General features: G+C 61.9%; 4 protein-coding genes across 14 annotated transcripts; 2 read left to right on the top strand and 2 right to left on the bottom strand.

Moving 5' to 3' along the window:
• The first annotated feature begins 13,685 nt into the window (after positions 1 to 13,685).
• Positions 13,686 to 50,085, top strand: PCP2 (Purkinje cell protein 2). 3 transcript variants are annotated; one of them, XM_025183039.2, is made up of 5 exons: positions 13,686 to 13,738; positions 14,917 to 15,093; positions 33,031 to 33,151; positions 33,633 to 33,796; positions 49,686 to 50,085. In XM_025183039.2, the coding sequence occupies exons 1-5, from the start codon at positions 13,727 to 13,729 to the stop codon at positions 49,854 to 49,856; spliced, it is 645 nt and encodes a 214-aa protein (XP_025038824.2). In that variant the 5' UTR covers positions 13,686 to 13,726; the 3' UTR covers positions 49,857 to 50,085. The 3 variants fall into 3 exon arrangements, with proteins under 3 accessions (XP_025038824.2, XP_014427449.2, XP_025038825.2); XM_014571963.3 differs by lacking the exon at positions 49,686 to 50,085 and adding an exon at positions 39,085 to 39,201; XM_025183040.2 differs by lacking the exons at positions 13,686 to 13,738; positions 14,917 to 15,093 and adding an exon at positions 16,478 to 16,646.
• Positions 50,086 to 56,301: 6,216 nt separating this feature from the next.
• On the bottom strand, positions 56,302 to 60,723 carry PET100 (PET100 cytochrome c oxidase chaperone). 6 transcript variants are annotated; one of them, XM_006119948.4, is made up of 4 exons: positions 60,420 to 60,680; positions 58,442 to 58,528; positions 57,988 to 58,020; positions 56,302 to 57,329 (listed from the first exon to the last, which is right to left on the bottom strand). In XM_006119948.4, exons 1-4 carry the CDS (start codon positions 60,444 to 60,446, stop codon positions 57,252 to 57,254), a joined length of 225 nt encoding a protein of 74 aa, XP_006120010.1. In that variant the 5' UTR covers positions 60,447 to 60,680; the 3' UTR covers positions 56,302 to 57,251. The 6 variants fall into 6 exon arrangements, with proteins under 6 accessions (XP_006120010.1, XP_025038826.2, XP_006120009.1 ...); XM_025183041.2 differs by lacking the exon at positions 60,420 to 60,680 and adding an exon at positions 60,281 to 60,413; XM_006119947.4 differs by lacking the exon at positions 60,420 to 60,680 and adding an exon at positions 59,850 to 60,242.
• A 2-nt stretch (positions 60,724 to 60,725) lies between these two features.
• On the top strand, positions 60,726 to 75,936 carry XAB2 (XPA binding protein 2). Its single transcript, XM_075902172.1, has 19 exons — positions 60,726 to 60,857; positions 61,940 to 62,088; positions 62,498 to 62,621; positions 63,971 to 64,168; positions 64,774 to 64,908; positions 65,292 to 65,456; positions 67,206 to 67,350; positions 68,020 to 68,171; positions 70,019 to 70,138; positions 70,449 to 70,580; positions 70,968 to 71,099; positions 71,239 to 71,352; positions 71,589 to 71,751; positions 72,034 to 72,224; positions 72,954 to 73,076; positions 73,999 to 74,170; positions 74,258 to 74,384; positions 75,112 to 75,227; positions 75,320 to 75,936. The coding sequence occupies exons 1-19, from the start codon at positions 60,798 to 60,800 to the stop codon at positions 75,379 to 75,381; spliced, it is 2,580 nt and encodes an 859-aa protein (XP_075758287.1). The 5' UTR covers positions 60,726 to 60,797; the 3' UTR covers positions 75,382 to 75,936.
• A 414-nt stretch (positions 75,937 to 76,350) lies between these two features.
• Positions 76,351 to 111,906, bottom strand: CAMSAP3 (calmodulin regulated spectrin associated protein family member 3). 4 transcript variants are annotated; one of them, XM_075902168.1, is made up of 19 exons: positions 111,604 to 111,906; positions 95,612 to 95,877; positions 91,701 to 91,835; positions 91,320 to 91,418; positions 90,673 to 90,705; positions 89,181 to 89,228; positions 87,114 to 87,252; positions 85,865 to 86,004; positions 85,179 to 85,272; positions 84,658 to 84,709; positions 83,504 to 83,562; positions 82,907 to 82,982; positions 80,759 to 82,565; positions 79,960 to 80,096; positions 79,281 to 79,507; positions 79,039 to 79,135; positions 78,666 to 78,784; positions 77,470 to 77,588; positions 76,351 to 77,350 (listed from the first exon to the last, which is right to left on the bottom strand). In XM_075902168.1, exons 1-19 carry the CDS (start codon positions 111,749 to 111,751, stop codon positions 77,048 to 77,050), a joined length of 4,098 nt encoding a protein of 1,365 aa, XP_075758283.1. In that variant the 5' UTR covers positions 111,752 to 111,906; the 3' UTR covers positions 76,351 to 77,047. The 4 variants fall into 4 exon arrangements, with proteins under 4 accessions (XP_075758283.1, XP_075758285.1, XP_075758284.1 ...); XM_075902170.1 differs by lacking the exon at positions 89,181 to 89,228; XM_075902169.1 differs by lacking the exon at positions 90,673 to 90,705.
• Positions 111,907 to 114,793: the final 2,887 nt, after the last annotated feature.

Below are 114,793 nucleotides of genomic sequence, written 5' to 3'. Positions count from 1 at the left end.
GGACAGTAAAGGAAGGGAGGTGGGTTCTGGAGGGGCCTAGGCAGGGCATAGGGCATTTGCCTGGGAAGCACAGGGCTGGGGGCTCGATTCCTCCCCCCTCCGCCCATCCTGGGAGCGGCAGGACTGCCAACACCGGCTGCCCCAGGGACGGAGCTGGCTCCTGCGTTAGGGAAAGCAGGCTGAGGGAACCTACTGACGATAGGGAGGTGGAGGGCAGGACTCCAACCCACAGGGGAATGCCCTGCCCCCTACGCCGGGGTGGGGTGGGTTCTGGCGTGCCCATGGGGATAGGGCTGCCCCTCATCTACAGGCTCCACCCCACAGCCTCCACCAGCCAGTTCTCCATTCTTCATCATGGGAGCTGCAGGGGTGGTGTCCGCAGGCAAGGACGGCATGTGGAGACCCCTGCTCCGACTCTCTCGGGCTGCAGGGACCTGCCAGCACATCCAAGAGCACAAGTACCAGTCCACAGGGCCAGCCAGTCCAGCCATGGCCGTTTCAGCAGGTTCGAGCTGGCTGCTCAGAGAATTCCACGTGGGCCTGAGAGAGAAAGGAAAGTTCTGAAAGGCACCGAGCAGCCAAACCCCCAATAACCCACTTTGCGAGCAGTGAAAGTTGTAACAAGTCCCCCCGCCCTGCCCCGGCACGTGTTGGGTCAGGAGATGGGGGGGGGTGTCAGAGACGTGCATTGCCAAGCTCCCCCCACCCCCTTCCCTCTGGACAGGAGCGGGGGGATCAGGGACACCCTGACATCAGTGCCCCCCTTCTCATGGCGAGCAGGCGGCTCCCAAGGGGCAGCTCCAAGGCAAAGGGCAGGAGATGCGCAGCAGGAGGGGGAGGGGCAGCTGAAGTGCCAGCATTTGATAGTTTCCCAGCCCGGCCAGTCAGGACCCCGTCAGAGGCTCCAAGATGGACTGGTTGGTGCCCACTGCCCTAGACCCTCCTTCCTCCCAGAGCACAGCAGGGAGCCCAGTGCCGTTTGCCTCCCCTCTGCTGTGTCTGCCCATCTCCCCTGCTAGGACTCGCACTTGCTTCCGGCTGGGGAATGGGCCCTGGGGCAGGTCAGCGCCCCAGAGCCCGGCGGGCTGGTTTGCTCGGGGCCTCAGAGCCCAGCAGGCCTCTTTCCCCCGCCCTTGGCCAGCTCATCTCCCTGCTGGACAGACAAGGGCTGCCAGAGGCTGTGGCCGGGCTGAGGGACCTGCCCCAATCTGCTCGGCTGTGGGGTTTTCTGTCCCTGATCCCGGGAATTAGCATCCGCAATTAACAGCCATTTGGATAATTGCGGCCTGGCTGCCAGGCCGTGGGCGGCGGATTGGGGGCGCAGAATTAAAACGCTGCTGCAGACACGCCTGCCCGGCTGTGGGCTTGCCAGCTTCCCCCACAGCTGCCCCTGCAGCTGGGCTGCACCGTGAGCAAGGAGGACCCAGCCCCATGCCCTGTACCCCCACAGCCCTGCCCCCAGCCCCACATCCTGTATGCCCAGCCCTGCCCCCAGCCAGCATGAGGGGGGTGCAGGCCTGAGACAGCCAGGTGTGTCCAGCCAATGGGCCCAGTCTCCAGTCCTTCCTTGGGCACAGGCAGGATGTTGCCCTGGTGCTGCCGCACTCTGCCCCAGGCCCTGGTGCAGGTGGCAGGAGAGGGTTGCCTGGGAGAGTGGATCCAGGTGCTGGGTCCCAGCCCTGGGGCAGAGCCTGAGCTCAGGCCAGCCATGGGTGCAACAGTCCAGAAGAGGCTGCAGATCTGCTTTGCAGGGGGAAGCAAGCCCACTGGAGGGGAGTGTTTGGGGCAGAGCGGCATGATTTGGGGGGAGTTACAGCAGCTCTGGGGGAGGCAGGGGGGTAGCCAAGGGGGTACAATACAGAGTATGGAGTCTTTCGGGGGTGATCACGCCTGGGGAAGGTGCGGTGGGGGTGGGGGTGCTGCTTCCAACAGGCCCTAAAGCAAATATTGTCTAAAGATCGGAGTTAACCAAGCCCAGGCTAAACCAACCCCCCGCCTCCAGCCTGCCCATCCCACATGGGCATGGACTGCAACCCAGGGCCCCTGCCCTAGGCCTGGCCACGCTGGGGGCTGAGCTACCCCAGAATGATGCCTAGTGCACACCCAGGCAGGGACCCGGCCTCTCCTCCCCAGAGTCACCCCCCTCCCTCCAGGCCTGGCAGGGGGTCGGGAAGGCAACCGGCCTGAGCCAAGCTCACAATTATGCAACCAGCCCATGTGACGCTGCTTATCATCTTAGGGCGCAGCCCAAAGCCGGCTCACCCGCGACTTTAGTGGCATTTCTTTGCCCGCAATTAAACCTCATTTCCTAATTACTGGATGGGCTCCAGCGGCTGCGCGGGGCGGGGCTCTGGGAAGGGCCAGCCCAGGGCCATCAGCATCCGTTAGAGAGCCTGAAATCCCTGTCAGGGCCCAAGGCCCCGCACCACGCTGCACCCACCTGGCTCCTGAGCCATGCAAGGGCCCATCCAGCCTAGCGTCCCCTCCCCTCCCCTCCCCTCCTGGCGTGGGGCCAGCCTGAGGACCAACCCGAGCGGAGCTGCTTGGGGGTCCCTTGCTTGTGCTTAGAAATCTCGCTCTCTGTGAGGGCCGAGCCCCTCAGTGCGCCAGGGCCTTCTGGCCAGGCAGATTCCTTGCCTTCCCCCAGAGCTCAAACATGGAGCCAGCATTGCCCGGCTCCCCGACGTGAGGGCAGGAGCAGTCAGGGGAGCGCCCGGCTGTCACTCAGCTCGCTTTTTTTCCGTGACGGGCCCAGCACTCTGCACTAATCCGCACCTCTTGCCTGCTTGGGGAGTTACACAGGCCAGGGCCACACCTCAAGAGGAATCGCCCTCCATCCAGCCGCCTGTAACAAGGAGTTGCTCTGCCTGTGCGTGTGCACACCTAGCTGCTGGTGCCGGTGGTGCGCGGGATGGAACGTACTGTCAGCGTGGGGCATTGCAGGACAACGTCGGCCGATGAACGCCATGCAGGGCCTGTGCTGACGCTGTGCCAACCTAGCCACGTCGCCCTTGCCGCTGCGCCGCTAGGGAGGTAGGATGGGAAGTCGGCGAGCAGGCGAGTTACGGCAGCAGGGGCCGAAGTGTAGCGTAGGCATTCGCCACCGTGGATGGCATAAGCTGCCTTGCGAAATCGGCAGCATAGAGCAGGCCCGGGTGACAGCAGTTTACAAAGCAAACAGTCGCTCTCCTTTCCAGCACAGATCACCCTGCAAGCAGTTCCACAGGTTGAAACTCAGCACATGCTTCTCATCAGCTGTTGGAGCAGGGCTGACGGAGGAGCCAGGCTGGGGCCAGCTCTGCACTTGTCAGTCTGCCGTGTCACAGACCCCAGCTAACCCAACACCCCACCCTCTCTCTGACGTAACCAGTGGGGGTCGGCATTTCCCCCTCGCCCTGCCAGCAGGGGCCTTGTGCCCTTTTTCTAAATTCTGTCCTGACACCCTGGCCCCCCATCTTTGTCTGAATTCTCCCAACATCAAGGGCATCCAGTAGCAGTGAGTTCCCCAGGCTAACTGTAACTTCCCTTGCCTTTTGCTTGCACGGAGCCTCCCATTGATCTTGCAACTCTAGGCAAGTGAAGGGAGGCAAATAGCAGCTCTTCCCCCGCTTGTCCTATTCTGCACCTCTCTTGTAGAAAACATTTTGCTTCTTTCTAAACATTTCAGACTTTTGATGAGAAATTAAAAAAACCCTCCTGAAAGTTACCTTCCCTCCTCCCTTTCACTTCTCTTTGCCCTTTTCTAATCTGCCACTGGAAAGTGGATGGGAACCCCCCTACCACCACCACCACATGTTTGGCTTTAAAAAAACATGCCAGGGGTAAAAGCATACGGGGTTGTTTGTTTTTCCACCAAATTTCCCATGCAGCTCAATTGCGAGGCTCCTGCCACCTTGCTATTGCCAGGGTCAGCCCACGTCCTTTAGCGGCCAGCAGTGCCAATGCTCACCATGAAGAGCCCAGCTGTGGAGGGTGGATGCCTTGGCATCAGGGCAGTAACATGCCCAGTCTCAGCATGGGGGTCAGGGCCCAACCACACCAGAATGGAAACAGTGTGGACTAGCATCTAGTGCACAAGACTGGGGGCTGTTTCTGGCTTTGGGTGGCCTGGGGCAAGTCCCTTCCCCACCCCGTGCCTCAGTTTCCCCATGTGTACAGTGGCACTAATTGTGGAGTGTTGGGCTGGGCAGTGCCATGGAAGAGGAATTCTGGCCTGGCCAGGGGATGGGAGGGCGGAGTTCAAATCTGGGCCCTGGGGAACAGCATCTGACCGTGGGGGCTGGCTGTGGAGAGGGGCTCAGTCCAGTTCCTGTTGAGACAGGACCCACGTCTCTTGCTGGCTGTGGGGCTGGCACACAGTGCTGGACTCCCCTCCACAGGGCACACAGCACCCTGGGTCTGGATCCTGGCCCTGTGGAGCCCAGGCTCGTGGGGCTCCATGGCCTCTTTCCCGCTAAGGTGTAGCCAGGCCCTGGCATACTCCAGGCAGGGCAAACCACTCCCCTGGTGCCAGGGGCACAGGCAGCCCAGGGTCCTGAGGGTTCTCCACCCTTCCCCCACTCCATGGCGCCGGACACAGCTCTCCTCTTTCTGCAGCTCTTCCTCCAGCTCTTAGCTCTAACTCCCAGGGTAGGCAGGTGCCAAGGAAACCTGCTGCCAGCTGGGGAGCCACAGTTGGTAGCGGGGCCCCAGGCTCCCGCATGGCCCTGGCTAACGAGCCCCCTGGGAGGGCAGCGCTGCCCCTCACGGCCCCAGCGCCTGGCAGGAGCGGCCACAGAGTGCCAGCGGCAAGGCTGGTAGCGGCGGCTTCTCCAGTGCTCGGCGGACTGGGGGAGCTGGACTGAACTGGGGCCAGCGTCACGGCTGTGGGAGGCAGCAGCCAGGTAGGGGGGCAGCACAGGGAGTGGGTTTCCCACTGCCAGGCCCTTGGGGATTACTTGCTGAGGGTCCCTGTGCTGCAAGGCCTGGGGAGGGGGGTGCTGGGACCCCAGGGGAGGGATCTGCATTCAGGTCCCTTTTCCCCACAGACGGTTCTGACCCAGCATGGCCTGGATGTGAGCCCTTCGCCCACTGGCGCTGAATGCTGCCAGCCCCAGACATGGCGGGCCTGGGCCCCACAGCAGATCCCACTGCACCCCACCAGAAGGGGGGGCTCTTTGCCAGTCCTGGGCTGCCAGCTAATGCCCAGCACAGCATGGACCCAACCCTCAAACTGGGCTGAGCCCCCCAAACTGATGGCACACACAGGCCTGCTGGGCACCAGCACGGGGGGCAATCTCCTCCCTGCCAGGACTGCTGGGTGTGAGGATCTTAGTGGCAGAGACAGGACCTCCAGCCCCCCCCCCCCCAGCACAGCTCGTTACTGGCTGCCTCGTCAAGGCACAGAAAAGAAACCGTGAATGTAGGTGACCTATTGAGCGGCACGTAGTGCGACAGAGCGAGAAGGCTGGAACCAGCTGGCACAAGGGGCTTGGGGTATGGGGAGGGCTGGCTGGGGGGCACTGGCTGAGTCAAGGGGCTCCCACAGCCAGAGGAACCTCCTCCTCAGCTTAGCACCACCCCAAGGCCCCAATCTTTGGTGAGGACCCACCAGGGGACCCAGCAGCCCTGGTCACTCCCAGGACTAGAGTCACTGAGAGCATCCCCAGGGCTGACATGCAGCCACCTCTGGGGTGCTATGTGGGGGCTGTTTATACGGTGATCTTTTGCCCAGTATTGAGATGCAGCCACCTCTGGAGTGGGGCGCAGCAGCTCTTCAGCCACTACATGGCACAAGTGCTGAACCCCACATCTAGTTGCCCCACCTTGCACAGAGTGGAACGGGGGCTGGGCCAGGCACCAGGGTGGCACGGCACGGGGGCGCCTTAGTGACAAGCACTCAGCAGGTCAGATTTCAAACCTTGGAACTAGCACAATTTGACCAGTATGCTGGGGCAGCACCTGCAGGGGACAGCGCCCCCTACTGAGCCCCCGCCACAGCCTATGGAGCTGCAGTGTCTCTGAATACGCCCCTGCCAATGACCCGGCAGGGCCCAGGTACGTTCTATCCCTGCAGAATAAAGGGACTGGCACACTGAATTGCATGCCCAATAGCAAGGATTTCCGATGACTCTGTAAGGGTATGTCTACACTACCCCCTAGTTCGAACTAGGGAGGGTAATGTAGTCATACGGGGTTGCAAATGAAGCCCGGGATTTGAATTTCCCGGGCTTCATTTGCATAAAGCCGGCCGGCGCCATTTTTAAATGCCGGCTAGGTCGGACCCCGTGCCGCGCGGCTACACGCGGCACGGACTAGCACAGTGGCCAATTCTAGGTGCCCCAGAGGGAATCATCAAGTGATCCACTGTGTCACCCATTCCCAGATTCTGACCATCAGAGGTAGATATAATTAAGGGCAGAGATAGGGTCCAGAGTGACTTAGACAAATTGGAGGATTGGGCCACAAGAAATCTGATGAGGTTCAAAAAGGACAAGTGTAGAGTCCTGCACTTGGGACGGAAGAATCCCAAGTATAGTTACAGGCTGGGGACCAACCGGTTAAGTAGTAGTTCTGCAGAAATGGACCTGGGGGTTACAGTGGATGAGAAGCTGGATATGAGTCAACAGTGTGCCCTTGTAGCCAAGAAGGCTAATGGCATATTAGGTTGCATTAAGAGGAGCATTGCCAGCAGATCCAGAGATGTCATCATTCCCCTTTATTCGGCTTTGGTGAGGCCACATCTGGAGTATTGTGTCCAGTGCTGCCCCCCCCCCCCCCCCCACTACAAAAAGGATGTGGACGCATTGGAGAGGGTCCAGAGGAGGGCAACCAAAATGATTAGGGGGCTGGAGCATATGACTTATGAGGAGAGGCTGAGAGAGTTGGGTCTATTTAGTCTGCAGAAGCGAAGAGTGAGGGGGGATTTGATAGCAGCCTTCAACTTCCTGAAGGGAGGTTCCAAAGAGGATGGAGAGAGGCTGTTCTCAGTAGTGACAGATGGCAGAACGAGGAGCAATGGGCTGAAGTTGCAGTGGGGGAGGTCTAGGTTGGATATTTGGAAAAACTATTTCACTAGAGGGTAGTGAAGCACTTGAATGGGTTACCTAGGGAAGTAGTGGAGTCTCCATCCTTAGAGGTGTTTAAGTCTTGGCTTGACAAAGCCCTGGCTGGGTTGATTTAGTTGGGATTGGTCCTGCCTAGAGCAGGGGGCTGGACTTGATGACCTTCTGAGGTCTCTTCCAGCTCTATGGTTCTATGGTTCTAATATCTAAGACAACATTTCCTCTCCTTTTCCCCTGCCTATCCTTCCTGACTAAGCTGTACCCTTCTATACCAATATTCCACACGTATGTCCATATGTGCAACAATTTTTTGTGCACCGATATGGAGGTGACGTGTGACTCATCTCCATAATGGTGCACATAATAAATACAGTGTGCACATGGATAGTGTGTGGCAGAAGCAGGCTGAGGGGTTTGGAGAGTAGGAGGGGGCTCAGGGCTGGGACAGAGGGTATGGAGTGTTAGGACTCTGGGGTACAGGCTATAGGGTTGGGTAGGGGATAACATAAGAACTTAAGCTTCAGAGGGAGAGCCGAGTTAATCTGTAACTGGGAAAACTTAAAAAACAACGAATAGTCTAGTAGCACCTTAGAGACTAACAAAACAGATACATGGGATCATATGGGAATAACGCCACCGGATCACGAGTTGGCACTGTTTACTTTGAAAAAATTAGTTTTTCAAAGCAGGCTCATCACTTCAGTTAGGAATAATGGAATAGGACTCTAGTTCTATTGTGTTAGTTTTCAGAACTCGGGCCATGATTAAGAGGGATGGCTGGGGGCATTCGTATTGTGCTTCTAGAGTTGAAATCCTTGGACCAGCACAAGATAGACCAAAGAGAAAGCATTTACCAAGAATGTTTTCATTAATCAAGAATGAAAGTTGGAGGTTTGAAGACGATCAGATACCATTGTAGTTCTGACCATAAATGATGCTGACTCACAAGCTGGCAGCATTATTCCCACGTGATACCAACATGTTTTGTTAGTCTCTAAGGTACCGCAAGGCTATTTGTTGTTTTAAAAGAACTCAAGAATGGCCATACTGATTCAGACCAAAGGTCTGTGTAGCCAAGTATCCTGACTTCCAACAGTGGCCAATTCTAGGTGCCCCAGAGGGAATCATCAAGTGATCCACTGTGTCACCCATTCCCAGATTCTGACCATCAGAGGCTAGAAAAACCATTCCTGCCCATCCTAGCTAATAGCCATTGATGGATCTATCCTCCATGAGTTTATCTAGGATTTCTTTTATCCATTACATTCCTGGCCTTCACAACATCCTCTGGAAATGAGTTCCACAGATTGACTTTGCATTCTGTGAAAAAAGAGTTTTGCTTTAAACCTGCTACCTAGTCATTTCATTTGGTGACCACTAGTTCTTATGCTTTGGGCGCAAGTAAATAACTTTTCCTTATTCACTTTCTCCATGCCAGTCATGATTTTATAGACCTCTGTCATATGCCCCCTTAGTCTTCTCATTTCCAAGCTGAAAAGTCCCAGTCTTATTAATTTCTTCTCATATGGCAGCCTTTCTATACCCCTAATAATTTTTGTTGCCCTTCCTGAACTGTTTCTAATGCCGATATATCTTTTATGAGATGAGGTGTCCCCATCTGCATGCAGTATTCAAGATGTGGGCATACCGTGCTTTTATACAGAGGCATTAAGATATTGTCGTATTCTCTATCCTTTTTTTTAACGGTTCTTAACATTGTTTGCTTTTTTGACTGCTGCTTCACACTGAGTGGATGTTTTCAGAGAACTATCCACCATGACTCCAAGATCTCTCTCTTGAGTGATAATAGCTAATTTAGTCCCCATCATTTTATACATATAGGTGGGATTATTTTTTCTGATATGCATTACTTTGCATATATCAGCAGTAAATTTCATCTGCCATTTTGTTGCCCAGTCACCTAGTTTTGGGAGATCCTTTTGAAGCTCTTCACAGTCTGCTTTGGTTTTGTATCATCTGCACATTTTGCCACCTCACTGTTTACCCCAGTACGGACCCCTGCAGGACACCATAAACTGACCATTTATTCATACCCTTTGTTTTCGATCTTTTAACCAGTTATCAGTCCATGATAGGACCTTCCTTCTTACCCATGACTGGTTACTTTGCTAAAGAGCCTTTGGTGAGGGACCTTGTCAAATGCTTTCTGGAAATCTAAGTACAATATATCCTATGAATCCCCTTTGTCCGCATGCTTGTTGACCCCCTCAAAGAACTCTAGTAAATTAGTAAGCCGTGATTTCCCTTTACAGAATCCATGTTGACTTTTCCCCAACAAATTATGTACATCAATGTGTCTGACAATTCTGTTTTTTGCTATAGTTTCAACCAATTTGCCCAGTACAGAAGTTAGATTTATCAGTTAGTAATTGCCAGGATCTCCTCTAAAGGCCTTTTTAAAAACTGCATCACATTAGCTATCCTCCTGTCATTTGGTACAGAAAATGATTTAAAGGATAGGCTACAAACCATAATTAGTATTTCTGCAAGTTCCCATCTGAGTTCTTTCAGAACTCTTGGGTGAATGCCATCTGGTCCTGGTGACTTGTTACTGGTTAGTTTATCAATTTGTTCGAAAACCTCCTCTCCCCTGACTGTGGCAGGTCCATGCTGGGGAAGAGGCCTCATGGCATGGCTGCGCAGCTTAGGGAGAACTTAGGACCAGACTATCATACAAGAAGATCTGGATGAACTTAAAAACTGGAGTAAAAAAAGTGAAATAAAATTGAACAGTGTGAAATGCAAGGTCACTTAGGCCACCTCTTCACTATGTGGAAAATCGATGCTGCCGCAGTCGATCTTTCGAGGTTTGATTTAGTGGGTCTAGTAAAGACCCACTAAATCAAAGTCAGAGGCTGCCCCTGTCAGTGCCAGTACTCCTGCTCCTCATGCGGAGTAAGAGAAGCTGAGGGAGCATTTGCTCCAGTCAATCTCCTGCTGTGTGGACGCTGTAGAAATGCAATTTAAGATATGTTGACTCCAGCTACATAATTAACATAGCTGGAGTTGCATATCTTAATTCAACCTTCCACTCTAGCATAGACCAGGCCTTAGTGACTAATGACAAGAACTTTTGAAATAAGCTGATGATATATGAGGTGGAAGCGACAGAGGAGAAAGACCCAGGCATATTGACTGATCGCAGCAGGACCAGTAACTGCCAATGTGCTGTGACTGTGGAAAAGGCAAATTCAGTCCTAGGATGCATCCGGCGAGGTGTTTTCAGCAAAGACAGAGAGGGACGTGTCGCTGCCATTATACCAGGCATTGGGGAGAGCCCCTCTGGAATTGTGCGAGTGAGTCTGGCCTCCCAGGGGTAAGAAAGGTGCAGAGGAGGAGGATCCAGGGAATGGAAAACTACCTTGTGAGAGGAGCCCAAAGAGCCTGGCCGGTTCAGCCCAACCACGCGAAGGCGGAGGGGGGAGACGATTGCTCACTCGGGATAAATACATCCGAGGGCTAACAGCGGGGGAGGGGAGGGGCTATGTACATGAAGGGCCAATGCTGGCACAAGAACAAATGGCCATGAACTGCCCCTCAGCACCTTGTGGCTTGAAAGGAGACAAAGGTTTGGAACCATCAGAGGGTGAAGTTCTGGAGCCGCCTCTCATGGAGCCATGGGGGCAAAAACCCAACTGGCTGCAAGTCAGAGCTGGGCAGGTTTTGGGGTGGGGGGTGGCCCACGATGCACGGAGCCGACCTGCGACTGCTGGCAGCAAATGCCCCAGTGGCCGGTGACAGGACGCTAGATGGGGAGGGCTCTGGGTTGCTGCGGAGGATTATTTCCCAGGTGCCTGGCTGCTGGGCTGTGCCCATGTGCTCAGGGTCTCACTGATCACGGATTTGGGGCTGGGCAGGAATTTCCCCCAGGTCCGACTGGCAGAGACCCTGGGGGGGGGGGTTACCTTCCGCTGGCAGCTTTCAATTCGTGTCAACAGGTTCTCTGTAACTTTAAATCCGTACATGAGGGCCTCAGGGCCTCAGCCAGGGGATCTGTGCCTGCTACGGGGGGAACGACGACTGTGGCCTGCAGGTCAGAGTTCATGAGCAGGATGGTCCCTCGTGGCTCAAAGGCCTCAGCGGCGTAGCCGTGTTAGTCTGTAACTTTAAAAAAACAAGTGGTCCTGTAGCACTTTAGAGACTAACAAAAAATATAGTCTCATGTGTTCTCATGGGCATGCCCCACTTAGAATCCTAGAATCATAGAGCTGGAAGAAACCTCAGGAGGTCATCAAGTCCAGCTCCCTGCCCAAGGCAGGACCAACCCCAACTCAATCAACCCAGCCAGGGCTTTGTCAAGCTGGGTATGTCTACACTACCAGCCTAGTTCGAACTAGAGTGGTAATGTAGGCAACCGGAGTTGCAAATGAAGCCCGGGATTTGAATTTCCCGGGCTTCATTTACATGTTGTCGGGCGCCGCCATTTTTAAATGTCCGCTAGTTCGGACTCCGTGCCTGCAGCTGCACGTGGCACGGACTAGGTAGTTCGGATTAGGCTTCCTATTCCGAACTACCTGTACACCTCGTTCCACGTTCTACCTAGTTCGTGCTGCGTGCAGCCGTGGGCACGGAGTCCGAACTAGCAGACATTTAAAAATGGCGGCGCCCGGCAAGATGCAAATGAAGCTTGGGATATTTAAATCCCGGGCTTCATTTGCAACTCCGGTTGCCTACATTAACCACCCTAGTTCGAACTAGGGTGGTAGTGTAGACATACCCGCTGAGACTTAAAAAGCCCTTCCTCTGATAGGAGTGGAGAAAAAAGGGGGAACCTCCCAAACATAACTGAAAAAGAAGGGAGGGGGGAAAACACCTGTCAATTGTCATGCCGGTGCTAATGAGGCTACTTGAGTGGGCTGGAAGTGTCCCACACTTAGCTTTTGATGCCATTTGGGTGTTGATATAACAGCCCATCCAGTTCATGTCTCTGTTCAGGCCATGAGAGAGAGTGTCAAATTTGTATCTGAAGGCCAGTTCCGCAGTTTCTCTCTGTAGTTGGTTTTTGGAATTCCTTTGTCGAAGAATGGCAACTTTTAGACCCATGAACGAGTGCCCAGGCAGGTTAAAATGTGCCCCCACAGCTTTCTGTGTGTTGCCGCTTCTGATGTCGACTTGTGTCCATTTATCCTTTGTCGCAGAGACTGTCCGGTTTGGCCAAAGTACATGGCAGAGGGGCATTGCTGGCACTTGACAGCATAGATCACATTAGAGGATGTGCAGGTGGACGAGCCTCTGATGTGGTTGCTTATGTGGTTAGGTCTTGTGATGGTGTCGCTTGTGTAGATGTGTGGACAGAGTTGGCAAGAGAGTTTATTGCAGGGGTGGGTTCCTGGGTGAGTATGTTTGAGGTGTGCTGTGTGGCTGCTGGAAAGAATTTGTTTCAGGTTAGAGGTCTGTCTGTAGGTGAGGACTGGCCTGTCCCCCAAGGCCTGTGAGATGAGCAATCGTTTTCCAGGGTAGGTTGTAGATTGTTAATGGTGGGCTGGAGAGGTGTAAGTTGGGGGCTGTAGCTGATGTTCTGTTATTTTCCTTCGTGGGCCTGTCTTAAAGAAGCTGATGTCTGGGTGCTCGTCTGGCTCTGTCAGTCTGTTTTTTCACTTCCCCAGGTGGGTATTTAAGTTTTAAGAATGACTGATAGAAATCCTGTAGGTGTTTGTCTCTGTCCGTGGGATTAGAGCAAATCCAGTTGTCTCTTAGGGCCTGGCTGTAAACAACTGATCGTGTAATGTGGATGGAAACTTGAGGTATGCAGGTAAGAATACCCGTCAGTGGGTTTCTGGTATAAGGCGATAGCAATGTGGCCATCATTTAATTGTACTGTAGGGTCAAGGAAGTGGATCTCTCATGCGGACTGGTCCAGGCTGAGGTTGATGGTGGGGTGGAGGTTGGTGAAATCCCTGTGGAATTCTTCAAGGGTCTCCTTCCCATGGGTCCAAATGATGAAGGTGTCACCAGTGTAGCGCAAGTAGAGTGAGGAGGATAGGAGGTGAGAGCTGAGAGCTGTTCGAGGTCAGCCAGAAAGCTGTTGGCGTATTGTGGGGCCATGCGGGTGCCCATGGCTGTGCCGCTGACTTAAAGATACAAATTGTCCTCAAATTGGAAATAGTTGTGGGTGAGGACAAAGTCTCAGAGCTCAGCCACCAGGTGTGGATAGCAGTAACCCGTCCTCGTGTGGAATATTGGGTAAAGAGCATCTATGTCTGTGGTGGCCAGCACGGTGTTTTCAGGAGGATCACTGACGTTCTGTCGTGTCCTAGGAAGTCGGTGTGTCTCGACAGTAGCTAGGAGGGCTGGTGGCCTAGGGTCTGAGGAGAGAGTCCACATAACTGGATAATCCTGCTGTACATGTGCCCATGCCTGAGATGATGGGATGTGGGGGGTTTCCAGGTTTGGCACCTCCCCTGGGGGCATTACCAAGGGAGCACCCCAGTGCCAGAGAACTGGGTTCTAGATTCCTCTCTGCCCCAGCTGCTCATTCAGGGCCCTGTTGTGCCAGGCCTTGCACAGCTCCCCCAGTGAGTGACAGCCTCTGGTCCCAAATAGCCAGAGGGACGGTGGGAGGGATGGGAAGAGGGCGTCTGTCAGCAGGGCCAGGCAGTTCCTAGCTGTGTTCCTCTCACTCCAGGTTTGTGGCACCATCCCCCTCGTGACACCGCAAGACTATGTCTGCCCAGGTAGGAGCAGTGTGGGGCTGAGCCGCTGGGGGAAACTGAGGTGGGCAGAAATGCCGGGTAAGGCACTGAGCTGAGAGGGCACAGATGGGGAGGAAGCTGGGGCAATGGGACACGGGGTACTGGGGTAAGTGGAGGCAGCAAGGGGCAGAGTCATGAGAGAAGGGACTAGGTGCAGTGTCAGAGTGGGCTGGAGCCAGGGTCATGGGCTGAGGGGGCAGAGCGGGGGTGCAGGTTGGGGCACGGTCACAGGGTGGAGGTTAGTGCGCTGCCAGGTGGGAGCTGGGGGCAGGGTGACATTGTGGGGGGGGCAGTGGGGTGCCAGGTGGGAGCTGGGGGCAGGGTGACATTGTGGGGGGGGCAGTGGGGTGCCAGGTGGGAGCTGGGGGCAGGGTGACATTGTGGGGGGGCAGTGGGGTGCCAGGTGGGAGCTGGGGGCAGGGTGACATTGTGGGGGGGGGCAGTGGGGTGCCAGGTGGGAGCTGGGGGCAGGGTGACATTGTGGGGGGGCAGTGGGGTGCTAGGTGGGAGCTGGGGGCAGGGTGACATTGTGGGGGGGCAGTGGGGTGCCAGGTGGGAGCTGGGGGCAGGGTGACATTGTGGGGGGGGCAGTGGGGTGCCAGGTGGGAGCTGGGGGCAGGGTGACATTGTGGGGGGGGCAGTGGGGTGCCAGGTGGGAGCTGGGGGCAGGGTGACATTGTGGGGGGGGGCAGTGGGGTGCCAGGTGGGAGCTGGGGGCAGGGTGACATTGTGGGGGGGGGCAGTGGGGTGCCAGGTGGGAGCTGGGGGCAGGGTGACATTGTGGGGGGGCAGTGGGGTGCCAGGTGGGAGCTGGGGGCAGGGTGACATTGTGGGGGGGGGCAGTGGGGTGCCAGGTGGGAGCTGGGGGCAGGGTGACATTGTGGGGGGGGCAGTGGGGTGCCAGGTGGGAGCTGGGGGCAGGGTGACATTGTGGGGGGGGGCAGTGGGGTGCCAGGTGGGAGCTGGGGGCAGGGTGACATTGTGGGGGGGGGCAGTGGGGTGCTAGGTGGGAGCTGGGGGCAGGGTGACATTGTGGGGGGGCAGTGGGGTGCCAGGTGGGAGCTGGGAGTGGGGAATGGACTGTTCTTCTCAACCCTGTGCCCAGGTGACCCTCTCTCAGTCTTGGTCCCCCGACCTCCCTCTTCTGTTTCCCTGCTCAGGTGCTAAAGAGGAGCCGGCCAGGGGGGCCGCGGCGCCCACGTGGGCAACTCCTGTGCTCACTCCGCGCCCTCACCTTGACAGGCCAGCGGTACCAGAGCCTGCCCACCGCCTTCCTGGACGACCAGGATGCCAGCGCCCGGTACGCCAAAGCCAGCCCCATCCGGGCACCCCTCCAGGTGTGTGACCCCCCCAGCGGGTGGGCGTCTCTCTGCCAAGGCGACCACGCCCCCCGCCGGCTCCCTCCCTTAAGCGTTCAAGGGGGAAGAAGGAGACGATACTCTCACATTTCTACCCCCACAACCCTCAACAGCAGGGAAAGCTGCCCCTGTGATCCCCTCACCCCACCCCGTCAACAGCCAGAGTCCTGGCTTCCCACCCCACCTCCCACTATACCCCCCTCCCCTTTCACAGGTCTCTGCCACTGAGCCATGGGGGCGGAGGGGAGTAGGGGGTGGGGTAGGTCTCTGCCACTGAGCCATGGGGTGGGTGGGGGGTCTTCTCAGTGCAGCTGTTTGTACCCTCAACCACCCCCTCCTGCCCCGGCTACCCCCGGCGCTGCTGCCCTGCTCTGTTACAGGCCAATCCTCAGCTCCCCTCATCACCCGCTTCCTTTCACCTCTGCCTCAGGGCTGCTGCCCCCCACGACCAGTTGTGCCCAGCCGCGGGGCCGGGGTGGGCGCCCTGCGTGCCCTGGCAGGAGGGAGTCCTCCCTGCTCCTCTGGAGCCAGGCCAGGGGCTGAGAGCAGCAGGCTCCGAGCAGGGCAGGCCTGGGCCCACCGTGGTCTCTCACTCGGAGCCGGCACCAGAGGCCTTGCACAGCAGGTCCCGTGTCGGCTCCCTCTCCCATGCAGCGGGTGGGCGTCAGACCCGAGCAATGGGCCTGGCGCTGGGGCAGAGCCGTGGGTGCTGGCTCTCAGGGCTGGGGCCTGGCACTGGAGGGGGAGGCCTGGTTCTGAATGGAGAGTCTGGGCCATGGGCTGGCCAAGAGCAGGAGGGACCTGGGGCCTAAGCCAGGTCACTGTGAGGCGGGGGGGCTGGTTCTGGGGCCTGGGCTGGGTCAGTGTGGGGGGGGGAGATTGGTTTTGGGGCCTGGGCCAGGTCACTGTGAAGCCGTGGGGCGGGGGGCTGGTTCTGGGGCAGGCACTGGATGAGGGTCACAGGGTGGGTAGGGGAAATGGGGTGCAGGGTGGGAGCTGGGTGAGAGTGAGGGTATGAGCTTGGGGCACTGACCTGGCCAGCTGCCCCAGCTGCTGGCTCGCACGCGTGCACGCACCCCCCGCACACTCACGCACGCTCATGCGGGTGGCTTTTCTGAGACAATTATCCGGGATAATCTTTATGCAGATTACGAAGATCTGATGGACGAGCAGATTGGACGCCTGTTTATTAAAATATGGATTTGGATCCGGGTGGGCAGAGCAAGGCTGCGGGGGGAGGGAGGCAGGGGGTGGCCCGGGCGGGGAGAGGGCGGGGAGCACTAGCTCTCTATAAATTGCTAACACCGACTGGCACCTGGGGCTTTCACGGTGGGAACAGGCGGGGCAGGGCACCACACCCGGAGGGCTCTGGACACTTGCCTTGGGGTGAGCAGCGGCCGTGGGCAGAGGAGCCGTCAGGGCAGTTTGTGGTCCTGGTTGGCAGCACCAGGCTCAGGATGGCCACAGTGGAAGGCAAAGCCGAGGAGGAGGAGAAAAAGGAGCCATCGCCGGCCTCCAACCCATCCAGTGGGGTGAGTGAGGGACCATGGACGCCAGACCCCTGTGCACTTTAGGAGGCACCCAGCTGCCCCGGGCCTCTGGGGGCTCTGAACGCTCCAGAACCCCCTGGCCTGGGGTTCCAGGGACTGGGTTGGTCAGCAGAGGAGTCCCCAAAGGGTCAGGCCTGATCACGTGAGTCCAGGAGAACGGGCTGCCTGGGATCAGGGAACGGGGTCAAGGGAGGATTGTTGGGGGCATTTGAGAGATTTACAAAGAGAAAATGTTTACACTGTATGGGCTGTGTTGCTATGCTGGCCCCATGCCCACCTCTGCCTGCGCCGTGCCCACCTCTGTGCCATGCCCACCTCTGCCTGCGCCATGCCCACCTCTGCCTGCGCCATGCCCACCTCTGTGCCATGCCCACCTCTGCCTGCGCCATGCCCACCTCTGCCTGCGCCATGCCCACCTCTGCCTGCGCCGTGCCCACCTCAGCCTGCGCCGTGCCCACCTCTGCCTGCGCCGTGCCCACCTCTGTGCCATGCCCACCTCTGCCTGCGCCGTGCCCACCTCTGCCTGCGCCATGCCCACCTCTGTGCCATGCCCACCTCTGCCCACGCCATGCCCACCTCTGCCTGCGCCGTGCCCACCTCTACCCGTGCCATGCCCATCTCGGCCTGCACCGTGCCCACCTCTGTGCCATGCCCACCTCTGCCTGCGCCGTGCCCACCTCTGCCTGCGCCATGCCCACCTCTGTGCCATGCCCACCTCTGCCCACGCCATGCCCACCTCTGCCTGCGCCGTGCCCACCTCTACCCGTGCCATGCCCATCTCGGCCTGCACCGTGCCCACCTCTGTGCCATGCCCACCTCTGCCTGCGCCGTGCCCACCTCTGCCTGCGCCGTGCCCACCTCTGCCTGCGCCATGCCCACCTCTGCCTGCGCCATGCCCACCTCTGCCTGCGCCGTGCCCACCTCTGCCTGCGCCGTGCCCACCTCTGTGCCATGCCCACCTCTGCCTGCGCCATGCCCACCTCTGCCTGCGCCGTGCCCACCTCTGCCTGCGCCGTGCCCACCTCTGTGCCATGCCCACCTCTGCCTGCGCCATGCCCACCTCTGCCTGCGCCATGCCCACCTCTGCCTGCGCCGTGCCCACCTCAGCCTGCGCCGTGCCCACCTCTGTGCCATGCCCACCTCTGCGCCGTGCCCACCTCTGCCTGCGCCATGCCCACCTCTGCCTGCACCGTGCCCACCTCTGCCTGCGCCGTGCCCACCTCAGCCTGCGCCGTGCCCACCTCTGTGCCATGCCCACCTCTGCGCCGTGCCCACCTCTGCCTGCGCCATGCCCACCTCTGCCTGCGCCATGCCCACCTCTGTGCCATGCCCACCTCTGCCTGCACCGTGCCCACCTCTGCCTGTGCAGTGCCCACCTCTGTGCCATGCCCACCTCTGCCTCTGCCGTGCCCACCTCTGCCTGCGCCGTGCCCACCTCTGCCTGCGCCATGCCCACCTCTGTGCCATGCCCACCTCTGCCTGCGCCGTGCCCACCGCTGTGCCATGCCCACCTCTGCCTGTGCCGTGCCCACCTCTGCCTGCGCCATGCCCACCTCTGCCTGCGCCGTGCCCACCTCTGTGCCATGCCCACCTCTGCCTGCGCCGTGCCCACCTCTGTGCCATGCCCACCTCTGCCTGCGCCATGCCCATGTCGGCCTGCGCCGTGCCCACCTCGGCCTGCGCCGTGCCCACCTCTGCTTGCGCCATGCCCATCTCGGCCTGCGCCGTGCCCACCTCTGCTTGCGCCATGCCCACCTCTACACGCGCCGTGCCCACCTCTGCCCGTGCCATGCCCACCTCTGCCTGCGCCGTGCCCACCTCTGCCCGTGCCATGCCCACCTCTGCCCGCGCCGTGCCCACCTCTGCCCGTGCCATGCCCACCTCTGCCCGCGCCGTGCCCACCTCTGCCTGCGCCGTGCCCACCTCTGTGCCATGCCCACCTCTGCCTGCGCCATGCCCACCTCTGCCTGCGCCGTGCCCACCTCAGCCTGCGCCGTGCCCACCTCTGTGCCATGCCCACCTCTGCGCCGTGCCCACCTCTGCCTGCGCCATGCCCACCTCTGCCTGCACCGTGCCCACCTCTGCCTGCGCCGTGCCCACCTCAGCCTGCGCCGTGCCCACCTCTGTGCCATGCCCACCTCTGCGCCGTGCCCACCTCTGCCTGCGCCATGCCCACCTCTGCCTGCACCATGCCCACCTCTGTGCCATGCCCACCTCTGCCTGCACCGTGCCCACCTCTGCCTGTGCAGTGCCCACCTCTGTGCCATGCCCACCTCTGCCTCTGCCGTGCCCACCTCTGCCTGCGCCGTGCCCACCTCTGCCTGCGCCATGCCCACCTCTGTGCCATGCCCACCTCTGCCTGCGCCGTGCCCACCGCTGTGCCATGCCCACCTCTGCCTGTGCCGTGCCCACCTCTGCCTGCGCCATGCCCACCTCTGCCTGCGCCGTGCCCACCTCTGTGCCATGCCCACCTCTGCCTGCGCCATGCCCACCTCTGTGCCATGCCCACCTCTGCCTGCGCCGTGCCCACCTCTGTGCCATGCCCACCTCTGCCTGCGCCGTGCCCACCTCTGTGCCATGCCCACCTCTGCCTGCGCCATGCCCATGTCGGCCTGCGCCGTGCCCACCTCGGCCTGCGCCGTGCCCACCTCTGCTTGCGCCATGCCCATCTCGGCCTGCGCCGTGCCCACCTCTGCTTGCGCCATGCCCACCTCTACACGCGCCGTGCCCACCTCTGCCCGTGCCATGCCCACCTCTGCCTGCGCCGTGCCCACCTCTGCCCGTGCCATGCCCACCTCTGCCCGCGCCGTGCCCACCTCTGCCCGAGCCGTGCCCACCTCTGCCTGCGCCGTGCCCACCTCTGCCCGTGCCATGCCCACCTCTGCCCGCGCCATGCCCACCTCTGCCCGAGCCGTGCCCACCTCTGCCCGCGCCGTGCCCACCTCTGCCCGTGCCGTGCCCACCTCTGCCTGCGCAGTGCCCACCTCTGCCCGTGCCCACCTCTGCCTGCGCCATGCCCACCTCTGTGCCATGCCCACCTCTGTGCCTTGCCCACCTCTGTGCCGTGCCCACCTCTGCCTGCGCCGTGCCCACCTCTGCCTGCGCCATGCCCACCTCTGCCCGCGCCATGCCCACCTCTGCCTGCGCCGTGCCCACCTCTGCCCGCGCCATGCCCACCTCTGCCTGCGCCATGCCCACCTCTGCCCGCGCCATACCCACCTCTGCCTGCGCCGTGCCCACATCTGCCCGCGCCGTGCCCACCTCTGCCTGCGCCGTGGCCACCTCTACCCGCGCCGTGCCCACCTCGGCCTGCGCCATGCCCACCTCTGCCTGCGCCATGCCAACCTCTGCCTGCGCCGTGCCCACCTCGGCCTGCGCCGTGCCCACCTCTGTGCCATGCCCACCTCTGCGCCGTGCCCACCTCTGCCTGCGCCATGCCCACCTCTGCCTGCGCCATGCCCACCTCTGTGCCATGCCCACCTCTGCCTGCACCGTGCCCACCTCTGCCTGTGCAGTGCCCACCTCTGTGCCATGCCCACCTCTGCCTCTGCCGTGCCCACCTCTGCCTGCGCCGTGCCCACCTCTGCCTGCGCCATGCCCACCTCTGTGCCATGCCCACCTCTGCCTGTGCCGTGCCCACCTCTGCCTGCGCCATGCCCACCTCTGCCTGCGCCGTGCCCACCTCTGTGCCATGCCCACCTCTGCCTGCGCCATGCCCACCTCTGTGCCATGCCCACCTCTGCTTGCGCCGTGCCCACCTCTGTGCCATGCCCACCTCTGCCTGCGCCATGCCCATGTCGGCCTGCGCCGTGCCCACCTCGGCCTGCGCCGTGCCCACCTCTGCTTGCGCCGTGCCCATCTCGGCCTGCGCCGTGCCCACCTCTGCTTGCGCCATGCCCACCTCTACACGCGCCGTGCCCACCTCTGCCCGTGCCATGCCCACCTCTGCCTGCGCCGTGCCCACCTCTGCCCGAGCCATGCCCACCTCTGCCCGTGCCATGCCCACCTCTGCCCGCGCCGTGCCCACCTCTGCCCGAGCCATGCCCACCTCTGCCCGCGCCGTGCCCACCTCTGCCCGAGCCGTGCCCACCTCTGCCTGCGCCGTGCCCACCTCTGCCCGTGCCATGCCCACCTCTGCCCGCGCCGTGCCCACCTCTACCCGAGCCGTGCCCACCTCTGCCCGCGCCGTGCCCACCTCTGCCCGTGCCGTGCCCACCTCTGCCTGCGCAGTGCCCACCTCTGCCCGTGCCGTGCCCACCTCTGCCTGCGCCATGCCCACCTCTGTGCCATGCCCACCTCTGTGCCTTGCCCACCTCTGTGCCGTGCCCACCTCGGCCTGCACCATGCCCACCTCTGCCTGCGCCATGCCCACCTCTGTGCCATGCCCACCTCTGTGCCATGCCCACCTCTGCCTGCGCCGTGCCCACCCCTGTGCCGTGCCCACCTCTGCCTGCGCCATGCCCACCCCTGCGCCATGCCCACCTCTGCCCGCGCCATGCCCACCTCTGCCTGCGCCGTGCCCACCTCTGCCCGCGCCATGCCCACCTCTGCCTGCGCCATGCCCACCTCTGCCCGCGCCATACCCACCTCTGCCTGCGCCGTGCCCACATCTGCCCGCGCCGTGCCCACCTCTGCCTGCGCCGTGCCCACCTCTACCCGCGCCGTGCCCACCTCTGCCCGTGCCGTGCCCACCTCTGCCCGTGCCGTGCCCACCTCGGCCTGCGCCGTGCCCACCTCTGCCTGCGCCATGCCCACCTCTGTGCCGTGCCCACCTCGGCCTGCACCATGCCCACCTCTGTGCCGTGCCCACCTCGGCCTGCACCATGCCCACCTCGGCCTGCGCCATGCCCACCTCTGTGCCATGCCCACCTCTGCCTGCGCCGTGCCCACCCCTGTGCCGTGCCCACCTCTGCCTGCACCATGCCCACCCCTGCGCCATGCCCACCTCTGCCTGCGCCTTGCCCACCTCTGCCTGCGCCATGCCCACCTCTGCCCGTGCCATGTCCACCTCTGCCTGCGCCATGCCCACCTCTGCCCGTGCCGTGTCCACCTCTGCCTGCGCCATGCCCACCTCTGCCCGCGCCATGCCCACCTCTGCCCGCGCCGTGCCCACTTCTGCCTGCGCTGTGCCCACCTCTTCCCGCGCCATGCCCACCTCTGCCTGTGCCGTGCCCACCCCTGCGCCGTGCCCACCTCTGCCTGCGCCATGCCCACCTCTGCCCGCGCCGTGCCCACTTCTGCCTGCGCTGTGCCCACCTCTGCCTGCGCCATGCCCACCTCTGTGCCATGCCCACCTCTGTGCTTTGCCCACGTCGGCCTGCACCATGCCCACGTCTGCCTGCGCCATGCCCACCTCTGTGCCATGCCCACCTCTGTGCCATGCCCACCTCTGCCTGCGCCATGCCCACCCCTGCGCCATGCCCACCTCTGCCCGCGCCGTGCCCACTTCTGCCCGCGCCGTGCCCACCTCTGCCTGCGCAGTGCCCACCTCTGCCCGTGCCGTGCCCACCTCTGCCCGTGCCGTGCCCACCTCTGCCTGCGCCGTGCCCACCTCTGCCTGTGCCGTGCCCACCTCTGCCCGTGCCGTGCCCACCTCGTCCTGCGCCGTGCCCACCTCTGTGCCATGCCCACCTCTGTGCCATGCCCACCTCTGCCCGTGCCGTGCCCACCTCTGCCTGCGCCATGCCCACCTCTGCCTGCGCCGTGCCCACCTCTGCCCGCGCCATGCCCACCTCTGCCCGCGCCGTGCCCACCTCTGCCTGCGCCATGCCCACATCTGCCCGCGCCGTGCCCACCTCTGCCTGCGCCGTGCCCACCTCTGCCCGCGCCGTGCCCACCTCTGCCCGTGCCGTGCCCACCTCTGCCTGCGCCATGCCCACCTCTGTGCCATGCCCACCTCTGCCTGCGCCATGCCCACCTCTGTGCCGTGCCCACCTCGGCCTGCACCATGCCCACCTCTGCCTGCGCCATGCCCACCTCTGTGCCATGCCCACCTCTGCCTTCGCCGTGCCCACCCCTGTGCCGTGCCCACCTCTGCCTGCGCCATGCCCACCCCTGCGCCATGCCCACCTCTGCCCGCGCCGTGCCCACCCCTGTGCCGTGCCCACCTCTGCCTGCGCCATGCCCACCCCTGCGCCATGCCCACCTCTGCCTGCGCCGTGCCCACCCCTGTGCCGTGCCCACCTCTGCCTGCGCCATGCCCACCTCTGCCTGCGCCATGCCCACCTCTGCCCGTGCCATGCCCACCTCTGCCCGCACCGTGCCCACCTCTGCCCGTGCCATGCCCACCTCTGCCTGCGCCGTGCCCACCTCTGCCCGCGCCATGCCCACCTCTGCCTGCGCCGTGCCCACCTCTGCCCGTGCCATGCCCACCTCTGCCCACGCCGTGCCCACCTCTGCCCGTGCCGTGCCCACCTCTGCCCGCGCCATGCCCACCTCTGCCCGCGCCGTGCCCACATCTGCCTGCGCTGTGCCCACCTCTTCCCGCGCCATGCCCACCTCTGCCTGTGCCGTGCCCACCCCTGCGCCATGCCCACCTCTGCCTGCGCCATGCCCACCTCTGCCTGTGCCGTGCCCACCTCTGCCCGTGCCGTGCCCACCTCGGCCTGCGCCGTGCCCACCCCTGTGCTCTGCCCACCTTGGCCTGCCCACTCTTTCCCTGTTTCTAGGGCTGCAGACAAAAGGTGTCTCCCTTACCCATCCCCGTTCTTAGCCCTTGTCTATTAACAGTCACCAGCCCAGGAGGCCCACGCTGAGCACACGGTGCCCCCACTGCCCATGAGGCAGACGAGCTTTTCCTGTGTCCCGGCAGGGCCAGGGCGTGTGGGGACTCCAGCTGCTGCAGGGCAGGGCTGGCGGGGGTGGGAGGTGGCAGCTCAGAGCCTGGGGCTGTGTCCTGGAGCTGGCTCCCAAGAACTTCCTTTAGGAGCCCAGTTTATATAGTGACACCTGGGCCCTGCTTAGCTCCACCGGACCAAGCGTCTCACTGATGTCACCAAACCGCTCCGGGCCCCGCCAGCCCAGCGCCGCCTGCTGCAAATCTGGCCGCGTTGGTTATCAAACAGTGAGCGACCCGACCGAGACCGTCCAACCACGGAGCCATGGGGCCGTGGGGTAAAGCAGTCACGGAGCCGAGATGTCACAGCCGCTGCAGTCAAAGCACCGTCCCTTTTAACATCGGAGATCGGTTCCGTGGCCGGGTGGCGGTGGGGCTGCGAGGACGGGGGGCCACAGAGAGTGGGGCTGCGACTGTGCGTCTTGGCTCATGGCGGCTGCTCCTAATGTGGCTGCAACAAAAGGCCTCAGGCCTTACAGTGCTGGCTGTTCCCAGCTCTGCCTGCACCAGGCCCAGCTCTTGTGGCCCTGACTTCTGCCCATCTCATGCCCGTCTCTGCCCATGCCATGCCCAGCTGTGCCGGCTCCATGCCCGTCTCTGCCCATGCCATGCCCAGCTGTGCCAGCCCCATGCCCGGCCCCATGCCCATCTCTGCCCATGCCGTGCCCAGCTGTGCCGGCCCCATGCCCGGCCCCATGCCCGTCTCTGCCCATGCCGTGCCCAGCTGTGCCGGCCCCATGCCCGTCTCTGCCCATGCCATGCCCAGCTGTGCCAGCCCCATGCCCACCTCTGCCCATGCCGTGCCCAGCTGTGCCGGCCCCATGCCCGTCTCTGCCCATGCCGTGCCCAGCTGTGCCGGCCCCATGCCCGGCCCCATGCCCATCTCTGCCCATGCCGTGCCCAGCTGTGCCGGCCCCATGCCCGGCCCCATGCCCGTCTCTGCCCATGCCGTGCCCAGCTGTGCCGGCCCCATGCCCGTCTCTGCCCATGCCGTGCCCAGCTGTGCCGGCCCCATGCCCGTCTCTGCCCATGCCGTGCCCAGCTGTGCCGGCCCCATGCCCGTCTCTGCCCATGCCGTGCCCAGCTGTGCCGGCCCCATGCCCGTCTCTGCCCATGCCGTGCCCAGCTGTGCCGGCCCCATGCCCGTCTCTGCCCATGCCGTGCCCAGCTGTGCCGGCCCCATGCCCGTCTCTGCCCATGCCGTGCCCAGCTGTGCCGGCCCCATGCCCGTCTCTGCCCATGCCGTGCCCAACTGTGCCGGCCCCATGCCCGTCTCTGCCCATGCCGTGCCCAGCTGTGCCGGCCCCATGCCCGTCTCTGCCCATGCCGTGCCCAGCTGTGCCGGCCCCACACCACTTCCACCCCCCCCATGTCCAAGCTGCTCCATGTTGCGCTATGGGAGTCCATTCTGCCACACGGTTCTGGCTGACTCAAGGGCCGGGAATGTGTCACGGGGCCTTTCCCCTCTAGGGGGTCGCACAGAACCCACCACATCTTAAACCCTGCGACCTCCTTCCTGGCCACTTTGCAGCCAGCCTCTGCCTGGTCCGGTTCCCACTGGAGGATGCTGAGCAGCCCAGGCCCCTGGTGTGCCGGACACTGCCCAAACCCCAGCTGAAATCGGGGCCCGCTCCCCACCTTCAGCAGGAGAGAGTCTCCCGTGTTCTTAGCGGGGGAGGAGGGCAGCTTGGTGACCCCACCAACCCACGTGTGCTGTGCCAGCCCCAGCCTGGCCTGGCAGGTTCATAGCAGGAGCACCCCAGGGCCCAAGGCTTTGTCTAGAGGGGCCGTTGGTCTGTGAGGGGGGGTGCTGGGCTAGAGGGGCCCTTGGTCTGTGGGGGGGGTGCTGGGGTAGAGGGGCCGTTGGTCTGTGACAGGGGGTGCTGGGCTAGAGGGGCCGTTGGTCTGTGAGGGGGGGCGCTGGGCTAGAGGGGCCGTTGGTCTGTGACGGGGGGTGCTGGGGTAGAGGGGCCGTTGGTCTGTGACGGGGGGTGCTGGGCTAGAGGGGCCCTTGGTCTGTGAGGGGGGGTGCTGGGGTAGAGGGGCCGTTGGCCTGTGACGGGGGGCGCTAGGGTAGAGGGGCCGTTGGTCTGTGACGGGGGGTGCTGGGCTAGAGGGGCCGTTGGTCTGTGATGGGGGGCGCTGGGGTAGAGGGGCCGTTGGCCTGTGACGGGGGGCGCTGGGGTAGAGGGGCCGTTGGCCTGTGACGGGGGGCGCTGGGGTAGAGGGGCCGTTGGCCTGTGACGGGGGGCGCTGGGGTAGAGGGGCCGTTGGCCTGTGACGGGGGGCGCTGGGCTAGAGGGGCCGTTGGCCTGTGAGGGGGGGTGCTGGGCTAGAGGGGCCGTTGGCCTGTGAGGGGGGGTGCTGGGCTAGAGGGGCCGTTGGCCTGTGAGGGGGGTGCTGGGCTAGAGGGGCCGTTGGCCTGTGACGGGGGGTGCTGGGCTAGAGGGGCCGTTGGCCTGTGAGGGGGGGTGCTGGGCTAGAGGGGCCGTTGGCCTGTGACGGGGGGTGCTGGGCTAGAGGGGCCGTTGGCCTGTGACGGGGGGTGCTGGGCTAGAGGGGCCGTTGGCCTGTGAGGGGGGGTGCTGGGCTAGAGGGGCCGTTGGCCTGTGACGGGGGGCGCTGGGCTAGAGGGGCCGTTGGCCTGTGAGGGGGGGTGCTGGGCTAGAGGGGCCGTTGGCCTGTGACGGGGGGCGCTGGGCTAGAGGGGCCGTTGGCCTGTGAGGGGGGGTGCTGGGCTAGAGGGGCCGTTGGCCTGTGAGGGGGGGTGCTGGGCTAGAGGGGCCGTTGGCCTGTGACGGGGGGCGCTGGGCTAGAGGGGCCGTTGGCCTGTGAGGGGGGTGCTGGGCTAGAGGGGCCGTTGGCCTGTGAGGGGGGGTGCTGGGCTAGAGGGGCCGTTGGCCTGTGACGGGGGGCGCTGGGCTAGAGGGGCCGTTGGCCTGTGACGGGGGGCGCTGGGCTAGAGGGGCCGTTGGCCTGTGAGGGGGGGTGCTGGGCTAGAGGGGCCGTTGGTCTGTGATGGGGGGTGCTGGGCTAGAGGGGCCGTTGGCCTGTGACGGGGGGCGCTGGGCTAGAGGGGCCGTTGGCCTGTGACGGGGGGCGCTGGGCTAGAGGGGCCGTTGGCCTGTGAGGGGGGGTGCTGGGCTAGAGGGGCCGTTGGTCTGTGATGGGGGGTGCTGGGCTAGAGGGGCCGTTGGCCTGCGACGGGGCAGAGCTCAGCACTGTGAGCAGAGGGGCGGTGGTTCCAGGGCAGTTGTTATGACCTGGCCTGTTACGATAGGCACATTGGTCTTGGGCCTCTCAGCCCCTGCAGGGCATCTGAGCCCCCCTCCAGCTGGGTGCGGGTGGGGCCGGGGCTGGGTTCTCATGCAGGGATCTCTGGTGCTGGAGCACAGCTGGGGGTCCCCGGGGCTGTTGGTCCCAGCTCTCGGCACAGGGCAATTTGCACTAAGGCCCCATCACTTAGCAGGGCTGAGCACCGGGCGAGGGAGGTGCAGGGCTCTGACCCTGTGGGCAACATGCCTGGGGTCAGGGGGTCCATGAGTCTGACAAGGCGGCGCCAAGACTCTGGCAGGCCCTCGAGACAGAAGAGGGTCTCACAGGCCTGGCTGCCAAGGGGGCTGTGGGCCCCCGGCTCCTGTTTGGGGCAAAGCCGTCCCCATGGAGGCAGCGGGTGATTCGGGCAGTGGGTGGCACCGGGATCCTGGTGCCCAGCCTGTGCCCAGGGCAGCGCCATGGGGATCGGTGTGATGGCTAGTAGCAGGCCTGGGGCATGGTGGGGCTGCACGGAGCCAGTGCCGGGCAGGGGCTCACTTCCAGGCGGTGCAATTCCTGCCCCTCCCTCGCTCAAGCAGCCCTGGTAGGCTGCATCAGTCCCCAGGCTGGGCTGTCGCGCTTTCCCACGGGGCAGCGCCCAGGGTCCCGTCACTTCACTGCTGCAGCACCGGAGCTCGGGGAGCCGAGTGCCATGGCAAAGGGCAGGGGCAAGCGGGCAGGAGGCGTGTGGCTCTGCCAGCCCCTCAGGGTGCACTGCCCAGCTCTCAGCCCCCCGGGGACAGCTCAGCCATGGGGCACGTCAGGATCAGAGTGAGGCACTTCCAACTGCATGGCAGCCCCCAACCCTGGCTCTAGGCAGGGCTCCCGGTTCTAGCCCCGCCAGCTGGGAGCGAGGCTGCCCACCAGTGGCAGGGGCACATCGCCCCAAGGATGTGATCAGCCACCTACCATGCTGGCACTGCCCAGCTGGGGCCCAGATCCCATGGGGGTCTCTCCCCCTGCAGCGAAATTTGCCCCGCTGTCCCACCACAGCCTGGGCTGGGCCCTCAGCACCTGTGAGCTCCTGCCCTGAGCCCCCGGCAGGGCCACCAAGTATCCTGCAAATCAGTCCAGCCGGGAGACCGAGGGGCCGGGCTGGTACCTGCGGGAATGAGCGGGGCTGTGCTGGCACGTCCCACAGGGGGTCTGAATTCAGGGGCCCTCTGACTGAGCTGGGGGGTCCTGGCCATGTGGACCTCCTGAGGGCTCTCCCAGCCCTGGGATTCCATGGGCCACTTCGAAGCGCAGAGAAATGGCCCGTCCCCCTGCTCCCTGCGGGATGAATAGCTTGGGCCAGGCCCCGCCCGTGTACATCAGCCTGGCTCCACTGGGGTCAGTGGGGCCCGATCCCCCGGTCTGGAGTGGTGCTGTGAGCCCTCAGCCCCCTGGCCGGTGCACGCTGGCTCCCAGGCCTGTGGGCTGAGCCTCCCGGTGGCACCATCACCCAGCCCTCCTGCCGTGGCTGCTCCGCCATTCGCCGCTCCCCCCCAGCCACCTCCCCCCCAACAGATCCCACTGGCTGCTCCGCCATTCGCCGCTCCCCCCCAGCCCTCCCCACAGATCCCACTGGCTGTTCCGCCATTCGCCGCTCCCCCCAGCCACCTCCCTCCCCCCCCCAACAGATCCCACTGGCTGCTCCGCCATTCGCCGCTCCCCCTGGCCACCTCCCTCCCCCCAGATCCCACTGGCTGCTCCACTATTCGCCGCTCCCCCCCGGCCCTCCCCCCAGATCCCACTGGCTGTTCCGCCATTCGCTGCTCCCCAGCCGTCACTCCCCCTCTGCCCACAGATTGGCTGGGCCTTGAACTCATGGTGCCCAGCCTGAGTGGCCTTGGACATTGGGCTGCCGGAGAGCCTGTGCTCTTTGCCCCCATCCGTCTGGCTGGGCCACCTCCCACCCCACGCTCTGTGGAGATGGAAGAGGCTGGTCCACCGTGAACCCCTCTCCCAGCCACAATCCACCAGGGCTTGGAGCAGAGCTGACCCTCCCTGCCCCCTGCTCGCCGCGCATTCCTTGGCCCTTCCCGGTCTGAGGCCGAGAGCCAGGACAGGAACATCCCACCATGCGCATCCTCATTGCTGGGCGCCGGGGGTCAGACGCCTGCTGCTGCCAGGCCACCCGCCAGGCCAGCCACTCCCACTGAGAGCAGGGAGGTGGGACTCGCTGGCTCATGCGCCCACCCCCTCAGGGCACTGGAGACGTCCCAGGGGCTTTGCAATAAGGTGGGCCTGCGCAGTGATGGCAGAAGCAGGCACGGGGCACAGCCCAGGTGCGGAGGGCACCAGGACATGCTCGCCGCGGGCCTGGCTCGGCGCAAGGCAGTGCTGCCTTTGGCTTGCTGGAGTGGGAGGCCCCTGGGCCCGATGTGCCAAGGGATTTAGGCGCCTCTTTGAAATCAATAGGCCTTGGCGGCCTAAGTCTGGCCCCTGGGCCTTTCTGTGTTCTGAGAAATATGCAAACAACTAGATCCCTAGGGTGGAGATTTCCCAGGTGGTGCAAACTCTGCTGTGCCAGGGCCGGCCACCGTCCAGCTGCCATGGAGCAGTCTGGCCCAGGGAACAGAGCAGTTGCCTGGGACTCCGGATTCTAATCCCAGCCGGGCTACTGACATCCTGGGCCAGTCACAGTGCTGTTCCATTCCTCAGTTTCCCCATCTGTAAAGGCGAGCAATGCTATTGGCCTCCTTTGTTAAACCCGTCCTGGGCTGCCCGGCCATCTCTCCCATGCAGGCCTGCGCTGGATTATTTGCATTTGTAATATCCTAACACAGCGCAGCCCTTCTCAAATGGATTAAAACCTCCCTGCTCGGTCCCAGCCAGTGATTGCGAATGGGGCACAGTGTCGCCTGGCGGGGCTCTGGGCTCAGCCCTTGCTCCTCAGTCTCTCTGGCTGGAGCTGGGAGGAAATGTGAGACCCAGGCCAGTGACTCTGCAGCTGAGCAGGCTGCGGGGTGGAGACACGGCGGAGGCCAGGTTGGTCTCCCAGTGCTCCGGTGCTGCTCCGTAAGCTGGGCTTGTGACCGATATGTCTTTTAATACAGCCGGTGCAAGGTCATGCATCTCGGAGAGGGAATGTAGGTCACAATTCAAGGCTGGGGAAGCAGACAGGATGGAAGGGTCATGGAGGGAGCCAGCTGCCTAGGAGCCGTGGTGAGAGGGCTAATGCCATCCTGCTGCGGATAAGCGGGGGGATCTCAGTAGCGGAGGGGGGAGGATACGGCACTGGTGTGACCATCACTGGCCCCGGGGGGCAAGGCAGCCGTGCTGGCATTGGGCTGCGCTGGCATTGGGCTGCGCTGGCGTTGGGCTTTAAGGACAGGTGAGCTCTCCAGCAGCACAGGGAACCCGCCTCCCACCCCGAGGGCAGACATGCACAGACGCTCCCTCAGACGTAGCATTGGGTACACGGGCTTCGGCCGGTCTTGCCACGTTGCCCGGAGGGAGGAGAGGGGATTTACAACCTGGAGCAGCATCGTTACCTGACGTGGGTCTGCAGTGTAGACCCGGCCTCAGGCCGCACGGCCAAAGGAGGGGGGCGAACGGGCAAGGGCTCAGCCTTGGGAATGCCTGGGAGCCGGCCCTGGTGCGGATGGTTATGGAACCAGGCCATTCCGTTTCTCCAAGAGAAGGCTCAGAGGCGACCAGCCCCCAGGCTCCAGGCCCCTCGAGGGAGAGGAGCATGAGGGCAGCCCCGGGCCCTGCAATCTGGCAGGAAAAGGTGGAACATGATTTGAAGCTAGAGGCTGAAGCAAACCAGCAGGCCATGGTGCCGGGAAAGAGCCAGGGGAGCAGCTGGCCCAGGGATTCTCCTTCACCTCGAGACTGGGCCATTTGCAAACCTCCACTGCTCTCCAGCAGAAGCTCTGGGCTCGGTGCAGCAATCCCTGAGCCAGGCTCTGGCCTGTGGGATGCTGAAGGTCCAGCTGGACGGGGAGACTGAAGAAAGAGAAACCTCCGCAAATGCTGCTTGACCCACCGGCTGTCACTGTTCTCCGGGCTTTGTCGCGAGTCTTGGGATGTTCAGTGCAGCTCTGGAGCAGGGAGCGTATCAGAGCCCGAGCTTTCATTCACAAATGATAAAGGCAGTGTCTTGAAAAAGAGCCTTGAAGAGCTCAAAGCCCAGCAGGAAAGAAACCTGAACCCACCAGCGGTTCTTTGGAAGCCCTTGTGGCGCCCAATTGTCACCGATTCCAAGGCCAGGAGAAACCACTGCGTAGTCTGCCTCTGGGCACAGCACCGGCCCTGGGACCTGCCTGCCCACCAGAACACACCGTGGCCGTCTCTCACTCGCACTGTTACCAAATGGTGCCTTGTTTTGCATCTCAGCTCGTCTGTTTCTGTGAGCCCAGGGCTGGCCATCTCTAGCGGTGGGCGAGCACAGCTGGATACTAAAATCCCAGTCCGACGGTGACGCCCACTTACCGCTCCTGAAAGGAACCCGGAGATGGCTCCGGCTCCAGGCCATGTGCCAAAGCGAATCCCGGCGTTGGGAAATGCACAGCAGCCGACTCACATGTCCAGCTCTGGAGCATCTACACTAGGGATGTAATAGTGTAGTCCATTAACCGATGAACTGATGAGCACAAGCATGTAGGTTAATGCTACAGACTGCATGCATTCCCTCCGTCCACTCGTCAGTACATTAGTTAGCAGACTGGCCAGCACCCCAGCTCAGTCCAGGCTTGCAACGGGTCCAGGACCAACCCTCCCACCCCCTCCGCCCCGTGTCAGAGAATCTGCCCCGAGGTTCCAGCCATCACAGAGGAAGGCACTGCTAGCTAGTGGTTAGAGCAGGCAGGTTCCAGCTGCAAGTCACTGCCTGGCTCGCCCGGTTACTTCCCTGATCTCTTCCAGCAGTTGCCACATATCTAGGCGTGACTAAGGCATCTGGCCCCCAGGATTAGGTGCCACGGATGCGCCATGCAGAGGGCAGAGCAAAGCGATGTGCTGGGACCCCTCCCTGCTGCCAGGGTAGAGCCGAGCAGGGATGTAACCCGTTGCCTGCCGGAGCCCTTCCTCCAAAGGGGGTTCTCTGAGATCCTTTTGCTTTAAGCTGCTCTCCCCTCACAGCCACTGCTGGCCCCAGGGCCCCGTGCAGGCGGCTGGAGGAGCTGCCGTTGGCATGAGCCATCCCACCAGGGCCCTTTGCCCGCCCAGCAATTATGGCTCCACATATGCTGCCAGGAAACCGCCTGGCCCCTGCTCTCCTGGGCTACCCTCCGCACACCCTGCAGTTACACTGGGAGCTGCTCCCCTCCCCCCTACTCCCCCGTCTAGCGCTGCGCAGGGGATGGGGGTGGTAGGAAGAGAGCAGGAGCCACATCTGGCCACGTCCGAGTACAGGCGCTCACCAGCCCGTAGCCAAGCACTGGCCTTTGGGATGCTAAGGTCCCTGGCAGGGGCTGGGCATCACTGTGAAGTCTTGGTAGCTAGTCAGGGTCACCCGCGGTCCAGCCAGACACCTAGACATCCCAGGCCATGAGCCCAGCAGGTAGGGACGTGGGCGTGGCCTGTGGCCTGGCCCCGTGAGACCTGCTGGGCCCAAGCCACAGTTCAGTGAGGCCTGGTCCTCCTCAGCAGCCGGGGGTCGGCAGTGCTATAGGGCAGGGCACTGGCTGGGCAGAGGCTGGATTAGCCACCCACACACACCACTGAGTGCTGATGGGGAGGGGTCTGTGCCCAGCTGAGGCCTTCACCCTGTGCCAGGGAAAGGGCACAGAGCCTGCTTGCTTTGCCCTGGGAGGCAGGGGCAGGGTGCTGGGAAGAGGCCGAGCTCTGGGGTGGGATGGGGGGACCTGCAGCTGCTGTCCAGGCTTTGAGATGAGGCCCACGAGGCTGTGACCCCACAACTCGGGGCAGGCTGGGGGGCTCCCAGCTGGGCTGTCGGGGATTGCGCTGGTGGCTGAGGTTTGGGCCAGGGGAGGGAGATCAGAGGCCCTGAGGATCTGAAGCCTTGTGGGAGGGGTGGGGCGAGTTGCTGCTAGGAGGGGTCAAGCCCCCCATCAGGCCTTGGGCTGGTCCCTGCTGGAGTCCCATGTGGGCCTGTGAGTGCCCCCTAGTGCAGAGGGGCAGGCCGCACTGGAGCGGAAGGTAGGGCCTGGCTCCAGGGAGTGCTGCAGAAGAGACATTACCAGGGGAGGGGCAGGGCCCACAGCAGGAAGGTTCAGGGGTGTATCTCCCCCACACTCCATCTCACACACACCCCTTCCCTTGCAGTCGGTGTCCCCGGAGCAGGAAGGCTTCTTCAACCTGCTGACCCACGTGCAGGGCGGGCGCATGGACGAGCAGCGCTGCAACGTCCAGATTGTGCACAAAAGCAGCGCTGACCCGGAGAAGCGTGAGTCCTGGGGGCGGGCAGCTCTTGGGTTTAGCGCCACGGGTCCCATCCCCACGCCTACCCACGCAGGGGGTGGGAAAGTGGCCTCAGCAAGGATGGCTCATCACTAGGCGGTGGGTAGCAGCGGAGGCAGCCTGTGGAACTCCCTGCTGCCAGAAAGTGAGAAGTCCAGTCCTGAGGCTGGATTGGAGCTCGGAAGCTTTATCCCACAAAGAGTGTTTGTGGTTCTGCCAGGCTGGGGCTGGGCTTGCAGGCAGGCAAGGAGCTGCCAGCCCCGTGAGCACCGTGGCGGAAGGGCCAGGTGCATTCTGGGAGGTTTACAGTCCCTCTGTGGGTGGGACTGGAGGGGCATGGTCAGTGCTGTTGTGGGGGTAGGTGGGATGCAGGAAGGGAGGGGGCCATGGCCCTCCAGGGAAGGGTCAAGGCCTCCTGTGGGAGTGGCCCGGCCTTTGGCTCATGCCTGCGTTTGTGGTGCCTGCAGAAGACAGCCCGAGCCCCCCGCCGGAGATGGACAATTTCCTGGACATGCTGGCGCAGACGCAGAGCCGGCGGATGGACGACCAGCGCGTCAGCTTCAGCTACCTCCCTGGCTTCCAGAACACCGACCGCCACGCCGCCAGCAAGCCAGCCTCCGGGCCAGCCAAGGTGAGGCCCTGCGGCTCTCGCTGTGCTCTGTGGCCAGGTGCCGGAGCGTGCGCCCGGCCAGCGTAGCCATGAGCGGGGCGGAGGGGCTCAGGGCATTGCCGTTGGGTGTGGCCGTGTGAGGAACTCCCTGGGGGCGACATCTGACGAGCGCAGTCCCAGGGGCGTCCAGGAGAGGGCAGTGGCGGGTGTTGGAGTGAGAAGGCGGGGGGGGCACATGGCGAGGGTGGGGCAGCCTCGTGGAGCAGGGGGAGGCCCTGCAGAACTGAACTGAGGCTTCACTACTCACGACTAAGGCCCCCATCGCCTGTGGGGCTAGCCCCTGGGCCAGGCCACCTAGAGAACCAGGCTCTGCTGCTCACCAGTGCCGGGAGCCCACCCAGGCTGGGAGAGCCCGTCACTCCTCCTACCCCCATCTGTGCACCCCCAGCACAAGGGCTCCCCTCCGCCCCATTCGGCAATGCAGTGACAGAAAGGACCCAGCGCCCTGGCAGTGGGGCCGGATCCAAAGCCCGGCAGAGGGGAGGCAGTGGCATAGGGCCCATGGGCACCATCGGGGAAAGTAGCTGGCAGATGCCCCCCCCATTCCAACTCACTCCCCCCTCAGCGCCCCCCACGTGGGCTGCCTGTGTCTCTCCGCCTCCCTCCCCCCACTCACCCAATTAGAAACCAGCCCAGGTACCGCAGCAGCCATTAGCAGCCCACCAATGACTAACCCTCAAAGCTGATTGGCTGATGTGGCGCACACAAAGGGCTCCTGGCACAGCCGCAGGTGTGTGTGTCGGGGGCTCCTTCACCAGCAGCGCAATTGGCTGAATCCCCCTGGAGCGGCCACACCCCAGGCCCCCTCCCGAGTGACAGGCAACCCCTGCAAGATGGGCAGATACTGGCCCATAGTGCCCCTCCCCAGGTCTCCATGTTCACTCAGGCCCATTTGGTGCCCCAGGGCTGCTGTGTGCCCACAATGAGCCGGAGCTTTGCAGCCCCTCTGCTGGAGAAGCCCCCGCCCAAGGCCGTCTGCGCTGTCTGTTAGCCAGCTTGCCCACTGGCCGGCTGCCAGGGGCGCTAGCTCCACTTTGCAGATGGGGAAACTGAGTCACGGAGAGCAACAGGATCTGGCTGAAAGTCAGAGTGATTCAGTAAGTCAGCCAGGGCTAGACCCCAGCGGTCCTGGCTCCCAGCCCCCCTGCTGTAACCCAACCCCTCCCAGAGCTGGGGTTAGAGCCCAGGATACCTGCCCCCTTCCCAGGCCCTGCTGCAGCTGGTCCACTCAGAGGGAGCGGGGCTGGTCAGTGGCTGCGAAGGGAGGGGGGAGTTGATGCCAGCATGGGGGCAGAGAGCCCGTCCCCTGGCATTTCAGTCAGTGTCTGGCGCCAGCTGGTGGTGACTGGCTGCAGTGAGATGCCTCAGGGCAGCAGCTGGCTGTGACATTCCCGGAGGGACAGAGGACAGAACCTGCCTCTCAGCGCCTCCCCCGTCCCTTCCTTAACCCCTGGCCTGGCTCAGCGCGAGGGGCCCAGGCTGCAGTGAGTCTGGCAGGCCAAACATGGGAACCCCCCGTCAGGGATCTGCCCCTTGGCCAGCTGGCAAACCCGCCCCCTCCCCTGGCTGTCTTGTGGCTTCTGTACCAGCCCTTTGCCCCATGTCCTGAGAGAGTCACTCTCCATCCCTGTTCTCTGCCCAGGTCATGGCCCTGTGTCCGGCTTGTGACTAATAGCTGACCCCCCCCCCCCCCCCCGCACCCCTTGTCCGTGTCAGGATGTGAATTAACACAACTAACACTCTCTCTCTCTCTCTCTCTCTGGTTCTCTCTCATGTGCCTGGCTGGAGTTTCATCGGGGGTGGGGGGGCTTGCTGGCTGCGCTGGGGGGGTGCTGGCTGCGCTGGGGGGGTGCTGGCTGCACTGGGGGGTGCTGGCTGCGCTGGTGAGGGAGTACTGACTGAGCCCATCTCTGCCATGTATCCACATGAGGCTTCTCCAGAATGCACAAGCTGGTGCAGTGCCCAGGGATGGGCTTAGACCATGAGGTCACCAGGAACTGGGGTCACTGGTGGCCACTGCACACTGAAGAAGTAGAGGGCAGTAGCCATGCTCTCTGGCGGAGGGGGTGGGAGCTGCACTCACATGTTTGGTGGCAAGAGCACCCCTGGGCTGGGGGAGAGCGTGGGGTACGGGAAGGAGGGGCTGTAAGAGGAGCAGTCGAGCAAGACAAGGAAAGCAGGTGTCCACACTGCAGCTGGCCTGGGGCTCCATCTGCAGAGCCTGAGGGGAGCTCTAGACTAGCAGTCCAGCCAGTGGGGTCTGGCCCAGCAGCTGCGGTGTCCCTAGTAAGAGAACCTCCCCAGGGCAGACGCGCTCCAATCCCAATGCCGGGGGGCGAGGGACTGGGGCTGCCCCCAAACTGCTTGACCCGCGTGCGCTGGACCCTGGGCAGCCGGGAGTGCCGGCGGGAGACCTCTCCACAGGGGCAGCTGCACACATCACACATGGAGGGACTGAGGCTTTATTGACAGACGTGGGGACTCTGCCCTGGGAAGCTGGGACCCTGGGAAAGATTTGGGGAGGGTGAATGAACATGAACCCCCAGTGTGGCCCATAGAGCTAATGGGAGCCTGGGCTGGGCCAACAGGGGACGCTCATGCAGGAGCGGAGAGGTTATTTTACCACTGGTGCCACCGTGGCTGGAATCCTGGGTCCAGTGCTGGGGCCCACAGGTGAGGAGGCCAAGAGCCCCGCGGACAATGGCTGGGTTAGAAACCTGCCTCCTAGTGACAGACTCCCAGGTGGACGGGTCACTTGACGACTGTCTGCAGGGCTGAGCGGCACTGCACGGTTAGGTGAACGCGGGGACACTAACTCTATCAGTGTCCACACTATGGCCAGAAACCGACCTCCACCTCCACGGGAGGCTTATGTCAGGGTAGTTCCAGCCACGCAGGGGCTGTGTCCCCGTGGTGTTACTGCGGGGCTGACGGCTGCCTTGGCACTCTCACAGCTCCTGCTGCTGTGAAACTGGCAAGAAAACTGGGCTGCCAGAGCCAGGCTGCCTCCCGGCAAGGAGGGGGCGGGAGCTGCATGGAGCTCCCGGTTCTCATCCCCCCACGCTGCCCCTCTTCAGCTGGTGGTAGCGCTCTGGGTGAGGATGCACTCTCAGGGAGAGCAGTGCGGCCACCAGCCACCGCACAGCAGTCGGCTTAGGGCCAACACACCCTAAGTACCTGCCTGGGGAACCCTGTTTAACCCCGGGCTCTTCACTCTGCAGAGAAATGTCTAACACCACCCCGCGGATGGGACACATTCAGAAATACGGCATCCGTCTGTCCCAGGGAGGGGGAGGAACCACTGGAACAATCTCCCAGGATTCCCTAGCAGTGCATGGGCCATTTTTCAATCAAGACCAAATGTTTTTCATGCAGGAAGGCACATAGTGCAGTCCCAGGCAGGCAGTGCAGTGCCAGGGTCACGCAGGAAGGCAGGCAGTGCAGTGGCAGGGTCACACAGGAAGGCACAAAGTGCAGTGCCAGGATCACACAGGAAGGCAGGCAGTGCAGTGGCAGGGTCACACAGGAAGGCACACAGTGCAGTGCCAGGGTCACACAGGAAGGCACACAGTGCAGTGGCAGGGTTACGCAGGAAGGCACACAGTGCAGTGCCAGGGTCACACAGGAAGGCAGGCAGTGCAGTGGCAGGGTCACACAGGAAGGCACACAGTGCAGTGCCAGGGTCACACAGGAAGGCAGGCAGTGCAGTGGCAGGGTCACGCAGGAAGGCAGGCAGTGCAGTGGCAGGGTCACACAGGAAGGCACACAGTGCAGTGCCAGGGTCACACAGGAAGGCAGGCAGTGCAGTGCCAGGCATGCAGTGCAGTGGCAGGGTCACACAGGAAGGCACACAGTGCAGTGCCAGGGTCACACAGGAAGGCAGGCAGTGCAGTGCCAGGGTCACACAGGAAGGCAGGCAGTGCAGTGGCAGGGTCACACAGGAAGGCACACAGTGCAGTGGCAGGGTCACACAGGAAGGCAGGCAGTGCAGTGGCAGGGTCACACAGGAAGGCACACAGTGCAGTGGCAGGGTCACACAGGAAGGCAGGCAGTGCAGTGGCAGGGTCACACAGGAAGGCACACAGTGCAGTGCCAGGGTCACACAGGAAGGCAGGCAGTGCAGTGCCAGGGTCACGCAGGAAGGCAGGCAGTGCAGTGGCAGGGTCACACAGGAAGGCAGGCAGTGCAGTGGCAGGGTCACACAGGAAGGCACACAGTGCAGTGGCAGGGTCACACAGGAAGGCAGGCAGTGCAGTGGCAGGGTCACACAGGAAGGCACACAGTGCAGTGCCAGGGTCACACAGGAAGGCAGGCAGTGCAGTGCCAGGGTCACGCAGGAAGGCAGGCAGTGCAGTGGCAGGGTCACACAGGAAGGCATACAGTGCAGTGCCAGGGTCACACAGGAAGGCAGGCAGTGCAGTGGCAGGGTCACGCAGGAAGGCATACAGTGCAGTGCCAGGGTCACACAGGAAGGCAGGCAGTGCAGTGGCAGGGTCACACAGGAAGGCACACAGTGCAGTGCCAGGGTCACACAGGAAGGCAGGCAGTGCAGTGCCAGGGTCACACAGGAAGGCAGGCAGTGCAGTGGCAGGGTCACACAGGAAGGCACACAGTGCAGTGGCAGGGTCACACAGGAAGGCAGGCAGTGCAGTGGCAGGGTCACACAGGAAGGCACACAGTGCAGTGCCAGGGTCACACAGGAAGGCAGGCAGTGCAGTGCCAGGGTCACACAGGAAGGCAGGCAGTGCAGTGCCAGGGTCACACAGGAAGGCACACAGTGCAGTGGCAGGGTCACACAGGAAGGCACACAGTGCAGTGGCAGGGTCACACAGGAAGGCAGGCAGTGCAGTGGCAGGGTCACACAGGAAGGCACACAGTGCAGTGCCAGGGTCACACAGGAAGGCACACAGTGCAGTGCCAGGCACACAGTGCAGTGCCAGGGTCACACAGGAAGGCACACAGTGCAGTGCCAGACACACAGTGCAGTGGCAGGGTCACACTGGCCCTTCTGGCCTTAGAGCTCACAGATCCTAGCGGGGGCAGATGCCCTGTCTGTGAACAGATGCGACCTGGGGGGATGTATCAGAGGGGGATATGCTCAGCGGGGGAGGGCACTCAGTGCTGATCCAGTGCCTGTCTCTGGGAAGAAGCTCCACACGCGCGTGTCCTGGAGAGCTTGGGCAGCTCCCGGGAGCTCGACAGGGCCCGTCCTCGCCCCGCCTCCCAACGCCGTCTCTTCCTCTTTGCAGAAGTGAGCGCCCCGTGGTGGGGGGAGGAGCCGACGTGCCTGACGGCCGCACAAGCACCCATGCCCTGCAGCACCTGCCCTGCCCTCTGTACAGCCCCAGCGCCCCAATAAAGGCCTGGTTGGTTTCCCACTAGTCTGTGTCCGTTTCGGGGCGCCCGAGGACCACTGTGTGCTGCAGCAGGGCCAGGAAGCCTGGGGGAGGGGGAGGAACAGGACTCAGCAAGGCCATGCCTGGGGGTCGTGGCGCTGGCGGGAAACAGGGCCCGAGTGCAGGAGGGAGCAGACAGTGCTGGACGCGCCCAGTGAGCCATGGGCAGGGGATCCTGGCCTAGCACCAGAGGCATGGGCTGGAATCCTATCCACGTGCACACCCGGGAGCACATGCCCAGGGCACACACACGGGAATCGGTGCAGTGGACTCGCACACACTCAGGAGGCATCAGTGCGCGCACACACACACGTGAGGAACATGCTCAGGGCGCACACACAGGAGGTATCAATGCAGTGGGCTCTTGCACACAAGGCACACCGGAGGTATCAATGCACACACACACATGTGAGGTACACACACTGTGCATACACATGCACATGAGGAACACACACAGAGGAGATATCAGTGCGCACACGTGAGGTATCAGTGCAGTGGGCTCTCCCACATGGGCACACACGTGAGGAACACACACAGAGGAGATACCAGTGCACACACGTGAGGTATCAGTGCAGTCGGCTCTCCCACAGGCACACACACGTGAGGTACACACACAGAGGAGATATCAGTGCACACACGTGAGGTATCAGTGCAGTCGGCTCTCCCACATGGGCACACACGTGAGGAACACACACAGAGGAGATACCAGTGCACACACGTGAGGTATCAGTGCAGTCGGCTCTCCCACAGGCACACACACGTGAGGTACACACACAGAGGAGATATCAGTGCACACGTGAGGTATCAGTGCAGAGGGCTCTCCCACATGCGCACACGTGAGGTACACACACAGAGGAGATATCAGTGCACACATGTGAGGTATCAGTGCAGTGGGCTCTCCCACATGGGCACACACGTGAGGTACACACACAGAGGAGATATCAGTGCACACATGTGAGGTATCAGTGCAGTGGGCTCTCCCACAGGCACGCACACGTGAGGTACACACACAGAGGAGATATCAGTGCACACGTGAGGTATCAGTGCAGAGGGCTCTCCCACATGGGCACACACGTGAGGTACACACACAGAGGAGATATCAGTGCACACGTGAGGTATCAGTGCAGTCGGCTCTCCCACATGGGCACACACGTGAGGTACACACACAGAGGAGATATCAGTGCACACACGTGACGTATCAGTGCAGAGGGCTCTCCCACATGGGCACACACGTGAGGTACACACACAGAGGAGATATCAGTGCACACATGTGAGGTATCAGTGCAGTCGGCTCTTCCACATGGGCACACACGTGAGGTACACACACAGAGGAGATATCAGTGCACACACGTGAGGTATCAGTACAGTGGGCTCTCCCACATGGGCACACACGTGAGGTACACACACAGAGGAGATATCAGTGCACACACGTGAGGTATCAGTGCAGAGGGCTCTCCCACATGGGCACACACGTGAGGTACACACACAGAGGAGATATCAGTGCACACACGTGAGGTATCAGTGCAGTCGGCTCTCCCACATGGGCACACACGTGAGGTACACACACAGAAGAGATATCAGTGCACACACGTGAGGTATCAGTGCAGTCGGCTCTCCCACATGGGCACACACGTGAGGTACACACACAGAGGAGATATCAGTGCACACACGTGAGGTATCAGTGCAGTCAGCTCTCCCACATGGGCACACACGTGACGTACACACACAGAGGAGATATCAGTGCACACACGTGAGGTATCAGTACAGTGGGCTCTCCCACATGGGCACACACGTGAGGTACACACACAGAGGAGATATCAGTGCACACGTGAGGTATCAGTGCAGTGGGCTCTCCCACATGGGCACACACATGAGGTACACACACAGAGGAGATATCAGTGCACACACGTGAGGTATCAGTGCAGTGGGCTCTCCCACATGGGCACACACATGAGGTACACACACAGAGGAGATATCAGTGCACACACGTGAGGTATCAGTGCAGTCGGCTCTTCCACATGGGCACACACATGAGGTACACACACAGAGGAGATATCAGTGCACACACGTGAGGTATCAGTGCAGTCGGCTCTCCCACATGGGCACACACGTGAGGTACACACACAGAGGAGATATCAGTGCACACACGTGAGGTATCAGTGCAGTCGGCTCTCCCACATGGGCACACACGTGAGGTACACACACAGAGGAGATATCAGTGCACACACGTGAGGTATCAGTGCAGTCGGCTCTTCCACATGGGCACACACGTGAGGTACACACACAGAGGAGATATCAGTGCACACACGTGAGGTATCAGTACAGTGGGCTCTCCCACATGGGCACACACGTGAGGTACACACACAGAGGAGATATCAGTGCACACGTGAGGTATCAGTGCAGTGGGCTCTCCCACATGGGCACACACGTGAGGTACACACACAGAGGAGATATCAGTGCACACACGTGAGGTATCAGTGCAGTGGGCTCTCCCACATGGGCACACACATGAGGTACACACACAAAGGAGATATCAGTGCACACACGTGAGGTATCAGTGCAGTCGGCTCTTCCACATGGGCACACACGTGAGGTACACACACAGAGGAGATATCAGTGCACACACGTGAGGTATCAGTGCAGTCGGCTCTCCCACATGGGCACACACGTGAGGTACACACACAGAGGAGATATCAGTGCACACACGTGAGGTATCAGTGCAGTCGGCTCTCCCACATGGGCACACACGTGAGGTACACACACAGGTCTCGCCCCCAGAGGGGAATCACTGCAGGGAGATAACGCGCATGGATGTTATTAGCGCAGGGGGAGCAAACCAAAACACACGTCCAGGGAGATCACATCGGAGGGCGCATGCGCTCCATGTGGTGTTAGCACAGGGGGATCCTACACACGCGTGGGGTCTCACACCCCAGCAGTAAGGGCACGGGGGTCAGGCTCAGCACTGTGACGTGCCCCCCGGGGGAACCAGGGGTCCGAGGGACTCCCGCACCGTGAGGGAGCCTGGCTGGGTTTGCTCGGTTCCACCAGCCTCAGGCGCCCCGTGCACGGCCCTCCCAGGCCTCGCTCCTCCTGTCCCGGTAGCAGCAGGCATCGTGCTCCGCAGGGACCAGCTGGGCTCAGGCTGGGCGCAGAGCCCTGCACCAGGGCAAACCACAGCGGGGTCACAGGGAGCGGGGACTGCAGGACGCTGGGGAAGCTGTTGGAACAAAGGGTTCAAGTAAGAGCCATCTAGTGCCAGCAGGTGACTGATGAGGCAGCCCCAGGCTGCTCCAGGGGCTCTTCGCCCCAGTTTCTCGTGAGCTGGAGCCCAGCTTGTCCACCTGGGGGTTCCTCTGGGCTCTGATCTAGTTCCAAGAGTTCAGTGTCTGACCCCTCAGCAGGAGCCCCCGGCTGGGTTTGTTCTGTCCTGCAGCCCCTGCCTGGCATTTTGCTCCACCTGTCCGTGGACGCCATTGTGCACTGGACAATAGCCAGTCGGCAGTGACGCCCAGTGAGAGACGAGTGTCTCTCCTTGCTGCCTGGCAGGGCCGCCCTGGGGCCCTCCTCTCAGAGCCTGGCTTCCCTCTCCGCCCAATTGCCGGGAGATGGTCAGAGGTCCTCACGGCCTGCCCCAAGCTGCTTCTCGTAGTGACCAGTGCGACACACAGAGACAAGCGTTGGCAGATCCGGGGTATCCCTGTACCCTGCCTACTCCTGTGCACTCTGCCCATTGGCATGGGCTCTCTCTCTCTCACACACACACACACACACACACACACACACACACACATGGACACGGGGCAGCATCAGCACCAGGAGATCGCACACACACACGGAAGTAAATCCCAGTAGGGTCACACACATACGTTTATGGGGAACGAGTACAGGGACATGGCTCCCTCTCACCCCCACCCCCGAGGATGTAAGCACAGGTAGAAAACACACTCCTGGGAAATCGCACACACACAGAGGGACATGTAACCACCACACGTGCACCCTGTGGGAGTGAGCGCATCGGTACACCAGTGGTCTCCAACCTTTTTAACCACAAGATCACTCTTTCAATTGTAGTGCAATGTAAGATCTACCCCCAATCCAAATACCCTGGCCCGGCTTCCTTCACCCCTTCTCTGAGGCCCCGCCCCTGCTCTGCGCCTTCTTCGAGGCCTCACCCTGCTCACTCCATCCCCCTCCCTCCCCGAATCGCATTCACTTTCACCAGGCTGGGGTAGGGGGTTGGGGTGCAGGCTCTGGTCTTGGGCCGAGGGGTTTGGAGTGTGGGAGGGGATGCCCTGAAGGTAGCACATGGGAATTACACACACACAGGTGAGGTGCAGTGCAGATCACACACACATACAGGCATTAGTGTCAGGAGTCCAACCCACGTAAATGCGCACACACATGCACGAGCAGTATTAACATATGAGGACCACAGAGAGAGGGGGGGTATAAGCTGAAAGATCTCTTGTCCCTTATTTCATAGAGGGATAAGGGCTCTTTCAGAAAAGGCTTTATTTTCCGCAAGATCAGCGTCTAGATTGGCGCTTTTTTCCGACAAAGCTCTGTGCAGAAAAAAAGCGGCAGCCATTTTTATGCTAATGAAGCGGGGGAGATTTAAATCCCCGCTTCATTAGTAATTGTGATACGTCTAATTTACATCCCTTGTACGAAAAAGTAAAGTCTAGACATAACCCAGGGGTATTAGTGTAACGAGATCACACATGCAGAAACACACTGGGGACCACACAAAGTCCCCTGGATGCACTTGGAGATACAAGCACAGAGGAATCACAGATGGGTACTAGTGCAGGAAGATCACACTTATACACAGGGACATATGTGTTGTGAGATCACGCCCAGGGGATCTAAAGGCAGGGGAACTCACACGATCACAGCATGATACAAGGGCCCAGGAATTGAACATGGGGAGCACACACACAGGCAGTAAGGTGCAGGGGCATCTCACGCACACACACAAATGGGGGACGAAGGGGCAGAGGGTGACTCACATGCAGGTGGTTCCCACACACACAGTGCTGCTGTAGCAGGGGATCAGACACGTGGGATAGAATCACAGGAAGATCTCACACACGGTTTTTGCGCAGGAGGCTCGCACTTACACTCAGGGCTCTAAGCCCAGGGACACCTCTCGCTGTCTCTCTCTCTCTCACACACACAGGGTCGGCTGGAGCCATGCATGTGCGGCGCACAGCACATGCGCAGCCCCGCCCCCCAGCGCGCTGCGCACCTTACAGCTACAGTCGGGCACGCGGCACCTGATGGCAGCTCTAAGGGGCACCGCATGGCTCCCAGCCCCAGGCACATGGCGCCTGATGGCAGCTCTAAAGGGCGCTGCATGGCCCCTGGCCCCGGGAGTGCAGTGCCTGATTGCAGCTGTAAGCTAGCCCCCCTCCTCCTTAGTCCGGCCCTGCACACACACACACAGGCTGTGTCTACACTGCACCCCTTTTCCGGAAAAGAGATGCAGATTAGACACATCGGAATAGCAAAATCCGCAGGGGATTTAAATATCCCCCGTGGCATTTGCATTAACATGGCCGCCGCTTTTTTCCGGCTTGGGGATAAGCCGGAGAAAAGCGCCAGTCTAGACGTGATTCTCCGGAAAATAAGCCCTTTTCCGGAGGATCTCTTATTCCTACTTGCCAGCTGTCTACACTGGCCGCTTGCTTTTCCAGAAAAGCAATGACGATCTACTGTAAAATTGTCAGTGTTTTTCCAGAAAAACTATGCTGCTCCCGTTCGGGCAAAAGTCCTTTTCCAGAAAAACTGTTCCAGAAAAGGACCAGTGTAGACAGCACAGTAGTCTTTTCCGCAAAAAAAGCCCCGATCGCGAAAATGACGATCGGGGCTTTTTTCCGGAAAAGCGCGTCTACATTGGCCACGGACGCTTTTCCGGAAAAAGTGCTTGTCCGGAGAAGCATCCTGCCAATGTAGATGCGCTTTTTCCGGAAATACTTATAACGGAAAACTGTTCCGTTTTAAGCATTTACGGAAAAGGGTGCCAGTATAGACGTAGCCAAAGAGGGTATAAGTGCAGTGAGATATCAGAGCAGAGGGATCTCACACGTGCACACACACATGACAGTATGAGAGTAGAGGGAACCCTCTTTCTCTCACACACACACACTTGGACGTATAAGAGCAGAAGGAACACACACACACACACACACACACACACACAAAACGTGCTGGTCCTCTGCCCCTGGCCTGACCAGGCCAGCTGGGTTGCTCTGCCAGAAATGGCCTGTTCCCCCTCCCACCTCTGGCCGTGCCTCCTACGGTCAGACCCCTTCGCTGGGCCAGCCTTGTGCTCTGGAATCCGCTCCTGCTCCGAAGCGCTGCCCAGGCTGTGCCGCACTCTGTGAAGCTGTTATGCCAATTGTTTAATGATCTACTGTGTACAGGGACGAATCATCTGTGTGTAAGGAGAGGCACCAGCTAGTGGGTGACACGCCTGAGGCAGCAGAGGCCGGGGCAGAGGGGAAGGGAGGAGGCATGCTAGGTGTCCGTGAGAACCTGGCAGTGGGGAAGATGGGTGTTGGAGGTGGGGTCTGGCCGGAAGTGAGCTGGGGGGCCTGTCTGGCAGGGTGAAAGCTGGGTGCCCCATGGGGGTGTCAAGCAGAGAGGTTGGCCCAGGGGTGGAAGCATTGTAGGGTGCTCTGGCAATGCCAGCAGTGCCAGTCAGCACATGGGGATGTGGGCAGGGCTGCCGTGTGTGCAGAGGACACGAGGCAGCTGCTGAGGGCTGTAATGCCCTCCTGCACTAGGCACCATGGGACCCAGGCAGGGTCTGGCTCGGTGAGAGGGAAAACAGGGCCCCGGGGCCCCCTGCCCCCAAAGACCCATGCTAGGGGGTTTGCAGGGTGCAGGTGGGGGCAACTCCTCAGTTCTCTGCCTCTCCCACCCCAGCTGCCTGCCCCTTGGGGCATTGCCTGACCCTTTCCCATGGTTAATAGGACTGGTGTTGATCGCCCAGGGATCAGGAGGCCGTCAGGTGCTTGTCCCAGAATCAGGCTACACGGAACTGAGCCTATGGGCTGGGCACTTGCAGGGACAGGCCCACTGAGGGCAAAGCCTTAGAGCTTTCTTTCAAATCCGGGCCAAAGCCAGAGGCAGGACAGAAAACGTGGTGCTGGGGGATCTGGCGGTGAGAGACCAAGGCCTAACCCAGCCTGCCAGATGGACCTGCCCCTCCAGGCCAGCTTACAGCTCTCATGCCCCTGCTCCTGCGCCTGCCATTTGCTGTCAGGTTTCTACTCCTGCCCCAGGGCAAGTGGAGCGTAGTGCCCTGAGACTGCCAGACAGTCTATGCCAAAGGCTGCAGGCCGACTAGACGGGACTGCACTTGGGGGAACCTGCTTGGGCAAATGCGGAACCCCTAACAACAGTCTTATATAGGGAGCTGAAAAAGTAGACCACTGAGTGTGAGTGCGGGGATTTATACAGACCACGGAGAGTGAGTGTGGGGATTTATACAGACCACGGAGAGTGTGTGTGGGGATTTATACAGACCACTGAGTGTGAGTGCGGGGATTTATACAGACCACGGAGAGTGAGTGTGGGGATTTATACAGACCACTGAGCGTGAGTGCGGGGATTTATACAGACCACGGAGAGTGAGTGCGGGGATTTATACAGACCACGGAGAGTGAGTGTGGGGATTTATACAGACCACGGAGAGTGAGTGCAGGGATTTATATAGACCACGGAAAGTGAGTGCGGGGATTTATACAGACCACGGAGAGTGAGTGCAGGGATTTATATAGACCACGGAGAGTGAGTGCGGGGATTTATACAGACCACTGAGCGTGAGTGCGGGGATTTATACAGACCACGGAGAGTGAGTGCGGGGATTTATACAGACCACGGAGAGTGAGTGCGGGGATTTACGGCGGTATGTAACAGCCGATCGCACCACTGACTGCGCGCAGCGCTGAGTAGTGACATCATCATCCCCACTCTCTGGCTAAGCTGGCATTACATAGGGACACTTACCGGGGCAAACACAAATGAAAATTGTTTTCAATAAAATTCATAAATGCTTAAATATTATTTTTTTTAAATCATAAAATGTTATTGCAATGGAATTTTCTCGCGGAACTCTTCTTTTCACTTTGCGGAACCCCGGGGTTGCATGGGACTCCATTTGGGAAACACTTCTTAGTGTAAGTGCTTAGCTACACATCTCGTTACACTCCCGCTTACCCACACTCTTGACCCAGCCCTGGAGCAGGGGTGGTCCCAAACAGCATGTAGGCTAATCCAGGATCTCAGCCAGTCCCCAGTGCCCAGGGAGGAGCTTGGCCCAAGCATGGAGGCTAGTTGGGGAGAGCCAGGCTGGGTACATGTTCTCCAACTGTTTGCAACAGCTCCCTGCAAAGAAGGTGCCTCATTCACACACATGCCAACAACAACCAGGTGTCTGCCAAGTCTGCAGGCTGCTCAAGCAACACGTGTCAGGCTGTGTAACAGCGCCCCCCAGTGGCTCCTGCCCTGCCGTTGTTGTGGTGGAGCAGCCCTTGGCACCAAGGTGGCACAGACATGCTGCTGGGGAATCAGCTCGTTTCAGCCCCAGAGCGCCCTCCTCCTGCTGGTTTCTCCACTGCTGTTACCTGTTTGTTCTCCCCCACCTCATCTCAGGACCCATGTCCCTCCCAGTCCTCTCAGGGTCCGGCTCTGTGGCTGTGGCCCTGCACTCTGGGGTCCTCCCGTCCCAGGGAACCCCACCCACCGTGCCTCAATGACCGCTCCTCGACACCTAGCCCCTGCCTCAGGGGCCAACTGCAGTCTGCCATGGCCACTCTTCATTGGCAGGGGGCTACCTCTGCTTCCCTGCAGCCCTAGTGCCCTCAAGCCCTGTGGCAGGCCCTGTAGCCCAGGAGGAGGGGCTGGCCTGAGCTCCCCAGCCCTGCTCAGTCTCAGGTGCCCTCTCTGGCCTACTTGCAGTCAGGTCCCTCCTGCTCCACAGCTGCAGCCAGAGCATCTCTTTCCTACCTCACCAGGAGCCTCTAGTTATGCAAACCCAGCTGGGCCCGAATTATCTGCAGCCCCACCTGCGGCTGCCTCCCACCCAGCTCTCGCCACTGGTTCTAACCCTGGTAGGGCCGTGCGGGGCAGAGGCCCATCCCACATGCTCACGTGTCTTTCTAGGACCAACCACGGTTCAGGCTTATAGGACAAACCCCAGGTCCTTGGTCTGAGTACCGAGTCATTGAGGTTCAGAGCATCAGTAACGGCCCTCGTTAGCACATGCAGAGCTGTGAGCAGAGCCGCACTTCATAACGCTAACGTCACACACAGGACTGAGCCATGGCGGACTGGGAGACGCCCGTTCAGCACATTGTAACATTCAGATCGATGGGTTACATGAATGGTTTTGCATAAACCCTAAGTCATGCATATTCATATCCGTAAGCCAATGTCCACCATGCGGGATGGGAGGGGGGCAGTACATATCTTATAGCCTGGGATGCAGCTGCAACTGCCAAGCACCTCAGAGTCTAACCCCTAGTCTTACGAATCGCCATCAAGCAAAGCAACATGCCAGTGACCTGATCTGGTCTCCATCTATGAGCTAGTCAGTTCCTAGCACATGCCCGCAGCATGGATAAGAGCTGGCATCTGCCCCGGCTGCAGGCCCCCCCATGTCATGGGATAGGCCTCCAGGGCAGGGATCAGGTGGCGCAATCAAGCTGAGTGGGGATGGTGTGAGGGGGTGGGCGTAGGCCTGCTGCACAGGGGATGGTGTGTGTGCAGTGTAGGCCTACAAAGAGGGGATGACGCGTGGAGGGAGAACTTAGGTCTGCTAGGTGAGGACACTGCGGGGTGGTGTAGGCCTGCTGGAGGGAATGGTTGTGGGGGAGGGGAGAAGAAGGCCTATGAGGAAGGGATGGTGTATGGGGGGGGTGTAAGCCTATGTAGAAGGGATGTGTGTGGGGGTGTAGGCCTATGGGGAGGGAACGGTGTGTGGGGTGGGTGTAGGCCTATGGAGAAGCAATGGTGTGTAGAGGTGGGTGTAGGCCTATGGGGAGGGGACAGGGTGTGGGGGTGCGTGTAGGCCTATGGGAAGGGGATGGTATGTGTGGGGGGGTGTAGGCCTATGGGGAGGGGACGATGTGCAGGGGTGGGTGTAGGTCTATGGGGAGGGGACGATGTGCAGGGGTGGGTGTAGGCCTATGGGGAGGGGACGGTGTGTGAGGGTGGGTGTAGGCCTATGGGGAGGGGACGATGTGCAGGGGTAGGTGTAGGCCTATGGGGAGGGGACGGTGTGTGAGGGTGGGTGTAGGCCTATGGGGAGGGGACGGTGTGCATGGTAGACCTGCTGGGCAGGGATTGGGAAGTGGAACTGGGCCTGCTCAGTGGGGATGACGTGTGTGGGGTGACTGGACAGGCATTGGGGGCACCACTGACATTTCTGTTTGCCCCTGCAGGAGGGCGAGGAGCCGACCCGTCCGGAAGCCCCTCCTGTCATGGTGTCTCCAGATGCACCCATTGTCCCCACAGATGACTACTTCTCCCTGATCAACCGTATCCATGGGCGCCAGTTGGACAGCACCAGTGCCAAGCCCAAGAGCCCCCCATCCAGCGCTAGCCAGACCTAGCTCCCTGGACCCACAACTCCCTCAGATCCAGTGTCCGGGACCCCCAACCTCCCTCAGCCCCAGTGTCTGGGACCCCACAACCTATCCCAGACCCAGCATCTGGGACGGCCCAAACCCTCAGATCCCACATTTGAGCCACCCTAGACCTAGCACCCCCACTCTCCCCAGTGTCCCCTGCTCCCTACACTTGCCAGTGCACCAAGAACCTCTTTGCTGTTTATGCTCCGTGACCCCCACCTCCCAACATGCAATAAAAGGAGCTTTCGTAAGAGCAGGTGTGTGCCGGGCACTCACTGTGGGGCATCGCGGGGGAGGGGATGGCTGTACTAGGTCTAGGGGAGCTTCCTGAGTGCTTGGTCTGGGTGGGACTGGGGATCCCCAGGACACCAAAGCTTGCAAAGGTGATGTCAGCGCAGCCTGAACAGAGAACAAATGAGAACCAAACCACCCTGGCAGGAGTCACTTACGGCAGAGGGGGTCTTGGGGCTCTGGTCCCGGGTCTCCAGCATGGAGGGGGACAGAAAGGGCAGAGCTGGGGCTAGCCTTCCAGACATGGAGCTCCACCTGCCACCCAAGCCTCTTGTGCAGGATTTTTAAGACACACTTGGAACTGAAGCAAGGGAGAAGCACAACTGCCTCAGCTCTATGATTCTATGAGTACAAAAGTGCTGCCCCCCCCCCCAAACTCCAGCCCCACCCCCAGCAATGCAGGTTGGCTCTGTGAGAGCAGGTGGAGCATTGCATGCTGGGACCTGGAGTTTGCCCAGGCCATGCTCTGCAACCTGCTCCATTTCTTACACCACCTGGCGCCACGGGCGGCAGGTTTGTATAATTTTTGGTGGTGCCCAGAATGGGTCTAGTCCCCCCCGCCCCCGCCCCTCCGCCCACTCACCCGCTCTGTAAGCTGAGATATATTTTATTAAATAATGTAAAAATGGACTGGAAACCGTAAGTGTTTAACAGTTTCCCTTTATTGCACAATATCACTATTGTAAGAAAAAATTATTTAACTAAGAATATCAACGTTATTAATACTCTTTCGAATATGGAAACAACCAAGCACTCTTTGATCAATAACCCTCAAAAGCAAATGATTTCTAAAATTAAAACAAATATAGCCCCTTCTTTTGCAATGTTCTTCAGGGCTACGTCTACACTGGCCCCTTTTCCGAAAGGGGCATGCTAATTTTAAACTTCAGAATAGGGAAATCCGCGAGGGATTTAAATAAAGATGTCTGCTGCTTTTTTCTGGCTTGTAGATAAGCCGGAAAAAAGCGTCTAGACTGGCGCGATCCTCCGGAATAAAGCTCTATTCCGGAGGATCTCTTATTCCTACTTCAAAGTAGGCTTTATTCCGGAGGATCGCGCCAATCTAGACGCTTTTTTCCGGCTTATCTACAAGCCAGAAAAAAGCAGCGGACATCTTTATTTAAATCCCGCGGGGGATATTTAAATCCCCCGCGGATTTCCCTATTCTGAAGTTTAAAATTAGCATGCCCCTTTCGGAAAAGGGGCCAGTGTAGACATAGCCCAGGAGGCAGCAAACACTTTTCGTCATTGTTTGGTTCTTGAAATGAAGTCATCCAGGAGACTTGCAATGTCCAATTCAGAGGTAAAGTTCTTATGAACGTGCAGAAATGCCAAGTGATTTAGATGTTCTTGGCCCATTGTCGTTCGCAAATAATTTTTCAGTTGGCGCAAGCAACTGAATGATCGCTCAGCGGGGCAGGTTGTAGTCGGAATTGTGTAGAATAATTTCAGGAGACTTGTAACTTCTGACAACATGTCACTCAAGCCTTCGTTTTGTTTTAGAAATTGCTTCACTTTAGTCACCGAATTAAGCTGGCAATTTCTCGATCTGCAAATATCACAACATTTCTAAATGAAGAAATAGCTTCGCCGTGTTAATGTCACCATGGAAAGCTTCACTTATTGGGACATGTCCTGTTTCAAGCCATTTGCTGCCTCAGTTATAAGCTTCTCCAATTTTACTGCGAATGTAAAGCTTTCTGTTGGAAACCTCTGTTCAATGGCAACTTTGCAAGCATCAATGATCCCAACATGTATTTGATGAAAATACTCTTTGGGGTCACTGAAGGTGTGAGGAAGGCTTCCATGGTTGAGCCATCTCGGTGGCTTGCGTTTTCTCGGGAGTGTAGGATCATCTAAATAAAGATTTCTTGCCTTCTCTACTGTTGTTTCCCAGAAGTGATTGTATGATGAGTCAGTGCGCATCTCACTCAACACCTCTTGCAACAGGCCAGCTTTCTTCATAATGCTTGCCAATGACATGTTTGGGCTTTGAATTTTTGCATTAACTTCTTCTACAGGACCCATGGATTTCACAAGAACTGTTAGTCTGAAGTACGTTGAAAAAGATTGAAGTTGCTTTGAGAATCCACTACATTTTAAGCCAAATTCATCGGAAGAGTAATTAAGTTCATCTAGGCAGGTCATCATGGCCTTGTAGTTGTGGAGCAGTGATTTAATGCTACTGATCCTTAATGTCCATCTTGTTGGGCACAAGGGTCGTAAAGAAGGTTCCTCTTCTCTCTGAAACTCTCTGAATGCTGGCCATACGTTTTGGTGACTCCCTGAAGGCATTGGTGAGCTCTTTCACCATCAAAAACATATGACGACATTCTTGAATATTATGCATGGCATCCTGTGTGACAAGGTTAAGGGAACGTGCAGCACAGTGCACAAATTCCGCTCTCGGCTCTCGATCCTTCACTCTGGCTTGGATCCCAGTAAATTTGCCGGACACATTTCTGGCTCCGTCATAACACTGCCCCGGCAATCCGAAAAGGGCAAATCACACCTGAGAAGTATATCTTCCACAATTTTGAAAAGAAAACAGCATCCATTGTGTCAGTTTCCTAAAACCCAATAAACTCCTCATAAATCTCCCAGTCTTCAGTAGAAAAGAACCTTAAAGAAAAACGTACTTGTTCTTTTCTTGACAAATCGGTAGTCTCATCCATTACAATGGCATAAAATTTAGAAGTCTTTATCTTTTGCACAATTTTTCTTAGCACCATCATTGCCATCATTTCGATTATTTCGTTAATAACCTCGTGACAGCCAATTGTATTTTGTGCCATTAAGCCACTGTCTCAGTTCCTTAGAATCTGTACTGCGTAGCAACAAGAGCTGCATCAAATTTGAATGACTCTCATTATGTCCACGTAATTCTATTCCTTGTTGAGCTAGGTACTGAACACTGGTAAAAATGTTGTGCAGTGCAGTCCTAGCTGATTGTGATTCTTTTCTGTAACTGGCCGACATTAGTGCAGAAACGTTTACCTGTGATTGCAGAGCAATATACTTCATTACCGCTTCCTTGTGACCAGAGGATTTTTCGTGTGATGTAAAACCACACAATGCGTGTCTCCAATCTTGAAATCCAGGCGAAATAAATGTTGGTTCAGCCTTCGTAGAAAATATTAAGATCTTCTTTTCAGAACAGTTTTTGCAGACTGAGCAAAAAGCTGTTTAATTTGCTATTGTACTCCAACCACTTAAATCTTGTTGTACCTGTTGTGACGAAGTGGGAATGTTCTTAATGTTTTCTCTGAATACTGTATGGGTGCCTCAGTTTCCCCTATGCCAGTGGTCACCATCCAGTAGATCGGGATCTACAGGTAGATCTTGGAGCCTCTGACAGGTGATCCTGACTGGTTTGGCCAGGAATCTATCAAGTGCTGGCACTTTAGTTGCCCCTATACCCACTGTCATGCTGCTCCTGCCTTTTGCCTTGAAGCTGGTCCCCTGGGAGCCTCCTCCTTGCTGTGCAGGGTGAGGGAGAGAGGAGAGGCAGGTGCTGATGTCAGGGTGTCCCCCCTTCCCCACTCCTGTACCCCATCTCCACACAGAGAGAGCAGGATAGGGAGAGAGCTTGGCAAAGCAAATCTCTGTCACTCTCACACACTGTGGCTATGTCTACACTGGTGGGTTCTTGTGCCAGAAATATGCAAATGAGGCAAAGTGTGGAATATCACTGAGCCTCATTTGCATATCCAATGAGCCGCCATTTTTGCGGAAGAGGCTCTTGCGCCAGGAGCTGTCAACACTGCCCCTTCTTGCGCAAGAAAAGCCCTTTTGCGCAATGCCGCTACGCTGATTACTTTCCCCTGCGCTGGCCTAGCTGAGCAGCGCAGAAGTCAGCCGAGCGCCATGGCGGGAGGTGAAGGGGGGCGGGGCAGTGACGTACATGGCCAGGCCCCACCCCCTGGCCATGTACATCACCACCCCACCCCTCTTCCCCTCCCACCATGGCGCTCAGCTGACTTTTGCGCCACTCAGGCGGGCCGCGGCAGGGAAGCAAGCGGCCGTTTGGGCCCCATACTCCCCATGCAGCACGGGCCACCCAGAGGAAACAGCCAGCATTTCAGCAACAGCGCCGCCCAGAGGGAACAGCCAGCATTTCAGCAACAGCGCCGCCCAGAGGGAACAGCCAGCATTTCAGCAACAGCGCCGCCCGGAGGGAACAGCCAGCATTTCAGCAACAGCGCCGCCCGGAGGGAACAGCCAGCATTTCAGCAACAGCGCCGCCCAGAGGGAACAGCCAGCATTTCAGCAACAGCGCCGCCCAGAGGGAACAGCCAGCATTTCAGCAACAGCGTCGCCCGGAGGGAACAGCCAGCATTTCAGCAACAGCTCCGCCCGGAGGGAACAGCCAGCATTTCAGCAACAGCGCCGCCCGGAGGGAACAGCCAGCATTTCAGCAACAGCGCCGCCCGGAGGGAACAGCCAGCATTTCAGCAACAGCGCCGCCCAGAGGGAACAGCCAGCATTTCAGTGTTACAGACTCTCAAGACATTGGGCTACTATATATATAACGGCATTGCGCAAACCTCATTTGCATATTTTTGGCGCAAGAACCTGCCAGTGTAGACATAGCCCAAGTGAGCACAGCAGCAAGAGCAGAGTGGGGAGAACCCACATGCTGTGTCCTGCCCTAGCTGGGGTCAGAGTTCCCCTAATTGGGGTGCAGAATCCCCCTTTAGTGGGGGGGGGGGGCTCAGCCCCAGTTGGGGCCTGGGAATGGGGCCCTGCCATGTGGGGGGAGGGATAGCTCACTGGTTTGAGCATTGGCCTGCTAAACCCAGTGTTGTGAGTTCAATCCTTGCAGAGGCCATTTAGGGATTTGGGGCAAAAATTTGTCAGGGCTGGTACTTGGTCCTGCTGTGAAGACAGGGGACTGGACTCAATGACCTTTCAAGGTCCCTTCCAGCTCTAGGAGATAGGCCATGTGACAGCAGAGCCCATAAGCATGGAGGGAGGATCCATCTGAGCCCTGTGTACATGTCAGGAGCACAGCAACTTTAAGAAGGGTCATTTCACTTCCTTTTTTGGTGTGTAACCCCATGGGGGGGGCTTTAAAAGGAAACTAGAGTAAATTCACACAAATTCTATTCTGTGCAACCAGCCCTGCCACCCCCACCCCCACCCCCAGTATGAGTTGCCAGCTGGGTTTGAGAGCTGAGCCTAGCAGAGGTAAAAGTCTAACAGTAGCTGGCAGCAGTGGCAGGTTGCTAGCCCACCGGAGTGATGAGCATTAGGGGGTGGGACTGGGAGCTCAGCCCAGCTGTCTTCTCAAGGAGGAAACCTCCAGCTCCACCGAGGGAGGAGATGGGCATCTGGAGCCACTTCTAGGTCACAGCTTTCCAGCGAGAATCCCCCTTTGCTGCCCCCAGCGGAGTTGGCAGAGCTCCTGCTCCCTGCGCTGCCCCAAGAGGAGACGCTGGGGCCATGTGCAGGTTTGGCAGGCGGGAGCCCAGCCCCAACCTCGCAGCCCTGGGCTGGGCAGCAGGAGTCCCGCTCTTTGGAACATCCACGCTCCCTACCTGGCAGGCTGCTAAGGGATACGAGGGAGGAAAGGGAAGTGACGTTTACAGCCTGGCCAGAGGGAATGGGCTTTCCCAGCCCAGGCCTTTCTCCCACTGACATTAAAAGGCCTGCCACGAACAATGGGACCCTGCAAAGCTGCCTGCAGGCTCCGGCGACAGCCCTGCCTTGGGTCGGCTCTGCTCCCAAGGCGAGAGGGGAAGGGCAGCTGCTGTGGCTGGAGCCCAAAGCCGAGAGACTTGTCTACGCCCACATGCTTAGTTGCTCCCGGCAGTGCAGACGGGCTGGCAGCACAGCCCGGGGCCCAAAGAGCACAGGGAGTACATACACACAGGAAGGCTCCCCTAAGCCCTGGTGTTTAGCATATGTACATGCATTTGGGCCAATGCCCTGAAACGCATCCCATCAGAGAACCCTGGGCAGGCCGCAGGGAGCAGCCAGCTAGACACAGCCCAAAGGGGCATCTAATACCGTAGCCAGGGTGCAAGAGCGAGTGGCCTCAGTGCACAGAAGACAGAGCAAGAGGGAAGATGTTGCACCAAGGGACTTGTCTCCAGCCCTGAGAGCAGCCAAAAGAGAAGAGCCCAGAGGCAAAGGGGGGGGTCAGCACATGACCTGGTGGTGGAGAATTTTATTAGTCAGTTCCTCAAGCAAGAAGGTGGCGAGGCCAGGACACAGACACGCAGAGGACGTGCTCCCAACAGAGGGGGTGCAGTCACTGGAAGACTCTTCCACACGCTCGGTGGCGGCCAAAGTCAAGACACCTCAGCAGAACGGGGTTCACCCCCTCATGGATGTTGCGTTTGAGCAGGGCGTGAAGGAACACACAGCAGAGACTGGAAAAGCCACGTAATCCAGGCAGGTCCCAGCAGGAGAGGACGGAGTCAGACAGCTCCAGGGCAATCCTAGAGCTGGAACACACTGTGCTCTCCAGAGGGCTGGCCCATCCCTCTCTCCAGAAAGCGTCTCCATAACCCTGCTGGGCCAGGCTCCACCATCCTCCCCCAGAGTGCTGCCAGCCAGCCGAGGAGCTCCATCTCCCTGCCTCCCACGTTAGTCTGCCAGCCCGCCCCAAAACACCAAAGGCGAAACCCAGCCAAGCTTGCATTCCTGACACTGGCCCCAGCCCCCTGCCCTGCTCATGCAACACAGCCCTTCCCCAGCTCCCCCTAGCTGAGCAGCTCAAAGCACTTGCCTCTTAACTGCACCTCACGGCCCCCTTTACTAGTGGGAAACTGGCAGTGAAGGGCAGGGACTTGCTTGGGCAGGTTTCTCTTTCAGCCTCCTTCTCTCCGGCCCAGAAGGGCTGTGAGGGTTAATTAACAAGCATGTGCAAAGCCCCGCCCTCGCCTGCCCCCTGATTACTCTATTTGCTATTAACCCCCCTGCCATCACATCTGCTGCTCCCCATGCCTGGAGTTCTCCATGGAGGGCAGCTGAGCCAGTGCCAAGGGGTGGTGACTTGCACAGACAGTACGTGAAGCCGGGTGTTGGGGGGTTCTTCCCCCCCAGGCCATGCTCCCTCCCCCTCAATCCAGCTTGCTGTCACTCCTGGGCTGCACGCAGGAGCCGCTCTTCATGTCTCTTCCGCATCCGCTCCTTGAAATCCTCCAGCTCCTTCCTCTGTGGCGCAGACAGGATGGGCAGGGTCAGTAAGCATTATTGTTCACCCGCTTCACGCCCCCGTGCCACAGCCCCCAGGTACCATCTCCCTCCCAGGTCTCCCTCGAGCCCGCAGCATAGCTGGTGGAGGTGGGAGAGCTCTTGTTGCCTTCTAGTGCTTAGAGTGACTCAAGATGCTGCTGCAGCTATTGGAGCTTGTAACTCACTCAGTGTGGATCTCGTGGAGGGGGAGGAGCACGACAAACAGACCCCTCTGGCTGGTCCCAAACCCGCCAGGCACTCAACAAACTGCTTCTCCAAATGCCAGCTGAGTCCTGGGATGGGAGCGATTCAGACAGGGACAATTATCAAGCACCTGGAGACACCAGGTAACTCCCTGACTGCAGCAGCACGCCTAGCGAAGGGTCAAAGCAGCTGTTTTGGCCACACGATGCTCTGAAGGCAATGGTGGGGGGAGAGCTTCATCCTGCTCTGCCAAAGGCAACCTACCCCAGCATGGCCCCAGAGGTGTAGATCCAACCTCCCAGTGGCTGTTAACCCCAATGACCTGTGGGGGGTAGGTTAGCAGATGTCATAGGGTAGAGGGGCTCAGCAGAGGCCTCCAGAGCTGGGACATATCCTCAGCAAAGGTCATGGGAGGGGAAGGCAGCATATTTACCTGGCGCTCATCTTCAGGTGGGTAGATCTCCCTCTGAGAAACCAGAAATGCAGATATGTGAGGATTACCAGCTAGCTAGGGGGGTGCTCGGGCCAGCCTGATGCAGCAGGGGTACTAGTGCCATTACTGGCACAGATGACAGGGAGAAATGAGTCCAAAAGACCCTGCTGGGATGTTTGCCATTTCCACCCCCCCTTAGCAGCAGCTTTGCTATCAGAGGTGGGGAAGAAGCAGGTCATGGCAAATGAATGTAGCTGTCTGGTCAGCTCTAGGAAATGCCCTCCACAGACATCATCCCCAACTTCCTTCCATGAGCTCTGACTGAACCCGCGCCCCCCTCATTCTAACCACTAGCTCACACTACCCTCCTAGAGCTGGAAACAACCCTGGAGTCCTCCCCACATAGTACCTCCACAAAAGCTTGCACTCGCCTCCCAGAGAACAGCATGCTCACCTTCCTTTTGATGACATATTCTTCGAAGTACTCTGCTTGGTTGGAGATCCAGAACATGGCAACAGGGAAGGACAAATACAGAACCATCTGCAGAGGAAGAGAGGAAAGGAGGAACACATAACCCACATTAAGGGGAACACTGAGCTGAGCTGCACTATTTGATCACCTTAAACAAAGGCCTGGCATGAAATCACAAGTATTGCACAGCTCAGTTAAGCAAAGCCCCCACAAAACATGTGGCAATGAATTCAGCACAGACCCTAAGCCGGCAAAACTCCTAGGACACAGGGAACACACAGTGACAGGACTTCTTCTGCTGGGGTTGAAATATCAACTCCCCCCAGACGTTAGCTCTGCTGACACAGGCTCTCTTTCATCAATATAGCTGCCTCTCCACTGGGAGTTTTATCGGCATACCTCTGGCATGAAGGGGCTAGGGATGTAAGCAACTAGTTGAGTATTGACTTGACTAGTTGTTTCCCCCAACTTGCTGCCTCTATCAGACAGAGGCAGCTGGGGGAGGGAACAGGAACTGGCTTAAAAGACAGTTCCCCCGAGCACTGTCTCCACAAGGGGCAGCAGAGGCATAGTGGGGGACCGGTCGCAAGCCGGGAATCAACTGCTTCCTGGCTTGTGCCTGGTCCCAGACACTACCCCTCTGCTTTTTAAATGTATTCAGAGCTGCCAGGCTCTGATACCAAGCATGACTGGGAATCAGCTGTCGCGGCTCACACCCGGTCCTCCCACAACACCTAGCGGCTCTTAATACATTTAAAAAGCAGAGGGGCAGCAGAGTTAGCTTCTGGGGCCAGGAGCTAATCCCACTGCACCTCTGCAGTTTCCCCCCTTATTGACTAATGGATAGAAAGTCCATTGACTAATCAATTAGCAATTAAATGCAGTTTAACATCCCTATAAGGGGTATGATTCCCCCCCACACACACACATCCTTGACCAATATAGCTATGCAAGTGTAAGTTTGATCAAGCCATATTAAAATCTGTTTCTGCAGGAACTTTGTGTGCATGTGTCTGTCTTTTTAAGCTGTCCTCCTTTTCTCTGGGTCCATGAAATAACTAAGGGAAAGTTAAACACCTCGCACATTTGGAGCATCAGCATTTTCCAAGGCTGTTGCCAACATATTTTCCCTTTAAGAAGAAAGGAAGGACCTGGCTAGATGTGTTTCCAGGAGCTGTATTATACACTTGCCAAACAGTACCTTAAAATTTCATGAGCTGAAATTTTAAACACATTGACATAACATAGGCAGTCCACATAAGATCCTGCTCACTCACTGCAAGGACATTCCTTCCTCAGGGCCTCAATGGTGGAGTCCCATCCCTCTCCTACCACAAAGGTACATGACCCCTACAGAAAAGGGGTACAGTGGGGAAAAATTTCTACCAACCTCCTGTTGAGCTGCCCAGTGCTTCATGCTATGTTGGAGCCTGCTACTCTCCAAGGGATGCCCCATCTCCAAGGGTACCACTGGGCTGCCAGATTGTGACAAGCAGCCTGGACTCTTTGTTTTGACCTAGAGCCCTGGCTCCTGCTGCTCAGGGATGGCTTCTAATGAGGATTTTCCGTTTTAATGTTTTAACCACCTCTGTACCAGCTCCCAGGACAGGCAGCCAGTGCTGGATTCCCCTTTCCTTGCCTTCCAAGATGCTCAATTCTGGCCCCTTGGCTCCAACTCGTCAGGTACCAGGACACTCCAACCCAGCGCCAAGGGACACAGGCAGGACCCCAAACTGGGGGGGGGGGGGGAATCACAAGCAGAGCTCATGCTGGGCTACCACGCCAGGGGGAACAACCACGTGTAGCGGGACAGAGACTGACCTTCCGGGGCACCGAGCAGGGAGTCTCAGCCCATGTGGGAACACAGCAGGGCCTGCCCCTCCCCCTGCCCAGGGCCCGGCCCACCATGTACCTGCTTCCCGGATCACTACACCCCCTCCCCCAAGGCTCCGTTACTGACCCGAAACACCTCCAACTTTACCCCCATCCTGCCCGTTGCGCCGCAGCCACTTCCGCCCGGGCCCGCCGCAGCCGTGTCCGACCTCCCGCCCAACAACAAACTCGACGCTTATTGGCCACCAAGGAGTAACAGCTTCGGCCGTTGGCTAGGAGTTCGGGGGGGCGGGCTAGCCACGCCCCGATTGCCGGAGTAAAGATGGCGCCCGGACGGAAGTGGGCCGTGCAGGTGGCGTTTCACCGGAAGTGCGGCCTTCTTAGGTTTTCCTCCCGCGCGGGCCGCTGGCTCTATGACGCAAAGAGAGCGCGTCGCTTGCGTCATCGCCGCGCGTCGGGGCCTGTCGTTGTCGGTGTGCGGGGAGCAGCGTCGGGCGTTGGCGCGATGCCGGAGCTGGAGGAGGCGCCGGTGGCTGGCGGCGCGGGGAAGCCGGACCTCTTCTTCGTGAGTGCCCGCGCGGGCGCCTCGTCCTGTGGGCCACCGTACCCCCCCGCCCCCCCTCGCTGCCCCCAACCCCGCCCCCTCCTGCCAACGGGCGCAAAGCCCCCCCCGTGGGGCCCCCCAAAGTCCCAGCCCCTCCCCCCACGGACCAAGAGCCTCCCCCCGTGGGGCCCCCCAAAGTCCCAGCCCCTCCCCCCACGGACCAAGAGCCTCCCCCCGTGGTGCCCCCCAAAGTCCCAGCCCCTCCCCCCACGGACCAAGAGCCTCCCCCCGTGGGGCCCCCCAAAGTCCCAGCCCCTCCCCTCACGGACCAAGAGCCCCCCCCCCCCGTGGTGCTCCCCAAAGTCCCAGCCCCTCCCCTCACGGACTCAGCACCCCCCGTGCTGTCCACCTCAAGAACACAGTCCTCCCCCTGAACTCCCCATGGACCCAGGGCCTCCCAGTGCTGACACTCTTAGACTCAGGCTTGTCCCCTACCAGCCTAGGGCCTGTGTCCCCTTCCCACCATGCAAGTCAGGGTTTGAGTGTCCACATCCAGCCAGAGCTGTGGATTGGCAAAGTCTGAACCCTACAAAACTTGAGTACCCTCAAGTATGCATGCCTATCATTGCCAGGTGCTGGGGCAACTCTCATGCCGTGATTCCTCACCCAGGCCCTGGCGCTGTGGAGCAAGGGTCAGCCTTTGACATCCCAGCTTGGTTCTCTGTACCCTACAATTCCAATCCAGTGTGCGTGTAGTTCTGAGCAGCTCTATAATAGAATCCAGTATACAGGCCCAGCTCTAGCTTTCCTGAGCAAAGCAACATTCACAAAGCCCTGATCCTCCTATTCCTACATTAATAAGCCAGTATGTTTGCATTTTTCCATCCCCAGAGCAACCCCCATGTTAACAATACAGGCTGCCAGCATGGAGGGAGCAAATGCTGAATAAGGAAACAGTTTGGAATCGTAGAGGAAAATAAATTTGTAAAGTTTAGATTCCCTTGGAGATTTCCCTGCTAAACAGACTTTGAGTCTTAAAAGCAGCGTGGTTGGTGCTCAGAGATTCCTGGGTTCTGTCTCTAACCCCTGTCTCCCGCATACAGGAGGAAGAGGATCTGCAGTACGAGGAAGAAATCCTGCGCAACCCTTTCTCTGTCAAGTGCTGGATCCGCTACATTGAGTTCAAACAGAATGCCCCCCGGCAGGTGCTGAACCTCATCTACGAGAGAGCCCTCAAGGAGCTGCCAGGCAGGTATGTGGCTGGGAGTGAAGGCATGGAGCACTCTTTGGGTATGTCTGTGTTGTTGTGAGAGATGTAAGAGCATATGTTGACATGCCCAAGCAATGAGCTCGATTAACAGTGGGGATGAAGCAGCAGCCACTTGAGTACATTTGTGGGCCTACTTGTACTGCCCAGGCTGCTGTATCTGTGCTGCTGTTATACAAGCTTGCTAGGTCGAAGGTAGCTTATCTCTGTTGCAGTGTAGACATACCCTTTAGGATCTCACAGCCCCTGTGAGAAGCACTGCAGGGAAGTGCAGAGGCGCTGGATATGGACAGCTCCACCCATCTAGCCTCTCCCAGCAGGAGGTGCTTTGGGAGTTGGGACAGGAGCGCAGACTACAGAAACTTTTGGTGTGACAACTCCATGGTGTTTGCAGTTACAAGCTATGGTACAACTACCTCAAGCAGCGCCGGAAGCAGGTGAAGAACAGGTGTGTGACTGACCCCGGCTATGAGGAGGTGAACAACTGCCACGAACGTGCCCTCGTCTTCATGCACAAGGTAGGGGGAGGCCTGGGACGGATGTGTGGCAGAGCTGCTGAGCTTGATTGTAGTATATAAAGACGCCCTACGAGAGAATGGTTGTTGGAGGAAGCTTCCAACTAAGCTGTTGGTTATTGGAGGACCCGTGGAGGAAGCTTCCAACTAAGGACAGCTCCTGCCTCAGACCCTGGCTCTCCTCCCCCCCCCCCCCCCCCCCCAGATCACCCAGCCATGGAACCTACACACCTTAGATCCGTGGTCTCCAACCTTTTAAAGGATGAGATCACTTTGGATCTACCCCAAACTCAAATATCTTTGTCTCACCTCCTTCATGCCCCTTCTGCAAAGCCCTGTCCCTGCTCACTCCATTCTCCCTCCCTCACTGTCATCAGGCAGGGGCAGAGGGTTGGGGTGCAGGCTTTGGTCTTGGGCTAAGGGATTTGGAGTGTGAGAAGGGCTTTGAGCTGAGCCTGGGGCAGGGGTTGGGTGCAGGAGGGAGTACATGACCATGACAGGGATTCAGGATGCAGGCTTCAGCTAGACACTGACTACCACAGGTGTGGTGGTGCAGTGAGGCTAAAGGCAGGCTCACTCCTGCACTGGCCCTGCACCACTCTCAAAGGCAGCCAGCAAACTCTCTCCATCCCAAATCCTGTTGTGCCCCTCACCCCCCCCCCCCCATTCTGTGGAGGCAGAATACAGAGTGTGAGAGGGAAACCGCTCCAAGGCAAAGGGAGGTGCGCAGCAGTGGGGCGAGGAGCAGCTGAAGTGCTGCAGTTGACAGTTTCTTGGACAAACCAGTCAAGATCACCTATCAGAGGCTCCAAGATCTACCAGTAGATCCCAATGGACTGGTTGGTGACCACTGCCTTAGATCCTTGCCTGCTTGCTTTGAGTCCCATGTGTATCTTCAGAACAGGTATAGCTTGGGCAGCTGCAGGGCCAGCTCCCCCAGGCCATCACTAGCCAGCATGCGTCAGCACTGCCCAGGCCTCGTGCTCAGCTTACCTGTGTGCTGGGGGAGCAGCAAGAATCAGCCTTGGACTCAGCAAACTCATTTCCTGCTAGCTGCTGGCAAAGGCTCCCGCTGCGAGGGGCAGCTGGTGTTTAACCCCGGGTGGCTGGTCTGGTGGATGCAGGGGTCACAGGCCCAGGGGAACCAATCCCACTGGTGGCTCTGTCACTTCTGGCCTTCGCCTGGGTTGGAACCAGCAACTTCAAGCCACAAGGCTCTGTAGGTTCTCTTGAGGATCCCCTCCTGCCCAATCAGAATGAAACAAACAAGAAGCAGGGGAAATCTAAATCCCAGGTGAGGTTCCCACCTGTGGCCCTGCCCTGGTAACCAATCCTGCCTCTTGCACTGGCAGATGCCCCGGATCTGGCTGGATTACTGCCAGTTCCTCATGGATCAGTGCCGGATCACCCGCACACGCAGGACCTTTGACCGAGCACTCCGGGCGCTGCCCATCACGCAGCACCATCGCATCTGGCCCCTCTACCTGAAGTTCGTGCGCTTGTACCCCCTGCCTGAGACGGCCGTGCGAGTCTACCGCAGGTACCTCAAGGTGAGGGCGCCAGCCTCCCTGTTCCCCTTTGAACAGCCTCCTCGGGGTTTTCCTGTTTCTGCTCTGTGCATCTGCAAATTGGAGCAAAGGCCTCGGATCTGCTGCTCCTCATAGGGTCAAAATCCAGCCCTGATCCCGCCCACAAGCACACGGTGCATTCGCAGTGGGGATTTGAGGGGCTGGCTTGGACAGTCCCGCTGGGAGGCTAAGTGACCTGGCTGGGGTGGTGCAGGGAGACTGTGGCAGAGCCGGGACTAGAGCCTTTCTGCCACTCTCAGGTTAGCTACCGAAGTTCTGCACTGTCCTTCCACTGGTTCCCTGCCCCAGTAGCACATCACTTCCCCTCTCTGTGCCCTGGTTCCCTGCGGGGGGGGGAGCGGCTAGTAAACTGGAGTGCTTGGAGATGGGGAGGGTGCTTCTGAGAGCAGGTTACCCTGCTAAAGCACGGGAGGGAGGGTTGAACGTCCCTGGAAATGCTGGAATTGTATCTGCCTAGTGGCAATGATTCTCTTAGCATCTGTGCAGATGTCCCAGCTCGAGGGCTAGGACCCGGGGTGGGGGCGCTTGGCTGCCAGGCATGTTCATTGCTGCTGTGTGTGCTGCAGCTGAGCCCCGAGAACGCAGAGGAATACATAGAATACCTGCGCTCCATCGACCGGCTGGACGAGGCCGCTCTCCGCCTTGCTGTCATCGTCAATGACGAGAGGTTTGTCTCCAAGGAGGGGAAATCCAACTACCAGGTGAGTGGCCAGGCTGCCGGGGCAGGGCTTGCTTGCGGATGCCGGTCACCCCCCCTCCCCCCCATTGCTTGTAGCTCCCCTTGCCACGCCCCTTAAGGACAGTTTGCGCCCCAGCCTCCTTGCTAGTTCCCCAGCACTGCCCCGCGCAGGGTGTCTCGCGTTGCGGAATGTACCAGTGGGCACTGGGCCCCAGGGCGCTGACAAGCGGAGGGAATGGGCAAAGATGAGCGAGCCAAGCCCAGGGCAGGAACTGGAGTAGCCGTTATGGGCTGTGCTCCCTCGTGGGTGCAGGAGTCCTGGGGGAGCAGCGAGGTGGGCCCCAGTGGGTGCTGAGTGGCCTGTGGAGTCCTGCTAGGCTGCCTGATGTCTCCTCTCTCCCACAGCTGTGGCACGAGCTGTGTGACCTCATCTCCCAAAATCCCGACAAGGTGAAGTCCCTCAATGTTGGGGCCATTATCCGCGGAGGCCTCACTCGCTTCACTGACCAGCTGGGCAAGCTCTGGTGTTCCCTGGCTGACTACTACATCCGCAGTGGGCACTTTGAGAAGGTGCTTTGGGGGCTGGGCACTGTCTGTTCTGGGAGCGGTGGTAGCTGCTGCAAGGGACAGCTTGTGTTTAACCCTGGTCTGGTGGGTACAGGGGTTAAAGCTTCAGGGGAAGCCATGTGGATTCCCAACAGGTTACTGAATCCGGAGCTGAAGGGCTAATGATACAAGGTGGGGTAGAGCGGGAGAGAGGAGGAGGATCCAGGAGCTGCGTGGGAGAAGGCTCTCTCCCTAGCAGCAGCAGCCATAAGGGCTGCAAGGCAGCTGGTGCTGGATACTTGGTGGCGAGAAGGTGGGGGAGATGGGGTCAGTCAAGCTGAATCTTGGCGAGGTTTTGAAGCTGGCGGGTGATGTTGGAACTGAATCCTGAACTGAGGGAGGTGCTGGGGGATGACTGCAGAGCCCAGGTCAGGCTGTGGGGAAGGGGAAGGGAAGCAGGCTGGGGGAACTCGTCACAGACCTCCCCCAACCCCTCCAGCTTCCTTGGCTGCAGAGTGCTTGGTGCGGGGGGGAGTTGTCCAGGCCAGCAGTGGTGCTGGCTGGCTGAGTTCACCCCCCCAACTTGGAGAGCAGCTCGGTTTCCCCTCTCCCTCAGGCACTGGGGTAACTCCTGTTTGCCTACTTGGTGAAGCAGCCCAAGACACATCTGTGGAGGGATTGCTGCCCTGGGTCTGAGCGTGCCCGCCTCTGCGGTACAATAGAGCAGAGGGTTAAACAGCGCACAGGACGCTACGTGGCTGCTGATGAGCCATGATGCATTTTCCAGCAGTATGGAGAGTAACCCCAGGATCCAGGCCCAATCCAGCTGAGCCCCCCTGCGTTCAGCTAATGGCTGTGCCATTCCGTGCCCGAGTGTCAGTCTGCTTTCATCAGTCAGCGTTTCTGAGGCTCCTAGTGCCACAGCATCTAATCGTCCTCTGCGTGGTGCTGCCACGTGGCTAGGGAACAGCATGGACGAGCGGAGCGTTGCTGATACGCTGCTCAGTGCGATTGTTCTTAGAGCTCCAGTGTTATCGGCACTAGCAGGTCGCGCAACGGGCGAATTCAGCAGCCCTCGCTCACTGGTACTTGCAAAGCAAGACCAAGGCTGGTTTGGTGACGGGCACAGCCAAGCAATAGCCCTGAAGACACAGTCCTAGCATCTCCTAGGAGTCTAACACATGAGAGCTTGGGGCAAGGGGCAGCTTGCTCAGCACTGAGAATTTCTGCTGTCCCGTTGGCCACGTGCTTCGTGACACCTGTTTGTTCCCTTTCCTGTTCCTGGTATTTTGGACAAAATGTTTGTTTATTGTACTGTCAAATTCACTTTGTGCAAGAGTTGATGTGGCTTAGGGGATAGGGTATTCGTCTGGGGAGCGCAGGGTGGTGGGTTCGAGTCCCACGAGCAGCTAGACAGCCAATACAGGCTGCCCCAGGGATAGAGCCACCTCCAGCGTTAGGAAGGCAGGATAAGGGAACGCTGAATGTAGAGGGGATGTGTTAGCTAGAGTGTGTGTGGGGGGAGGGAAGTGCTAGCTAGTGTCGGAGGGCGGCGTGGGGGGGGGGAGTAACCTTCCAAGTCCACGGGCCAGACAGCGAACCTGTGAGTGTCTCTAACAGGTGGTTGACTGGTTCACACCTTTGTTTTGCACCAGGCCCAGGGCTCCAAGCTCTCTCAGTTACTCCCGTTTCTCTCGTGGGGACTGGCTGGGGGTCGCTTGGTGGGGCAGGAGCAGGGAGCCTGGGCCCTGCTCACGGTGCCATGTGTCTCAGGCCCGGGATGTGTACGAGGAGGCCATCCAGACGGTGATGACGGTGCGGGACTTCACCCAGGTGTTCGACAGCTACGCCCAGTTCGAGGAGAGCATGATCGCAGCCAAGATGGAGACCACCTCGGAGCTGGGGCAGGAGGAGGAGGGTAAGGGGGGCTGGGCCTAGCCTGCGGGTGCCAGCAGCACTGCTGTCACGGGCGCAGGGCAGGGATCAGCCAGCCTGGGCCTGGCAGGCGGAGCTGGGGGGCAAAGGGGTAATGCTGACGTCTGCGGTTACACCCCTTACACCAGAGCTGCATTTGGCCTCTGGCAGCGCATTGCTCTTTACGGGAGGCTCAAGTGACTGCTTAGAACGGGGAGACTCTGCTGGGCCTCGGGACTCCGGGGTGTCTCGGCTCTGGGAGCCTAGTGGGCTCAGGAGCTTTAAACCGGGGTCCCGGGGCTCCTGGCTCGTGTCGCTGCTTCAGTCCTGCATAAGTGGGGCGGGTCCCCTTGGCATTCCCTGCCAGCTGCGTCTGGAGGGGTGTGGCCTTGCGCCCAGCCCGGGCACGCTCTAATAAGGGGGGCTAGAAATGGGAGGACTATTCAGCCCCTTCCTGCGCCCCCCGGTACAGCCTGCTGGCTCGAAGAGCTGCAGTGTCCTTGCACTCAGGTCCAGCCCAGGGCTGGTGGCAGAGGGCCTGAGGCAGGTCAGACCAGGGCAGGTTCGTAGCCCACAGCAGGGAGGGGAGACCCTGCTGAGCTGCCCTGGGCGGTTCTTTGTGGGGAGGGACGTGGCGCAGGAGCTGATCTGCCCCTGCCTCTCCCCACTGCAGATGACGTGGACCTGGAACTGCGCCTGGCTCGCTTTGAGCAGCTGATCGCACGCCGCCCCCTGCTGCTCAACAGCGTGCTGCTGCGCCAGAACCCCCACAATGTTCACGAGTGGCACAAGCGTGTGAAGCTCTATGAGGGCAAGCCCCGAGAGGTAGGGACAGCCCATCCCCCTGACCCCCACTCACCTTGGGGCTCTGCTTTCTCATCCCAGTGCCAGCCCAGGGCAGTGGGGAGTGGGCGGAGGGCTGAGGGGCACATGCAGGCACCTCTGAGGTGGGGAGGGACAAAGGCCCTTTGCCTGGCACAGAGAGATGGCCGTCTCTGGGGCGGGGCGAATCTCCCCTGCTAATCCATGCTGCACGGGGCTGCTGGACGGCGGTGTGGTGGGCTGGGGGCACGGGACCGTGCAGCACGGTTCATCGCTCGGGGCACATTGAGAGCACGTGAACAGCCCAGCCTGGCCGGGCAAAGCCCCAGGCGGAGGCCGAGAGGTCCGGGTGAGTCGGGCACCTGGGTTCCATTCCCTGCAGTGCCACGCGCTCCCCACTCTCTCTGCCTAGGGGAGCGTTGCTCCGTCCCTCTTGCCCTGGCTGTGAGAGGGGGGAGGCTGAAGGGGTGTGAGCCAGGGCCCTGCACCCTGCGGCAGCCTGTGTGCTCCGTGGAGTGAGTCCCAGCACGACAGCCCCCAGGCTTCCTGCACCTCAGCCCCAGCGCTGTCGGGCCAGCCGGGAGTACTAGGCACCGCGGGGCCGGATGGGGAGGCTGGAGGGCAGCCTGGTGCACTGCAGGTTAGAGCCCAGAGCCCAGCCAAGCTGGAGCCAACCCCTTTGTGCAGGCTCTGTCTGGCCCCGGCAGCCCTTTGCATCCCCTGGGACAGGTGGGGAGGCCCCTCTCCTGGGTGTTAGGCCTGGAGCTCCCGCTGCCTTGGTGGGGCTGTGCTGCTGTGGGGAGGCAGGTGCAGAGAGCTGGGCCGCACCACCGCTCTCGAGCAGCCAGCACCCTGCTGCTGCCTGGGCCCCGGGGCACCGGCTGGCTCCCAGAATAGTCCTGCTTGGTCCCATCTGGCCCTGGCCTCTGGCTGCCTGAGGAGGGGCAGCAGGGAGCTGGCTGGACTTGGAGGAAGTGTCCAGAGCATTAGAGCAGCCGAGGGCGGGGGATGGGCTTCCGGCACCGGTTCCCATCTGGCCGCAGGGGGTGGAGTGTGTCTGGTTCCAGTCCAGGCTGCGGGGGCAGGGCAGGGGCAAGGCTTGGGACTCCAGTTCCAGTCCTGGCTGGGAATGACAAAGCAGCTCCATCTGGTGACTGGTGTGGGCGGGTCTCAGTCCTTTTCCTCATGAGTGGGCTCCGGGAGACTGGCCTGTCCCACCGAGGAGTAAAGGGAGCCTGAAAAACACACCCACACACACACACACCCCCAGAGGGCCCCGGGGAGCGCAGACACCCCCCCCCCCCCCCCCGAGGGCCCCGGGGAGCGCGGACACACACACACACACACCCCCTCCTAGAGGGCCCCGGGGAGCGCGGACACACACACACACACACCCCCTCCTAGAGGGCCCCGGGGAGCGCGGACACACACACACCCCCCTCCTAGAGGGCCCCGGGGAGCGCGGACACACACACACCCCCCTCCTAGAGGGCCCCGGGGAGCGCGGACACCCCCCCCCCCCGAGGGCCCCGGGGAGCGCGGACACACACACACACACACACACCCTCCTAGAGGGCCCCGGGGAGCGTGGACACACACACACACACACACACCCACACCCAGAGGGCCCCGGGGAGCGCGGACACACACACACACCCCTCCTAGAGGGCCCCGGGGAGCGCGGACACCCCCCCCCCTCCCAGAGGGCCTCGGGGAGCGCGGACACCCCCCCCCCTCCCAGAGGGCCTCGGGGAGCGCGGGAGGGGCTGCGTGGACCCTGCTGTGGTGGCAAAGGGCAGAGCGTGCCCCTCTCCTCCTGTGGGCCTGACCCGGGCGCCGCCTGCCCCCAGATCATCAACACCTACACTGAGGCCGTGCAGACTGTGGACCCCTTCAAGGCCACCGGCAAGACGCACACGCTCTGGGTCTCCTTCGCCAGGTTCTACGAGGACAACGGGCAGATCGAGGACGTGAGTGGAGGGGAGTGAGGCAGCCAGGGGAAGCTGCTGCTCTCCCTGGGCCCGTCTGGAGTGGGGGGCAGGAGTGTCACCCAGGGCAGTGGTGGCTACTGGGGGTTAAAGTGGCAGGAGCAGCGCCAGAGCCCCTGTGAATGCACCAGGGCAGAGAGGCTGCAAGGGGGAAAGGGCGTCTGCCCAGCTGCGGGCGTGTCTGAGCCTTTGCTGGAGCTAAGGGGGGAGCGGGGGGGGGGGGTTGGCTGGGTGAGGATGGGCCAAGTGGGGAGCAGCTTCCCTCTGATTCCGCATCCCTCTGGCTGCTCAGGCCAGGACCATCTTTGAGAAGGCCACCAAGGTGAACTTCAAGCAGGTGGACGACCTGGCCGGCGTGTGGTGCGAGTACGGGGAGATGGAGCTGCGCCATGAGAACTACGACCAGGCCCTGCGCATCCTCCGGGTGAGCCCTGGGGCGGCAACGTGGGTGCAAGGACGACACCAGGCAGCCCCTCCTTCGGCAGCTGGAGAGTCCTGGGGGGGGAGGAGAGACAAACATCTCGAAGTTAAGGCCCAGACCCGTGGGTTCCACTCCCAGCTCGGGGAGGAGCAGAGGGGCCTGGTGGTTAGAATTGGGCGGGAGCAGGAACCAGGACTCGGGGGCTCCACTCCAGCCCTGGGAGGGCAGGGGCCTAGAGGTTTGAGTGGGGGCTGTTCTCTGCTGCTGATTGAGTGACGGTGGGGAGCTGCCCACATGGCAGCTGCTGGGGCCGTTGAGTTCTTGAATGGCCCTGCCGGCCCCGTGTGCTGCTGGCCATGAGCCCTGAGCACTTCCCCTCCTGCCCCACAGAAAGCCACCGCCATCCCCGCCAAGAAGGCCGAGTACTTCGACTCCTCGGAGCCCGTCCAGAGCCGCGTGTATAAGTCCCTCAAGGTCTGGTCCATGCTGGCGGACCTGGAAGAGAGTCTGGGCACCTTCAAGGTGAGGATGCCCACCTGCCAGGCCCCGAGGCGGCTGCGGAGCTGGGCCCTTGCTGCTCTCAGTGGGGTTGCAGGGGTTGCCTCTGGGTCCCTGCTTGCCAGCCCCACTGGAATCCACCTAATACTGCTGCCCTCCCTAGTCCACCAAGGCCGTGTACGACCGCATCCTGGACCTGCGCATCGCCACGCCGCAGATCATCATCAACTACGCCCTGTTCCTGGAGGAACACACCTACTTCGAGGAGAGCTTCAAGGTGGGGGGCTTAGCTGGGCACTGGGGGGTACTGGCTGACAGAGCCCCTCATTGGCTTAGCAGGTGTGCGCCCAGCGGGGGTGGGGGGGGCTATGAGCTGGCGCCATGGGAATTAAGGGTTAATGTGCAGACTGGGGGGAGCTGTGACTGCGGGGGGACCCTCCGGAGCAGATGCCACCAGGCAGGAGGGCTCTGGAGGGGGCCAGGCAGCCGCGCTCACCCCTCCTCCCTCGGCAGGCCTACGAGAGGGGCATCTCCCTGTTCCGCTGGCCCAACGTGTACGACATCTGGAACACCTACCTGACCAAGTTCATCGACCGCTACGGCGGCAGGAAGCTGGAGCGCGCCCGCGACCTCTTCGAGCAGGCGCTGGACGGCTGCCCCCAGAAATACGCCAAGAGTACGTGGCCTGGCTTCCCGCCGTCAGCCGCCACGGCTCCCCCCGCCCCCGCTGGGCTGCTGAAGGGGGAGCCCAGCCCCACTGCTCCACGTGGCCTGGGGCATGTTCTGCTGCATGGCACAGGGCCTGAGACCATAGTGGCAGGGTCACTCCTCTGGGAGCTGCCCCTTCCCCCCCCAGATGCCCCTCCCCCCACTCACGACCCAGCTTTACCTCTGGGGGGTTGGGAAGAGATTCCTGGTGTCCCTGTGCCGGAGCCCCTGACACGCCCTGTCCCCGCAGCCATCTACCTGTTGTACGCCAAGCTGGAGGAGGAGTTCGGGCTGGCGCGCCACGCCATGGCGGTGTACGAGCGGGCCACGCGGGCCGTGCAGCCCTCCGAGCAATACGAGATGTACAACATCTACATCAAGCGGGCGGCTGAGATCTACGGAGTCACCCACACCCGCAGCATCTATGAGAAGGCCATTGAGGTGAGGGAGCAGGGCTGGCGGAGGTCCCCTTACGTGGGCCTGGAGCAGTGCCCCACCCCTCCGTGCCAGTGTGTTGGGCTGGCCTGGGTCCCCTCCCGTCAGTCAGTAGCGCAAACCCCTCCAGCCTCCTGTGCCAGAGCACCAGCCTGCAGGCAGCACATGGGGGTCTGGGCTGCATGGCGTCCTGCCTCCCCCTCGCAGGGCCTTCAGGGGAGCGTTGATCATCACCCTGCAAAGGAGTGCTCTGTGCTCCTCTCAGGGCAGGGGGAGGGAAATGGGCACCTGGGGCCAGCGGTGGGGACATGGGGAGGAGGCTGGGCAGTAGTGGGGGGCGCAGTGCAGTGGTGGGGGTCGGTGGGAAGCTGGGACCAGCGGTGGGGGATGCAGTGCAATGAGGGGTCGGTGGGGGATGCAGTGCAATGATGGGTCAGTGGGGGAGCGCAGCGCAGTGGTGGGGGGCACAGTGCAGCGACGGAGGTAATGGGGGCACAGTGCAGCAGTGGGGGTCGGTGGGCAGCTGGGGCCAGCGGTGGGGGATGCAGTGCAGCGATGGAGGTAATGGGGGCACAGGGCAGCAGTGGGGGTCGGTGGGCAGCTGGGGCCAGCGGTGGGGGATGCAGTGCTATGACGGGTCGGTGGGGGGTGCAGTGCGGTAATGGGGGGTGCAGTTCAGCAGTGGGGGTCGGTGGGTTATGGGGCTCTCTCTCTCTCTCTCATTCTCACCACCAGGTGCTGTCGGACGAACATGCCCGGGAGATGTGCCAGCGCTTTGCCGACATGGAGTGCAAGTTGGGCGAGATTGACCGGGCCCGGGCCATCTACTCCTACTGCTCGCAAATCTGCGACCCCCGGGTGAGGGCCCAGGGTGAACCTGGGGACAGGGCTACAGAGGCCCGGGGTGGGGTTGTTCCCAGGGAAGTAAGTGACTAGTTGACTAGTCGCTTCCCCCCCACTTGCTGCCTCTGATAAGAGGGGGAAGAGGCGGGGTGCTGGGGGGGGCCGGCTTAACAGCTGCTTCCCCCAGCCCCGTGGGAGGGGGCAGGGACGTGGCGGTGGCGTTCCACCCCAGACATGTACAATTTGTACAGTTCAAAGCGGTAACTGCGCATGGAGCCTGGGGCCGGCTGGGAACTCTGCCTGGGGCCTCGCAAGGGCCCTGCTGGCCCAGGCTCCACGCAGCGTTTCAGGCTTTGAAGGGCGCGGGAGTCCCCTCTGGTACATTTCAAAGCAGAAACAAAATTCCATTGACTGTTCAGTTAGTTGATTGATCTCATGTTAACGTCCCTCCTGGGCCCTGCTGGAGGCTCAGTTGCCTTGGAGGAAGCTGGGAGATGGACCAGGGCCACCCTCACTCCTGGGGCCGGGGCCTTGGGCTCTCCCGCTGTGAGGGGGATGCAGTGGTGCTGGCCATGGGCCCCCAGGTTCCCCACCATAGCGCCTGCCAATCTGACCAGTGCTGGGTTGGGGGGGCCTTGCTTTGCCTGCAGGGACCTGGAGCCCTGGCTGAGTGGGTTTGCTGTGATATCAATGGGTGTCTGCCCACGGCCCCGCTCTGGCACAGCTGCTGCATCCCAAAGCCTGGCTCTCTAGGGGCCGGGTGTCTCTTGCAGCCCGTGGACTTGGAAGGGTCCTGTAACAGCTTGAGCCCAAGGCTTGCCATGGGGAAGACGGTCTCTGGGCGAGGTGGGGCTGAGGCCTGTCAGGGAGCGGTTATTGAAGGGAGGGCTTGGGGTGATGGCGTGGGCACCCCAAGACTGACTCACCCCTCTCCCAGACCACAGGCTCCTTCTGGCAGACGTGGAAGGACTTTGAGATCCGGCATGGGAACGAGGACACGATCCGGGAGATGCTGCGCATCAAACGCAGTGTCCAGGCCACTTACAACACCCAGGTCAACTTCATGGCCTCGCAGATGCTCAAGGTCTCTAGCAACGCTACAGGCACTGGTGAGCAGCCCCCGGCCCCTGTGGTGGGAGTCTGGGGGGCAGCTGCCCCCTCGGGCTCCGGGCGCTCACTCCGCTGTCTGGTTCCAGTGTCAGACCTGGCGCCGGGGCAGAGTGGCATGGATGACATGAAGCTGCTGGAGCAGCGGGCGGAGCAGCTGGCAGCTGAGGCAGAGCGGGACAAGCCCCGGGCCAAGGAGAAGATCCTCTTTGTCAGGTCTGTGCACACAGGGCAGCTGGTGGAACTACACATCCCAGCATGCAGCTGGCCTCACTGCGTGCTGGGGCTTGGTTCAGCCCTGTACCTGGGTTCTCTAAGTTGCAGGAGGCTGGCTGAGGGGCTCGAGGCTGCACGCACAGTGCGGCTGGGGCTGGGGAGGGGGTGCGCTGCTCTGGCCCTAGCAGCAGGGGTTTGAGACGGCAGCCCATAAAGCCCCTGTGTTCTGGGCAGCTCTAGAGCGGCAGGAAGCTGTCCCCATAGCTCCCATTGGCTGCAGTTCCCGGCCAATGAGAGTTCAGGAGGCAGTGCCTGCAGGTGAGTATGGGCCCCGCCCCCTAAGGCTACACCTAGACTGCAAGAGGAAATGCAAATGGAGCGCTCATTTGCATATCCCCTTTGGATCCCTTTGGTGCAAGAGGTCCTTGTGCAGAAAAGCGCTGGGTAGATGGCGGCGTCCAGCCCCTCCTTATTGGTGCACCAGCAAAACTCGTTGTGTACATGGACATGACACAGTGGGGAGCACTGCCTGTAACCCCTCCTGCCCTGCCCCATTCGCCACTGGCTGGGGCTGGCACCCTGGGGAGCAGTGGCTGGATGGGGGCAGGAACGGTGGGGACCCAGAACTGTATCCGGAGCAGCTGCCCTCAGGCCTCCTCCCTGGCTCCGGGGTGATAGTAGAGGGGCCTGGTCCCTTGCTTACCCCCTGCCTGCGGTGTCTTGGCAGGAGTGACGTGTCCCGCAGCGAGCTGGCCGCGCTCTCCAGGCAGGCAAACCCTGACGAGATCGACATTGACGAGGAGGAGGAGGAGGGGACTGGGAGCGAGGAGAATGAACCCGATGGTAAGGGGCTAGGGCACTGCCCACTGGGCAAGGCAGAGCTGGGCCTCCCTCGGCCATTGGCCCAGCACTGACCCCCCTGCTTCTCCTTGCAGAGGTGCAGCTGGAGCAGCAGAGCGTCCCCTCGGCTGTCTTCGGGGGGCTGAAGGCCGACTGAGGAGCCTGGGCCCCATGCTGGAGTGGGCAGCAGCTTGTGGCTACTCTGGATCCTGTTTCACACCTGGACCATGGGCAGAGGGTGTGGCCTAGGCCCAGGCTGCTGAGCTGTGTCCTAGACCTAGAGCTGGGGGTGAGGGCCCATCCCCATGGGGCTGGCTGGAGCCATGTCCCCCCTGCCCGAGTGCAGGAGCCATAAGGCCCTGGCTGTGGGGGCAGGAAGGGGAGGACCCTGCCTGCTGGGCACCATGGAGGGGGTGGAGTCAGCTCTGCAGGGCTCTTCCATTGCTGCCCCCCCCCTGCAGTGCACAGGCCTGGGGGTGATGCCAACTGGTGCTGGGCTTGGGGTCCTGTGAGCCCCTCCCCCCTCAAGCACTCTGGGAGCCAGGCTTGGGCAGCAGGGAGGGAAGGTGCAGGCAGAGCCCTGGGGGGCCAGGGCTGGGCCCTGCTGCAGCTAGTCCTGGCTGGGGAGGGCCCTGCCTGCTGGAGGGTGGGGGGCAGAGGCACTGGGCTGCTGCTTGGGACATGGTGTTTTACCATAAAGCGGTTTCTCTCACCCTGGCTGGGCTCTCTGTGCTTGGGGAGGGGACAGGGCCAGCTCCGGGCGCCCCTGGACAAGGGAGCTGTGCCTGCCTGGCCATGCAAACAAGCCGGCCCAGGGTAGGGGCCAGGCGCTCTGGCTGCCCCTGCTGGGGAGAGTGTTCAAGTTAAACAGGCTGGGCATGGGCCAGGCCTGCAGGAGGGTAATGTGCATGCACAAGGGGGCAGTCACAGCAGGCCAAGTGCCCTGCCCCTCTCTCCCCTGCACCTGTGGGGCTGGGGCTCAGCTTGTCCATCAAAACCACAGGGGCAAATGCCATTTGGGATTCAGTGAAACCAGCCTGTGCTGCAGCCTGGGGTCCTGATTCCCAGGGTTGCTGCTGACACTCCGCCCCTCCTGCTCTTCCAAGGAACCAGGCACAGGCAGAAGCTCCTTTAAGTTACTTTATTCAGTGGCATTGTCAGGTGCCCCCTGGGCATGGAGGCAACAGGCTCTACCCTCCATCAGCAAGGCAGCAGGGGTGGGGGGGCAGAGAGACCACCCTGGCCTCCTCTGGCACCCCAAGTGGGCAGTGGGAGTCCTGCTCCCTGTGGAAGCTGCCAGGGCTTATAACCCAGCTGCCTCAGTCCCCCAGAGGCCAGCTCCCTTCCCACCCCACCCCCAGGGCCCGACCTGAGCCCAGCACCCCTGCTGCTGGGGCAGGAGTCTGACAATTCAACTGTGGCAGAAGCTCAGAAGATACAAAAGAGACAAGACATGGAGAGACAGACACCCTGACGGACAGACAGCCCCCCACCAACCCCCACTTGTTTATCAAATGCAATTCACTTTATATACAAATCATTGCAAAATCATTTAAATAGCTCAATCTCTGTATAGTTATGTATAATATACACGGCCAGGGGGCCAGGCCCCTGGCCGAGACCCACCCTGGGGGCAGGGTCTGACATTCAGATGGTTGGGGGCCAGGGTAGCCAGCCCCTCCCCTCAGAGGGTGGGGGCAGGGCCTCTGTGCCCTTTGACCCCATAGCTGCTTAAAGGATTGGGCAGTTCAGGCTCAGCCCCTCGGGCACAGAACATCCTGCTACGGAGAAGCTCAGAGGTTTGGGCTCCCTGCCCCGAGGGGTTACTTAGGGGTGCCTGGCTTCTTAGGGGTGCCCGGCTTCTTGGTCTGCCAGAAGTGGCCCTGGATGGTGATGGCGTCCACGCTCATGGACATGGTCTTGGTGGGGATCTGGGTGAAGCGCTTGCGGTCTGAGTTGTACTTGTAGATGCCCTCGATCATGGCCCAGCTGATGGTGCGGGGGCCGTAGCCCGTGAGACGCGTCAGCTCCTCTGTCTCCTCTGCTGGCGTGTACAGCGCCCGGAACTGGCAGCTGGAGTCTCGGAACAGGATCAAGAAGTGATGGGCCTTGCTCTTCTCCATCTCCTGGGGGAAGGGGAGGAGGGGAAGGGGTTAGACTCAGCCCCATTTGGTGCCCACAGTGCTAGTGCTAGGGCCTCTGGCCCATCCCAGGCAGCTTCCCCCCCACCCCCACCCACACTCACCTCCAGGATCTTGTTCTTATGGGGCTCATTGACCCGGCCAGCCAGGCAGCAGTGGGACAGCGCGTTGTGGATGATGTGCTTGTTGGACTTGGCACTCGGCTCTTTGTACAGCTTGGGCCCTGCCAGAGGAGTGGGGGTTAGAGCTGGATCCAGGGACGGGGCCCTTACCGGGGCCCCGCTGGACAAGGGATCAGCCCTGGCAGCACATGGTATCCTCAGCGGGGCCCAGGGCTGGGGCAGGGTGTTACACTGTACCTCGGTTTCCCTGTATTCTGCAGCAGGTGAGGACTGGGGCAGGCTAGACAGTGGTGAATAGCACAGAGCCAAGTGGGCCACTGAAAAGGGCTCAATTTCAGCTGGTCCTTGGAGGATGTGACATGACAGCATGGGACACGCGTGCCAGGAATCCCCTGACCTTTCTGCTGAGGTGCGAGTGCAGAGCCCAGTGGGGGAACAGGCAAGAGGGGGGCTAGGAGCAGGGCTGAACCGGGGGGGCTTGGCCAGGCTCAGCTTCACCAGTCCTTGCTGTGGGCTGGCCTGGGGAATTCCCCCGGCTGGGGCCAGGTGACTAAGGCCTGCTTGACAATGCTTGGTCCCCCTCAGCCAGGTTACAGGGGTCAGGCCCTGGGGAGGGGCCGGGTCTCCACCAAAGCCTGTCTTGGCTGGGCAGGATCATAGGGTGAAGCACAGCCAAGGGTTTCTTCTCCCACTGCAGGCCTGGTTCTCTGGCAGGGAGGCAGGGCCGGGGTCTCGCCCCTTTACTTGGGGATGAAGGCTGGTGGGGAAGAGCAGGGCCGGGGTCCTGCCTGTGTACTCGGGGCTGGAGGAGTGACAGTGGAGGGATCTCACCCATGTACTCTGGGCTGGGGGGGGGGCAGGGCAGCAGGGGGGATCTCACCCATGTACTCTGGGCCGGGGGGGGGGGGGGGGAATCTCACCCGTGTACTCTGGGCCGGGGGGGAGGGGCAGCAGAGGGGGGTCTCACCAGTGTACTCTGGGCGGGGGGGGGGGCAGGGCAGCAGAGGGGGTCTCACCCGTGTTCTCTGGGCCAGGGGGGAGGGGGTCTCACCCATGTACTCTGGGCCGGAGGGGGCAGGGCAGCAGAGGGGGTCTCACCCGTGTACTCTGGGCCAGGGGGAGGGGGTCTCACCCGTGTACTCTGGGCTGGGGGGGCGGGGCAGCAGAAGGGGTCTCACCCGTGTACTCAGGCACAGAGGCAGGCGACGAGGCAGTTGATGCGTTCTCCCAGTCCCGCTCCCGGCTCTGGCTGCCCAGTAGGCGGCTGGGGGACATCAGGCCGGAGGGGGAGGCGGCTCTGTGGGGCAGGGAGGCAGTCAGAGCCAGGCAGGGGTTTGAGTGCAAGTCAGACCCCACCCTCCTCAGCACCATGGGAGTTACCCCCAAAACCTTCCCTCGCTGCCCCTCAGGAGACTTTACCCCAACAGGGAGGATGGGTCCCAGCCCATCTGGGGCTCCCATGGGGACCATGTCGCCTTCCCCCAGCCCTGCCCTCTGCAGTGCCAGCATCCAAAGGGGGAGAAGCGGGGGTTACTGCCCAGCCCCCCTTACCTGGAGGGTCTCTTGATGGTCAGCGAGTTCCCAGGGTCATTGGCCACGGTGGAGAGGGACAGAGTGGACTGGGAGTAGACCTTGCTGAGCCTGGAGCCTGGGGGAGAGAGCTCAGTCAGACGGCGCCCACGACATCCCCAGGGCCAGCCAGACCCCGTTCCTGGGTGCTCCGCTGCACGGGCCTCAACTGGACAAGGGGTTGCTGCATGGGCCTCTGCCCCCCGCCCTCTGCCCCACCGTACCAAGGAGCCCCTTGACCGGGCTGCGGGCCAGGGCTGAGTCGTCGCAGAACACGGTCTTGGGCCGCCCCTTCTTGAGGGCCCGCACTGTGGTCGGCTTCTGCCGCAGCACCTTGTCCAGGTCCTCCATGAGCTTCAGCTGATGGCGCCGCATGTACTCCTGGCGCGTGAAGTCCCCGCGCCGCGGGCTCGCCTCCTCCTCCGCCCGCGGGCGCTCCTCCGCCAGCAGCCTGGCACAGGGAGGGTGGCCGTGAGGGGCTGGGCTCTGCCCCAGCACCGCCCTGCTGGGGGGCTCTCCCCCCCACTCCCTGGGGTGCCTGCAGACCTGAGCCCATCCCCCTGTGACCAGGCACCACCCTGCTGGGGGCTCCCCCCCCCCACTCCCTGGGGTGCCTGCAGACCTGAGCTCATCCCTCTGGCCAGGCACCACCCTGCTGGGGGCTCCCCCCCACTCCCTGGGGTGCCTGCAGACCTGAGCCCATCCCCCTGTGACCAGGCACCACCCTGCTGGGGGCTCCCCCCCCCCACTTCCTGGGGTGCCCGCAGACCCGAGCCCATCCTTCTGTGGCCAGGCACCACCCTGATGCAGCCCAGTCATGTCCTCCCCCAGGCACCTGCCTCTGCCCACCGAGGTACCACCCAACATGGGCTCCTTCCCCACACCGCCCCCCCCAATCCCCACCTGGCTGCCTCCTCCTTCTGCTCCTTCTCAGCCTCTAGCCACTGCTTCCGCTGTCGCGCCTCCTCAATGCGCCGCTGCTGGCGCTCCAGCAGAGTGGCCCGCTTCTGGGCCATCTCGTCCTCTGCCTTCTCATCCCCCTGGCAAGACCAGAGCCGGTAAACGGGCCAGGGCAAAGGGCGGGATGCACGGCTCCAGCACGCAGAACCCCCAGGGGCCCCCAAAAGCTCATGACCAAGCTGCTGCTTCCGAGGGAGGGAGAAAGCCTGCGCAGGGCAAGCACCAGCCAGCCGGGCTCCTGTAACAGCGGCGGTGCCACCCAGACCAGTATCGGAGCCTGCTAAGCTCCTCCTGAGGCACGAGAGGAGTCCTAGGCAGCCCTGCAGCGCCCCACAGCCCCAGCACGACACTATCCAACTGCCCAGAACCCTGCCCCAGCCTCAACTGAGCTGACCACCCCTAGCGCTGCTCCCATGGCTCCTTGGGACCCAGGCGGCCCAGCCTCAGCGAAGGCCACGCAGCAGGCCTCAGGCTCTGGAGGAGGAGCTCCCGGGGGTGCTGAGCCCACGGGGATGGAGGGTGCACCAGGGGAGGCAGCCCCAGGATTTCCCTACATGAAGGAGCTGGGGGGCGGGGAGAACCAGAACCAGCTGTTCCCATAGCTGCAGAGACAGCCCCCATGTGCCATTCCCAGCCCCCAACTCTAGAGCCAGGGGCTCTGGGACTGGACAGGTTGTGGCCGAGACCGGCTCTGCCCTGGCAGGCAGCTCCCATGGGGGGGAGGGGCCTGCCCAGCGCTCACCTTGAAGAAGAAGCCAAGGCCAGACCGCCCCTCGATGTCCAGTGATTCCTCAAGCGAGTCGTCCCCGTCGCCCTCCTCCGCCTGCAGGCTGGACAGCGGGATCTCGATGAGGCTGCTGCGCCGCTCGCCTGGCGAGGACACGTCGCTGGTGCCATCGCCGGACACCCGGGCGCTGCCTGCCCCGCCCTGAGGCGCCGCGGGCCGCAGGTTGCCCTGGCTCTCCAGCTCCGGGGACTCGGGCGGCTGCTCCGCCCCAGGGGACTCCTCAGAGAAGTGGATGGAGGAGCGGGTCTGCATGGGCACCTGGCTGGGGGAGAACTTGCGCCGGTGGGGCAGGGTGTCCACGTTGTGGGGAGGAGTCAGCACCCGCGTCAGGGGCGGCAGCTTCAGCTCCACGGGCCGGGCGTGCTTGGGACTCTTGGGGGGGGCGGGGGCAGCCTTCTTGGGGGTCGGCTGGGGTGAGCGGGGCGCCGCCGGGACGGGGGGCTTGCGGGAGGGCGAGGGGGAGGGGGAGGACGACGAGAGCTCCACGGAGCGGGGCGGCACAAACTCCCGGCTGGCCCGCGGGCCGGGGCCCTTGGGGGCCGGGATGACCCAGGCCTGGCTGGGTTTCTTCTCCTGGATCAGCTGCTGCTGCTGCTGGCTCAGGCGCTGCATGTCCAGCTGCAGGGAGCTCAGCGCCGTGTTCAGCTTGGCCACGGCCCGGTTGTAATCGCCCAGGTTCTCGTCCAGGGGGGCCCCCTTGATCTCCGGTGAAAACGTCACCTGCTTCTCCGGGCGGCCCTGGCCCTGCCCATCGTCATCCTCAGCCGGCGCCCGCGGGCTGCCCCCCTCCTCCTCTGCCTCCAGCCGGGCCAGCCGCTCCTCCAGCGACAGCTTGGCCTCCCCCTCCCCATCCCCCTCCTCCTCCTCCTCGCCCTCCCGCCGCTTGAGCTGCAGGAAGGCGCTCTTGCCCAGGCGCTGGCGGTGCTTGGCAAAGATGGCCTCGATGCGCTTCTTCTGAGCCTCGATGGCACGCCGCTTCTCCTCCAGCCGGGCACCCAGCTGGTTCATCTCGGAGCTCAGGGCAGGGCTGCGGCCGGGGCTGTCCTCAGGGGGCGCAGCGCCCCCCTCGGAGCTCTCGCTGGCGCTCCTCTGCGAGGCCTTGCCCTCAGGGGCTGCCAGCTTCTTCTTGCGCTCAGCGAAGCTGGTCATGCGCACGCCAGCCCCCGAGGAGCCGGCACTGTCCGGCTGGGAGCTCAGGGAGCTGAGGCCCGAGGAGGTGTCGTCCTTGGTGCCAGGCGGGCGGGCGGGGTCCTCAGCATCTGAGTCCAGGCTGCCATCCCCGGGGGGAGTGGGGCCCTCGGCACGCCCGTTGGGGGGCCCGCTGTGGAAGCGGTAGACAGCCAGCGGTGGCGTGGGCTCCGCCAGCCGGGGGGGCTTGGGCGGCTCTGGCGAATGCAGGTAGAAGCCGTCGGCCGCCCCCTCAGGGTGCAGGCGCTCGCTGCTGTGGATGATCTGCAGGGCCTCCTCGATGGTGGGCAGGTCGGGGTAGCCGTCCGCCAGCCCGTTCTCCACGGGGGGCCCCTCGTGCGCCGCAATCCCCTTGGCCGACAGCGCCACTTTGTGCGCCGTCCGGTGCGGCGCCACCAGCCCATTGGGGGCCTTGTCCTCGGGGGGCGGGCCGGGGGAGCGAGCCAGGTGGGCGGGCGCCAGGCTGTCTGAGCTGACAGAGCGCAGCATGCCCACTGGGTTCCCCATCACGATGTCCACATCGCTGTCCAGCCCAAAGGGGATGCTGAAGGACACAGCCTGCGACAGCGGGTGGCTGCAGGGAGAGGAGGGGTAAGGGGCTGGGCAGGGACAGAGCCCGCCCCCTACCATGCCCACCCTAGAGGGGAATGGCCCTGCCCCCTGCACAGAGCACAGCAGGGGGCTAGTATCTGGCTATGGAGCAACAAGCCAGCCCCCCCCACCCCACCCCCCTCCAGCCCGCTATGGCCTCTGTCTAGAGCTGAGGGAAGGCCCCGCCTCCCCCATAGCCCAACCCCCAAATCTCCACACCCAGGGGCACAGATCCCTGGAACCACAGAGCCCCTGCCCCCAGCAGGGACCAGCCCCCACACGTGTGATGCACCCCACCCCCTTCCCAGCCCCACTCAGCCTCACCTCAGCTGTTTCTTGCTCCAGGCTTTGCCAAATCCGCCTTCCACATGGGACATTGAGGTAGAGTGGTGCATGGAGCCTGGGGCACAGAGATCTGGTCACAACCTCCCAGAACCTCCCAGCAGCCCCTGCTCCAACAGCCCGGAGCGCCCCACAGAGACCTCTGAGAATAGCTCAGGTCCACTCCAACATCCAGGCCCCTATCCTGCTAGCCAGCCAAGATGCTCAGATCCACCCACACTAGCCAGCCCAGAACCATCCATCCATCCCCCACAGGAACAGAGCCCCCCCGCATGAGTCAGGAGCTGCCCAGCCCCCTCCAGGATGGTTTGGTGCAGGGAGCAGGTCCACAGGAATCTGGGCTGAGGCACTACAATGCCCGTCTACACCCTTAAGTGCACAGGGGCCTGGATGCCACCCTGAAGGGTTCAGGACCAGACCAAGCTGGGGGACCCCCCGGTTTTCCTATGGTTGTTTGTGCACCTAGCCGGGGACCCCCACAGACAGCAGGCATCAGTCAGGGGCCCGAGCCCCCAGCTCAGGTCAGACCAGGACTGAACCCACCACCCCACCAGTAGCAGGGCACGTCCCCTAGCGAACCTCTGAGCGGGGACTGCGGCTGCCCGCCTGGCAGGAGGAAGCTGAACACGGGGGAACCGCTGCAAGAGAGACAGACAGAGACAGACAGGTGAGGCTGGAGCACATGAGAACATGCTTCTTCCCCCGCCCCCCAGCTCAGCACCACCTGGGCCCAGAGGGGATGGCTCCACCAGGTACAGGACGCAGGGAGGCCTGCCCACTGCTCTGAGGAGGTCACCCTCAGGCGTCCACCAGGGGGAGCTCTACCTGGGTCCCCGCCTGGCAGGGGTAGTGGGTCGGGGCACAAGCCAGCCAGACTCAGGCTGGATTTTACAAATTCATTTCATTCAAGCTCTGCCTTGGCAGGAAGCTCACGGAAGGAGGCTCTGCTCAGCATGGCAGGGAGAAGCACAATTCATGAGCCAGGACTCCTGGGTCCTATCCCCAGGGCCTGGAATGGAGTGGGGACTAGTGGTTAGAGCAACAATGCTGACTCCTGGGTCCTATCCCCAGGGCCTGGAATGGAGTGGGGACTAGTGGTTAGAGCAACAATGCTCACTCCTGGGTCCTATCCCCAGCTCTGGGAGGCTCTGCCAGGGACTCCACCAGCTGTTTTTGGCCAAAATCCTGTTCTGCAGAGACCCAGGCTGAAGGGGAAAAAACCCCAAACCCTTAATTCTTTAAAAATCCAATTGCTGGGCAGGGATGGGCCGTTTGGGGGGGGGAGCCACATCTCACATTCCTGCTGAATGTTTCTCTTCCCAGGCAGAGGAGGATGTGATCCCTCTATCGATACAGTGGCTGCAGGGGCCTGCTAGTGGCTCAGAGCTGCTCTGCCCAGGCACTGTAAGCTGGCAGGTGAGCCATGGCGACTGCATCATCCCCACCAGGGCTTGGAAGCAATATCCCAGCTGCAGACTCCAGCCCCCCAGGGGAGAAAGAGGGGTCAGGCTCCCAGATACCTCTTCTCCAGGCCCCAGCTGAGGGCCCCCACCTGCCAGCTTCATGGAAGAGTCGCCAAAGGGAGAGACCTGGCGCTCCCAGTCAGGGGTTACCCGGAGAGAGCGCCTCCTACTGCCTCTCTGGGGCCAGACTGTTGGGAGAGCGCCCAGCACTGAGCAGACCTGATCCGGCACTGGCTGGCTGGCTGCTGCCGTGCCAGGCTGCTGACTCACCTGTTGCTGTTGCCACTGCTGGGTGTCAGGCAGTCGCTCATCACAGGCAGATCTGGAAGGCAGGCAGGGAGCATGAGTCTCTCCCCAGCCACCTCCGGTGGGATGGGCACGGCCAGCGCCCGCCCCGGCCACACTGCCAGCCCCGACCTGAACAGCTGCCAAGGTCCTTCAAAGGGCTTTGCCGACACAGGGGCCTTTGTTCTGGGGCTGGGCTGAGCCAGCTCCCAGAATGCTCCACTCCCACTCCTCCCCCACCCTGGCCTTGGAAGGGGGAGTCCCCCGTGGCTGGCGGTTGCAGTGCCCCCCCCTCCCCGACACACCCCGGCAGCAGCCAGCCAGCATGACAGCCCCGTCTGGGGTCCAGCACAGAAGATCTGCCCCTCTCAGGCAGGGCCCCCTGACTCCCCTGCACCGGAGTCCAGTGCCAGCAGGAGAGGTCGGAGGCAGCTTTGCCCCAGGGGTCTGGCTGTAGGAGAAGAACTCCCCCCCTCCCCCCGCATGGGACTGAGGGGCCCCGGTACCTTTGAGTCTCCCCGGCTCCTTGGGGCGCACGAAGCCCGGCTTGAGCACCTCGAAGCACAGGAAGAGCTCAGCCAGGAACACCCCGATGTTGATCTGCAGGGGAGGCAGAACTGCTGCTAACATGCTCCACAGGGGCAATGGGACGCCCCCTCGAGTGCCCCCTAGCCAGAGTAGGGGGGCTCCCCAGCCACCACCCCGCCCCAGGGATCAGCGTTCACCCCTCTCCCCAAGCAAGGCACCGACTCCAGGGCGCCAGGCCCAGGCCCAGCCCAGAGGGGCCCTTCGTGCCAGGCTGCACAGCCCCAATTAGAGCAGCCGGAGGCACCAGCCAAGGCCTCATTAGGGCCAGGCCGGGCTGTTCCTTCGGGCAGGCTAATTCGCACCCTTCTGCGTGGGTGGAGAGCGGGGCACAGGCTGGGGAGCTGCAGTCAGGGCTGGGCAGAGCCTCCCACCCCCAGGACTCCATGGTAACACTGAACCCAGCCCCAAAGCTTGCACTGGGACAGGAAGGGTGTCCTGCCTGGGCGAGCCTGACAGCCACCCCACTCCACATGCCCCAGCACCCCCAGCTCCTCAGGACACGCTCCCTCCAGCGGGGCATGGCAGCGCCTGTCCCCTCGCAGGAGTCTCCTGTGCACACGGCACTGCCCACGAGCTGGGGGCACCTTGGTCCTGCCCCACTCACCCTCAGCACGGGAGGCACGTAGAGCAGGTCCTCCAGCGCCAGGGGGCAGCAGCCCCCCAGGTACCCTGCGCAGAACTCCTGGATGAGCTGCAGGTTGTAGAGGCTGTCGGCCACCGACATGGTCTCCTTCAGGCACACGTCTGCAGGGAGAGGGTGTCAGTGCCGTCCTGGGTCCCGCCCCCCCCCAGCAGTGTTCCCGGCAAGCTGAGCGATTCCAGCACTGCAGAGCCAGTTAGCCAAGCGCCCACAGCTGGGTTTCTGGTTTCATGCACATAAAAAACCCTTATTCACCCTGCACGTGAATGGAGATTAGAGGGAACATCACCCTGCCCTCCGGCATACAACCCGGCTCCCACCCCCTGGAGCCCTGGCCCCTAACCCCCAGCTCCCACCCCACCAGCGCCCGCAATCCCCGGCTCCCACCCCGCCACCCGGCACCCCTAACCCCCGGCTCCCACCCCGCCAGCGCCCGCAATCCCCGGCTCCCACCCCGCCACCCAGCACCCCTAACCCTCGGCTCCCACCCCGCCAGCGCCCGCAATCCCCGACTCCCACCCTGCCACCCGGCACCCCTAACCCCCAGCTCCCACCCCGCCAGCGCCCGCAATCCCCGGCTCCCACCCCGCCACCCAGCACCCCTAACCCTCGGCTCCCACCCCGCCAGCGCCCGCAATCCCTGGCTCCCACCCCGCCACCCGGCACCCCGGTCCCTAACCCCCGGCTCCCACCCCGCCAGCACCCGCAATCCCTGGCTCCCACCCCGCCACCCGGCACCCCGGTCCCTAACCCCCGGCTCCCACCCCGCCAGCGCCCGCAATCCCTGGCTCCCACCCCGCCACCCGGCACCCCGGTCCCTAACCCCCGGCTCCCACCCCGCCAGCACCCGCAATCCCTGGCTCCCACCCCGCCACCCGGCACCCCGGTCCCTAACCCCCAGCTCCCACCCCGCCGGCGCCCGCGCCCCTAACCCCCTGCTCCCACCCCGCCGGCGCCCGCAATCCCTGCCTCCCACCCCGCCACCCGGCACCCCGGCCCCTAACCCCCTGCTCCCACCCCGCCGGCGCCCGCAATCCCTGCCTCCCACCCCGCCACCCGGCACCCCGGCCCCTAACCCCCTGCTCCCACCCCGCCGGCGCCCACAATCCCTGGCTCCCACCCCGCCACCCGGCACCCCGGTCCCTAACCCCCGGCTCCCACCCCGCCAGCGCCTGGAAGCCCCCCTGTAGTGCAGCGCCACATGTGCACTCACCCTCCAGGCGCACCACATCGGGGCAGTAATAGTGGATGGTGGCAGCGATGGCGCCCCCGTTGGCCAGGTCCTTCATGCCCATGACAGATGGGAAGCAGGGCGTCTGTTTGGACAGCACCTTGTCCTTCCGGTAGCGGATCTGCCCACAGCAGAGACAGGGGAGGGGGTGAACAGCTGGAGGATGGGGGGCCCACCCCACAGCACAGCCAGGGGCACTACAGGCTCTGCTCTGCCAGCCCACCCCTCAGAGGCCAGGGCTCTAACTACCTAGTGACCCCCAGCACCCCACTGAGAAAGGTCTACTCATCCCAATACAGATCCCCAGCCCCCCAAACATGGGGCATCAGGAACAGGTTTCATGCTGGGTGGGATGCGGCTCCCTCAAGGCAGGGGGGCTGTGGCTGGGTCCCGTGGGGCAAAGCAGCCAGGATGAGCTGGGACCTGGGGATGGCCCCCCAGGACACAGCACTTCCTGTCCACTGTGGGGAGGAAGGAGTTTGGGAGCAGCTCAACACAATGGCCCCGCCCCTCAGTCTAGGGCTGCCATATTGCCCCCAGGCCTGGCACAGACGGAGGAAGCAGTAAAGACGAACCGGGCCCCCCTGCTCTGAGAGGCAGCAGCAGGGCAAGCAGGACTCCCCCTCCCGTCTGCCCTGAGGTCACAGCAACACAAGCACGGAGACGAGACAGCCAGAGCCCGACGCAGGCACAGGCGCACGGAGCCGAGCAGGAGCAAGCAGCTACGGGGGGTGCACAGCCAACATACAGCCAGCCTCGGGAGCGTGAGAAAGGGGGCAAAAAACCGCCGTGGGATGCCCTGTTATTCCTCCTGCAAGGAGCCCCTGGCAGGGACTGGAGAGGGATGTGAACAGCTAGCCAGGTTCACCAGTACGACGGACGCCTGCAGCCAGAGGGCTGCTCCAGCCCCACAGCTGCCGCTGCCAGCTCCCCCTCCACCCCCGACCTTGGGGCCGGGAGCAAAAGTCAGCTGCCCCTCCCATCCCCCCAAGCACTGGGGCAGGAGTGGGATCCTGCTTAGTCGGTTAAAACTTAGCTTTAACCAGTGAACTGGTTTTACCTTCCTAGCCCCCCCAAACAACCCTGCATGGCGAACCCCTGCCTCCTCCAACAGGCCAGGTGCCAGACTATGCAGGGGGGGGGCTGCTCCATTACAGCCCCATGGACCTCTGAAGCAGACTCCCCCACTTCTGACCTAGGTTGGGGGGTGCAGTCCATCCTGTGCTGCTCCTTTACAGGGCAGGAAGTCCCCGGGGCTCTCAGTCCCCCAGTGGAGGTGGTGATGGACATTTAGTCAAAGGCAAGGCTGCCTGTCCCCAGCTTAGCCATCCCATATCTAACTGATGGGGGGGGGGGGGGGGGGGAGGTAGGGAGAGAAGCAGCCTTGGGAATCAAACCCAGGTCCTTCAGAACTAGGAAGGACCCCACTGGGGAGACACGCTTGCTTGGTCACTGGGTGGGCTGCAGCCACTAGGTGGCACCACGACACTAAGCCTGCACTAAAGGCCCTTCGGCTCCCGGGGCAGCCTTTGGGGCAAGCAGCCTTGGCACAGACTGTTAGATGTGACTGGGACCCTGAGAAGTCAGGGGGGCCGGGGAGCGACACGGCACAGACCAGTGAGAAGTCGGGGGGGGGGCGGGGAGCGACACGGCACAGACCGGTGAGAAGTCGGGGGGGGGGCGGGGAGCGACACGGCACAGACCGGTGAGAAGTCGGGGGGGGGCGGGGAGCGACACGGCACAGACCGGTGAGAAGTCGGGGGGGGGGGGGGCCAGGGAGCGACACGGCGCAGACCGGTGAGAAGTCAGGGGTGCAAACCAAGTTGTGGGGGAACTGCCCCCATTGCCCCAGAGCAAGTGATGTCCTGTCCCTCATGCCAAGCCCTCAGGCCCAGAGGCCACTGTCCGGGCCAGAGGGTGGAACGTGGGGGGGGCAGGAGCGTTGCAGGAGGAATAGCAGCCCCACAGGCGGGCTGGCACAGAAGCAGAGCGAGGCCCGTGGGGCCGGCCGGCGCGCAGCAGGGGCGCAGGCACTCAGTGATACGTTACCACAGGAGGGTTATTCCCCGACTCCTTCAAACAAAACGCGATGGCATGCTGGGCGCAGCAGCAAAGGAAAGAGAAAGCCTCGTCAATGCAGGGGCCCAGCAGCGGCTGGAGAGAGCCGCAGGGACGGAGCTGCTGTCTGGCCAGCCTGGAGGGGGCCAGCCGCCACTCTACAGCCCTACCCTTTGGGGGGGGACGGGGGAGGGGGGGGGAGACATGCGCTGCCTTTGAGCCTGCCCCAGGCCTGCCCTCTCCTAACATGCAGCCGGGGTCCCTGCACAGACACCTCCTATAGTCCAACCAGATTGGGGGGCACCCCTTGAACCTAGGTCTAACCTGCTCTCCTGCTCACAGCCTGGACCCCAGAGCACTGGGGACCCTCACCCCTGGGGGAAGGGGGGGGAAATGAGAGCAAGCAAAGGGGGGGGAATGTCATGTGACCAGCATGCTGCTTTTGATTGGCTGTCTAACTCCCCCACTCCTGGGTCTCTTAGCTCATTACTGAACCCAAACACTCCCAAGTGTGAGCACAGGGTCTGTTTTGGTGTTACAGGCTGGGCAGTCCTATGTACCCTTATCTGCCCCCCACAACCCCCATGGCTCCTGGGCTTGGCAAGAGCCAGGCACATACCCCTTCCTTTCCAGCCACCAGGTGGGGATACACCCCCCCCCCCACTCCCGCCACCCCCGCTCAGTAGGGCAGATGCCACAGCTCTGTGTGTGTAAGAAGCTAAGAGACGGAAGAAGGGGTGCATGGCAGGTAGGGGGAATTTGTGAGCAAAGGATGCTGGGATGCATTCGCAACAATCTGCTGGCGTTTAGCACCCCCTCCCCCAGCAGAGATCCCCCCACAATGTGGTCTGACGGGGCATCTTCCGCTCTGGGGCAGCTCTAAGCCTGGTTACCCCTTGGACCACAAGAGTCACCACCCCCAGGCCATAAAGACTGAGGGACAGGATGGCATTCAGGGGACCCAGGCCCCACCGCCTCTAAGCCAAGCTCAAGAAATGCCTCCCCCCCCCCCCCCAGCAGGCACCCTCCCACAAGGCTCTGGAGCCACACATGCCTACAGTGCCCTGGGGCCACCCCCCCCCACACACACACACACACCCCTCCACGGTGCCCCGGGGCCTGCCACCAGTTTCCCCACAAACATAGGGGCCATTTTCTCCACACTGCCCTGGGGCCTGTCACCTGCCCCTCCCCACACACACAGGCCACCCTTCCCACAATGCCCTGGGGCCTGCCATTCCCCTCCCCTCCACACACATACAGAAGCTATCCTTCCCACAAGACACTGCAGCCTTCCCCCCCCCCCCCCACACGCAGGGGCCACCCCTCCCACAGTGCCCTGGGCCCCAGCATCCTTTGCTCGGGGGCAGGGGTGTCTCCTGGCATGCAGACCCACAGCCATCTGCCCAGCAGCGCTGGCAGGACACGGCCCCGGCCGTCAGTCGGCTCAGGGGAGGGGAGAGTAAATAAACCACCCACTTACAGGAACCAGTTTCCAGTACCACCTGGTGGGACACTGACGAGGAGGAAGGAGAAAGGCCACAGGAAGGAGGAGAGAGAGACGCAGAAGAGAAGAGTCACACAGCGAACCTCCATGGGCCCGCAGGCAGCCACGCAGGGGTCACACCAGCTGCCCCAGGGCAGAGTGCATGCCCAGCTGGGCGGAGAGGGACTCCCGTCCCGCCTGGCAGACAGGTGCATGGAGAGGCCCCTCCCCTCCCAGGCATGGAGCCAGGGATGGCTGCCCGGAAGGGGGAAGCATGGGGAGGGAGGGAGGCACCTGGGGGCAGCAGGTAGAGCCATTATCCCCAGAAGGCAGAGCCCCCCAACACACACAGCACAGCCACGACAGGGGTATTAGCAGCAGACTGAGGGTGGACGCTCCCCGTGGTGCAGGAGTGCACAGGTCTCCCCGGGGAGAGCTTCGTCCATGGCCTCCGGGGACCAGCCACAGCCCCTCCCTGAGGGAGTTCATGCCACCAAAGCCCAGGAATTCCCACGACTCCACCACACCCCCCACCCGCCACGGTGGCCCTGCCCCACTCACCCTGTTTCAAGTGAAAGGGCCCCATGCACACCTCCCTCATGCCCCCCCCCCGATGACCTCAGCGCAGTGATCAACAGACCCACCTTGGGGCCGCTTCCTGGGGGCTGGGCCTGGCCCCCCATGCCAGGCGCTGGCTGCTGCGAGCCCTCCCGCTCAGTGCTCTCCTGCAGCTTGCGGTTCACCTGTGGGAGGGAGGGAGGGTTAGTCGGTACTGGGGGCAGGGAGAGGCCCCAAGCCTGGAGACAGCCCCTGCCCCAATGCTGATGGAAGAGGGCAGCTCAGCAGGAGTCTGGGGGGCAGAGTCTGAAGTCTCTAGGGCAGCAGGAGCGAGACGAGGACACCCACTGAGACCAGTGCCCTGGTGCCCCCACCATCCATACAGCTAGGGGGCATTAGGGGCCAAGGACCCCCCCCCCACCACACACACACAGTTCCCCTAACAGCCCCAAGAGCCCCCATCATACCGTGTCCACCCAGAAGAGGAGCTTCTGCTCCCAGGAGCTGTCACCCAGGCTGGTGCCAGGGGGGGCGCTCAGCGTGTGGGTGGCTTCCACAGCAAAGGCCATCATCAGGGAGTCGATCACTGCCAGGTGCGCACCCTGCAGGGAGAAGGGACCAGACGACACCGTACTCACACTCCTGCCCTCCCTGTGCCTTGGCCTGGGGGGGTCTCTTCTCCCCACTAGGTGCAGCCTAGCACCTGCCCTTCACGGCCTCACCGCCTAAGCTCCATGGCCTGGCCCAGCCCAGAGACCCCCCCATCCAACTGCCACCCCCCCCCACTTTACACTCACCAGGGGCATCTATGGGGGGGATCCCCAACCCCACAAGCAGCCCTTGGCCCCAACACTAGCATGTCCCAGGCTCAATGTGGCCAGCGAATCCTGTAGCAGGGTTTGAATGTGTCTGTACCAGGCCTCCACTCTCCACAGCAAGGGCAGTTCTCACAGCTCACCCTACAGTCAGAGGGCAGGACGGGCCCTGACACGAGGGGGAGCAAACAGCAGAAGTGCTCAAGAGCCAGGGCCGGGAGCCCCCACGGATACCCACCACCTCAAGGTGCCTGCGGAGAAGCTGGAGCCTCTGACAACTCGGTGCCAAGGGTCAGGCAGGCTCAGGACAGGAAAGCGAGAGGTTTAATGGCCCCCAGCAACTGGGCCTATGCAGCTACTAGAGCCCCCGGGGGAGGGGGGGTGCTGCCAGGGCCAGCCTAGACATGGACATCGCTGCCAGGGCAGGGCCTGCATGGAGCCCATGCCACAGCAGCCTGCAACAAGCAGGGTAGGACAATGGCAGCTCTGAGGGAGCAGGGTCTAGAGGTTACAGCAGGAGACTGGCACCAGGATGTCCTGGGTTCCAGTCCCAGCCCTGAGGGGTCCTGTGATCAGAGCAGGAGAGTCAAGGCTGGGGACTGACCACGCCCTGCCTCCCCTGCACTCTCGCTGGAGCACAGGGGACCTGAGGCCATGGTCTCAGGAGCGGATGCTGAAAGCAGAGCCCACAGCGGGTGGAGCTGAGGGCAGGGGGGCTGTGCTGCCCCAGCCAGGCCGGCCAACCCTCAGCACCTCAGGGCAGTTGGATTAGCCAACTGGGCCTATGGGGGAGGAGGTGCCGGGCCCCAGGGTTCACACCACTGCCACAGACCTCAGGCAGAGGAGCCCACGCGCCCCAGAACAGCGTCCCAGCCGGACAGGGGTAATAGGATCCTCCCACAAGCCAATTATCCCTGGACGGATCCCCGGGCATCCCAGCGTGGCTAATGCTTAACCCGATTAGCGCAGCTCCGACCCTGGCACCGGAGCACCCAGCTCTCCCACAGCCCATCCGGCTGTTGCCTAACACAGCCGCTTGCCAATCATTAACATGAGCCCATCCCCCACCAGCTGCTAGAGAGGCCCGAGGGTAGGGCCCACACCAAGCCCAGAGTCCCCAGCTCCCCGGTTCCCCTCGTGGCGGACGGCGTGGCCCCCAGACACAGCGGGCAGCTCAGCTCAGCTGGAGAGCAACTGGGTCAGACAGAGCCTACCCGGAAACCCCAGCAAGGGGAAGAAGCCCATTAGCCAGGCCTGGCGTTATGCCTGTCGCCTCTAAGGCGCTGCCAAGGGCAGAACCGTGGGCGTCGGGGGGAGGGCACGAGGAGCACTCGCCAAGCCAGATGTTTTGTTTTGTGCAAGCCGGTGTTTCAGCAGAGCAGCAAACACCCACTGACCTGGCTCCCAGCGTTCGCGGGCCTAAGGGGAGAAGTCTGAGCAGTGGGACAGGGAAGACACGTGCTCACCCTTCCCCCAGGTGTGGGGCTGACGGGAGGAAAGAGCTTGGCCCAGTTAGCCTGCGGAACTGCCTGCCACAGGATCTCAGAGGGTCAGAGAGGGAGCCAGATGCTTGCTGTGAGCAGTGGCAGCTCACAAGGGTCATAAAACCGCAAGACGGGAATAGCCCCTGTCCAGCAAGGGGCCAGTTACTGGCCAGCATCAGCCACGAGGGACAGGCCAGCACGGAGAAGAGGAAGGGCCTGGGCTAGGACTCTGACCAGCTCCCACAAGGCCAACACCCCCTCGAGCCTGGGCCACGCTGGGGAGAAGGGGGGGGACAGACCAGGGCGGTCTCACTGGGCAGCCTGTCCCCCGCCCCAGCCCTGTGGGATTTAGGGATGGGCATTACAGAGCCATGGCAGCAGGAGCCTGGCACGGCTCTGACTGGGCATGGGGGGCACCGGGGGCAGGGCGCTGGGGGAATCCATGCTCCCTCCTGCAGCCCAGAGCCTCAGCCAGGCAGGACTGGGAGACTCGCAGCAGATTTGTGCCCCTTGGAGCTGGTGTTGGGGGAAGGAGGCTGCAGGTCCCACGTCCCTAGCAAGGAAGCCCAGCCCCAAGGGCAAGGGAGCCCTGGCCAGGGCCTTCCCCAGCGGGCTCAGGACTGAGAAGGCTCCTCCAGCCCATCCCCCACCTCCCAGCCGGGCTCCTCCCTCCCCAGCCAGCCTGGCTATCGACCCCATGCTGCTCCCCTTGGCAGCAAGCCAGCTGGACCCCCCCTTCCAGCTCGGTGGAGCGACTAATCCCCATTATCGGCTCCAAGCCAAAGAGGGCCCAGCGGCCCCAGAGCCCAGCCCCCAGCGGCGCCCACCCCCACAGCAGGTTTGGAGCATCCGTCCCCGTGTCGGGCAGCGGGTGGGGTCAGAACTCGGCGCTGCCGCTGAGCGTCACCCACAGCCTCCCAGGGCAGCCCGACGACGTGCCGGGGGGGCACGTGGGGTGCAGTGACCGGGTGTCCCCATTGATCAGGGCAGCCCTGATACGCAGGGCTTCTTCTATAGGTGCCCAAGGCCCCGCCCCCCCCCCCCCCCCCGATACTGCTGGTCTCCGGCCGCCCTGCACCGCCTGGCTGGGACCCCCCTGGAGCTGCGTGTGGCCAGAGAAGCGGGCCGTGCCCTGCATGGATTCCCCCGGGCTCTGAACCAGCCTGGCTCTCTATATAGCACGCCCCGGCCTCCCTCCAGCCCCAGCCCAGCAGCCAATCCATCAGGCACCTGCAGGCAGCGCTGGCCCCCAACCGCCCCACACGGGCAGGGCTGTAATCTCCAGGCTGCAGCAGCGACGCCCAGTCACCCCTGGGCTTAAGCAGGCTGGCAAACCCCCCCCCCCCCCCCGACTTAACCAGCCCAGACAGCAGCTGCTCCCGGCAGAGCCTGCCTGACTTCCCAGAGCTCCCAGTTAGCGTCACCTCAGGCCCCAGCCAGGATCCCTGTGCTCACAGCTGCCCCCCACCTCACCCACCCCAAGGCTGCAGCTAACCCCCCTCCCCTGCCTTTCGCACCAGGACACCCACTATTGGCCCATCCTGAAGAGGGGAGGGCCCCCCCGCAGCATGCACATGGGGGTAGCACTCAGTCCTGGGGCCGTGCCCCACCCTCAGGTGCCAACTGAGCTCCCAACCTGTAAAGGCCCTGCCCCATGCCAGCGCATGTCCCAGAGGGAGGCAGGATGGGCAGGGGCAGGCCTGCCCAGTCCGGGATGCCTGCTCTCTCCCCAGCACGGGGCACTCGCCCTTCCACCCCCTGCCCCGGCAGCACCTGCCCCAGCCACCTTCCAATGCCCAGCCAGGAGCATCCCCAGCCGCCCTCCTGCCCGCGGCCAGCCAAGGCCCCTCCAGGCACCCACGGACTCCCTCGCTGTGCAGGCACCTGGCACCATCAGGCATCCCTAGCCCAGGCTCGCTCTCCCCAGGCTGCAGAGAAAGGCCCCTGAAAAGGACTTATCAGCACTCACGGAGCCACCCACGGGCAAGGGGCGGTCGGGAAGCCCCCCCATGGTTGCCCTGGCACATGCACCCCTATAGCAGCCACGGGAAGGTGGCCACCCCCACTCCTGGCCCTTACCATCTTGATGGGCTTCTGGAGCAGGTCAGCCTCCTTGACGGGCTTGTCCTGGTAGGTGGGGGCCAGGCCCCGGCGCCCTAGCAGCGCCAGCAGGGCAGTGTTGTCCTTGGGGGCGGGTGCAGCCGCATCGTCGGGGGGCAGCACCTGGCGGCACACCCGGCAGTAGATGTCCGAGGAGAGCAGCAGGCGCGTCACAGGCGGCTTGATGTGCTCCTGCTCGTACTGGTCTGTGTAGAAGGGGTCGCGCAGCTCCTCCGGCACGTTCTCTGCAAGGAGAAGGGGCTGAGCAGCAGCTGGGGGGCTCCCACTCACCCAGCCCCACCCATCTCTCACGGCCCAGCCACCCACAGCGCTGCACTGGCCCCCCGCAAAAAAACAGTCCTCACCTCCCCATTCATAGCCCCCGAATTGCCATTGCTTCCCATTGGCCTGCTCCCCCCCACACACACACAACCCCACTGAGCCCCCACTCCCCCAGCAGGGACTCTGGAGAAGGAACAGGGTTTCCGTCAGTCAGTGCTGGAGACGGGGACTCTCAGCCCCTGGGGGGCCTCACAGCAGCAGGCTGGGCCCCCACCCCGACTCCCAGCTCCCAAACCGGAGCTGCCTCCCTCCCCCATGGCACCTGTACAGACTCGTCCTAGGGTATGAGAAGCAGGGGCCGGCACGTCTTCCCACGGCCATGGCTTCCCTGCCTCCCTAGCCCAGAGCTGCCAGGGCGTCGGGTGAGGAGGGTGGAGAACACCCGGTTCCCAGGCATGGGGAGAGACAGACAGGTGCATCGGGATGCGGGGGGGAGGGGGAGGAATCACTGCCCATGGAAGGAGGAGCACAGCAGCCAGCATGAGACAACCACCAGGAACAATCCCAACACCTGCTGCAGCCCCCCAGGGTCCCCCCCCCCCAGCACCCTCCCACCCACCCAGCCCTCCAGCTGCAGGGAAACCAGGGTCTTTGGCCAGGAGAGACTGAACAGACAGCCCAGCCCCCTGCACCAGCCTGACCACACTGCCGCCCCAAGGATGGGAAGAGTGGGAGGGGCACTAGATCCCCAAGGGCAGGCCCAGGCTGGCTGCTGCACCAGCTTCCCACTCCCTGACCTCCCAGCTAGGACACGCCACCCACATCCCTGGGGCAGAGTGATGCCATCTCAGCTGGAAGGGTCCCATCCCCGCCCATGTGCCAGCTCCTCCAGCTCTCCTGGCCCAGCTGTGCTCCTGTCTCCTGCTGCTCAGCCCAGCCCCTCCTCCACCCCCGCACCCATGGCCTGGCGAGGGCCCTGTCCCATGGGAGCCAGGCAGTCACTGGCTCTGGAGTAGCTGGCTGTGCCAGGGAACAGGTTGGTTTGTGCTGGGACCACACAACCACGGCCTCCTGGGCGTGGAGCTGGGACAGACAGGGTCTCACCGGGAGCCCACCCAGACTCCTTGGCTCCCTGCTGTGCTGTTGCCTGAGAGCCCAGAATCCCCCAGCCCCATCAACTGTCCCTTTAATTTTTCCATCCATGTGCAGAATAAATTTTGTTATGTGCACCAAGGCACGTGCACCACCAGTAGAAACCTGCTGGCAGCTGTGGGTGCTCTGCTAATCAGCCAGGCAGCATTTGACTCTCTCCTGAGTGGCCACCAAGTGCTCAGCTTACAGGAACAGTGACCCCACTGGGGATGTGAATGGATAACCCGTTAGCATCACCCTTGCGGGGGCCCGCTCCAGCCCCCAGGGGCCTGCTCCAGCCCCCAGGGGCCCGCTCCTCTCTGCTCCAGCCCACCATTTAAGCACTTCTCCAGTTAAACAGATTCAATGGGATTTTACATCCCTACCCGCCGCCCCCTCAGAACAGTGCTCAGAACCCCCCCTCCCCGGCCACACCCCACCCTGCCCATCTTTGCCATTTCTCACCCCCCTTGTCACCCCACCACACCATTAACCCCTGCAGTGCCAGCCCACTCCCACTCCCACGCAGTTCACCCTGGCAGGCGTCACTAACTAGACACCTCCCATCCCAATGTCACCTGCCTCCCCAGCATGGCCCCAACCCCTCCCAGCACACAGCGTCTGAGCACAGACATGGCGCAATGCTGCGGACTGGCTGAGATGGAACCCACACCCCACCCGGCCCATCTTCGGGAGAATCTCCACTGGCAGTGTGAGGGCTAGGACATTACTGGACTGTTTCAGCCCTGCCGCTGCCAGCGGAGCTACTGCCCCAGCCACCACTAGGTAAGCTCCACCAAAACCCCAGCAGCAAGCTCTCCCAGGAGAGGCGGAGACCCCCGGCCCTGCACTTGCCTAGCTCCCACTCTGCTCCTGGGGGAGGAGGGGAGAGGAGCAGGCAGTGCTCCCAACTGCTGCTCCCCATAGACATGAGCTCAGTCTGACCTTCCGGGTGCTGCCACCTTGGAGCTCAACGTGGGAGGGCCATGAGCCGAGTTCCCCAAGCCCTGAAGGTGCCGGCAGAGGGGAGCCCTGCCCCCCCAGCCCTAGCACCGAGCTGCTGGGGCAAGGGATCCCTCCTCTCTGGCCCCTGCAGGGAGCAGCCCAGGTAAGCCGAGTCCAACCCCCAGCTGTGAGCACCCCAGCCCAGCCCTTCCCCACACCCCCAACCCCTGCACCTCAAACCCCTCATCCCCAGCCCCACTCCAGAGCCCAGAGCCCAGCTACAGCCCTTGCACCACAGCCCGGGGTCTCCTTCCGCATTCAGAACCCCTTGGCCCCACTCCCGCCACGTGAATTTTGTTGCATGTGCCAACAGGAAGGTGATGGGCCATGCCTCCCCGCCACAGTGGGCACACAACACTCATTCTACCAAGGGATGGGAAAAGTTACAGGGAACACGGAGAGATCCCAGCCATTGACGGGGGAGCGGGGCTGAAGACACCAAGTTCTTTCCTGCCCTCTCCCCGCCCCCGTCCTCGACACAGGACCTAGCCAGCACCCTCTAACCCAGCTCAGCAGAGTGGGCAGGACAGGGGGCACTGGCAGCCAACCTTCCCCAGAGTCCCAGAGCTGCTAGGAAGAATCCCTTTGCATCAGCTTGATCTGGGGCACTTTGGGGTGCCCCCTTGCTGGCCTCAGAGCCTTGGCCCTGAGGGGCTCCTGTCTGGAACCTCTGCCCTCCCTGCCATGAGCACTCCTAGGGCAGGCACCTCCTGGCGCCCCCACACCAAGCTGGGGTGCTCACACGCCTCCTGCAACATGATCCCCAGGCAGGAGCAATTACGGGGGAAGGGAAACCGGCCAGGCTGGCTGCTCCTGGCCCTGGGCCCAGCCCCGGCAGAGCTGGTGTCAGCCCACGGCCCCACACTAGGCACTCTCAGGACAGAGCCTGGGGCGCCTCCCTGGGGGTGCAGTTCCCAGGGAGCCAGCACCACAAGCCCCATCCCCGTCCAGGGGGCGGCTGGCTGGAGTGCAGCAGGGAGGGGGCTCGCCACGGCAGAGAATCCAGACAGCCCAGCGTCCCACGGGGCCGTGGTCACCCTGCCAGAGGTGGCTACCGGGGGAGGGGAGCAAGCTGGGTGCAGACTCGCCCACGGGAGGGAACGGGACTGACCAGCCACCCAAATAAGGCCTCTGCTCCCGTCTGCATCGGCACGTTGTTCTGAGCGGGGCAGCCTGGGAGCCAGGACTCCGGGGTCCCTCTGGCAGGGAAGTGCAAACCAATGGGCCGGAGCAGAGGGCTGGGAGCCAGGACTCCGGGGTCCTCTCCCCTCTGCCCTGCCAGGCTCATTAATGAGCTTCCACTTACGTCCAAGGCGCCACAACCGGACCCCTGTCCCCTCTCCCTCCCGCAAACCCAAAGGGGCAGGAGAAGAGGGGCCCTCCTGACTCTGTTTTCTATGCAGAACGGATGTGAAACATGAGATTTGCACACCAGATCCTCCCCCCACGGGGGGGGAGCATTCCTGAGCGGGGAGAGGGCCCCCCACCTCTGGTGAACAGGTGGAGCAGCCCACACAGCTGAGTCAGCATCACCTGATGGAGGAGTCCCTGCTGCGCACGGGACTCGCGGCTCCGCCACGGAGAAGCCACGCCCCCTGTGGCATCGGGCCCAGACACCCGCCTGCCCCTCCAGCATCCAACGCTGGGAACTGCCAGATCCCAGCACGGGGTGGGGGCGAGTGTGGGTGCAGACAGACACCCCAGCTCCCCAGGCGCAGTTACGTGGCCCCGGCTTAGCAGGGCTGAGCCCCACTGAGCTACACGTCACATGCCCCACAGCTCGAGCTGTGCGCCAGGACTGAGGGGAGGAAAGAGCAGCCCGGGATTAAGGGGCCCTGGCAGAGCTGAGGGGGACCCGGGGCTGGGACAGAGGGAGGCCGTGGGGCTCTCACACTGGTTCCCAGGTAGCTCCTGATGTTTGGGATGGGCAGAGAGGGGAAGGTCCCACTGCAAAGCAGCCCCAGGGAGGAAGAACAGGTCTGGGACAGCCACATGGCTACACCCCCAGGCACAGGGGGAGTGAGTGGCAGGAAAAAACATGAGGGGCTGGCACAACAGAGCTGGGGGGCTGGAACGCGCTGGCCATCTCCTGCCCCCCAGATGACTGGCTGATACCAGCCCCCAAGGAGTCAGGGTGAAGCTGCCAACAGCAGAGAAAAAAGGGTCTCTGCCCTGCCCCCTACCACTGGGGCCTTCCTCCACTCTGCCAGAGACAGCTGGGCAGCAGCCACATCCCACCCCAGAGGTGGCTGCCTCCCTGTGCCGGGGGCTCCATGCTGGCGCAACCAGTCCCGTGGAGGAGGCCAGTGAGCTAATCCCACCCTGCTGCCTGAGCTGCTTATCTGGGCAAGGCCACGCAGGGAACACGGCAGCGCTGGGCAGGCGCCAGGCCTCCCGCCCCCCAGGAGCCTGCCCGGCTTTATCTTGGCTAAGCACAGCTGGGAGCCAGCCCCTCCCCCCCGCCTGCCAGGCGTGCAGATGGGAGCAGCGCACTTTCAGCTGCTCAGAGGGGGAAGCCCAGGGACAGGCCCTGCCCTCACCCCATGCTCCGACCACTGGTTCTGCCACGGGACAAAGGGGCAGGCAGAGCTGCTCTGAGCACTGGGGCCGCAGCCCTGCCCAGCTCCCGGGTGGCAGAGACCGTCTCCCCCCACCCGAGGCCCGGGGTCTGTCACCAAGCCCCAGCACACTGGCTCATCTGCAGTGCCCAGGGCAGGCCAGGCTGCAGCAGGGGCTGGGACCAGTGCACGGTGCCACCCAGCCTCCTCCAGAGAGCCAGGGTCCCAGAACGCCGGAGCAGGAGGAATCCGGAGGGAACGAACGGCCACTGGGCTCGGCGGGCGTGACCTTCAGTCCAGCGCCAGCCAGAGACCTGCCCCAGCCAAGTCCTAGAGCACAGCTCAGACGGGCCCTGACTTCATCTCAGCCTCGCCAGTGCTGGACAGTCCAGCCCAGCCCTCAGCAACCCGCTCCAGCGGCTAGTTGCGCTCACGGATGCCTTACTTCCACGCACTGCGCCTGGCTTCCGCTCCCAGCCATGTCCCACCTTTGCTAGGCCGAAGAGCCCAAGAGTAAATCGTTTGGCCCCTCTAGGTTCCTCCTGACTAATCAAATCACCCCTTAACCGCCTCTGTGACGCTCCCTGTTGTGACAGGCCCAAAGAGCTCAGGCTGAGGCAGGTTTCTGGTCCCTTTATCATGGAGATCGAGCGGCAGGGACACAGCCCCCAGTGGCTGGCATCAGGGCTCCCTGCAGATCCCCACCAGGCTCACATAGCTGGGAGGAGGCTCCAGAGCCAGAAGGGACCTGCATTGCCCAGGCTCCTGGACCACCTGGCTCGTTTCCCTAAGGTCAGGGCAGAAAGAGCAGGTGCCAGCCTCGCTGTGACAATGGGCCAGCAGCGGAGACCCGCCACGGCGCGGGCGAATACACGCCCCCTACTCCCAGGCTGAATGTGGCTCTCTGCAGCCTGTCCCGGAGGCAGGTGAGCCCCTCGGCCAATAGCAATTCCCACGGGGAACAAGTCATCCGTTAACCCGCAAGCAGGACCACAGCCTGGCTCACCCAGTAGCCACGGCATCACCACTGCAGCCAGGCGAGAGCCCTGCTGCCCACCCCACCCTGTCCAGGAGCTGGCGCCGCATGGAGCAGGGCCAGAGAAAGGCCCTGCTCCTAGGGCTGTGAGCACAGCTGACCTACACACTGCCAGGCCCCCGAGAGAGGTGCAGACCCAACTGCATCCATGCCCAGCTGCTGCCTGGTCACAGGGAGACTGACAGCACCTGTGCCCAGGACACACCAGATTCATGATGGGAACACTCAGGCACTCACCTAATCAGGCCCTGGGAACGCGACCGTGTGACGTTCCCGACCAAATCACCCGCACCAGTTCAGCGGTGCCCAGCCAGTAGCCCCCCGCCCGGCCAGGGCCCCCAACGCAGGCACAGCAGGACTGGCTGGAAACAGGACACCTGGCAGGATGGGCACAGCCCGGCCACCATGCCCGAGCCCAGCCGGGAAAGCAGCAGCCTCTTCCATTCCCCCCAGCACTGGGCCAGGCCCCGGGCGGAGAAAGAGGGAGATGAGCAGAGAGGCCGGTATCTGAACCCAAACTGCCAGGCCCCCCGCGCTGACCCACTCGACAACACCCTGCCCCCACCGCTCCAGCCAGAACGCCCCAAGCTAGGGACGGATGGAAAATCCTGCTTAAAAAGAGAACCTGTTAAACATAATATGTAACCAGTTACCGGGACTCCCGAGCTGCTGGCCCAGCCCCATGGAGCCTGCCACACTGCCGGTTAACCTGCTGCCCCAGTCAGCGTGCCAGTAAGGTTAACCCTTTACATCCCTCCTCCCAGCACAGCCTCCCCATGGATGCCAGCTACCCCATCCCACAGGAAGCACATGTCAGTGCCCAGGGAGCCCCGGCACAAGACTTTGGGGCCCGCACAAGCGCACGTGATGGGAGACACCCAGTTGCTTGGCAGGAGCTGGGCCTGAAACTCACTCCAGGGCAGGGCCCCCAGACACGGGCCCTGACACGCCACACCACTCCATGGCTCGGGGCCAGGAGCAGCAGGGCCTGCTGGGGCCTGCGGTCCAATCAGCACGTGGGTGTCTGGAATGATGCTACTGGGTAAGAACTGGGCACCTCCCTCCCGACCCCAAGGTAGCAGGGCATCAGGTGAACCTCAGCCGGGGGGAGATAGGAAAGGAAGCTCTCAAGCTGGAATGGGCTGGCCCAGCCCTGATGTGGGCCTGCAGGAGAAGCTGCCACCCCCCCCCCCCCCCCACAGCAGGGCCTGCTCAGAGCTCAGTGCCCAGGCTGCACGGAGCAGCAAGCTGTGCAAGGAGTGAGGGCAGCAGCTGGGCACCAAGCAAATAGGTGGTGGGGGCAGCTGGAGGCCCAGGGCATGGAGGCCAGGGGTTAAGGCAGCACCAGTGGCTGACAGAGACCTACTGCACATGGCTGAGCAGCCTGGCTTGCAGAATACAGGCAGAGCGCAATCTGCGGGGCCAGCACCCCAAACCCCTTGAGACCCCAACTCCCTAGGGCAGGGTATTGTTGGGAGACCAGCTGGCAGGGCCTGTCTACACTAGGCAAGGAGAAGCTGCAACAAGCCCCCCCACCTCCACCTAGTGGGGGGGGGGGGCTCGGGCCAGCTCTTAACAGGGTTGGACAGTCCAAAAATGTACATTTCAAATGCCAGTCTGCTGGGCAGCATGTGTCCCAGATCCCTGTGGAGCCACTTTGCACCCGCCCCACGCTCAGGGCAGCACCAGCCGGGCTGGGGGGTTAGTTCCCGCTAGGCCGTGGGCTTCCTAACTGGGGGATGTGCCCCCTGGGGGGCATGAAGAAATTCTGGGGGGGGGCACGAGGCAACCCAGTCCCCCCCCCCCCCCCCCCCCAAACACCTAAAGAGTTTGCTGCTATTTTTGTTTTTCGGCCCTGGTAGGTTCCCTCTTTTTTTTTATTTGCTCAACAAGTTTTGCTGCTATTGGGGGGGGGGGGGGGTGCACGTGAGGGTCTCAAAAAAATCAAAAAGGGGGCGTGATGCCAAGAAGTTTGGGAACCGCTGCACTAGGCTGTGCGGCTCCCCATGCCAGGCTCAGGGCCGGAATGGAGGAGAGCCCCAAGGCTGCCTCGGCCAGGGGGAGGCAGCTCTCCCCACCGGCTCCAGCTGCGGCTGCCCCTCTCTCTGACCAGGGCTGCTCCCAGCTGGGCCAGCGGGGACAGGAGGTCCAGTTCCTAGGTGGGGGACCACAGGGCTCCACACGCCATGGAGCCTCGTGCCCCCTCCCCCTCAGGAGGGCCTGCTGGCTGTTCCAGGGCGTGGTGCAGTGCCCCACTAGGCAGCCGCTGACCAGGAGCCAGCCAGGTAAACTCAAGCCCAAAGTCCCCGCCCCAGAGTCACCTCCTGCACCCCAGCCTAGAGCCCCTCCCCAAACCCCCTCTTGTACCCCACCCCCTCATTCCTGGACCCACCCCAGAGCCATCACCCCTCCTGCACCTCAATATGCAGCCCCCGCCTGCATTCCAAATTAGGGATGCAATAGTGCATTCGATTAACCATTAGCTTATAGGTTAATGCTATAGGCTACACACATTCCCCTCCCCCGGTACATTGTTTAGCAGGCTGGCCAGCAGCCTGGCTCAGTCCCAGCTTGCACTGGGTCCGGGACCTCCCCCCACTGCGGCTCTGCAGTTAGAGTGCATTAGGAGCTAGGCGGGCAGGCAGCCCGGCTCAGTTCCGGCTTGTGTTGGGTCTGGGAGCTCCATTCTCCCCACGCCCCTGGGCAGGGGCTGCTGTCACCCTGTGCTGCTGATCTGCATTGTGTTAGGTGCACACACGCCCCCTCCACATCGCACGGGCCAAAGCTCAGTCCACTCAGGGGTGAGAAAATGAGAGAACACATTGATGGGGGCCTGAGGTGGGTCTTAGGCCCCACTGCCCTGCTCCCCCGGAGGGCTCACCCTTGGCTAGGCCAGAAGCCAGAGCTGGAGAGTGAGAGCCACTTGGGAAGTCCACTAGGGGAGCTGGTTTTTAAACTGGTTCCCCTCACGGGCCAGCTCCCACCTGGCACCCCACGCAGCTGCCTCTGATAGAGAGGCAGCAGCACGGGGTAGCAAAGGGCTCCCCAGGAATGGGGCTGGAGCACACTGGCTGCCAGCCCCACCCCCAGGGACTACAGAATAGTCGACTAGCCTCAACTATTCATTTAACCAATATTTAACATCCCTATTCCAAATCCCTCAGGGCCCCCCCCCTCACATACACCCTTCTTCCCAATCTTTGTCCCAGCTCTGAGCCCCACATCCATGGCCCCACCCCAGGGCCTGCACCCCCAGCTGGAGCCCTCAGACTTCTGCACCCCCAGCTCCCTGCTGCAGACCTGAGCTCCCTCCCACACTCAGAACTCCAGAGCCCTACTTCCACCCTATGAATTGTGTTAGGTGCACCACTCTGAAGGTGACGTGTCACACGCCCCCTCCACGTCACACGGGCCAAAGCTCAGTCCACTCAGGGGTGAGAAAATGAGAGAACACATTGATGGGGGCCTGAGGTGGGTCTTAGGCCCCACTGCCCTGCTCCCCCGGAGGGCTCACCCTCGGCTAGGCCAGAAGCCAGAGCTGGAGAGTGAGAGCCACTTGGGAAGTCCAGGCTGCTGTGTGGAGCCTCTAACCTGGGTGGTGCACCCAAGCGTGGCAGGGCCGTGGGCCCACGGCAGAGAACCCTGTTCCCTATTAGAAATCCATGGTCCCAGAATGCACTGGTGCAGCAGGAAATCACGAGGGAATGAACGGCCACTGGGCTCGGCGGGCGTGAGCTTCGGGCCAGCGCCGGCCAGAGACCTGCCCCAGAGCACAGCTCTGAGACGGGCCCTGGCTTCATCTCAGCCTCGCCAGTGCTGGAGAATCCAGCCCAGCCCTCAGCAACCCGCTCCAGCGGATGCCTTATTTCCACACACTACGCCTGGCTTCCGCTCCCAGCCGTCGCGCCGTGTCCGACCCGTGCTAGGCCGAAGAGCCCAAGAGTAAATCGTTTGGCCCCTCTAGGTTCCTCCTGACTAGTCAAGTCACCCCTTAACCGCCTCTGTGGCGCTCCCTGTTGTGACAGGCCCAAAGAGCTCAGGCTGAGGCAGGTTTCTGGTCCCTTTACCATTCTCTGACCCCACTCCAATTTATCACCCCCCTGCTTGAGCCTTGGGCACAGGATTCCAACAGCAGTCGCGCCAGGGCCAGCAGAGGTACAGTCCCCTCTCTGCGCCTACTCAAGAGTCCCTCCTTTCTGAGCCCCAGGAGCACGTTAGCCCTTTAAGCCACAGCATCTCACTGGGGACCCACCTCCAGCACTTGAGTCGCTGCTTCCCAGGCCAGATACCCATCCTGCAGGGTTGGCCTGTGCTTTGTTCCCAGAGCTCTTGGTTTACATTCAGCCAAATTCACACAGACTGGGTGTGCAGCCAGTTCACCAGATCGCTCTGCATCGGTGACCTGTCTTGACTGATGAGGAGCAGCTGCCCCAGGGGAGGGAGTCAGGGGCTTTCTGCAGGCTGCGCAAGGCAGAGAGAGCAAAGGACCAGAAGACCCCAGTTACGCTGAGACAGCCACAGGGCAGAGGGAGCTTCCCCCAGCCTCTGTCCCTTTGCAGAGACGGGTCTCCAAAGCCTCTGGTCCCACCCCCAAAGGAGCAAGACAACAAGGGAGGGGGGCTGTGGGTTACAGAGATACCCACCTCCCTTGGCAGCAGCTACAATGGACTAGCTCCTGCCATAGTCTCCCTGGTCCCCTCCCCTGCCTGCTAGAGAGGCTCAGCCAGACATGCTCCATATCAGTGCAGGGGTAGAACGAGCATCAGGGGATGCAGCTGGATGAGACAGTCCATGGGTCAGTGTGATCAGACTCTGGGGTGGGACATGCACCCACGCCCAGCCACCTCACCCTCGCTCTCCCAACACAGCTGAGCCCAGTGTGCTTCCCTTCCCAGCCTCCCCACCACAGGAATTCAGCAGCCAGGAGTCCCCGCCTCTGCCCAAATCACCAGGTTTGAACATGGCCACCGAGCAGCTGGGCCAGGATCCTGTCAGGGCTCGCCTGGTGCCGGCGCTGGCGCTGCTGCCTGTGTTGACATCAGTGTGCCAAAGAACCTGTGTTCCAGGCCTGGTCGCTGTAGGCCCCCCTGGCCTCTGGGGGTGGGCTGTGCTAGCACAGGCCACAGCCAGTGTTCCCTCTAATCTTTTCCACCCATGTGCAGAATAAATTTTGTCATGTGCATGTGCACCACCTAGCAAACCTAGCAGAGTGCCCACAGCTAATCAGCTAGGCAGCTTTGGACTCTCTCCTAAGCTGGGCACTGGTGCGGCCACTCACTGGGAACACTGGCTGCATCCCTGCCCCAGCAAGAAACGAGGTCTTGCAGTGCCTGGGACATCTCTCAGCAGCAGCCCAGCCGGACCGCCCGTGGACTGATGTCTGGGCCCATTCAGCCACACTTAAGGGAGAGTAATGAGAACAGCTTTGCCCTAGTGGGGTCTAGGGGCCACAGCTCCACACGGAGTCAGGATTCATTTCCCAGCTCCACTCCTCAGCGCCCCAGTTTCCCCTCTGTACTTTGCTTACTGGGGGCTCTTTGGGGTACCCACCGGCTCATTAGGGGTCCACGCAGTCCTGGGCCCTGTTGGGGCCCCTCAGTCTCAGCTGGGGGAACCCACGCAGTAGCCAGCACAACAGCTCCCCAGCCCACAGGCAGAACCTGAGAGCTGTCACTGGGTCCTCGTGTACCCAGCTCCTCAGGTTACACCCAGTTCCGGCCTGTAGCGCTGATGGGTCCTGACTCACCCCACAACCAGCCCAAACCCAGCCAGGCCTCAGCGCTGGAATGCAGGAAGCACCGGGGCACGCAGAACGCGCACCACGCGCATTCCCAGCTCAGGACGGCAGGAGTCGGAATTGCCAGGGCAGAAGATAAGCAAGTAGTTCCCAGCAGGGCCCTGGACTCTGAACCTGGCACTGCCCCACCAGGGCCACCCTGGCCTGGCTCCAAAGCAGATGACGCGGCTCCCTGCCTAAGCTGTTTGTGTGTGACACAGAAGGGCAGGGACAGGGGAACCTGTTCTCAGCTGGGCCCCCTCCCTCATTCCACATACAGCACCAGGCTGGCCAATCCAGCCCTGACCCTACTGACAGCAACTCCATCCTGCCCTGCACCCCGTAACACCCAGCAGGGGCAGGACCTGATCTTCCTCTGATCTGCTGAGCCTCACCCCAGAGCCAGCTGAATTCTAGCTGCCAGTGAGTAACTCCCTCTCACTTTTCCAGCTCCAGTGGCACCGCACAGTGATGGAAGCCGGCAGACCACAAGCCACTAACTCCTTGTCCTCCCATGGCCTTGGCAACACCCACCCCCGACAGAGCAGGGCCCGCGCAGAGCGCCAGCCCCTAGTCCAGAAGCACTTGCCTGGGCTGCAACCCAGCCTCCAAGTCCTCCCACATTACTTCCAGGTCAGCAAGCTCAGCCAAACGATCCCCTCCCCCCAGGCTGGCTTCCCTCCCTTGTCACCAGGCTGTGTCTGTGACACAGGGCTCCTAGTATCCAACCCAGCCAAAACAGGGATGCACTACCCTCCCCCCTCCCCCCCCCTTCTGTCACTCCTCCCCTTCCAGCCACACCGCTCTAGGAGGGGAAAGGAATTCCCCCACCAGCCAGCAGGGGAGAGGCCTTGGGGGCATCTTGTGAATGAGCTGCCCCAAGCCAGACTTCTGTGGCAGATCAGAAGCAGGTCCCATGGTGGGCTATGGGCCAGGGATGGCATGGGGAGCTGGGTGGAAGACCCTGTTCTGGGGGGCTGAAGGAACAGAGAGCCCTGAATGGGAAGGTTCTCTCACCCCTACACACCCCAGCCAGGGTGGATCCCTGGGGGCCCCGGAGACATCAGGTCAGATTGTGTTTGACATGGGACCCCACAGAAAGAGGAAGGGTGACCCTGCCAAAGGGCCCCCGGGGAGGTGGTGGCAGCACTGGGTAGGGCCAGGGGAAGCCCAAACACCCTGGATCTAGGAGCCACCTCACCCCACCATGCCCAGGGCAGGAGGCCTAACCCCCCCCCCCCCCCGATGGGTTCCCCATGACACCACTTCAGGGGACCCTTCCTCATCCTGGATTCAGCCTCTGGGCCCCGAGGCCATGTCTGTGGGCAACCCTCTCCCAGAGGAGCTGGCCAGCCCAGGCTTTGTTGAGCTGCGTGGCCCACTGCTGGTGCCAGCACTAGCCAAGCACCCTGGGCACAGGGACACGCCCTGGAGGGTCACATCGGCGCTGAGCCCTGCTGCTGGAGGCTGCGCCCAGAGGACAATTCCCTCGTGAGGCTTTTCCAGCTCCAGTGGCACCACACAACAATGGAAGCCTGACAGCGACACCTGCTAAGGCCACCCGGCACTGCTGGTGTCTGCCCGGCGGGGCGGGCCCAGCATCAGCCAGCCGCCTGTGGCTCTGGGCCCTGTAGCAGCAAGCAAAGGGTTAAGGCAGCGTGAGCTCACCTAGCCACACACGTCACCACGGCTCCCACCATCCAGGCCCTGCGACTGCAACAAAAGGGCCTCCTTCCTCCGGGAGACAATACAGAGCAGTGTAAGGGCTGGAGAATAAGGCACTGGGGTGTCGGGCACAGCAGCCCCCCAGCCCATGCAGGCCTCTGCCCACCCAAGACCAGGCACAGAGGACTAAATACGGCCCTCAATCAAAACCCTTTGCCCGCCAGGCCCTCGGCGGGGGGCGGGGGGGGGAGCGACACCTGCCCACCCTGGGTCTGAGGAAGAGAAAAATGCATGGAGATTAAATCCCTGCCCTTCCGCATCCCCCCTTCCAATCCCAGAGCAGGCTGGGGAACAGATTGCAGGCAGGCTGGGGTGGGGGGGCAGGGGGAGGGAGAGACCAGCACTCTCAACTCCTCAGAGCTTCCCCCCCTCCCCATCTTCCTGAATATTCAGGCAGCCCTTTCATATGTCACAGCTGGTGGGTGGGTGTGCGGGGAGGGGGCTGTGCACGGCAGGTGACAGACCCACACTCCCCCTGCCCCCACACACATATTGAAGCCCTATCCCTAGTGCAGCCCACCCCCACCAGGGCCGGAAAAGGCTTCGCTGGGCACAGAGATGGAGGGCAAAACACCAGCCTATTGTTTGGGTTGGGCGTTCACAGAGCCAGCCTGCGGTTACTCCCAGGAACAAGGGCCCTGCTAGGGAGAGGCATTGCGGGGTCCCCTCCTCCTAGCTCAGAGCAGGAATGGGGGTCTCCTCAGTTCCCTTCTCCCACAATAAGAGACATCCAACTGCAGTGGCTAGGTGTCCCCCTATCACAATAGGGTGGGGGATGGGGGTCCTGGTCATCCCCCCACCCCCCACGGGGCCCTTCCTCAGGGAGCAGCACAGAGGCCTTAGTAAACAGCAGGGGTGTGACCAGCAGAGCCCAAATCCCCCCCAGGCCAAACCCAGGCAGAGGGGTGGTCACCACACCCCCCCCCACTCCTGCTAGGGAGAAAGTTAGGCCCCTCCCCTTAAGAGACCCTCACACCAGCCACCTGCATTTGACAGAGAGCAAGCAAGGGGACAAGGAAGAGGAAATTCCCCACAAACCAAGTCTCCTCCCCCATGTATTCTGGATTCTCATTCCTCCTCCCCCCCCCCCCCCCCAGATTACAGTTGCCTTCCCCCCCCCCCGAGTCCAGCTCACCCGGCCACCCTCTTCCTCCTTGTGCCCTGCGAGCAGCCCCTCTGGCCCAGTGCCAACCCCTCCCCACATAACGCAACCAGCAGGTCCCTCACCTCCCCCTATATCCTGGGCTTCCCATCCCAGGCCCCCCCGTGCTTTCAGAACTCCCCTCACTGCCTGCCCCCTTGCAGATGCCCAGGGCCCTCTGCCTCCCCCTGGCCCCCATAACCCTGTGTAATCCGGAGCCCTCTCCTCCAAGATGCCCCTCCCACGTACCTGCCTTCCCTGTCTAGCAGGCCCCTCACGCTCTCCGTCCAGCCCCCCATCCCCACCCCCAACAGCCAGCCCCCCAGCTCCTATGCCCTCCAAGCCCCCATCCCCACCCCCAACAGCCAGCCCCCCAGCTCCTATGCCTTCCAAGCCCCCCATCCCCACCCCCAACAGCCAGCCCCCCAGCCCCTATGCCTTCCAAGCCCCCCATCCCCACCCCCAACAGCCAGCCCCCCAGCCCCTATGCCCTCCAAGCCCCCCATCCCCACCCCCAACAGCCAGCCCCCCAGCCCCTATGCCCTCCAAGCCCCCCATCCCCACCCCCAACAGCCAGCCCCCCAGCTCCTATGCCCTCCAAGCCCCCCATCCCCACCCCCAACAGCCAGCCCCCCAGCTCCTATGCCTTCCAAGCCCCCCATCCCCACCCCCAACAGCCAGCCCCCCAGCCCCTATGCCTTCCAAGCCCCCCATCCCCACCCCCAACAGCCAGCCCCCCAGCTCCTATGCCTTCCAAGCCCCCCATCCCCACCCCCAACAGCCAGCCCCCCAGCTCCTATGCCTTCCAAGCCCCCCATCCCCACCCCCAACAGCCAGCCCCCCAGCTCCTATGCCCTCCAAGCCCCCCATCCCCACCCCCAACAGCCAGCCCCCCAGCTCCTATGCCTTCCAAGCCCCCCATCCCCACCCCCAACAGCCAGCCCCCCAGCCCCTAGGCCCTCCAAGCCCCCCATCCCCACCCCCAACAGCCAGCCCCCCAGCTCCTATGCCTTCCAAGCCCCCCATCCCCACCCCCAACAGCCAGCCCCCCAGCTCCTATGCCTTCCAAGCCCCCCATCCCCACCCCCAACAGCCAGCCCCCCAGCTCCTATGCCCTCCAAGCCCCCCATCCCCACCCCCAACAGCCAGCCCCCCAGCTCCTATGCCCTCCAAGCCCCCCATCCCCACCCCCAACAGCCAGCCCCCCAGCTCCTATGCCCTCCAAGCCCCCAGCCCTCCAAACCCCAACAGCCAGCGCCCCCGCGCCTCCTATATCCCAGCCCCCCGCCCCGGTTGCCCCAGCCCGGCCCGCGGTACCTGCGCCCGCGTAGCCCTTGGCCAGCGCCCAGGCCAGGCTGGCGGCGCTGCGCGCCCGGGGGAAATCGTACTGATCCAGGGGCTTGATCTCCGGCACCAGGAAGCTTTTCCTCATCGCCGCGGCGGCAGCGGGGGCGGCGGCCACCATGGCCCGGCAGCTCAGCAGCCCCGCTCTACGGGCCGGGGGGCTGGCGCCCCGCCCGCTGCGGCTGCAGAAGCGGCCAGCGGCGAACGCATCCCCGGCGCGTCTCCTCCTCCTCCGGCCCCGGCCGCGGCGGCTCCCAGGTGCCGAGCCCAGCGCCCGCCCCCCATGTGATCCGCGGCTGTCACTCAGCGCGGGGGGCGGGGCGCGCGGCCAGGTAATTGCCTTAGGCGGGGCGGGGGCAAAAGCGAGGGGGGCCCTCCACGGAGCAACCTCCGCCCCGGAGCAGCGGCTCCCCCATCGCCTGCGCCAGCACCTGCCTGCGCAAAGGCGAAAGGCGGGGGCCAGACCGGGCGCTCTGCAGATCCATCACACACACCCCGGGGGGGGGCTCCGCAGGCCCATCACCCCTAGCAAAGGGGGGGGCTCTGCAGATCCATCACACACACCCCGGGGGGGGGCTCCGCAGGCCCATCACCCCTAGCAAAGGGGGGGGCTCTGCAGATCCATCACACACACCCCGGGGGGGGGGTTCCGCAGGCCCATCACCCCTAGCAAAGGGGGGGGCTCTGCAGATCCATCACACACACCCCGGGGGGGGGGGGCTCCGCAGGCCCATCACCCCTAGCAAAGGGGGGGGCTCTGCAGATCCATCACACACACCCCCCGCGGTGGGGGGCTCTGCAGGCCCATTACACACACTTCAGCGAGGGGGAGGGTTCTGCAAGCCCATCACACACATTCTACTGGGGGGGGGGCTCTGCAGGCCCACCAACACCCCTGGCTCTGGGGATGGATCCCCCAGCAATGGGGGGGGGGCTCATAAAGCCCTTCAGCAGCCAGGATTCTGCCAGTCCCCACCCCCCCACAATGGGGAGCTCTTGCAGAGCCATCCACTCGACTCCCCCGCACATGCAAGGAGATGGATGCACCCACCCCCCACTGCTGCTGTCTGGGCCGCACATGTTGGGAGGCCAAAGGCACTTCATTCTGCTGGGAAGAGACACAAAGGGACTGCGGCAGGGAACAGCTCCAAGGAAGGCCCTGTGGCCTCCGGGTGTACGAGCCTGAGAGATTCCCCCAGCTTCGCACCTCCCTTTGTGTGTGTATGTGTGTGTGAGTGATCCCCCTGCATGACTCCCTGTGTGTGTGTGTGAGAGAGAGAGAGAGAGAGAGAGAGATCCCCCTACACTCCGTTGTGCGTGAGAGATCTCCCTACACCACCCTGTGTGTATGAGATGCCCCTGCACCACCCTGTGTGTGTGTGACATCCCCCTACACCACCCTGTGTGTGTGTGACATCCCCCTACACCACCACCCTTCTGTGTGTGGGGGGGAGATCCCACTCCACTGCCCCCGCATGTATGTGTGTGTATGTGTGAGATCCCTCTATACCCCCCTGCATGTGTGTGTGTGTATGTGATCCCCCTGCACCACCACATGTGTGTGAGAGATCCCCCTTATGCTCCTACCTCCTGCATGTGTGTCTGGGTGAGACACCCCACCCCTGTAGTCCCTGCATGGGCAAGTGCACACTCAGCCTGGTCTGCCCACAGGTCCGGAGGGCCCATGTGTCACCTGAAGCACCCAAAGACTGATGGCAGGACTCAGGCCTTGCTGACTTTGCTGTGGAACTACACTCCATGCAAAACAGCCAAACTGAGCTGTGGGCAGGTGCTGTGAGCCTGCTCCACTCCACACGCCCCCAGCTCTCGCACCTGGGGGGTAGCAGGGCCAGGCGCCACAATCAGTCCTTGCCTCTGCCATATTTAGGGTTTCCCGATGGTTTCAACAGAAAAAACCGGACACAATTGACATTACATCACAGTCTACATTACAGCTTATTGAGAAAATACCGGACAGTTCTATTTTCTCAATTTGTTTCCCCAACAGAAAGCTCTGTCCAGTTCAAAACCGGACACCTGGCAACCCTAGCCATATTGCCCATCACAGAGTAACCAGCGCCCCGTGGGGCAGGGCTACTGTTACCAGCGCCCCGTGGGGCAGGGCTACAGTTACCAGAGCCCTGTGGGGCAGGGCTTCTTTCCCCATTGCTCAAGGGAGGAAGTAAGAAGGTGCAGTGAGCAACCCGCCAGTCCTTTGCCATTTCTTTTCGCAGGGCTCACGGAAGGGCGGGGGGGCGGGGGTGCTGCTAGAGGCATTTATTGGCCTGGCGCTGGGTGTCGGGTTTGGCTCCCACCCGCAATCCCAGTACAGATTTTATTTGTATCATCAGAAATTCGTTCCTTTGCTCAGTGCCCAGGCTGGGTGTCGTGGCTGGGGCAGAGCTGCAGGGCAAACTCAATGGGTGCAAACAAATTTACTGGCTAGCTGGCTGATGAAAGAACAATGCCGGGGACCCAGGCCCCCCTTGCCCTCCCTCCACTTTAACTACTGGACCTTCTCACCTAACACAGATGGCACTAGATCCCAGGAGTGCTGATCCCAGCTCCCACGCACTAACCACTAGACCCCACTCTCCTCCCAATCCATGCAGTTAGAATCCTTGTCAGGGGCCCAATCCTGCACGCCTTCGCCTTCATCAAAGCACCAGGGGCCCAACCTAGCAAACACACGACCCCTGGGAACAGCCCTACTGTCTGCAGGGGGGCAAGCAGCTCAGCCGTGGCCATTTGTGGGCGTTGGCAGCATCGGACTTTTCACATGCTCCCTTTGCTCCCCCTGGGAAAGAGCATGAAACCCGAGAAGTGAGGTGGAGCGGCCCTGAGGGCCCAGAGTAAGTGACTGGGAAGGGGAGAGCTCCCTGTGTCCAAAAGGCACCTCCCAGAGCCCCCACCGCCTCCCCGCTGCATTTCAACAGACACGGCAGCCTCCAACAGGGAAAGGCCTGAGCTACTTGCAGGGGCAGTTACACCAGCACCCGTGTGGAAATGTTTAATCCAGATTGATCTAGCCCTCTGAATTAACTGTGCCCAGCTACACTTAGAACACAGCCGACAGGAGGGAGTTCTCCCCTCGGCAGACGCACAGCACGGTCTACACAAGGGGTTAGGTCGGTCTAACTACAACGCTTGGAGGCGAGGGGAG

The sequence above is a fragment of the Pelodiscus sinensis genome, chromosome 19 (assembly GCF_049634645.1).
Source record: "Pelodiscus sinensis isolate JC-2024 chromosome 19, ASM4963464v1, whole genome shotgun sequence".
NCBI lineage: Eukaryota > Metazoa > Chordata > Testudines > Trionychidae > Pelodiscus > Pelodiscus sinensis.
This window is presented reverse-complemented; position numbering and strand designations above follow the sequence as displayed.

Bases quoted from the DNA above. Each gene is read 5' to 3' on its own strand.
- PET100 (XM_075902173.1), bottom strand. From the start codon at position 59,915: ATGGGGCATCCCTTGGAGAGTAGCAGGCTCCAACATAGCATGAAGCAC. The intron at 58,529-59,849 runs GTTGGTAGAAAT...CTTCCTCTGCAG, and splicing joins ACTGGGCAGCTCAACAGGAG to ATGGTTCTGTATTTGTCCTT. The intron at 58,021-58,441 runs GTGAGCATGCTG...CTGGTTTCTCAG, and splicing joins AATATGTCATCAAAAGGAAG to AGGGAGATCTACCCACCTGA.
- PCP2 (XM_025183039.2), top strand. The intron at 15,094-33,030 runs GTGTGTGACCCC...CTTCCCTTGCAG, and splicing joins CCATCCGGGCACCCCTCCAG to TCGGTGTCCCCGGAGCAGGA. The intron at 33,797-49,685 runs GTGAGGCCCTGC...TTGCCCCTGCAG, and splicing joins CAGCCTCCGGGCCAGCCAAG to GAGGGCGAGGAGCCGACCCG.
- CAMSAP3 (XM_075902168.1), bottom strand. From the start codon at position 111,751: ATGGTGGCCGCCGCCCCCGCTGCCGCCGCGGCGATGAGGAAAAGCTTC. The intron at 84,710-85,178 runs GTACCGGGGCCC...CCTGCCTTCCAG, and splicing joins GGAGCCGGGGAGACTCAAAG to ATCTGCCTGTGATGAGCGAC. The intron at 82,983-83,503 runs GTTCGCTAGGGG...TCTGTGCCCCAG, and splicing joins GCCGCAGTCCCCGCTCAGAG to GCTCCATGCACCACTCTACC.
- XAB2 (XM_075902172.1), top strand. From the start codon at position 60,798: ATGCCGGAGCTGGAGGAGGCGCCGGTGGCTGGCGGCGCGGGGAAGCCG. The intron at 72,225-72,953 runs GTGAGGGAGCAG...TCTCACCACCAG, and splicing joins TCTATGAGAAGGCCATTGAG to GTGCTGTCGGACGAACATGC. The intron at 74,385-75,111 runs GTCTGTGCACAC...GTGTCTTGGCAG, and splicing joins GAGAAGATCCTCTTTGTCAG to GAGTGACGTGTCCCGCAGCG.